This window comes from Pleurodeles waltl, chromosome 6 (assembly GCF_031143425.1).
Source record: "Pleurodeles waltl isolate 20211129_DDA chromosome 6, aPleWal1.hap1.20221129, whole genome shotgun sequence".
Classification (NCBI taxonomy): Eukaryota; Metazoa; Chordata; class Amphibia; order Caudata; family Salamandridae; genus Pleurodeles; species Pleurodeles waltl.
The window spans coordinates 1,664,147,470-1,664,291,648 of NC_090445.1; the positions used below are offsets into that span (position 1 = coordinate 1,664,147,470).

The 144,179-nt window shown below is 46.7% G+C and overlaps 1 protein-coding gene across 1 annotated transcript; it reads left to right on the top strand.

Moving 5' to 3' along the window:
• Window positions 1-15,631: 15,631 nt before the first annotated feature.
• Window positions 15,632-103,104, top strand: LHX3 (LIM homeobox 3). Its single transcript, XM_069241629.1, has 6 exons — window positions 15,632-15,924; window positions 69,306-69,477; window positions 89,546-89,748; window positions 93,666-93,817; window positions 97,608-97,779; window positions 101,305-103,104. Exons 1-6 carry the CDS (start codon window positions 15,855-15,857, stop codon window positions 101,721-101,723), a joined length of 1,188 nt encoding a protein of 395 aa, XP_069097730.1. The 5' UTR covers window positions 15,632-15,854; the 3' UTR covers window positions 101,724-103,104.
• The last annotated feature ends 41,075 nt before the right edge of the window (window positions 103,105-144,179 follow it).

The window sequence follows — 144,179 nt, forward strand, 5'->3', positions numbered from 1 at the left end:
GGTGAAGGACACGCGCAGGGGCGTGAGCGGTGCGTGCGCCTCAGTCCCACTTTAAAGACATCCGTGAGATCCTGGCACAGCCTGTCACTCAGAGTGGATCTTCAGGGGAGGCGGCGGTGGTTATCCCACCCTCACCTCCCAACTGTTTTAAGCTAATTAAAAGGCACGGATTGAAAGGCCGCGGAATCAAAAGGCAGGCACGAGCCTTCACGCAGATCACCGCCTCCAAATCGCATTAACGCTCCAAAATTCATTAACTAATTAAGAAATGTGGGGGCGCAAGGAGAGGGAATGGAGAGTGAATCTGAATAAACCACCATTCAGCACGGGCCCCTCTTGCGCCCCTGGGTGTTTGCTGAGCGGGATACAAGGTCCTCGTTGGTAACAGGCGAGCGAGGCAGCGCAGTGGGTTGGGCGCCGTTTGCAAGGATCCTTGTGCCCCCTGGTGAGCCTCCATGGCCCTGTGCTCCGACGTTCACCCTTCCGAAGCCGATTCAATGGGTGCAGGTGCCTTATGTCAGCGATATATCTGAGGGTTGTTACAGATGTAAGCCCAGCAGTTGTGCTGGTCCCAGAGGCGTCCTTTTACCAACATCAGGGTGTGGATGAAAGGAGTACCAGTGACTCCGGGAAGAGACGTAGTTTGTAACCGGTGTCCCCCCGACTCATAAAATTGGGCGATCCTGTTCAAAGGAGATCTGGGGCCCAGATCTTTGTTACTGGGGGTGAACGTCTGTATTGTTCAGCTTTCCGTCCAGCATCTGTTCTTTTTGCGTACTTCACTGGGTCCGGCAAGGATCCGGTTCAACAAAAGCTGCCGGACCCAGGTTACGGCTGGACGCCACTCATTCCCTGCACTGAGCAATTTGTTATAACTCTCCGCCTGCCAGAATCAATGTTCTTAGCAGCAGTATAGACACCAGTATCAGACGCTATCTAAATTCAAACACATGCGAATTTTATTTAGACTTGTATTAAGCGCTGCGCATGAGCTTTTGGCGACTTTTGGGCGCTGCAGATTTTCATAACACGATTTTTTTTACTGCAAGTCCAAGCTACTTCGCGCAGAAGTAAGTACAATTGATAAAGCATATTCGGTAGCCGTGTCTGTGCAGGGTGTAATAACTGACGTAGTTTAATAATTAGATCTATATTCTAATATCGAAAACTCGAAAACGTATCAGGCTGTGCTGAGCAGCTTTTTAAGACTACTTTGTGAAACGTTGCAAGAAACATTGTGATGAATGCGCGCCCGTGTCTCTTTCGCCCCCTCTTAATTCACCCATCTGGGGGTTACGAGTCATCTGTAAATGTAAAGCCAGTTCAAGTTTATTAATCATGATATAGTTACTTAAAACCTTATATGATATAGTTGCAATAAAACAAAAAAAGAGGAAAAGAAAATGAAAAAAATGTACAAAACATTTTTAAAAGTGCAATTGTATTTTCTGGTTTCACTTTTCTAAATTAAAAAGTTTTCTTTCTTGTGTCTGAACAGGCCTCTGGCGGCCGCCGCTGTGACTGTTTTAAAAGGTGGTTAGAGTCGCTGTTCGAAGTGCTGCTTCTAGTCGGAACCTTCGCAGACAGCGCCTAGAGTGAGCAGCTTCGTGGCGCTGAAGGCCAGGGACGAGGGAGCAGGAGAGACTCAAAAGTCTTCTCTTCGGCAGACCTGACCCCGGCGGCCTCAGGATCGGAATCCGCGGGGTTAAAAGGTGAATTTGCGGTAAACCTGCCCCCTCCAGGGTCGGGCATTAAACATTCAGGGACATCTGAGCGGGAGGCTGTCTCGGAGCGGCTCTGTCTCCTGCCAGACCCGGTCTCATCCACTCTCTGTTTCCCCGGTGTCCTGCCAGGAACCCCATTAACGGCTCCTCTCCCTGCCAAGCAAAACAGCTCAGGGGGTTAATGCGCCCGCTGCTACCAGTACATGCGTGTAACCTCCGCGTAAACGACCCCTTCTTGCGTAACGAAACTTGAGGGGCCCCTGCCCGGTACACGGAGGGTACCCCTCCGGACTCATGAGCTGTCAGGCCAGGGCACTCTGCTGAGGTGGCACCCTGGAGCTCCCCTCTCCCGTACCACGGGGACTGCGGGGGCCTTTGTTACGCCACTGAGCCACTGCCATTTTGGTAATTTAGATGGACGGGTTAATGCGCATTACTGCAGGGATCGCGGTCTAACGGGAGCTCGCAGAGCTCGATCCGGGACACTGATGTATCTACAAGGGTCTTAGTGCAACCTGTAGGTTAAAGGTCACACTTCTGGTGAAACTGATTAGTTTTCTCATGCGAAACCTGTCGTCACAATTTGGGTGTAATCTGCATCTTTTATGCTCCAATCAAATTGTGAAAGCTCAGTGTGATAATGCACCTGCTGTCGGAGCTCTGAATAACCTACAGGTTAAAGGTTACACCCTCGGCGAGGGAGCCCGCAGGGTCGGTGCATTAACCAGTCGGTCTGTACCTGACAGCAGGACGCAGTGAGTCGAAGAGCTGGTGCGTGTCGGGGGCCAATCAGACTGGCCCATGTGCACATTACATACCCAGGGTGCAGGGGAGAGGGCTCAAGGACGCGTATCAGAAGTACTGAGGGAAAACACAATATTTTTTAATATTACCAGTATTATTGACGACTTAAAAAACTGAGCGTGAGAGAGTGTGTGCGTTTTTGTCTGAATGTATGTAAACATGTCTGAATGTATGTAAACATTCCCGGTGAAATCCGGCAGCAGTCTCCTCATACCCGATTGAAAGTATCTGTACCCAACTATTTATCAGTACATTCATTTATTAGAGAGTGTAGCACCTCCACCCCTTGAAACTAAGCCCCTCGTGCGTGTGTCCAACCTGCGAGTCCCAGTGGTTTAAAGACCAGAAAAATAGGTCGCGCGCAGACCTATGTGTGTCCCATAGTTAGGGTGACCAGATTTTGAGGAGCAAAAACCGGGACAGGTCAGACATAAAAGAAGGACTAAAGACTTTACTCTCACTTTTATATCTAGCCTGCCCCTTTTTTTTTGCTTAGCTTTGTGAATGTGTGCCTATACCTATGTCTGTGTGTGCGTGTATATATATATATGGTGTATATATATATATATATATATATATACACACACACACACACACACAAACACACATGCACACATCTACAAGACTCCATATATAAAATTAGCTATGGCTTGACCTCCCTCCCTGCACGCCCCACCCACCTCTCTCTGCTCCCCACTCCATCTCTCTGCTGGGAGCAGACAGGGGACTGTGTTGCCTGACAGTAACAGATAAATTACTTTAACTATTTCATACTTTACATATGCTTCCCTACATGATCTGACCTTTGTCCCAAAAACCGGGACATTTATTTAATTATCTGACCTTTGTCCCAAAAACCGGGACATTTATTTAATTATCTGACCTTTGCCCCAAAAACCGGGACATTTGTTTAAAATTAAGAGAAGCGTGGGGACACCGGGGCAGTCCTCTAAAAACCGGGACTGTCCGGGGAAATCCGGGACGTATGGTCACCCTACCCATAGCAAGACAGAGTCCGAATAACTTTCCGATTCCTGGATTCCGTTTCCGAAGCTGCTCCGTGGGCTCATGCATCTCATGGAAGGAGGGGTACATGTACCACCTCCGGGTCGTAGTTCAGAATCAGAGTAAACTGACTCGTCCTTTCAACCGATGAAAGGAGCGCGCCACTGTGCAGCGTAGCGGTGTGTTGGTCATTAACCACTGAGACATGTGGGCTCTACAGAGTTAGAGACGAAACGTTACCTCGGCTCCGGTGTACACCCGTTTCTCACACACCAGGATAGTGTAGATTTACTCAAAGGGGAAGAATGCTCGGCGTCTTAAAATAATATGTAAACAAAATATTTTCCTAACATTTTTTTAAGCGATTTTGTGGTTTTCGCTAACTTTCGACTTCTTAGAGCTATAGTTTGATGTTAAACACTCACCAGCAATTAACACCTTGGGGGTAACACCGATATGTTTTTAAGTATTATTCGAATAAAGACAGGGGCGGGAGGGCGTGTATTTTCTTTAGGTTTCTGCTAATTCTTGTACCTGGATATATGTAAAAACAAGTTGTGTTATTTCTGTGCTTAAAACGTACTCTGCCATAATTGTTTACATTGTACTTGTGGTCTGTGATTTTTGTGTAAACTACTCTCATGCAAAATGTGCTTAAATAATTTGCGTTCATGTAATACTCATACAGAGTGTAAGCTAAAGCCTTGACGAAGTGTTATAAATATCTGCGTAAGCTGCGTCAGACCCGACGCTCACGCAGCGCCTTGAGATTCCATGTGAGCGCATTGTCATTTTAATTCCTGCATCTTGGAGTTTGAGCGGTTTGCAGACAGAACTATCGCGTAAAAAGTGACATCTTGAGTCAACAAAAGAAAAACTGTCGATGCTTTCAGGACACCGCGCATTAAAAAAAAGAAAGATGGTGGGTAGGGGGAGGGTTGCTTGTCAAGTGTCCTAAAAACAGAGTAAACCAAGCAGACAAGTCGGACTGAATGAGATACAAAGTGCTGCATTGTGCCTCTTGTTAGAAGGACAAAGGGATGAATTTATAACTAAAGTGAGAGGGGGTCGGGGGTCCGCAGGATAACAATGGTCAGACGCTGCCCCCTCCCCCGCCTGTTGTCTCCGGGGAGGGGGCACGTGTAAGGGTATGTTTAGCCCTTTATGGGGATGGGGAGAGCAGCACGCCAGCGTGTTAAGCGGGGAAAGGGGGGGGCTAGGGGGAGGGGGGGGGGGGACTATGTTTACCCCTGAAAGGTGGCGGGGTATATGAGGGGCAGACTCTGGACCATCTAGAGGTGTGCACCCCCCACCCTCCCAGCGCCGGGGGGCTGTGTGGGCAGATGACGCCAGCCCGGGTCCCTTCAGCACCCTGGACAGCAGCCCGTCCCCACTGCTTTGTGATGCTAAAGGGTTCAAAGGAGGCGCCCCTGGGTCACCCGACGCCAGCCTGTCACAGAGAGGCCTCTCCTAGCACTGCCACTGGGGCTGCAGGCACCTCACCACAGACCACCGAGGAAGTGACGGTATAAGATCCCACCACAGACCCCAGGGCAGCAGCCACCTCACCACAGACCACCGAGGAAGTGACGGTATAAGATCCCACCACAGACCCCAGGGCAACAGCCACCTCACCACAGCCCACCGAGGAAGTGACGTATGAGATCTCACCACAGACCTCCAGGGCAGCAGCCACCTCACCACAGACCACCGAGGAAGTGACGGTATAAGATCCCACCACAGACCCCAGGGCAGCAGCCACCTCACCACAGTCCATCGAGGAAGTGACGGTATGAGATATCACCACAGACCTCCAGGGTAGCAGCCACCTCACCACAGACCACCGAGGAAGTGACGGTATGAGATCTCACCACAGACCTCCAGGGCACCAGCAACCTTATCACAGCCCACCTAGGAACTGACGGTATAAGATCTCACCACAGACCACCGAGAAAGTGACGGTATAAGATCGCACACAGACCTCCAGGGCAGCAGCCACCATACCACACACCACCGAGGAAGCGACGGTATAAGATCCCACCACAGACCACACGGCAGCAGCCACTTCACCACAGCCCACCGTAGAAATGGCGGCATAAGATCTCACCACAGACCTCCAGTGCTGCAGCCACCTCACCACAGACCACCGAGAAAGTGACGGCATAAGATCTCACCACAGACCTCCAGGGCTGCAGCCTTCTCACCACAGACCACCGAGGAATTGACGGCATAAGATCTCACCACAGACCTCTAGTGCTGCAGTCATCTCACCACAGCCCACCTAGGAACTGACGGTATAGGATCTCACTACAGACCACCGAGGAAGTGACGGCATCAGATCTCACCACAGACCTCCAGGGCAGCAGCCACCTCACCACAGCCCACCGTAGAAGTGACGGTATAAGATCTCACCACAGACCTCCAGGGCTGCAGCCACCTCACCGCAGACCACCGAGGAAGTGACGGATTACGATCTCACCGCAGACCCCAGGGCAGCAGCCACCTCACCACAGACCACCGAGGAAGTGACGGCATAAGATCTCACCACAGACCTCCAGTGCTGCAACCATCTCACCACAGCCCACCTAGGAACTGACGGTATAAGATCTCACTACAGACCACCGAGGAAGTGACGGATTACGATCTCACCGCAGACCCCAGGGCAGCAGCCACCTCACCACAGACCACCGAGGAAGTGACGGCATAAGATCTCACCACAGACCTCAAGGGCAGCAGCCACCTCACCACAGCCCACCGTAGAAGTGACGGTATAAGATCTCACAACAGACCACCGAGGAAGTGACGGTATAAGATCCAACCACAGACCCCAATGCAGCAGCCACCTCACTACAGGCCACCGTAGAAATGACGGCATAAGATCTCACCACAGACCTCCAGGGCTGCAGCCATCTCACCACAGCCCACCTAGGAAGTGACGGTATAAGATCTCACCAGAGACCTCCAGGGCCGTAGCCACCTCATCACAGAGCAAGTGACGGCATAAGATCTCACCACAGACCTCCAGGGCAGCAGCCACTTCACCACAGCCCACCTAGGAACTGACGGTATAAGATCTCACCACAGACCACCGAGGAAGTGACGGTAAAAGATCCCACCACAGACCCCAGTGCAGCAGCCACCTCACCACAGGCCACCGTAGAAGTGACGGCATAAGATCTCACCACAGACCTCCAGGGCTGCAGCCATCTCACCACAGCCCACCTAGGAAGTGATGGTATAAGATCTCACCACAGACCTCAGGACAGCAGCCACTTCACCGCAGACCGCTGACGGAATCAGATCTCACCACAGACCTGCAGGGCTGCATTCACCTCACTACAGCCACCAGAGGAAATGACGGTATAAGATAGCACCACAGACCCCCAGGGCAGCAGCCACCTCACCACAGCCCACCGAGGAAGTGACAGTCTAAAATCTCACCACAGACCTCAGGACAGCAGCCACCTCACCACAGCCCACCGAGGAAGTGACGGTATGAGATCCCACTACAGACCACCGAGGAAGTGACGGTATAAGATCTCACCACAGACCTCCAGGGCAGCAGCCACCTCACCACAACCCAACAAGGAAGTGACATCTCACTGCTAAACATTTTACCACAGACCTGCAGGGATGCAGTCAGCTCACCAAAATACACAGAGGAAGGCACATCTCACCACAGCCCACCATAGCTACAGCCACTTCACCACAGCCCTCCCAGGATGTCCCATCTTACCACCCCCAGTAGGCCTGCAGTCACCTATCTACAGCCCGCAGAGATTGTCATATTTTACCAGAGCCCACTAGGGCTTCACCCCCTCATGATGACCCACAAAAGATGCAACTTCTCACCATGGTAGACCAGAGCTCAGTGACCTCACCACAGCCTACCAGGGATAGGCACTCTCTCCACTTCGGGACCAGACTGCCACCAAATTACAGCCTGAGACGCAATTAGTTGTTTCAGTCACAGAATAGCATCTCAAGTCGTATTTATTAACAAAAAACATAATTCAACAAATTCTTAACATCACATAGGCATACTTATTTACAGGATTGTTACACAAATTCCTTCCTGAATACATATTCAGTTAAACATCAAGTTATCTACAACCCATTGTCTCCCTGTGCAGCAACACATTTTTGTGAACTCATTGAACTCATGGTTTGCCATCCACCTGGTCCCCCAGGCATCCACAAACCTTCCGGGCCCACTATGGGCTCATATTCAGAGCAAAAAAAGTCCACTCTTAGGCAAACCCAAGCTTTATTCACTTATGCTAGAGCCCCATCACCCCAGAACAACCCACCTGGGGAACCCTTAGCACCCGTTACAGAGATGGTCTTGGCAACCGTGGCACAGACCGCCTTCTTCACCACCGACCATTAGAGCAGGCATGGAAGGCTGGTAAGGGCTGTGCAAGCGATTGACCTAATCAGAAGTAAAAGTACAAGGTTTTCTAAATGCTGCAAAACCACCTTTGAGGTCCACATAAAACTGAAATTCTCTGTGACATTTCTTGTGAGATGCCAAGGTCATCTGAAGAAGCCTCGCCAACCATGAATTCGCTCTGCCACAGTCTAGCATGGTTTCCTTAACATCAGTCCTCCTCCCCAAGATGTAACATGAATTGACAAGCAAACAAAGAGTGTATTCACAAACATGTTATTATCTGCGGGGGGGGGAAAGATGCACCCCACCAGGGAGAAAGAACCCGGCTCCCCGGATGTAAACATGGGGAATGCAATTGAGTCTAGGTGACCGCCAAGCCTTTGGCACTTTGCGGATTCACTAAAAGACCAAACGGAGTGACCAACAAGCCACACTTTCCTTGGACGTTTGTTTGACCATCTTAATACTGCATCGGGGAAGATCATAGACAACCATGACAGCTGAGTGAGTACTAATTCCAGCAAGTGCCTGTGACCATGCTCTACAAGATTATTACCTCCCAAGTGCCGAATACCCAGCCCTGGAGGTGCGAGCCTCCTTGGTACCATGTCATCGACAAGTGCCCACATAATCTTGATGCGCAAGAGTCTGGTGCCGTGCCACTTCATGTTGAAGCCAACAACTCTAGCACAGTCAACAAAGTCACCAAGTAAAGATACTTACCATGCACTCCTGACGTAAGAGTCGCCCAGGGCCAACACTTCTTATGGAGAGACGATGCACAGACCCATGGCTCACCCCTGCCAATCAGCTGTTGGACACAACTTCTCACAGCAGTCAAGGGAACAGCATTGCACACCAGCACAGTCAGTTACCAGCGTAACCCAGCTCACAGTCTGCAATCAGGTGCTCAGCATTGCATTCACTGCAACCAATGATTCACTGTTTGACATCACAATACCTAACCAAAGTACATCATTAGTCAACCCCAAAGTCAGTGATGGGTGCAGCATTACAAATGCTGCTCTGGGCCTCATCAAGGGGCAGAAAAGCAATAGAGAACTGTCTCAATAAAGTACAAGGAAAAACAGAGTGTGATGGGATCGCTCCATCAGTGTCTTGTGCTCACTCCGCCACTGGACTCAAGATGCACCTCAATCAAGAGGGCCGAAAGGCTGAAACTGATCTGGGGTTGCTTATCTCCCCACCTGAAAGGGAACTGGCCTGGAAGTTCTGACTGGAATACTCTTACTGGACAAAGACCAAGGCCCATATTTATACTTTTTTAGCACCGCATTTGCGTCATTTTTTGACGCAAAAGTGGCGCAAACTCACAAAATATAAATGTATTTTGAAAGTTTGCACTGCTTTTGCGTAAAAAAATGACGCAAATGCGGTGCAAAAAAAGTATAAATATGGGTCCAAGTATGATTTGCATCTGATTGGTTTCTCTTTAGAGTATCGTAGCGGACAACAAAACAAAAGGCTGGAGTGTAGCTCTGAGGAATTACTAATGGCAGAGATTATTTTAAGCACTCCATCACCACTATGTGAGAAGCCCTAAGTGCGACAGTATGACGTGCGTATTGTGTGCTCAATCTTCCATTAGACTGAAGCTTCACTTCAGTAACTAGGCCCAAAAGGCTGAACCTGACCTGGGGTTGCTTGGTTGCTGCCTGGAGTCCAACTGACCCAAGAGTTTGGGTTGAACTGTTTCCTGTGAGAGCAGGGCCAAGACTGATTTACATATGACCTGTCTCTCTATAGAGTGCTATAGTGTCTACAAACCACGATGAACTGGAATACAACCCAGAGAAATGACCAGTGCCTGAGATCCAGTCAAGCACTCCTCCCAATAAATGGTTGTTTTTTTAAGTAACAATAGAATTCATTATCAGAGACAATCAAGGGTGTACCATTACACATGACTACAGCCAGTGTGGGTGCAGCATTACACGTGGTGCTTTGAAGCCTATAAAGGGGTAGGAAAGCGCTAGAGAAACACCACAGTATATTACAATACAAAACAATGTATCAACACAGCCAAACAAGGGGGTAGTATTAATCATGAATAAAGCGAATCCAGGGTGCATCATTACATGTGACCCCAACAATTCAGGAGTATTCCACTACACATTGTTTCAAGACCTCACAATGGGCTGGAAAGCACTTTGGAATTTCCACAGTACATTGCAGTACCTTACAATGCATCACCACAGCCAATCAAGGGTGCAGCATTACATGTGATCAGAACACATTAGGGGTGCATCACTACACATGTCGTTTTTAAACCTCAGTAGGACAGCACTACAGAAATACCACAATACATTATAATACTGTACAATGCATCACCAGAGCCCATCAAGGATCCAGGATTTCTCATCACAAGAGCTGCCAATCAAAGATGCAGCACATACAACTAACAACACATAAAAACACCCATGACCACAACTACCACACCTTAGTAACGTTATAAAATTCCCTGTCACCTCAGCACACAAATGTCATGAAATCTTTCATTGCCATAACCATCATATCTCGCCAATGGCAAAATATCCACTCACTAAGGGGAGCTGGAATTTGATGATCTTGCAACAATGGTATTTTCTGTATATTGATGGATTTACTGCAGTTGCCCTAAATGTTTGCATCTTTCAACAAGAAAATTGTTTCAGGCTCGAATAGATCAAAAGTCAGTAAAGAAAGTGCTGAACATGGGGCTGCATTTTGCCAAACGTTCTAAAGGATAACTGGAGCCTGTTCATGTCCTGATGCTGTATTTAGGTCTTAGCCTGGTACTATGAGGAAAACTAATGTTCAGACAGTAGTTGTGAGTTAAAATGGCAAAATACTGCCTCACAATGTGCCCCTTTAGGTGGCACAATTCGCTTTTTCTGGCCACAAAATGTAGTCAAGCCTGCTGCACAATTTAGTTCTCATTTGCTACATAGTTCTGTACTGTACTGTGTTGCAGCATTTAAAAAGTGCTTACTAGTGTTATGTCGGGTGCTGAAACGCTTGCCTACACGAGTAGCACTCTACAATGTTCAAGGTGTGTAATTGGAAGGATGTGCTCATCCTTTATGGGAGGTATTTCCATGTCGTGCCTGATGACCACCGAGGTGCGGTTATCATGTTATGGGATGCAATGCATCACAGTGTTGTGGATGATGAAGTGTGAGAGACAGGTGCGTAGTTTGATAGTTGCTTCTCTTCACTTAATAGGACTTATGCCATCTTTCAATATTGTGCTCTGTTATGATAAAACTCTATTTCCTGAGGTTAGGCACCATAAAAGAAGACGCATTATCTATCAGAAGATGTGTATTATGGCCGCTAATGGGTCGCCAGGTCACTCACTGTCTGCATAGTGTTCATGCCGGTAGCTCAACAAAAGAAGGACCTAATTAATGCCTGATTTACAACTTTTTCTGTGAGTCGTCATGCCAAACCCGTAATCTAGGCATGAATGCCTCGTGAACTTCCAGACACATGCACACCCTTGCTCACACAAATGTAGGTGCGCAAATCAGACAAAAGGTTAACTCGCCTTGGCGCCCCCTGCGAATGCAGCTTGTGATGCTTCTTTGAGTGCAACGGGTAAAGTGCACCCCCCAAAGTGGGGCGCGCGGCCCGTTAGGGGACGGTGCCTCCAAAGCCCGATGCTCCCCTTACACGCATCGCTTGGGGGGGCCACGGGGCGCCCAGCTCTTGGCCTCCCCGGTACACCTCCAGTTTTGATTGGTGTTTGGAGGGGGGGCAGAACCCAGGGCGTGAGGACAAGGAACGGCATAGTCAGGGTAACCGCCCCTCCTAGGGATACAGGTGATATATGGGTCACCTCTGTGGTCCAATGGTGGTTCAGGACCGGAAGGGATCCTGTCAAAGAAAGATTGATGGTCACTAATTAACTGGATTTGTAATTATTGTAAATATCTGTGCAGGGATCTTTTTATGCTTGATTTATGACTGCTTGTTTTCAAAGAATCAATTGGTGTTTTTAAATAAAAACCTCTTCCAACAAATTAAGTTTGTCGGTCTGTGTATTGCTGGTGGGGGGAGCGTGGGCTACCTGGAGGCCTCCGGATCCTAATCAGCCTGTCCGGCAATGACTGACATTGTATTCTGCACAAGCCTATTGCTCACCCTCTCTGGAATACAGGCTAAGAATTTGTGCCTGTCTAAAGCTTCTGCTACTTACATTGAAACTGTTGGAGGTCTGTCTCCGATAACAAAAGCGCCATGTGCTCTGAGATCATCACCCATCCAGATATGGCTATCCAGCACTGAGTCCGAAGACACCTTGTAGCCCTCCCTGTCAACACAGCTACTACAGACCACCAATGCCATCATGCATTACTGATGTTACTTAAAAGTGTTCTTGACCTGGCTGCCGCAGCTGGCCAAAGGCATATCATATTCTATATAAACATGGTCTTCCCGGGGCAAAAAACAACAAGTTGTGATGCGTTGTCCAAAACATATTTACACTAGGCCTGGATGGAATTTCAATCACACCAAAGTAATTGTAATAATTTTAGTAATGCTTTGTTACTCTTTGATGCAGCTGAGAAAGTAGCACTAAATGCCAGTAGTAAGTTGGAAAATTCCTCCCTCAAGAGCACATTTAGCGAGGGCGAGCAGCTACTAACGCTGGAGGTTAGTATTCTGTTGGTTGCATCTAGTGCTATTTCTTACCCATAATGCCCCCATTGTGCGCTAAGAAAATGGCAAAAATGCCAGTAGTAAGTTGGGACAAATTCCCCCAAAGGCATATTCAGCAAGTGCAAACTCCCGCGTACGCTCACTAGTAGTGTTCTGTTGCTACTTCTTAGCACAAAATAAATCCTTGCATCAGTTTTGGACACGGGGGCATTTTAAAGCTAAGAAATAGCGCTATTCGTAGAGTTACTCTTTTCACCTCATTCAAGCATAATCTTGCTGAATTCGTAGGTAATTCCATGTGATTATGGTACACAGGAGTACACGAGTTACGCCCCCCCCTCCCCATTAGTTTGCACTCCCATGCCTCTCCTCTTCCAGCCTGAGGCCTGAACCCCCTCACTTTCACCTTCAGATGTCTCTGGCCCCCTTTCAGGGTCTCCCTGATCCTGGCTCCTGTCCCAGTCAGAGCTGGAGGTCTCCACTTGTCATCTGTGCCCTGGATGTTCCTGCGGAGGGCAGATGTCTCCGTTCGGCCCACCCCCCTTTACTTTCAGTGGCCCCTGGTCCTTTTCCTTGTCCGAGGTGGCAGCCTCACCTTCTCACCTGTGCTCTGGCTGCTTCTGTAGAGAGTAGATACTCTACTCAGCCCCCCTCCCTCTCCCACGCCCCCCGACACAAACACCTTTACTTTCAGTGGCCCCTGGTCCTTTCCCTAGTCGCACCTGGAGGCCTCGGCTTGACACCTGTGCTCTGGCTGTTTCTGTAGAGAGTAGATACTCTACTCAGCCCCCCTCCCTCTCCCACGCCCCCCGACACAAACACCTTTACTTTCAGTGGCCCCTGGTCCTTTTCCTTGTCCGAGGTGGCAGCCTCACCTTCTCACCTGTGCTCTGGCTGCTTCTATGGAGAGTAGATACTCTACTCAGGCCCCCTCCCTCTTCCACGCCTCCCGACACACACACCTTCACTTCCAGTGGCCCTGGTCCTTTCCCTAGTCGCACCTGGAGGCCTCGGCTTGACACCTGTGCTCTGGCTGTTTCTGTGGAGGGTTGATGCCCTCCACGGACACACCTCTAATATCAGTCCCCGTAGTTCTTCACCGCGCCAGAGGTGCCGCTCTCAGCTTGTCCCTGTGCACTGGCTGCCTTTGGCTGCGCCTGGTAGATCCTGCAAGGATGCCTCTGTAGTGCCCCCTAGACCTCCATACGGTTTAATTTCAGGACCGCCCCCTCCCCCCCCTTTCTGTACCTACTCGGAACTGGATGGTGGTCTCAGCTTGTCAGTTGTTCCTTGAGCACGTGTTGGTTCTCGGGTGGACCACTGTGTCTGCAAGCGCCCCCCCCCCCCAACACAAGACCCTCCCCGTCGGCGCCCCCTTTCTGGTCCTGTGCCCTAGTAGTCAGTCCTTGAGATCTGAACAGCCCATGAGTACCCTCTCGCGCTCTGGCCGCGTAGATCTTTCTGATTCATGGCTGGGCCTGAGGTCTGAGCATCTCCACAGACCCTTGGCTGCCTCTGGGCGGGGCACATCTTAAGGGCTCCCCCCCGCCCCCCTCTGTTCACTTTCGGTGCCCCCGGTATTGCGCCCTCACTCTGTTCTTGGCTGGAGCTTTAAACATCCTGTCAGAAACCCGGCGGGGCTGGGCGGGGCGCATCTCTATTAAGACCCCACTGTTTAGTTTTAGTGCCCCCGTCCTGCGCCCTCACTCTGTTGGGCTGGAGATCTCTCCTAGGACCCCTCTCTGTTTACTGTCAGTGCCCCGGTCCTGCACCCTCACTCTGCTGGGTGCCCCGGTCCTGCCCCCTCACCCTGCTGGGCTGGAGATCTCTCCTAGGACCCCCCTCTGTTTACTGTCAGTGCCCGGTCCTGCCCCCTCACCCTGCTGGGTGCCCCGGTCCTGCCCCCTCACCCTGCTGGGTGCCCCGGTCCTGCCCCTCACCCTGCTGGGCTGGAGATCTCTCCTAGGACCCCCCTCTGTTTACTGTCAGTGCCCGGTCCTGCACCCTCACTCTGCTGGGTGCCCCGGTCCTGCCCCCTCACCCTGCTGGGTGCCCCGGTCCTGCCCCCTCACCCTGCTGGGTGCCCCGGTCCTGCCCCCTCACCCTGCTGGGCTGGAGATCTCTCCTAGGACCCCCCTCTGTTTACTGTCAGTGCCCGGTCCTGCACCCTCACTCTGCTGGGTGTCCCGGTCCTGCCCCCTCACCCTGCTGGGTGCCCCGGTCCTGCCCCCTCACCCTGCTGGGCTGGAGATCTCTCCTAGGACCCCTCTTTGTTTACTGTCAGTGCCCGGTCCTGCCCCTCACTCTCCTGGTCTTGAGATGTAAGCATCTCACCGGTGGCATGCTTCTCTCTCGGCGGGGCACATCTCTCCCAGGACCCCCCTCTGTTTACTGTCAGTGCCCCGGTCCTGCACCCTCGCTCTGCTGGGCTGGAGATCTCTCCTAGGACCCCTCTTTGTTTACTGTCAGTGCCCCGGTCCTGCACCCTCACTCTGCTGGGCTGGAGATCTCTCCTAGGACCCTCCCTCTGTTTACTGTCAGTGCCTCCGGTCCTGCACCCTCACTCCTCTGTTTACTGTCAGTGCCCCCGGTCCTGCACCCTCACTCTGCTGGGCTGGAGATCTCTCCCAGGACCCCCCTCTGTTTACTGTCAGTGCCCGGTCCTGCCCCTCACTCTCCTGGGCTTGAGATGCAAGCATCTCACCGGTGGCCTGCTTCTCTCTGGGCGGGGCACGTCTCTCCTAGGACCCCCCTCTGTTTACTGTCAGTGCCCCCGTCCTGCGCCCTCACTCTCCTGGGCTGGAGATCTTTCCTAGGACCTCCGTCTGTTTACTGTCAGTGCCCAGGCCCTGCATCCTCAGACTGGGTTTGAGATGTAAGCATCTCACCGGTGGCCTGCTTCTCTCTGGGCGGGGCACATCTCTCCTAGGACCCCCCTCTGTTTACTGTCAGTGCCCCGGTCCTGCAACCTCACTCAGGGCTTAGCTGGAGATGTAAGCATCTCACCGGTGGCCTGCTTCTCTCTGGGCGGGTAGCTCTCTCTAACAGCCCCTCCCCCTTCCCTTTCAGTGCCCCCGGTCCTGCGCCCTCACTCAGTGCTTGGCTGGAGATTTAAGCATCTTGTCAGCATCCCGGCGGGGCTGGGCGGGGCGCATCTCTCCTCTCGGCACTGCTCTCTCCATCCCCTCGCACTGAGCTCCGTCGCCTTCGAGCTCTGAACCTCGCCTCGCTCCGACAGCAGAGCTCCAGGGACACGGACAGAGATGCTGCTGGAGCCCGGGAGAGCCGGTACGCAGGGGTCCGCCGAGATCTGCAGGTACAGCGGCGCCGCAGGTAAGAGTGTTCGCCGCCGGCGCGCCGTGTGCTCTGCGGCACCTGCGCGCTTACATGAGAATGTGCTCGGCTTGTGCAGCCTGCCTGTGCACCAACACATGAGCCGTGGCCGGACCAGAGGACTGGGATGTCTGGCATCTTACAAATAACTGTAACTAATGCAGAAAGAGAAATGAATGGCAATTGTCAGGTCACGTTTACAGATAGGACACGGATGTGCGCTTGTATGATTATAGCAATGCGTTAGACTCTGTCGATGTGCTGCTATGGAAACAAACAAGGGCTTTGCGCCCCAGACAGTCGTGTCTGGCGCAGTAGAAATTACACAAATCAGAAAAAATAAGGAAGACCGGACAGAAGAAAAGAAACACAGGTGTGTGTGGATGAGTAGCTGTTAAACGCGTGATTAAAAAAACGTCTATTTGAAAGTATTTAAAAAGTAACCTAATTTACTTTATGGCGTAGTCGTAGGTCCGTGGTAATTCGCAATGAATGTGCTCATTAAATCATGAATGTTTCTGTGCGGAAGCTGAAAGTGGCAGGGTTGGGCTCCCCCAAACTTGGATAGACTGACGGACGGACGGATTGTAGCCCCAAATAAGACATGTGGGGAGACAGTCTGTAGCGCGTCGGGCGTTGTAGCAATGTCCTAAATATATACCCATAAATAATGGATGCCCACGCGCAGGCTCTGTGCCCCTTCATTAACCCTTTGCCATACCGGCTTTAACCTGTGTCTGGTCCACGTGTGATCCTCCGCAAACCTGCACTGTGCGCCCACTCCTAGTCACAGAGGACGCAGCGCTATAACAGGCCACGTGAGCCACTCCTGAATTGTTCAAATAGTGGGATCAGAAGAATCTAGTCATAAATACTTGTGCAACGCACACGCGCAGCTGCTCGGTAAAGCTCACCTGGGCACGTCCACGTGGCTGTGTGAGCTGGAAGTGCCCCCCGTGCGCCGGCGGGGGTCTGGGGTTGCGCCGTGGAAAGTTCCCCAAAACAATAGATACATAAACATGGAATACATGAGAAACCTGAGGTGAGGCAACAGTTGTACGGCAAATCACAAACAAAATAGTGAACGAAATGAAAAGGAACATTTTTATGAAAGAAATGAGATCGAGCACGTAAAAATATGTAAATGACGAGAAACAGAAAATCGACAATGATGGAAAGTAAATAGATGAGTAAAGTACCGCGCGGGCCCGAGGTGTAGCGCCTCCCTGTGTGGGCGGCCTGCAGAACAGGCCGTGAAATCACACCCTCTGCTCGCGACAGATAAACAACATCCCGGGCCTGTCGGTGGCAAGCTGGGGCTCCCTAACCCTGGCTGAATGGCAGGGGCTTCGGGGCGGCCATAAAAGGGTCCCTCTCAGCCTGTGAGCCGCCCTCCCTCGGCCTAGACTGGGGGATTCAAGGTCTGGTGTCAGGGACCGGACGGACCGTCGTATATTCAGATTTTAACACGCTGTGTAGCTGCGGGTGTTCCCTGGTTAGCCAATTTGAAGCGCGACGCAGCATCGTCAGCAATTTTTGCTTTTGTATCAATATTTTAAAAATTACTTTTGACACACGTATATGTGCAGAAAAGATAACATGTTTTGAATATTGTGTGGCAGCAAGGAAACGTCCTTCACGAATAGCGGTGTTTTGTTTGCTAAGATTATCATCAGATTACAATATTCAGGGTTGATAATTTGACGATGTCGAGAGGTCTTTGACAACGAGATCTATTTGTTATGTGCGGCTTGCAGTAATACCTGGCACGTGGCCTGCGGTGTTTTTATTACTGTGATAAAGATTTCAGCAGTGGCCTAGCCGGACAGGAAGGTCTGGGGGTGTGAGCGTCAGATTTCCCAACAATCAATCCGGCACATAATGTTAAACTATATTATACGGCAAGCAGGGCTCGCGAGAAGGGGCCTGGAAAGGGAGAGCAGTGCGGATTGAGAGAAAGCACATTATTTTGTGACATAATAAACATTTTTTAAGCCTTTCCAAACTGATAGGAAGATTGTGTGCGCTTTTGTCTGTGTGTAGACATTCCTGGTGAAATCCGACAGAGACCTCACCATACCCAACTGAAAGCACCTGTACCCAACTATTTATCACCAAATACATTTATTAGAGGCGGAAGGTAACACCCCAAACACCCCCTGAAGTTATGTCCCTGGATTTAAGTTTAGCTGCCTTAGGAGATTCTGTGGGCTGCACGCTGACCGTGGTCTGTGACAAGTTACTTTCACCCAGCGATGTGTGGTACTCCAGGGAGGGTGGGTGGGGGAGTGGCGTGGGTGAAAGTAATGATGGGTGGGGGTAGAGTGGTGGTGAGGAGGCAGGCTGCTTGTGGCGGTAGATTGGTGGAGGGGTGGGAGTGGGAGGTGTGTGTGGTACTACAGGTGATGGTGACTAGATACAGTGGTGTAGAGACTAGTGTGGTAGGCTGTAAGGGGGTGCGTGGGATTGAAGGCGAGTGTAGGTACTGCATGGGGTGTGTGTGGTGGGGAGTAAGAGGTGTTGCAGATGCAGTTGGTGGTAAGGTGAGTTTGTGATATGTAGTTTGTGGGAGTGGGTGCAGTGTGGCAGAAGTGAGTATGGTGGTGGTTGTCGGTAACAGTGGGTGCCTGTCTGAGTGAATGTGGTTGTACTTGGAGGGGACAATGGATGGCTGTCTGAGTGGGTGTGGTGGTACCTCGAGGAGAAGGTGTGTGTGTGTCTGAGTGGGTGTGGTGGTACCTCGAGGAGAAGGTGGGTGTGTGTCTGAGTGCATGTGGTAGTACCTGGAGGTGACGGTGGGTGGCTGTCTCAGTGGATGTGGTGGTACCTGAGATGGTGGTGGGTGGCTCTCTGAGTGGATGTGGTGGTACCTGGAGGTGACGGTGGGTGCGTGTCTGAGTGGGTGTGCTGGTACCAGGAGGTGAAGGTGGGTGTGTGTTTGAGTGGATGTGGTGGTACCTGAGGTGACAGTGGGTGGCTGTCTGAATGGATGTGGTGGTACCTGAGCTGGCGGTGGGTGGCTCTTTGAGTGGGTGTGGTGGTACCAGGAGGTGACGGTAGGTGGGTGTCAGACTGGATGTGGTAGTACCTGGAGTTAACGGTGGGAGGAGTTGATGGTGGGTGGGCTAAGGGGGTGGAATTAGTGTGGAGGTGTTTTGAGGTAGAGGTGATGGTGGGTAGCCTGATGGGTTCCGAGTGCATGTGATGGTATGATTGTGATGACAGCCATGTGAAGGTGGGCGTGTGGAAGTTTTGATGCAGATGTGGAAGAGGTGGCCCTGATGATATGGAAGGAGTTGTGCTGGTGGGGGAGTGCATATCTGGTCATCTGGAGGCACTAGGCGCAAAGGGTGGAAATGAAGTGGGTGGCAAAGGCACGTGGGCAGCGGTGATGGCGGATGAATGTGGTGCGTGTGCTTGTGCCTACCAGTGGCTCTGTTGCTCGCAGGGTGGTGGTGAGCTGTGGAGGGTGGACTTCTTGGTGGTAACTTGGGATGGACAGTGGAGTAGCAGCCGTGGTGCAGGAGGTTGTAAGAGGCACAGGGGTGTCGGTGGTCGTTTGGGGGAACGTTGGGGTGGCAGAGGGGAGGTCGGTACACTTTGCAGCCCAGTGGCATGACCCATGCTGAGGTCTTAAGACGGAGCCGTCTCCACAGTTTCAACACATTGATTTGAACTGAATTAGCCAAAAAATAATGTGTCCTTGTGTAACGTAGCTGGTGCTCAGGTAAAGCGCTCCAGTGCCTTGGGGTGGAGTTCACGCTGTTAAAAACCGGAAAAAAAGTATGACCTTTGAATAGAAAAAACATGTTAGTGTTTGAAGGGGAAAGCAAGAAAATCCGCTCTTACGAATAATGCAACAGAAAACACAGCACACCTGTTGGAGCCAGCTCGGCGCTTTTATTAAGAGCCCGTTTGGTGGCGTGTTTTGAACAGCACCACTGAGAGTGTGATGCGGGGAGGGGGAGAGGGGGAGAGGGGGAGCCCCTCCCGCTGTCGCTACGGACGTTATGCATGCCTAATGAGGCGCATTGTTTGGAGATGCCCCGACAGATGCACAGCGCGTGTCTGACCCTGTCGGGACAGCCCACCATCGCTCAGGGCTGTCAGCTGGTGAGCACCCTCCTCCATCTTCTTCCAGCCTGCCCTCCCTCCCACCCCTAGTGAGATCACCCTTGGGCTTGCCGGATGTCTCCCACCGGCAGCACCCTGCATACCCTGGCAGATGTACCTGGCATGACCCATCGGAGTCCACACAGGCCAGGCAGTGTCTCTCAGACTGCGTCCCCAATTCAAGGGGCTGCTCCATGTGAGCAGAAAGACGCATCCTGCCCCCCTGCCTCCCTCCCACCTCTCCCCACATCCGGACCCAGGTTTGCCGGTGCCCAGCACAGCCTGGCAGGTATACCAGGCCTGCACCCGGAAGTAGGCTCCTGGGCTCCCTCAGAGTCCACACAACCCAGGCAGTGACTCCCAGAATTCTCTCCCAAATCAAGGGACTGCTATATGGGAGCTTAAAGACGCCCCCCCACCCCTCCTCCCGCGACCCAGGGCTGGCCGGTGACCCAGCACAGCCTGGCAGGTGCGCCTGGACTGCACCCGGAAGTAGACTCTAGGGCTGCCTTGGAAACCACACAGGTCATGCAGTGCCTTCCTGACTGCGCCTTCTTCCAGGGGACTGCTCCATGGGAGCATAGAGGCTTCCCTGCCCCCCACCCCTCCTCCGGACCCCAGCCAGGGTTGGGTGGTGCCCCTGCAAAGCCTGGCAGGTGCACCTGGCCTGCACCCGGAAGTCGACACCAGGGCTGCCTTGGAAACCACACAAGTCATGCAGTGCCTTCCTGACTGCGCCTCCTTCCAAAGGACTGCTCCATATGAGCATAGAGGCTTCCCTGCCCCCCACCCCTCCTCCGGACCCCAGCCAGGGTTGGGTGGTGCCCCTGCACAACCTGGCAGGTGTACCTGGCCTGCACCCGGAAGTAGACCCGCGGGCCCCCTAGGAGTTCACAAAGGCCAGGCAGTGGCTTCCAAACTGCTCCTCCTTTCAAGGGCCTGCTTCATGTCAGCTTAAAGAGGGCTCCCTCATGCCTATCTGAGACCCCTGCCCTCTACTGATCACCTGCCCCCTCCCTCGTGGGCAGCTCCAAGGTGGTGCCAGCTCACAGTTCCCCAGCCAGGTCCGGCTTTAGCGCTGGTGGCGTCCTGTGCGACAGTCTTTTTTGGTGACCCCCACCCCACAACCACCTCCTTGGATTCACTCACAACACTGGGCCAATGTGCCCCTCATCTCTCCATAGCCCTCCCTTTCACATACATTTATTTGTTTTAAATGGATGGTAAAGGCTGGCTTTACTAATCCACTCAGGTATACACATAAAGTATACTTCTGTTCTTAGCAGCAGGCACATTAACCCACTAAGCTTCTTTATCGCGAGTCAAAGCTGCTGCTAGACAAAACTCCTATCTCTCTCCTTAGCAGGAACATTAATCACAAGAGGTATCTTGACATTTTGTTTCCTGAAGGCTGGACACACAAAGAACTTTCCAGAAGGTGCTTTTAAATCGCAAGTTTCACAAGACATTGCTAAACACAGCACCCCTCTTAGGTCAGGTCCCCTCCAATCCAGGTCAGCTCCTGGTGCGGCCGCACCGCTCGCACCGGCCTGAAGCCGGCCCTGCCCCCAGCTCCCACCTACTGCCCTGCGCAGGCTGGAGGGGTCTGCTATTCCCGGAGTGAACCATGAGACAGAGTCACCCTCTCATTCTTACATCACACCCCTCCCTCCACTGACCACATGCCCCCTCCCTTGTGGTCATCCTGGGCTGACCAGGCATCCCGGATTTCCCCGGATAGTCCCAGTTTTCAGAGGACTGGCCCGGTGTCCGACGCTTTTGTTCATTTTAAGTAAATGTCCCGGTTTTTGGGGCAAAGATCAGGTCAAACTGTAAACGCTATGTTCATTTTAAATAAATGTCCCGTTTTTGGGGCAAAGGTCAGGTCTACCTGTCATGCACAAGTGAAAGGTGTGCTCTCCTTTCCCATGCAGCTTTATTCTTAAATAACTGACGAAGTAATTTATTGGTTTCTCCCGTCTGCTGCCTGCCTGCTCTCCTGCGGGCGCGTGTGTGTACACACACATATATACAGGACAGGTCAGATAGAAAAGTGAGACTAAGGGCTTTAGTCCTACTTTTATGTCTGACCTGTTTCGGTTTTTTCTTTTCAAAATCTGGTCACCTTAGGTCAGCCCCTTTGTAGGTGGGATTGGATGATAGACTGTGCTGTCACCTGGCTGGAGGGGTCTGCTGTACCGGAAGTGAGACAGAGAGACCCCCCTCATTCTCACATACCCCCATCCCCCTCCTGTGGTCAGCCCCTTGTAGGTGGGATTGGATGATAGACTGTGCTGTCACCTGGCTGGAGGGGTCTGCTGTACCGGAAGTGAGACAGAGAGACCCCCCTCATTCTCACATACCACCATCCCCCTCTTGTGGTCAGCCCCTTGTAGGTGGGATTGGATGATAGACTCTGCTGTCACCTGGCTGGAGGGGTCTGCTGTACCGGAAGTGAGACAGAGAGACCCCCCTCATTCTCACATACCACCATCCCCCTCCTGTGGTCAGCCCCTTGTAGGTGGGATTGGATGATAGACTCTGCTGTCACCTGGCTGGAGGGGTCTGCTGTACCTGGAGTGCACTCTGAGGACAAGGGACCCTGTCTTTTTAAAGTGGGCCCCTCCCCTCCCTTGGCCAGGTGACCCCTCCCTTCTGGTCAGCTGCATGGAGGTGGGGGCTCACAGACAGGCCCCTGCCCCCCTAGTGCCGCGGACACGGGCGCACAGGTGCGTGGTCAGACATCCCTGGACTTCAGAGACCACCGACCCCAACCCTATAACGACCATCAGTAAAGTGTTCAGCATCTCCATCTCTGCCGCGCATTGCCAACACAGTGCACGTGGGTGCGCGCGCTTACTGCACGAGACAACATACACGCCACCTGTCACGCGCCTGGGGCGCGCGCTGTATACGTACACAACACTCATGGAGCCGCTCACACTCTGCAAGTACGCACAAGTGTCAGTGCACACAAGACACACGCAACACATGCCTTACAATGCACGCACATGCACACGAGCAATACAATGTACATACGACATGTACACACGAAAGCAATACATGTACAAACATACATGGATGTACACACGCACAGATACTGCCCTCTCGCACAGAAGCGTACACTGCCTCTCGTTCCCACGGGCTTCCACTCGCTTAACTGCACACACTCACCCTTGCTGAAAAGCACACCTCCACACACGCACAGGCCTCCCCCACACACACACGCTCCGCAAATTCAATATGTCTCCGATAATAATCCTTAATAGTTTTGAGCTTCAAATCACATTTTCTTTTAAACGTGTTTACGCCTTTATTGTGTTCCCGCGTATCCTAGCGGACGCACAGTAAAGGCAGTTGTCTGTGTGTGTGGAGTGGGGTGCATGTTTTCTTTAAACTCAGGGTAGTCTCCGTGCGCTGGAACCGCAGTCCTGGACTGCACACTGCTGCGGGGCCAGGCTGTGTGTTACCGGCAGGATACCTCGGCCAGGGACCCCCTAAGCTCCCAGGGGGGCCACCACACGGTGTTTATGTGCGCACCTAGAAATCCGTTCGGTGGTTTTGAATTGAAGGCGCTAGGATTCACAAAGTGCGCGGGGATGCTCCCTTTAGGACCCATATAACATTCTGCCCCACACTACACCGATTTTATTCAAATATTCCAAGGACGACGACTGCCGTGTCTCCAAAAACGTGTGCTTCGGTTGAAAACTACTGACGCTGTTCCTCAAACTATGCCGTAATTATATATATTATGTATTTTATTCCACATTTATAGGTGCATTTAAGCCCCCTAATTCACACGGATCAGGTAATGGGTGTCACATATAGTTTCCCCCCAGCGCACAAGAAGTATGCGCGCTGATATACGCACGTGTGTGGTCCTCTCCTGCCGCCCGGGATCCTGGTGGCATTCACTCACGCTGTGACCAGCTCACCTTCCTTGTACAGAGTGATGCTGGCGGATCATTCCGAAATAACTGCCTAGCCTTCTCTACGTGACGAGAAACTCTTAATAAACGCCCAGTGTACCCCGCAGTCCACTCACCTCCAGAGAATCCTCAAAGACTGGGGATGGCGCGGAGGCGTTGTCTGCCAGTGTGTAGAGCGCCTTGAAAAGTGTAAGTCGGCGCATATTTCAGGAGCATGAGCAGCCCCTAGTACGACACCTTGGGGTGGAGGCTTGAATTCTCCCACCCCCAGCACGGACCGCAATATTTCGTTATAAAATAAAAAGGTGCGACCATCGATTGCCCATAAGCAGGTATTGGCCAGTCATCGCGCAATGGCGCTCTTAAAGGGCCAGCGTGCTCTCCCGGGGGTGTCCATCTCAGCATTTCAGCATCTTACCCCACGTTTCCTAACACGCTCCGAAAGAGTGGAGTAGTAATTTTTGGACATCTCCATTCTAACTTTCACAAAACGTAGTTATAAAAAAAAAAAAGCGGGACTTGAACCCTGGTCCTGAGGCAGATCTCTGCTTCAGGATCTGCCGCTCTAACCATTGAGCCACACTTCTCCACTAATTCTCCACTAATTCTAGTTATAGAATTAAACATGTTGTAAAGTTACGCTGCTTTTATCCCTCGTTGGTCATTTGGGCTGTTTGTACCTTGTGGCAGCGCTTCACTGGTAGTGCGATGGATGAGGGGGTGGATGACTGCATGGATGAATAGGTGGTTAGTTGGGGACAGTGATGACGAGTTGAAGCACTTTGTGGATTCATGTTTTGGTGCATGAATGAAAACCGGTTAAGCAATGTGCGGAAGTCTATATGCGAGAGAAAGGATGGAGAATGGATGAATGGACGGACGGGAATGGGCGGAAAGAGGGAATGGCTGCCCTACATGGGTAGATCCGAGCAGATAGGTGGACTGCGTCAATGTGTGAACGATCTAAGCATGTGTGCGTGCATGAATGGATGGATGGGTGCGTGTACGGGAGTGGGTGAGGTGGGTGAATGTACTGATGGGTGGATGGTGGCAAATTAGTGGATGGGACGAACTCACAGTGTTCATAGCATTTTGACTTCTGTGGACCCCCTTAATCATTACTGGCACATGACCCCCCACACTGAATGATTCTTCGAATCTGGTGACCCCCATTGAGTAACTACTGAAAGCTGGGGACCCCAGCCTAAGCGTTTTAGATGATCTGCACCGTAAAACAACACAAAAAAATACATACACAATCATGCACCAAGCAAATATAAAAATGATGAAATATGCACAAAAATAGAAACATATTTTTAAAGGGAAGGTTTGAGCCTTTCTAAATCTAACTGAGGCCACTCATCACCTCCACTATGTTCTGTTGATGCCTTGGTGCAGTCCCGCAAATCAATCTGAGGTTAACAACTCAGTTAGTACCCTACAATTTCAAATTCCTTCACAGTTACAGAATGTTTTAAACATTTCAGTTTTACACTTTGCTTCTTTATTTATATACACTCTATTCATTTGCTAATATTAGTTAATTTTCTAAGCAGTCATAGGCCCCCTAAGTGGGCTTTGCGAACCCCCAGGGGTGCCCGGACTGTAAGTTAAGAACCACTGCGGTAAACAGGGGATGCACATGAGTGAGAGGGTTTATTGCATGAATGTGTGAGTGAATACCTGCAAATGTGTGAGTAGTGCGCAGTAAGAGGATGGATGCATGGTTGATATGAGCGAGTTAGGATTGGGTTGATGAGTGAATGTTATTGGGTGTTCATGGATGAGTGCATTAATTGACGATGGATTGGTGGATGAATGGATCATGGGAAGAGTGAAGGAATAATGTATGGATGGATGGGTGGGTGGGTGCAATCAGTCGATGGGGTGTACGGGTGAGTTGGGAGATGCGGTGAATGGTGGATGGATAGGTAGATGAATGGACTTCGATGGCTATATAACGTACTCTAGTCCCCCACCACCCTCTCACACGGACACTCACTCGCTTCTGGGTGCGCTGAGATGTTACATACAACCTCTAGTCCTCACCTTTGACTGGCACTAAAACTCCTAGCTCCTAGAATCGATACACCCCACGCGTGGCGCTGTATGAAAGTACACTCCGCTGTCGCATTTCTTTGACTCGCGTGGGTCGTTAGCGGCGCCTCACGTCACTTGTTGCAAACATTGAAAATTAACATTCAACACATACATATTGTAAAGCAGATAATATTTTCATTGAGAAAAGGGAAACTGCGGGTATTTCCTAAATCAAAGTCTGGATAAATGAGGATGCGCTCCTGCCCCCAGGAGCCCCTCGTGTGCGAGTCTCAGTGACCCTGCAAGTCGCGACAGAGAAGCAGGGCTGCGTGGACACTCTTTACAACAAAACCCTGCTCTGTATTTAAATACTAAGGCACGATGGCGTGTGAGTGTGAATAACCCAGTGTCACCAGCCACGGTGGCACAAGCGCCTGGCGCTCAATAAATGTCGTGACATAAACACATTGCAGCATGGCGTGATATGTTGTGGAGTTTTATGGTATAGCACTTAAAGAAATAACAAGGCTTTCACACACGCTGTTAAGGTGGCTTGGTATAGTGTGGACTGTAGCGATAAACCTTGCTATATCGTGGATTGTCATGGGTGGGTTGTTAACAAAGGGCATAACATACTGTGGAATTTTATAGTATGGTAGAGCAGAAAATGAAGGTATGTGAGGGAGGTCTACATCCAGTGTTTGTGGCGTAGATTGGTATTTTATGGGATGGGGGTTTTGAGGATGGAACAGAATACCATGACACCATATGACTGCACCTTGGGAAGTGACATGGCAGGTTGTGTGTTACACATTGTAGGTGTGTGTTATTTGTGTAAGACGAGCCTCGCCAACGGCAGGGGGCTTTAAACACAAGGTGGTATACTGTGGAGAATTATGTTATGGTGCTTATGGTATAACTTGGTACTGGGATGCTATTCCACGGCTTGGTGCATAATGTACTTCTGTGCATGGGATGCTCGGTTATGCACTGTTACAGACCGCTCTAGTGTATCACGTGTTAGCATATTACAGCGCCGTGTTTTGTGAGTAGCGTGCGAGGTTCTTGTGCAGCGCCATGCCGTGACGTCAGATGTTGTGTGTATGGCATGGGGGCGTGCAGCGCGGTGTGTCGTGACACGGTGTCTTGTATGCATGGTTATGCATGGTTACGCATAGCGCGTGGAATCACTGAGGCGCTTCAAGGCGCTGGACCCAGCTCGCCTGTGGTTTTTGCACAATCCGCGGAAGGCACACCCGGAAGGTGTAATACACATTACACGGCCGACCCTGCCCAGGTGTGTAACAACTCCTGGGGCAGGCACTGGCTTCGGCACAGCTTCCCCCGGCCGGAGACGGGCGGCGCAGGGGTGCGAGGTACGTGCGGGGCGCAGCAGACACCCCGGAGGCGAAAATGTCTCCGGAGCGCGAGAGGGCTCCCCGAAACTATCACTAGCCTTCTTCGCGAAATATTTATTACATGTTTATTCGTATTATTATCAATATTATTATTACTATTATCGTGATTACTATTATCGTGATGATGATTATTCTTATGTTTATTGTTATTGCTGTTATTCTTGTTATCATTAATTTTACTATGTTTATTATTATTCTTATGTTTATTATTATTAGCATCGTGAGTGTTATTATTAAGTTTATTATTATTACCATTGTTATTATTATTACGTTTATTATTATTATTGTTATTATTATCATGTTTATTACGGTTATTATTATTGCTGCCTTTGTTATTATTGTGATTATTATTAGTATTATTGTTATCATCATTATTATTACTGTTATTACTATTATGTTTATTATTATTATTATTATTATTGTTATTGCTGTTATTATTTTACATTCGTGCTTGTTTTATTGTTTTTATTTTTATGTATATTATTCTGTGCATGTTATTGTTCTTGGTGTGATCGTTATTTAATCTAATAATACCATTACTACTAACTAATAATATTGACGAGTAATAAGGTGCTGGTTTATCGTGCATTTTCGTGCGCCCTCTTGTAAATAACTTCGGGTTACTGATTTTACTATCGTGGGAGGATGAAAAGCTCTGAATCTGAGATGTCTCAGCCCAAGAGCTACTTTATGCGACGAATGATTAGAAAATGACCGACGAAATCAGAAATATACACCCTGAGAATCTAAAAAATTTATCCACAATTGTTTACAACCCCGCACACAATAAATACGTGGCTCACACTGAACACTTTATCTAGAAAAGTGTGGAGCAATTTAACTTCTCCTGGAAAATCGTATATGGGTAGAGCACAAAAATGAGTTGCAATAATTTCCCTAAGACCGGCTTCTTTTAGAGAAAGAAGTGGTTTCAGCAGGATCACACATTGCATGTAGTGGCGACGCCGGGATTTAAACCCGAACGTTTTCTCTTTTGCAGCCTGACACAACCACTTCCGGGAACCTCTTTCGTTTGCTTTCCACATGCGGCCAATCCAAGTCTATACATCCGAATTCTGTATGGTTGTCATTGGTAAAACCACTAATGTCCTTTAATAAATGGACATTGGTGTGCTGGTTAAGTGTGACTAAAGTCTGCACGTTGGGAGAAATGTGTTCGGCGCTATAGAGCGCCAAGATTTCGAAAGCGCTGAGGGTCACTTTACATAGCAGGTTTGGTCTTTACACACGCTTACGGCGGTGTCGTAGGATTGCATTACTCTTGCACAATGTTTTGACGCTAGTATTGAGGGTGTGGCAGTGTAAACTGTCTTTACTGTGTGTTCGGACTGTGAGGTTTCTCCAAAGCGCATCTATCTATCTATCATCCATCCACCCATCCATCGTTTGAGTAGTTGTCATCTATTTTACAGCACTGAAAAGGCTTTGAAAAACAAATAGTAATAAATGTCTATTTTTCATCTGCTAGTGCAATATTTTACGGCATTATTTTCCGATGCGTCCGGGATGTTCTGCTCTCAGGGTATTTGTTGTGACTTGACCGTGAGAATGTTTTAAAGATGGCTCGTCTCAATCTCTGTCTCTGCCGCTTTCTCGCTCTCTTCCTCGAGACAGCCAGGCGCTCTCTTCCCCTCCCTCTCTCCAGGGGCGTCTCTTTCTCACTCGCTCTCTTTATCGCTCTAATGTTGTACTTTCCCTTTCTTCTGTTTTATTTCAGGGGAGTTTCTCCTCTCTCCAGCTCTCTCAGCTTTGTTCATCGACCGTCTCGCTCCGCCCGTCCCTCCACTCACCCATTCTTCGTTTGGCCTCTGGCTTATTTCTGCAGTCGACTTCTACCTCGATGTCTCTTTCACTCTCTATCTCACTGTCTTCAGCCGTCTCTCTGCCCGAGGCTTCCTTTCTGTATCTCTCTTCTCCATCTACCATCTCCTGGGCTCTGTCCTCACTTTATCACTGGGCTGGTCCGGATAGACAGACAGACAGACAGACAGACAGACAGACAGACAGACAGACAGACAGACAGATAGATAGATAGATAGATAGATAGATAGATAGATAGATAGAAAGTGCACGTCTGATCTAGCCAGCTCATGTGGTCCTGTTGCTTCGATCTCTGTTAGAACGGGGAGTTAAACTTCTAGGATTACTTCAGTGACAGGTGCGACTCAGCGCTTCAGGCAGCAGCGGGGAACATCTGTGCGCCTGGAAATATCGTGTCTCTGCTGAGCGCTATCTAACGATTAAAATGACCACATATATATACATTATGACGTTATAATTCGTATACGGGGCTAAGTATTGAACAAAAACACACTGCACGCCGCTGGTTACGGGTAGAAGAGTTCAGGGTATGGTTGTCACATGTGACAAAACAAGGGGGTGCCGGCTGCGCCCCCCCTCCCTAAAAACACCCTTTATAGCCCCATCGCTCACTGGGGTGTCCATCTGATACCATTACTGTCCCTCGGCGCCCACAAAACCGCGCGATTCAAGCTGCGTAAAATTATTATTAAAACCTAAACTTGGAAATAACACTGGCGCGCCGCGCGCCCTTCGCCGAAATGTGTTTCATACACTCGCAAAATGCAGGCAAATGGGGCATTGATTTTGAATTCATCAGCGGGTACATCAGCAGCACTAGGCCTGATTTCCCCAGACACCCCTCGTCTCCGAAGATCAGTGCCAATAAACTGCACCGGGGCGTCGCGGCGCTTAACCCGTTGTTGAGCTTTCGATCGCTCCAAGGTAAACAGTTGTCTTGAAGGAGCGCCTGGCGGGGTCGCCACCCCCTGGAGGCCACTGGCCACTCTGCGCAGTGTGATCCGTCTCCTGGGGGTGTGCTCCGGCTCCTGGGGGGGGGGGGGTCTCAACGCCAGGCAGGACCATGGCTCTGATTTCGGAGACATGAATAGAACATGCCTGCATCTGCATGTATGTGATGTGTTCTTACGCCCTAGGTCCGCAGCGCGGGCTGCGGGCCAGATTCTGGGTTGATGCAAAGCGCGCGTGTACCTATGTACAAGCGGATGTATGTGCGTGCGTGTTTATAATTCCTGCATGTATGTATGTGCACGCAGCACGCATGTATAGCTCTCCATACGTGGCACTCCCTCCCCGTGTCTCAAGCTCTCCACGTAATTTCCTGGCAGTCATGGTAGCCCCAAAAAATAACACACACGGAAATACCGCACAACCAACGGCACGCGCTTTGGACTGAATTAAAGATTCGGGAGAGTTCGTCATATTTGAACTCGCTGCTTCTACAGCAAACACATGAACAAAATAAAAACGATTAAATTATCTAAAATTAATGATCGATATATGTCTCTGGGCAATTGCAATCCGCATGGGCACTCTCACAACTTTACATGAAATGTATCTGTATTAATAAATTCACACATATATTTCACCCTGAGTGTGTATCGCTCTGGAAATACACACATGCTTGTGTGTTTATAAATAAATATATCCACACACGTATATAGATGGGTCCAAATATGTACGAGTGTGTGCGCGCGCGAGTGTATTTAAATCCTTACTTTGGGGGGGGGGGGGATATATTTTCAGTCACACACCTACAGGTATATATTTATTTATCGATACTTATATGTATAGATCTATTTGTAATAAAATAGTTGTTTTTTGGGTTTACTAAAATATATACAGGAAGTCTACCTTATACGTATATATATATATATATATATATATATATATATTCTTTCTAAATACAGTAAATACGGAGATTGATATACGGTGAGATCACCGCCGCCCTGTCCGCCTCACACAGATATAATATCATTTATTCTTACTATTTCACGGGATGAGGGCGCGGGCACATTCCACGGTTCTCTCACACTAGGGTTTCACTTCGTCTTGTCCTTCTCCTGACAATAAACAGACATTGGTCTCCTCTGCGGACAATGGCGGTTTATGAGAGTACATGGCAAATGTTCGGGGACCACCCGGGTGCCCTCAGGAGGCCTTGTCGTGGATTGGGCCACGGGCTGGCACAGGATGCCCTCGAGAGGCCCTCTCCTGGAGGGGGCCAGAAGATGGCACAGGTTGCCCTCAAGAGGCCCTCTCGTGGAGGGGACCGGAAGGTGGCACAGGGTGCGCTCAAGAGGCCCTCCCCTGGAGGGCTGGCACAGGGTGCCCTCGAAAGGCCATCTCGTTGAGAGGACCGGAGGATGGCACATGGTGCCCTCAAGAGGCCATCTCGTGGAGGGGACCGCATGCTGGCACAGGGTGCCCTCGAGTGGCCATCTCGTGGAGGGGACAGGAGTATGGCACAGGGTGTCCTGGAGAGGCCCTCTCGTGGTGGGTACCGGAGGATGGCAGACTTGCACAGGGTGCCCTCGAGAGGCCCTCTCCTGGAGGGGGCAGCAGGGTTGGACAGGGTGCCCTCGAAAGGCGCCCTCCTGGAGAGGGGGTTTCAGGGTGGCACCGGGTGCCCTTGAGACACCCTCTGCTGGAGGGGGTGCAGGGTGGCACAGGGTGCAATCTACAGGCCCTCACCTGGAGGGGGCAGCAGGGTAACACAGGGTGCCCTCGACAGGCGCTCTCGCGGAGGGGGCCGCAGGGTGGCACAGGGTGCCCTCGACAGGCGCTCTCGCGGAGGGGGCCGCAGGGTGGCACCGGGCGATAATTCCACACACGGCTGCCTGCTCCCTGTGACCACTCTGCATGCATGATCCCTCTCTCCCAGGCCCTCCTGCTTCCAGCCCCCTTGCCGCACCCCTGCCTGCTCCCTCTGAACACCCCAGTTTCAGGGTCACTTTCACGCTGCTCCGCCTGCGCCCCTCACCTGTGCCTGATCTCAGCCACTGCCCCGAGCCTGCTCTCTGTGAAGGCACAGTAACTCCCACCCCGTGCCTGCTCCGCCCCCCCCCCCCCCCTCCTGCGCGTGCCTGCTGCCCCCCTCCCTCCCCGGCGTGCAGGGCTCAGCCTCCCTGCCCGCAGCCTCCACAGGGGCTGGGATCCCTGCAGGTGCCGCCAGCCTCCCTCGGAGCCAGGCCTGGCAGGGACCGGAGGGCCGAGGCCAGCCACGGCTGCCTGCGCAGAGCCCCGCTTGGGAGAGGCAGGCAGAGCCGGGGGTCGAAGATGCGAGATGGATGCTCTCAAGCAGCTGAACGCCCCCAAGGACCCCCCCACCGCGGACCTGCTCTTCGCCCTGCTGGCCCAAAGCGAAGCCCTGAGGAAAGGTAGAGAGAACAGATCGTCATGAAAGGTGTCCGGGGGCCTTAGGGGAGGCTGCAGCGAGGGAGCGGGGTTTACTTCAAAATATATATATATATATATATATATATATATGTATCTGCATTAAAAATAATGTGTGTTTTCCATAAACGTGGCTTTTCGGGGAGAGTCACTACATCGACACTTAATGCACCATCTGATGAAAGATATATATGTATAAAACTCTCCCCGAAAAGCCACGGTTATGGAAAACACACATCCTTTTTGTTGCAGATACAGCCTTTGTATCTGCTGGGCACAGAAAAGAACATCATTTGTCAAATGTATTCTTCATTAATTTTTCAAATACCGGCACAGGGAAGCTAGTTTAAGGAGTTAAATTAAGCACTCTGAAATAGCCTAGGTGATGTGTAGTGTTTTATAACGTAACCAGACCCTTGGTATCGCAAAATGTTTATACCTTTAATATTTAATTTTACATGTAGCATCTGTTATATACGCTCGTAATATCATCTCCCTTTTCCGTTATTTTATTTTAAATCGTTCCTATATCAAACATGCCCCTATTAAATTCTCTGAAAAAATGAATTGAACAAATAAGTTTAAATTCTAGATAACCCAATTACCAATTTCGTGCATAAATAGAGGCGAATTTGTAGATTACTAATTGCAAATAAGTGCCTGGGTGCGGTGGTTAAGGATGGAAAGTTAAGTGCTCTGAGGTGGCCGAAGGGATGGGTAGCGTTTTTTAAAACATCTACAAATAAATAAGTCCGCAATCTACGTCACACAATTATGAATTTCGCATTAAACATAGGCAGCCCCCCCTTTCGCTCAGTAGTATATCCTTTTATGATCTCCTGGTGTTTGCAGCACAGAAGAAGATGTTAATTGGTGAGATGTGCCGCGGTGACATTTACTCGGACGCAGACGGGATCAGTATATTCGGCGTTGAAAGGGGAGTCTTTTCAAAGGTCTGTCCAGCGGCCTTTCTCATCTCCTTCTGTGTAAAATGCACCCCCCACGCCCCTAACTCCCCAGTCACTGGGGCGGCCTTGGCTGCGGCCCCGAAACTAAATAATTTACCTGCACAGTGCGCGTGTCTCTGTTTATTTAACTCCCCAGATCGGCAAGAACTTCATTTAAATGGTAAAATATTTTATCCTGGTCAAACCCCCAGTCTGCGAAAACTGTCCTATTTTAAGAATATGACTCTTTGACTCTGGAGCTGGCCTGGAATTAGCAATTGCTGTCCCTGGACTGTTAGGATTTCTACCTTTCCCGCACTCTGGGCGGTTTATTTGGATCCGGCCACCGAGGCTGACTTCTCATTCCACCCTCGTGCGTTATATTTCAATAATACACGGCTTGGTTCAACAAGCGGAGGGGCAAAGGGAGGTAAAGAGACACACTCCTGGACCCCCCCCCCACCCCCCCCAGCAACAGGACGAGGAGCCTGCAGGGTCATTCACTATCTGAAAAGTTACCTCTATTTATTCATGCTTTACTCTCAAACACAGGCACATGGACTTGGATGGATGAATAGATGGATGGATGCCATGCCAGTAAAAATAAATGTAGCCCAACAACACTTTATTTTGAGTGTCAATAAATCCACATTCATACATTTATTAATAGAGTTCAGAAGTCAAATTTCACGTTATTACTACAGTACAACGTAACTGACCGAAGAAAGTGGTCTCACGGATTGCACTATAAAATGACTTCACAAAGGAAAACAGCTCTGCTAATGCCCATCAGGCCTTTTTTGTGTGATTCAATTTCAAAGCACGGATCTAACCCAAAGTGTCCTGGTTCCAATTAAACATCGTTTGAGTATCTACTATGCATGACAAAACAGCTTTGGACACGTGTGTGTGTATTTTTTCAAAACACAAATACAGCCCTCCAGAATATATGTTCAAATTCACCTATTAATTTAATCTATCAGCATCAAACGAGGTGTTTGGACCAAGGTCTTGTCACATACGTGCATCGGGGTGCAAGTGAACCAATTGTTGGTCATGCTGACCGCCCCGCCCTCACAAAGGGTAACACATTTCTAATTACATTTTGAGTATCTACACCTCTGGTTTGTCATTAAGCATTTTTTTATGTGTACTTGTTTTCAATAAAAAAGTATTTAAGTAAAACTAAAACGGATGGGTTCAATAGGCGCAGTAATTTAAAATCACACTGAAGAGGCCTTACAACTATTGGGAGAGCTCATTCCATGTGTAAGGTCTCCGTAATGTGCAATAATCTGTATTTTCTCATATCACACCAAGTGAAACAATGTACCCAGTAACACGTACAGCGAGAGTAACGAACAATGCACATTTCCACCATTGCTTACTACATAGCACGGTATTTCCACAATCCAACATGAGAAAACACCACTTTGTGTCTCACAGAATGCACCTTAGAATTATTTAACTAAGTTGTGCCACTCAGTCAGGAGGCACATTAAATGTGATTTAATATTGGGGCTTGTGTTTCACCAGTTGTAGCCTGGTCCTGTTAAATACTTTTGTTTTTGACTACCACACACGGCATAAACCATATATGTACATGTGCCAAGGGCAATGTGCAATTAAATGCCATTGTTGGGGGGCATCAAGGCTTTATCGCTCATACATTGTGGCCCCTGACAAACCCAACAATGACAATAAATCGTATATTACACTCTTTATGTATTTGCATACACACAGTGACAAATACTACAAGAATCACATGAAATGTAAGATTTACACTCTATGGATAAATGTGTGAATGTACAGTTGTTATTACAACAGAAAAGTTAGATTTCATGATGTTCAATTTGTTATTCACTTTTCCCGTCATGAGCCACAACCACATTGCTAAGAAATGGTAAGAAATAGCATATTGCATTATGTGCACCTGCCCACGTTATTTATATATAAACACAGACACTCATGAAGGTGTCATTGCACCAGGCTCATCAGAAGTGGGTGTTGTTGGACAGCACATGTGGAAGGCAGCTTGTGCTCACCACAGGCCCCGGGTGCCGCCTTTCATGGACACAACAGTTGAACTCAGTGTTCGTCCCCCCCACCCCCAGTGATGCCTATCTGGCATCTGTTGTGCTGCAGACAGACCTCCTAAGCCTCTGAGCTGCTCTGAAATGGAAGAGGAGTCTCAGGTGCCTTAGCAGACCTCTTCTCAACAGGTGCAGAGCGACAGGTTCGAAGGCTGGCCCTGTGATACCGCTTGAGCCGGGGAAGCTGGCACTGCCTGGCAAACAATGATACCCGCTGTCTGCTCCTCCTGACTCAAGCATGCGTGCCATGGTTGGGTTAGTGGCGAATAATACCGACTGCACTGTGTTTTTTGCATCTCCTGCGCGTAGGGTAAAGTGCCCCCCCAAACATGGGGTGGCACGGCCCGTTACGGGAAGGGGCCGCCGAGGCCCTAGGCTCCCCTACGCACTAGTGGTGCGAGGGGCTGGCCGGGGACTTCCGCCCTCACGCCTCGCGAGGTGTGGGGGTGGAAGTCGGACAGGGAGAATCGTAGCGGCTGCGTTGGCCGCTATCTGGTTTCAGCCACCGCGGACCGGTGGGGGGCTATTTAAGAGCCCCCCCCAAGAAGGCTCTTCCTTCTTTTATTGGTGGCGCAGGGCTGGAGCTTGCGGGGCCAGGGATAGGATCCTGAAGTTCTGAGCCAACCTGTGGATGTACACACCAGGTGAAGGGGTAAGGGAGCACAAATCACTGGGGGGACCATGGGGCTCCAGCTCTTGGCCACCCCTTACACCCCGAGACTGATCACTTGTGTGGTCCAATGCTGGTTCAGGAAGGGATCCTGTCACAAAAAGATATATGGTCACTGATTTGTATCTCATGATTTGTAAATATTTGTGTAATGTTTTATTGAAGTGATTTATGACTTTATGATAGGAGAATACTAAGACTTGTGTTAATAAAAACTTCTTCCAACAAGTAAGATTGTCAGTCTGCGTATAGCTGGTGGGGGGAGTGTGGGCTGTCTGGAGGTCTCCGGATCCTATGTGACATTGACACCTGGTGCGTAACGCAGGCCCCTGTGAGGCGCCCCGTACGCTTCAGGAGACCCCATTCAGCCCAAGGTCTATGAATATCAGTGAGACATGGGAGTATGAGCAGCCCCTCACCGCATTCTGCAGGAGGCCCCCCATTATGTATTATGTCGCTGGCTGACGCGTGCACCAGCTAAGGCTTTGATACCTTACGCTAATGTAATCGAATGCTTCGGCTTTAGAAGGCCAGCAGCCTTCTTCAGGGCACTGGAAGACAGGAGAAACATCTGCTTCTTGCCCATGAACCACCAAGCAGTGTAAAAAGGAAAATATGGGATCATCTGTGTGTGTGCCATACGGGGTAAGTGAATAAACAACATCTTTGTACCCTACAGCTCAGGATATAATGTTATAAGTCCCTTTAGCACATATAATAAATATATACATATGAATTATAAGTTATGGGAATGTTATTGCACAAAAATCAACAGGCTCAAAACCTATAATTCATAGGGATGATGATAAAATGTGGACTTTTTTCCATAATTGACTAAAAATACATAATTTCTGTTAAATATGTGTTTTATTGAATCCTAGACCAAGCTTCTGCAACAAGTAGCCCGAAGGGTACTTATAGCTCACTGGCTCCCTGCAAGTAGCGCTCCTGGACGCAGTCCGGCCTACTCAATTTGTAGCTTTTGCTTTGTTAAATTAATACATGTATCATAAAATTACAAAGCATGTAATCTGGATGAAGGCACATGCTCACAAAGTGATGTTTTCTGAAAAATGGATTTCCAAAATATATTTAAAGCTGCTATTTGCATGATAAATCATGCAGTGTTTGGGAGACTTATTGGAAATGCTATTAACTTGGTGCTAGGGGCATTGCAGCTGTGGTTGTCAAGTATAACTCGTGTAGGGGCATTCCAAATTGATGAGGCCTGTTTTTCACTTTACTGCTTGCAATCTGCCGGGTGCACTGAGGTAGCCCCTACCTGTACTTTTGCATGGTGTGGCCCCTGATGTAATTGTGCCTGAGCTGGGCACATTTCAACATTAATACTAGTAGCTCCGGGTGGTTTCCATTGAACATAAGTAGCTCTTTCTACAGAAAAGGTTGAGCCCTGTCCCGGACTCATCCCGGTAACCTCGACAACAAGGAATACACATCAAAGCTTGCTAATTATTTTAGATAATAAAAACACCAGAAATAATCTGCTAATCTTTGCTTAATCAGCCTTTTCTTCATGAAAGGTAAACAATTAGAATAATTGTAATCCAGAATCATTGTTAGATAATCCTTGCGGACAGCAGATTAAAATAGCTCTCACTTCTACCAAGTGTGATTCTTAGCACATCAAACATATTTCCCTCCATCTTCTGAACAGCGTTCGTTTTATGACACAGTATACACCAAACAGTAGAGTTCTTCATTTCACATTCAATCAATCAATCAATCAATCAATCAGGGATTTGTAAAGCGCACTACTCATTACACATTGTCATTTTCAAAAAACATTTTCCTGCTTCAAAAAGGTTAATTTGTTGTGCCAACTGCACCAAAATAAACCTGTAACATAAAAACACATTACAGATAACACATCTGCTATCGCCCAAGCAAAGCCACTGGTGACATCTGCAGAGAGAGAGTGAATATGAAAATGACTACAGGTGCCATCATGACAACAAAGCCAAAGGTCGATTGCTTTGTAAATGTCACCAGAATTCCAGGTTGGCTTTATTGGAACAAAATATACAGTATGATATTTAAAATACTTTCTTTTATACTGCATAATTTTTGTAAACTGAACACTATACACTGATAGCAGTACTACAGAATTCAGTAATAGAATATACTGATTGCAAGCTTCCTTTTTATTCGAGGCCGTAATGCAAGGCATTATAATTGGAGGGTATTGTGTCATTTCCATGAAACCGTTGCTGTGTCTGCCACAACAGCAGTAAAGGATGCAATATGCATGTGTACTTGTACAAGCAGGGGCACACATATCATTTCTCTGCAGAATGACTGGAAGTCCACCAGTGCAAAAAGTACAGGTGATGGACGGAATGCTGAGCAAATCAATTCACGCCTAGTGAGCATGGGACCCACATTTTGGCATACGCTTCCCACTTAGGGAGACAAATGCAAAAAGAACAGATAATGGACGGAAAGCTGAACAAGTCAAACAATCACCCCTGTCACAGATCTGGGTTAAATCCATCATTCTTTTTGCTCGCCATGCCATTCCAGTTTGGAACCTGTCATATGCAAATCAGTCTTGAACCTGTTCCCCATGGAAACAGTCCAGCCCGAACTGCCAGGCCAGGTCCTCCCTGGACCAGAGACAAGCATCCTGGGACTGGTTTCGGGTTATCACCCCTCATCGACCAGGCTAGCCTGAATCTGGTGGCATACCAAAGGCCACCAGGCCATACAAGTGGCTAATGATGAATACAGCGTACAGTCTCTCTTTTCATGCGTAAGTGAGCATGAGTGCGCTAGGAGGCTGCCTGTTGCTGCATGTACAGTTTGCTAGAATGCCAAAACCGAAGGACAGAACTCTGCATGCAAATTACTACTAAACTTTCTCACACTGTCAGGCAGAGTTTTTGGGCAGCGTATCTGCTTTCACCACCATGGTCTGGTTCTTTTTGTACCTGGTGGGAAATAATGAACATCAAAACATGGCGGCATTGTAACAAAACGTGTTATCGATTTTAAGGTCTGCTATTTTTAACTGGTTAGAAAGATCTGGCTCCAAGAAGTGTGCAACAGTGGAGAGTGTAATAGCACATTTACTTCACTGCCGAGAGAGGGATGAGGAACACGACTCACTTGTGGATACATCAGGCATGATTTTGCTATATTATATTATCTATAAAACATAGAATGATAATTATTATCAGCAATGGAATCTCAGTACAAAGTTTTGCCTTGCACTCGGTTGGACACTTGCTACTCCAATTTGACCTGTTCTGCACTTTTATGTAGCCGTGAGGCAACATGCAGAGCTATATAAAGCTTATCCATAGACACATATATACACACACACACATATATATATATATGTATGTATATACAAATATATATGCATATATATATATCTATATATATATATATATATATATATATATATATATATAGATATATATATAGGCAGTTATAGTTAGGAGCTGGTTTCCATAGGAAGAGCGTTTTATGTTTTGATAATAGCTTCAGCCGAGTCCCACAAAAAAAGATTAAAAAAAGAAAAGGGGCCAAGGTAGGGTCACCCTAAGCCCCTAGCCTTGGTGTAGGGGTCCCCCATGGCCCTCGCCAGGGCTAAAAAGCATTTTTTATAAAAGCAAAACTCTGGAAAATCTGAAGATTTTTCAGAGTTTTTAAAACAATAATCACGGTCCCCGCGCTTTTCCTTTTGTTCCCACCCACCCCGGGTGGGACAGGTTCCGGGGGATTGTGGGGTGAAAAAATGGAGGGTGGTGCACAGGGCCCCCCTCCTAGGACTTTTCAAAGCCCCGGGGACCGCCACCTCCCTGGGGCACATTAAAATAAGTGTGCAGAGGGCCTCGCAGCCCCAGTGCCCTGGAGACCACCACCTCCCCGGGGTAAAACACTCATTTTTAATGGAGGGAGGGGGTGGAGGGCCTCCCCCAGAGCCCACCACCTCCCCAGGGATAAATATGAAACTAATGTGGAGGGGACCATGTGGCCCTCTCAAGCCCCGGGGATCGCCACCTCCCTTTAGCAATGTATTTAAATTAAGGGGGGGCTACGAGCCCCCCCCACAGCCCCGGGGACCACCAGCTCCCCGGGGCCAAAATAACATGATGGAGGGTGCCCGTCGCAGACACCTGACCCCAGAGACCACCACCTCCCTGTGGCTAACTGAAATGTTGGAGGGGGGCCGCGCGGTCCTTCTAATGGAGCCATACATAACCCTGGTGACCGCCACTCCCCAGAGCCGGCCCCTAGTATGTCCCTGGGTGCCTACCCATGGGACATAACTGTTTGCTCTTACATGGTTGGAGCTCTGACAGCTCCTGCCAAGTCAGAGCTAACACTCTGGTTCTAGCGGGCAAAAGCTAGCACATCTACTCTCACACCCAGGCAGACACTCTCACACCCACTTTCACACCGTGCGCAGTGCAGGGTTGGTTGGTTATAGGGGGTTGGCTGCAGGGCCTGGCCTGCCAACCCCTGCTGAGCATGGCAGTTGGAATAACATATAGTGATTAAAATGATTATACATTAAAAAACCGTAGAAATTCACTGAAAAAACAAAGTTTACAGGGATGTTATACTTGGGAAATAATATTTAAAAAAGGGGCTTCGGGTGGCGAGAAAGGGTGTTTTTGTACCTTTTTATTTCATGGGATGTGAGGGGTATTCTCCACCTCTGCTAATTTACAAAGGAAAAACTATCACTTGCAGAGTTATGTATGAGCAAGTGACGTGTGACATGGTAATCTAAGATTTATGAAGCTTTTTATGTGTCCTCATGTGTGTGGATCTCTGCTAAATGTAGGAAATTGATGTACCTTGTAGATGGAAATCTAAAGTACAACAAAATACCACTTATTTCTGGAGAACATATGTCAGCCCATTGCTATATATACATACTTACATTCAAACACACATACTTGCCTATCCACCAGGCGACATTATTAGATGTGTGCTGATGTACGCTATATATAGGCAGGGAATTAAGCGGCTCTGCGTCCATGCTGCTTTCCGCATAATTACGGCGGTGCCTCATTTGACACAGAATTTGTCATGACCTGCATAATCTGCAGATTTTAATTTAAACAAAAAAATGTCTCTAGTCAAGCTGCTCAAAATGTACTAAAACTCTGGCGATATGCGCTGCCGCACATTGGAAGGCCCTCCGCAAAGGTTGCAGCATGAGGTGAAACCTTTGCCCAGAAAATGCTAGGGTGTGAAAATGTTAGAATAATGAGGTAATAAAAATGTAGCACATTATGCTGCATAATTTGCTTTTTCTTGCCACTTAATTTACCCTGCCTAGTTTGGTCCCCCCCCAATAATTCCTGTGACAGTGGGTATAGTGAGCAAGTTGTGAAGTTTGGGCATATGGTGATGTGAAGTGAAAGACACAATTTCCATTGACGTAATTTAGGGATCGCCAGGGGTCACAGCTGCGACCCCTGGCTTGCCCCTTGCGACCTCTGGCCTCATCAGTGCCTGAAACACAAGGGCAGCTCCTCCTAGTGGACACCGGTTGGGGCTCAACTTTCCTGGTTTTCTATCAATCTTTTTATTTCTGAAAATAGTGAATAATATTAATCACTACTAGTGTTATAGAAAGCGGAGTACAATTAACTGTAATATCCCTAACTGGAAGTTAAGGAAACGAACAAACGCTTTTAAATGTATGTTGTATGCATGCTTGCGGGTGCGTGGGCCCATGTGAGAGTGTGTGAATGTTTGTGTAAACATCTGTGTGTGAGTTAGAGGAAAGGCCCAGTGGAGTGTGATGTCATTTCCGTTACCTCTGGCATTTTGGTGGATTGACGCCCATGACAATTTCCTGCACAGACACAAATCTACATACTAGGTGATGTAAACTGCAGGATGCACACGTGCACCTCTTCCGAAAGTACACATACACGCAGACACGGCCCCTCCCCCAAGAAGCCCATTGAGCCTCTCTGGACTCGCGCCGAGGTGCGCGTGAAACGGCCATGTGCACAAGAGCACACAGCGTGCACGGCTCTGCCGCAGCGGCGCTGCGCCCATTAACTTTTCATAAAGTGCAGCAGGTGAACAAAAGAGCTGAGGCACTCCTTCCTCGTGCTGGGGCGTGGGAGCAGGTACAGGATGAATTATTGATCTCACTGTCAAGCCCCCCCGCACCTCCCCCCCTCCCGTCCGCCCCATCCCTTACTGGAAGGCCATCCCACGCCAGAGGCACTCTTCACCAGGCCCGGGTCTCTCAGCGCACATCACCAGGCATCACAGTTTGGACCAGGTCATGTGAAAGTAGCTCACTGAGGCCCGGCTTTCGTGGCATTCTGGTGCTTCTAGGAGTGTTTCCCATATTGTACAAGCAGTACATAGCTTCATAAAACAAAAGAAAATAAAGCCAACTTGTCATATCAACTGGTGAGGTACGAATAGTTACCAAGAACATTCAGCTCACAGAGTGAGGGGGCTTGATGGTGGCAGCGGGTGTAAAACTGGAGGCGATGGGCTCTATCCATAAAGGTAAATTTACCCAATCAGGTTTACTCGTGTAAACGTCTAATCAATGCTCAATTTGTAAATAAATCGTGCAGGTGCCCAAAGCCCTCATCCTAAACACACGGCTGCTGCAATTAACTGTGTGATAACGGAATACTGAGGCAGCGTAATCCTGACGCCATCTCGAGCCTCTTCAATCCATATAAAGCCACCTCTTGCCCCTTCAGCTCACTCTTGCAGCTTTCTGCTTTCTCACTTTGTGACGCTTTTTCGTTTTGTCTCTTCCTCCGTCTTTCCCATATATATCTTTTGCTCGCACTAAGGGCCGTATTTATACTCTGCTTGCGCCGAATTTGCGTCGTTTTTTTCGACGCAAATTCGACGCTAAACTAACGCCAACTAACGCCATATTTATACTATGGCGTTAGACGCTTCGGGCGCCAAAGTGCCCGGAGTGTGCGTCATTTTTTAGCGTGAACCCCTTCCTTGCGTTAATGATATGCAAGGGAGGCGTTCCCGTCTTAAAAAATGACTCCCAGGCCTTTACGTGGTATTTATACTCCCAGGCAAAAGAGACGCCCGGGAGTGGGCGTGGCTAAAAACGGCACATTTGCGCCGCTTTTTAACGCCTGGGTCAGGCATGGCGTTAAGGGACAAGTGGGCTCAAAATGAGCCCAGAGTGCCCTCCCCTGCCCCCAGGGACCCCCCCTGCCACCCTTGCCCACCCCAGGAGGACACCCAAGGCTGGAGGGACCCACCCCAGGGACATTCAGGTAAGTTCAGGTAAGTATTTTTTTTTTTTTTTTTTATAATTTTTTTTGGCATAGGGGGGCCTGATTTGTGCCCCCCTACATGCCACTATGCCCAATGACCATGCCCAGGGGACATAAATCCCCTGGGCATGGCCATTGGGCAAGGGGGCATGACTCCTATCTTTACAATGATAGGAGTCATGTTGATGGGGGATGGGCGTCGAAAAAAAATGGCGCAAGTCGGGTTACGACGATTTTTTCGACGTAACCTGACTTGCCCCATTTTAAGACGCCCATACGCCATTTTCCCCCTACGCCGGCGCTGTCTGGTGTACGTGGTTTTTTTCCACGCACACCAGGCAGCGCCGGTCCGCTTGCGCCGGCTAACGCCATTCCATAAATACGGCGCCCGCATGGCGCTTCAGAATGGCGTTAGACGGCGCAAAATTTTTTGACGCTAAACTGCGTTAGCGCAGTTTTGCGTCAAAAAGTATAAATATGGGCCTAAATGCTTGAGGCAGAAAAATAAGCCCTGGCCCTCAAAAATAAGTGCTGGTGCCCAGCACCGGAAACAACAAGCACAAATTAAGCACTGGTACTAATGCACCTGACAGTAACTTCACACTTTTTTGATATTCAACTTTTATGAGAGTAAATTTACTACTAGGTGTAAACTCACATGCCTCCTCCTCTTCAAAACATGGGCGTGGAGCCTTCAAGGACAGGATTTAAGAATGTAAAATTACTGCTCATAACATTTTACACACAGGCAGCAACTTCACTATCAGGTGGCACACCTATGAACATAACGTATAGGGTAAAATAATAAAATTGAATATATATATTTTTTAAATGATACACAGCAGTCTGGAGGGGGTTGGCCGCAATTTGAGATGCAATCAGTGATGTAATTAATGATGTAATTTAAGGTGTCATGAGTGGTGTAATAGATGAGGTCGTAAGCAGTGCGTGGAGGGGGCAGACGTTATATTTAGCCTAGTAAACTATAACTGGTGAATTTCAGTGTATTTTAAGTATTTATAGCTATAGATATATGTATATGTATGTATGTAATGAAGCTAAATTATTTTAAGTACCTGTCTCCCATGTTTTCTGCCGGAGTATACTGCCATGCTCATGCACGTAGGTCAAGACGGGCTGGAGTACATTACGATTGCTTTGGGTCCTTTTTGACTGTAACAACTGGAGAAGTGCAGTGAGTGGATACCAATGGTATTAGGATCCGGAGTCCTCCAGACAGCCCCCACTCCCCCCACCAGCTATACGCAGACCGACAATCTTACTTGTTGGAAGAAGTTTTTATTAACACAACCTTAGTACTCTCTTAGCATAAAGTCATAAATCAATTTCATAAAAACATTACACAAATATTTACACGTCATGAGATACCAAATTAGTGACCATAAATCTTTTCTGACAGGATCCCTTCCTGTCCTGAACCACCATTGGACCACACAAGTGACCCATATCTCACCTGTATCCTTAGGATGGGCGGTTACCCTGACTACACCGTTCCTTGTCCTCACGCTCAGGGTTTCGCTCCCCCTCCAAACACCAATCAGTCTCGTCGTGTAACGGGGCGGCCAAGAGCTGGAGCCCCATGGCCCCCTCAGCGAACTGTGCTCCCTTACCCCTCAAGCTGGTGTGTACATCCGCAGGTTGGATCAGAACTTCAGGATCCTATCCCTGGTGTCCTCCCGGGGCCCCAACCTTGGGGACCCCCACGTTGTTTCTGGTCACTTTAATACCTCAGTTTCTGCCACGAGGGCGACCAGGACCCCAAAAGACCTTTGCCCTCCCCACCTGCGTAAAGACTGCGAGCAAAAAACCACATGTCATGAATGAACTGATCGGTACCAGCATCCGACAGATGCACCATGTCCTTGTGAAACATGTGAGGGCCCTTTAAAAGTTTGTGAGGAATGTTCCATAGCCGCCCCGGACCAGGGCATAGTTTGGCCATTTCGGTGTTAAGTCGGCGTACTGAGACGTTGATTGTCCTTGATTTGATTCCTGCGCCCCACTTGCGTCGAGGCACCATGTGGGACCAGGCAGTTGCTGCATGTGGGTATTGTTTTGCCAATTTTGTGATCTCCATGAATACTGTTTCTCTTAGTGCCTTGCGACCCATTTGCACCAAGTCGTTTCCTCCTAAGTGAATAATGATGAGATCCGGGGACTGGAGCCCCTCAAATCCTTTTGCTAAATTGACCAACTGTTGGAGTTTGGCGATTCCCACTCCGCCAACTCCGCACCAACGAAAAGCCACGCCTTGAACCATCGCCGGATTCGACCCACGGAGCTGTTGCACCCAGTAGGCCGCCCGTCTAACAAACGAATGCCCCAAGTACCAAACGACATGCTGTGATATTGCACTGAAATGAAAAGAAAAGAGCATGAGGAGATCACATTTCAGAAACCAGTTTTGTGACTATACCAGTTCAAGCCTAATGTACCGCCTATAGCAATCCGATGACCACCGACTGATACCCTTCACTGTGGACACCGGCAGGCCCGCGGTAGCCGCCAGTGTAGTTGCCCCGATTCGAAAAGAATGGGAGGAGTACCCTTGCTGGTCAACCCCTATCGCCCTCAACGCTATCTTGAATACCTCTAAGAATTGGTAGAGGGAAAGACATTCCCCGTTAGAGTGGATGAACATGGCAGAAGAGCCTGAAAGTCCGGAATAAGAAGGACGAGCATTCTTGGGGGGGCTCTTAAATAGCCCTCCACCGGCACGCAGCAGCTGGAACCGGCTAGCGGCCAACGCAGCCACTACGATTCCTCTGTTTTGGACTTCCGCCCTCGCGCCTCGTGAGGGGCGAGGGCAGAAGTTCTGGCCAGCCCCTCGCACCACCATTGCGAAAGGGGAGCGTCGGGCCTCGGAGGCCCCGTCCTCTAGCGGTCCGGGCTCCCCCATGTTGGGGGGCGCTTTACCCTACTCTTCTGTGGGAGGGTGTCTGTGTTTGCATGCCCCTCCCTAAGCCCCTCTTTAGACCTCTCAAATCCCCCCTCATTTAGTAGCAAGCATTCCCCATTTTCCTGCTACTCCCTCAGGCTCCTCCCACATTTTCTACTGAAACATATACTTACGTGTACGGTGACATCCGCAACCGGGTGAAGATTTCCACATAGAAAATATAGGAGAGACGAAGGAGAAGGCCGCTGCATGGTGGCTAATGAAAATGATTCTGTAGTACATGAATAGGACTATTGTAGTATAACTAACTAAATTACAAAGTGCAGTTTGTGAAATGTTTCTATGTAGGGCATTTAGATGTTGTATTATTTGGGAAATGGGTAGGGGAGAGAGACCTGGTCCCACTGTAGTCAGGACTGTGGGAATGGCCATAAACGTGCTGACAGTCCAGAGACTCTAATGCGTCCGTGAGGTGTATGTTGTATATAGATGTGATTTTACTCCAGCCCTCCTGGTCTTTAAGGAACTCACCTATTTATGGAGTATGGAAACCTCCACGCACGTTTCTTACAGTACACAGTATGCAAATAATTTATTTTTCTTAACTCTAAGGGCTAAATTGGGAAATATAAGAGGGCATCTTTTTGACAATCCAAAAAGTAAATGAACGCACTTCGCTGATAATATGCACTGGGCCATCTAGTTTACAGTATGTTCTGTGTACGGATGTCGTGGCCAAGTTTGAGATCCAAACATGCTTGCCAGTCTAGGGTCAATTACAACCATTTCAATGTTATGGTAAGTTAAATAATTAAACATAATTAAAAACTAGGATGCGTGGTTTACTCAGTGAACGATGGGTGGTCACATCAGCACTAGGATGCATGGTTTACTGAATGAGTGCAGGGTGGACACGTCAGCAGTACGATGCATGATTTACTCAATGAGCGATGGGTGGTCACGTCAGCTCTAGGGTACATGGTTTACTCAATGAGTGCTAAGTGGACACGCAGCACTGGGGTGCCTGGTTTACTCAATGAGTGCTGGGTGGACACAAAAGCATTAGGGTGCATGGTTTACTAAATGAGTGCTGGGTGGACACGTCAGCTCTAGGGTACATGGTTTACTCAGTGAGTGCGGGGTGCACACAACAGCGTTAGTGTGCATAGTGTACTCAATGAGTACTGGGGTGCATGGTTTACTCAATGAGCACTGGATGGACACACCAGCACTACAGTGCATGGTTTACTTAGTGAGTGCTGGGTGGACACGTCCGCAATGGGGTGCATGGTTTACTCAATGAGTCCGGAGTGGACATGTCAGCATTAGGGTGCATGGTTTACTCAATAAGTGATGGGTGGTCACGTCAGCTCTAAGGTGGATGGTTTACTCAGTCAGTCCTCAGCTGACAAGTCAGCACTAGGTGCATGGTTTACGGATATGGCTCGCTTCCCAAAGCAGGACCAAGGGAATATTGCAAAGGTAGGAAGTGAGGGCTGGTTAACTTTGTGGGGGGCTTCAGACCTTTTTTCTTATTTCTGTGGATTAGCTCTATCCTTGCATACGGTTGTCCCATGTCTGTTACAACATTACCTGCACTCTTGGTCTCTGTAAATGTTGTGTAGTTGTGCTGTGTAGTACATTGTGACAACTTTCTAATCCCCAGAGAGCCGGTGTCTGGTTGGATATTCCTGGGGCAGCAGTGGTATGGTCACGGGTCATACAATGCCTGACTTCCCCAGAATGCACCAGCCCGTGAAACGGTGCTTATTGGTTGAGTGTGTATTCCTGACATCCGACTCACTATACGACCTGCAACGAGTTGTACCTTCTCATAGGCTCGCTTCAGTAGACACCGTTCTTGCTCCTTCCAGTTTCAGGGAGTTCCTTAATGGATTTATTTCCAAATGTATTCAATTTTTATTCCATTTTATACATTCAGGCTTGGCTAATGAATATAATGTACCTTCATGTGAACCAGCGTAGGCGTGTGTTTCATGACACATTAGACCTGTGTCATACATATTTTCATGTTGAGAACGCCAACGGAATTCCTGAAAGAAGCTGCATCAAGGAGCTAGATGAAAATTATGGAGATGGGTATTTTTAGCTTTGCTGTGAGCCAGGACCTTGTGATTTTACTAGAATAATACAGATAAATAATACACTTACATGCTGAGGCTTTGACCCGGCTCTCTTCTGCAATTGGTCTGTTTTGGTATCATTCACAAATGCCTTCCACTCACTACATCATACATCATACATCCTGGACCAATGGATCAGCCCACTTCAGCCAATGGTTACATTCACTGTGAATCACAGCAGTCTACTCTGTCACAAGGAGGAGTTGCACACACAAAGCTGTTGTCTTCAGTATGATGCCAACATGTGGTTTTTGAGTCCAAAAATATTTGTTTTTGGCTAATGTTTATATCTTATGTTTTTAAAAGCCCAGTAGCCCCCTCAACATTACAGTATTTCAAAAAATTAAATACAAACATAGCAAAATAACAAAGCACACACTAACAAAGGTAAACGGCTGGCAGACAACATCAGTACTATTGGATTTGCTAATGCATGTTTGTGTTTGTATTTTGTTAGAAGCAGTGACATTATTACCAGAAGGGTTTCATGTAAAACATATCTTATGCAAAAACTGGGACTTTTTCACAAAAGCATTCTGGAGTATGCAAGATGGTACTCCTGTAGTAAGGACTGTTACTGGTGGGGCCCTGCAGTATCCAGGTAGGAATCTCGATGCACCAAATACCAGGGACACAATATCTAAAGACAAAATATCAAAAGGTAAGCAAGTATAGAGCCTTATACCTAACATTACATATATATGCACCTTGACAATATATACCTCCAAGGTGCATAGATGTGGCCTTAAGAAGAGTGAATCTATACTTTTCCATATGCACTTACATTTGAATATTTTGTCCCTCGATATTATGTCCGTAATACTAGTGTATAATGATACTCCTAGCCTTGATACTCCATAACACAATCCTCTTTTACATACTCTTACTTCCTTTGTGAATTGGCCCTTAGCTTCTAGAATGGGAAAAGGTAGCAAAATTCAAGGACAATTCCAACACAAATTGAAAGGTATTTTCTCTCCTTGCACTTATGCTACTAGGGAATTGACCATTTCACGGATGATTCACACGGGTGTATAGGAGTCCGTAAAAAAGTACTCCTGCAGTATTACATCTGGTACTCAGGAATGCTTTTATGAATCTTCCCCATTGATTTCAGAATTTAGCATGCTAGATTTTTGAACCTACATGAATATGCTCTAAAATAAATGCCGAATTATATTTAATTCTGTAATTCAGCCAAACTCCCACATAATTTAGGACTGGGGACAGATTTATGCAAGGTTGAGATTCTGGTAGATTTGACCTGTGCTTTTAATGACAGGTGAGGGCTGGGATGTGGGCGGGATTGCCTTGGTTTTACATTTACCATCTAGAACAGGTATTTTCTGAAAGTGGTGGGTTGTTCTCGTCTTAGGAAGGAGGGGCAGAGGGTGGTGAGTAGCATGTCTCCGTTTTCAAATTCTGTCCTGGGATGCTTGTTAATATTTGGCACAACTGGTTGCTTGGGAGAGATGTTTTTCCCTAAGATGTGAGCCACTGATGTGACTGCTGCTTCTCAGGCACCAGGAGGGGGTTCATGACCCTGGCCCTCCGTCAGTGACCCTCTGGGATGAAGCAGGAGGGTCTGTGTTGAGGCCTCAGCATCTAGAGGGTGCCTGCTCAGGATTGGTGCTTTCTTGAGGCCCGTCACAGCAGAATTTATTCTCCCACGTGCCTGTAAAAATTGGTTAGCAGTTGCACCTGCTGGGATTTTGTTCGACATATTTCAAAGACAGGACAGTGCTGACCTCAAATGCATTTTCATTTTGGAAATGTTTATTATAAATGTTTTGGATTGCATCACTATCACATGTTTTAAATTGAGGTGTATCTGTCACATGTTTTAAATTGAGGTGTATTTGTGATCATTTTGCCCAGATTTTTGCCTCAATGGGGTCTTTTGCGCAGGGCTTGGCTGGAACCAGAAATCAGACCTCACAAGAATGTTCAAACCTGCCCCATACTGCAGGAGGACACGATTAGAATGGGACCACGCGCATGGCTGGGTCATGGCAGGCCTTCCCGCTCTGAAGGTGGCCCCTTAGCCTGACGAGTACTGGGATATGCCTTAGGACCCGGAGGCCTCCATACGACCCCCACTCCCCACCAAGAATACACAAACGACAACTTTCTAAACGTTGGAAGTGGTTTATTCAAACATCAAAACATCTTATAACTTTTCAAGCATATTATATATTTACATCTCCTCATCTACCTGTCATGAGCATTTCTGTGACCATAAATCAATTCTGACAGGATCCCTTCCTGTCCTGAACCACCATTGGACCACACAGGTGACCCATCTATCACCTGCATCCCTAGGAGGGGCGGTTACCCTGACTACACTGTACCTTGTACTCATTCTTCGGGTTCCGCCCCCTCCTCCAAACACCAATCAGACTCGGGGTGTAACGGGGCGGCCAAGGGCTGGAGCCTCATGTTCCCCCCCAGCGATCTGAGCTCTCTTACCCCTTGATCTGGTGTGTACATCCGTTGGTTGGCTCAGAACTTCAGGATCCTATCCCAGGTGTCCTCCCGGGGGCCCCACCTCGGGGACCCCCCCTGTTGCTTCTAGTCACATTTATATCTCAATTCCGCGATACGTGTGCCTACTGCCTAACAAAAGGAGAGGGTGGGTGGGTTAAACACGGGACCCCGCTTACGTCCGGCCGCCGCAGAAAGGTAAAGAAGGGCTTGCCTTCTTGGGGGGGCCATTAAGTAGCCCCCCACCAGTCAGCGGCGGCCGAAACCAGTTGGGGACCAACGTGGACCCAACGTTTGCTCCCAGGGAGACTTCCGCCCCCAGGCCTCGCGAGGCCTGGGGGCGGAAGTCCCCCCGGCCACCTGCGCACCATAGGTGCGCACCCGTGAGGAGTGCCGGGCCTCGTAGCCCCCGGCTCCTAACGGGCCGCGCCCCCCCACTTTGGCGGGGGCGCTTTACCCTAGGACCCGGAGGCCTCCATACGACCCCCACTCCCCACCAAGAATACACAAACGACAACTTTCTAAACGTTGGAAGTGGTTTATTCAAACATCAAAACATCTTATAACTTTTCAAGCATATTATATATTTACATCTCCTCATCTACCTGTTATGAGCATTTCTGTGACCATAAATCAATTCTGACAGGATCCCTTCCTGTCCTGAACCACTATTGGACCACACAGGTGACCCATCTATCACCTGCATCCCTAGGAGGGGCGGTTACCTTGACTACACTGTACCTTGTCCTCATTCTTCGGGTTCCGCCCCCTCCTCCAAACACCAATCAGACTCGGGGTGTAACGGGGCGGCCAAGGGCTGGAGCCCCATGTTCCCCCCCAGCGATCTGAGCTCCCTTACCCCTTGATCTGGTGTGTACATCCGTTGGTTGGCTCAGAACTTCAGGATCCTATCCCAGGTACCGGCTGTGCGGTAGGTACTGCTGCGGGCAAAGTTACCCCTGCTAGGGGGGTGGGGGCCGCGGGCCCTGACTGTGCTGCGGGTGCCAAAGAAGCCAAGGATTTCCGAATATCTGCCAAAACCCCTTCTAACCCTGGTACTGGTGCCATGCCCTGAATCATGGGGGAAGGGGCAGCAGGCGGGGGTGGTGGTTCCAGCAGGTCAATAACAACAGGAACATCGGCCACGGCAGTAGTGGCAGCCATAGTGAGTGGCTGTGAGGGGGGTGGGGCCGATACCTGCGCTCTACCCTTCCTTGCGCGCTTGACTGGGGGAAAGGCCGCGCTAGGCGCTACGTGTGACCGCTTAGGGCGGCTGCACGTCTTCCCACCTGCATCACGAACGGGAGAACCCATGACCTCGCCTGCCTCTTCTCTCCCTAATTTCTCTAGAACCAATCTCAACAACTGTGATAATTCTGGATCCTTTCCCTTACTTTTTGAGGCACTCGCCTTCTTAGGGGCCATGATCAACTGTATGCAAGAATCCCTCCTAATCTGACAATGACAAGAAATTACCCTTCTATATATATCTACACTTACATATGCACACACATATATTCCTTTTTTTTTTTATTGCGTTATTGGTGAACCTGTAACAAAATGAATACAATACTGTTAACCAATTAATTAAGGACCAAAATGATCACGACCTGCCCCAGCCAAGATCAGCCAGGCCATGAAGCGGGAAGGAGGAGTGCGAAATACAATTCTATGAGGCAGCACCGAGATGCTGGGCCAAATTCAACAACGACTATCCGCGTTCAAAATAGGACAGTAAACAATGTGTAGAGGTAACTGCTAGTGCCTAAAAAGCAGTGATCCAACATGTAAGAAGTGTGCACTAGGAATGAGCCACAGTAAGCATTAACAAAATTCAGCCCGGCCACCAGTGCGCATTTAGTTGACTAAAGCAAGCTCACAGAAAGATGCAAACAATTTTAAAATTAATTGAACGCGCGGCGCGCTTGTCCCTCTGCAAATTAGAAACAAGCTACACACAAGTACTGTTGTGGCTATAACCAGAAGCGACTGGACCTTGCGCTAGGAAACCCTCCCACGCCTTTGAAAATGCGGAGGTAAATGCTAAAACAGCCCCCCCTCGACGCGGGATGTGCGCACAGGATTGAGTACAAAATTAAAACCCCAACACAGAAGATTGACACGCAAGCCCCCGGAACTACCACATGAATCTACGACGTAACACGAGCCCCCCAGCTTATACTTACAGCTTCCTCCTTGATTTTGCGATGACCTGAGCGCCCGATCTCCCGACGCCTTCTCTCCTCTGCCGGCAACTCCCCACACGCTCCCGCCGACAACCGCTCCAAAAAATCCCCACTGGCCCCAACTGCGGAATGCTCCTTGCAACTCCGCCAGCTAGGACTTCGCAGGAACAACCGGATCGACGAACGTAGGTGAAGCTGCAGTTAAACGCGGGACCCCGCTTACGTCCGGCAGCCGCAGAAAGGTAAAGAAGGGCTTGCCTTCTTGGGGGGGGCATTAAATAGCCCCCCACCAGTCAGCGGCGGCCGAAACCAGTTGGGGACCAACGTGGACCCAACATTTGCTCCCAGGGAGACTTCCGCCCCCAGGCCTCGTGAGGCCTGGGGGCGGAAGTCCCCCCGGCCACCTGCGCACCATAGGTGCGCACCCGTGAGGAGTGCCGGGCCTCGTAGCCCCCGGCTCCTAACGGGCCGCTCCCCCCCACTTTGGCGGGGGCGCTTTACCCGAGTGATGGAATGGCCAGTCCAGGCCTGGCTGTGCCATGTGTCTGTTGGGAAAACAGAGTGTGATCACTTGATCAAAGTCTTTTGAGGGAGAGGGCACACACCATGCTTAATTTGTGCTTGTTTCTGGTGCTGAACACCGGCAGATATTTTAGAGGGTTGGAACTTATTCTTTTGCCTCAAGCATTTGCTGCGAGCAAAAGACACATAGAGGAAACGCGGAGAGGATGAGAAAAACGAAAAAGCGTCACAAGGGGAGAAAGCAGAAATCTGCAAGAGTGAGCTGAAGGGCAGAGAGTGGATTAAAGAGGCAGCTGCGACCCCTGTCTTACCCCTTGCGACCCCTGGCACTGCTATGCGACCCCTGGGCTCAAGGGGGCAAGTTCAGTGCCTAGAATGGAGCAGCAGCTCCTCCATAGCTCCTCTCTATGGATGTCCCACGAGGTGCCATTCGCCTTGTTTTCTATGAAGCTTTTATTACAGTAATAGTGAAGAAAACTACATTTTTCACTATTATTTTAATAGAAATGTGGCTGAGCTAGGACTTATCCTGGTATCTGAGGTAAGTAAAAAAAATGCTTTAAAATGTATGTTGTGTACGTGTTTACAGGTGACTGTGTTTACGTGAGAGAGTGTCTGATTTGGGGCTGTCAATCATGGGATCAGAGCCCAGGGTTGTGGGTGAAACATTGCACCCTAGTTACAGCTGTTGTTTAAACTCCCAAGGTAGGTGGTAGGAGCTCATTGTGCTTCCTGGCGCTAGGGCCCGGGGTGCCCGCGTGAGCCAAGGGCACCCAGTGAAAGAGCAGTGGAGATGGGGTGAGGCTGAAGGCAGCGCCCTGATCCAGCACCAAAGGGAGACGAGGCAGTACACCCCCACCCAAGCCACAGCTCCCCCTGTCTAGGATGTCCTCGGCAAGCACCTTTGCACCCCCCCGGCTAACATTTACCGCCTCCTCAAAGCTAATACCAAACATAAGTGGAACGGTTTCCTGAAATCAGGGAATCATGTAAATGTTCTCCTGGTATTATTGGGTCCACCTAGTTATTCCCCATTCCGAGGACTGTAGCTTGTAAAGGTTGGAGATAATGTGTGGAGAGATACCTACTGGAATCCCAAAGCCCAGGACCCGGGTATTCCCGCATGCGGTAAATACCACTGCTCCAGACTGAGGCATTTACTATCTGTGGTAAATACCCCACATTCCGAGTTGTCAACAGGAAAATGAGCCATAAGATGCGGAATCGGTTTTTAGCACCCAATGGCATATTTTTTGACTTTTTTCGGTACTTTTCCTTCGCTAAATGTGGGCAGGTTTGACCCTGGAATTTATCAGGAGAAAATGTCATTACACACCTCATAGCTCTGACCAAGTGAAAAGGTGTTCCGAACAGAAGCCAGAATTGGGGAAACTTGCAGGACTTGGGCCGCACACATACAGGCACGTCAGAACGTATCAACAGAGTTTGAAGATATTGTAACAGCTCTCGGCGACATCACAGTATCAGTGACATCGCACTAGAGTTTAATAACATCACGATAGCTCTTCCTCTGCGACAGCCACTGGAGATGGTTATAAAAGTTCATTTGTGACGCTGTAATAGCTTTCAGTGACACAACATAGAGTTACATAACGTTACAGTGGCTGTCAGTGACGTCACAAGAGACGTCAATATCATCATAATAGCTTTCTATGACATCACAGAAGATTTCAATGACATCTCAATGTCTTTCATTCACATAACAGCAGATTTCAATAACATTGCAATAGTTTTCAGTGACATCAGCATAGAGTTCCATAACTCTACAGCAGCTGTGACTGACGTCACAATAGACGTCACTGTCATCACAATAGGTTTCCGTGACATCACAGAAGTTCGGAAGATTTCACGACAAGTCAACGTCTGTCATTGACATCGTATCAGACTTCAATAACATTGTAACAGCTCTCAGTGACATCACAACTGAGCTTAATAACACCACTATATCTTTAAACATCACAATAGGATTTACCAGGATTGCCATAGCTTTCGGTGACATCACACCAGAGTTCAATAACTTTCAATAATATCGCAATATGACTCAAGAGCATCACAATAGTTTCAGTAATGTGATACAGGTCAACAGCAGCACAATATGTTTCAGCGACATCACAACAGGATTCTCGAACACTGCAGTAGTTTAATAAACTGATGTCCCTAAAGGGTACAGACCAGTGACATCACAGTCGCTGCCACCTTTTGGTGGTAACCGAACAGCTGTTCGTGACACTGGCACGTCGTTAGAGCTCATTACGACAGCACTTGCCCAAGTCTACCTTTATTTTCCGTATAAACTGTATAGGTAGTTAAAAGCCTTTTGTGTGTTGTGCTAAAGGATACATAACTTTGATCCGTTTAAAGTTGTATATGTGATTTTGTATCCACCACGAAGCCTGGAGACAGGTGTTTCTCGCGACAGACCCCAGGGTCTCCTCTCTCGTGATTGGCTGAGGCAGCGCACGTGGCTCCGTGGCTCCTGTGCGGTCCGCCGGCATTGGAAGGGAGGGGAGGGGAGTGGGGTGGGACCACCGCTGTGGGGAAACAGACCCTTTCTCCACCCACAGGTGCTGCGCGGACCTGGGTTTAGTTTTGCGTTGTTTTTTTAATTTTAACTTTGTTTTCCCCTTTCCTTCTCTCCATCTGTCACCTTTTGTTCCTCCTGTCTCCTCTTTTTCGCTCTTTCCATTCTTCTTTCCTCCCACGCGCCCCCCGTGACCCTTGTTCTCTTTCGTTCACATCCCTTTCTTCATTTCTTCTTTAGTTAAATCTCCGTTCAGATTCTGTCTGTCGTACGCTTCTTTGTTACATTTAACTATTTATTTCCTTCCTTCTTTCTTTATTTCTTTTTGTCTTGGTCTTCTTCCTTTATTCTTTTATGTCCTTTCATTTTTCTGCAACGTTTTGTGTTTTTATTCTATCCGCCCTCTTTTTTCAACGGATTCTTTCTTTATTTCTCTATTATTGTTTTTCTTGTTGTTCCTCTGCGCTTCCCTCGTCTCTTCTTTCTCTAGTTTTTTCTCTCTAACGCGTTCATTCTGTCGGTTCATTATTTTTTGTTTTTTCGTTCTTCCGTTTTTATTCTTTGCTGATTATACATTTCTGTATACATTTTTATATATTTCCTCTCACCTTCCTTCCTCCCTCATCCCTCTTTTCCTCTCTCTTGCTCAATATCTCTCTCCCGCCGCCTCATTCCCTTTATCCTTCGAATTTGTTTGATTTAACCTGCATTGCAGGCATCCACGTTTTGCCAATTTAACTGAAAGGAAGAGATTTTATTCGCAGGGATTCTTGATGAAATTCTGATTTTTTCAAATCAGCGCAAACCTCAGTAGCACTGAGTGAACATTTAATCACTGGCGGAGGAACGACTCACAGTTATATTATGTTAAACATTGTATTTGTAAGATTTAAACATTTCTATTTGAAAAAGAAACGTCTTGTGATTCTTCCAGAATATAGCGCACCGGTAGAGGATGATGCCGGGAATGAAAGAAGGCGCTATTCGATGCAGGCTGCAGTCCAGGGGACTCTTATCCTTTAAAGTACCAAATACATGTGCAAACTAATGCATTGTGGGAGTTGTATCTTGACTCATTTCGATACAACCAACATAGGGTGACCAGACGGCCAGGATTTGCCAAGTCCCGGTTTTTCACCAGCTGTCCCGGCAGATTTCGGGAAATTTAGTCATGTCCCGGTTTTTAAAGGGAGTCGCCGGAAAACGGTGGGAAGTTATTTTTTTGTTGTTTTAAAAAATGGAGATACTCAATAGGTGTTATTGGAAAGCAATTTAATTAACAGGAATTATACTGGCTTTAAGAATTGCATTTTATTTAAGTTATTAGGGCCTCTCCCGTTATTCTATGCTGTCATTCTGTGCGCTGGGTTGAAGTAAAATGGTAGTCCTTCTGTTTTTGTGAAATGCCTCGGATTTTAGCTTTAAAATTCTGGTCACCCTTGTGCTACCTCGTTGTGATTACTTGCCAGAGTGATGGGGGGAAATGTTACTGCCGTGTGGCGAATATTCTTTTGTTCTCCTGACAGATGAATTCTGGGAGCTGTAGGTTTGGTGCACACCAATTCACCTAATTGGACTAAAGTACCAAAACGGAGGACAGGAAATTAGGTGACATGGGGCTGTGCAGCCAGGTGCACACTGACACAAGTAATCTTTGTGCGAGGTCACCTGAGTCAAATATATGAAAAACACATTATTATAAAGGTTTGTGTAGTGTCCTTGATGGTCGTACTTTACATCTAGCCTGGCAGGACTACAGCATCACCCTGTCACTATGACATCATTTACTTCAACTAGCTTAAAAGACACCGTTTTATTGAAAGTTTAGTTAAAATCAGGCTGGTAAAAGGAAAATAAGTTTCCAAATTATTCGTTTTTGATTGGAATGTTCCCAATTGAAATAGTTTTTTTAACCCAACACTTTTAGAATGTATAAACTGGGCTATTGAACGGTTTAAAAAATATATTTAACTAATTTTCCACCAAAGGTGGCACCAGATTAACTATTTTTTGTCATCCGTCCCGAATTTGGATTATTAGTTGTAGAAATTGATTTCGTTCTTCTCAAACTTCTTTTTAGAGTTTGGTAAGGAAATGTAATCCCCATTATTTTCACTCACCTTGTGTGTTTGTTTTGTTCTTTTTATGTCTCTGGAGAATTTCTATTTCCATTTTTGATTTATCCAGTTTCCTTTTCCTTACAAATATTATTTTCCAAAATCCAACACGTATTTGGAAATATGTATGTGTTTTTAATGGAATATTCAAAGAACAAAGTGTATTGACTATGGCGGACCTCTGCCAGTATGAAGGAAGACTTTTCACTCTCACAAGTTAAGGATAAAGGGACATACTTATCATTATTTCACGCAACGCTGCAAGACACCTTTCCTACGCTGCATGACAGGGAGAGGGCAGAAATGCGCTAGATTGATTAAGATATGGAACAGATCTGTCCTCTGAGCGCACTAGCGCACAAACTGCTGCCCAGCACCAAAACAGGCACCTTTGCACCATGATTGCGCAAGGGTGCTTTCGTTACAGGCAAGATTGTTGTATACAGAAGGGCCACCTTCCTGCACAAAAACAATTCTTTGAGGCTTCTTCCTCTTTGCAAGTGTGCTGCAGAATACAGCACTCTCAGAACGAGGAAACAACGAGGAGAAATAATGAGATTTGTACTAGTTACTCCTCACCTGGGGAAGCGTAGCGTTTTGACAGATTCCAGTTTTGAACACCGACTCTCCGCCCATGGAACACCACCCTGGGGCAGAGTAACGCAAGGCAGTGGTTTGCGCTGCCTTGCTTTAGTAGCAGTGCTTAATTTGTAAATAAAAATGTGCCGGTGCTCAAAGCCCTCCTCTTAAACGTGCAGCTGCTGCAATTAAATGTGCGAGCACGGAATACTGAGTCAGCGTAGTCCTGAAGCAATCTCGGGCCTCTTCAGTCCATTTACAGCCACTCCCTGCCCGTCCAGCTCACTCTTGCAGCTGTCTTCTTTCTTCCATTGTGATGCTTTTTCGTTTTTCTCTTCCTCTGCCTTTCTCACTTTCTCATATGTGCCTTTTGCTTGCAGCAAGTGCTGGGGGCAGAAGAATAATCCCCGGCCCTCAAAAATAAGTGCCGGTGCTCCGCACTGGAAACATCAAGCACAAATTAAGCACTGGTTAGTAGAGATTTACCGAGCCACGCAGGGCCAGGCAAGATGGCCTTTCATGGCTTGGTAAATATCAATCTAGGTTTTGCGTCGCCCTTGCGCTACCTTAAGTGGCACATGAGCGACATAACAATATGATAAACAGGCCCCAAGGTGTCCGAAAAGGTGCATTGGTCGACAGAGTGTCCTTGCAAGTGAGCACACATATTTTTACCTTGGTGTATGTTCACAGCCATTTTGCATAATAAGTCTCATCATGAAAAAACTCATAAAGCCACTTGGGATAAAATCAAGGCAAGGACCATCCGTGAAGGAAATAGGGAGGGAACCCGCAAACTTCATCTTCAGTGTGATGTTGGAAAAGGTTCACCACGTGGAATGCTATTTTCAGTGTTGAGGAAAAAATACATGTGCCAATGCAGATCACTCATGTGGTAGATCATTTTATGGATTCGTTCTGTGGGAATCCTCAGAAAGCTGGAAATGTACCCCAAAAGCAGGAGAAAGCGAGTTTGAAGCCTGAAAACTGTATTCAAATGTATCATTTATAACGATATTGTGGGCCTGGCCCTAAGGATGTAGAGTCATTTAAGGGTCACTGGGTTCCAGCTGTGACAACTAGAGTAATTGACTGCGCATGTCCAGGCGCCATCTTAGTACTGCAACGAAAAGCGAGCACAACATCCGCCCTGTGGCGTATTGAGGCAAAGCACTCTGAGTCTCACCCAGGGAGTCTCACCCAGGGAGGCTCAGAATTCAGTGTTATTAACAATACACCACGCGCATCAAGTGCTTCCTTAGAAAGTGAAAGTAACGTGTACACATACTTGATGCACGTGGTGTATTGTTAATAACACTGAATTCTGAGCCTCCCTGGGATACAAGCACATACTTGTATACACAATGCAGCTACACAACGAAGAAGTAACCAGATTCCCCAAGACCCCCTGCATTAACGTTCTTAGGGACAGTGTGTCTGAACTCACTACAGCAGTCCCTTCCTGCAGTCGTCCACAACTAGTTATCACCATGTACCTGCCCCTAATGTAGGGTTTCACGAGCCCCCAAACTCACCCCACCTTATGTGGCACAAGATTAGGAAACTTTCACAGTTAATTGCTGCTGGTTTGGACACAGTGATGGAGAAAGCAAGTGTTCGTTTTCGTACTCAAACATGACGTATAATTAACATGAGGCTTGCAGTTTGACTCACTGCCCCACTCACTTTCAGTGTGCATCTGCTCACTAGGAGCAGAGTGGCTGCACAGTCAGCAGGACAGCTCTGGCTGGCGGAATGGTGGCGCTCTGACGGTGTGGTGATATGGAAAGAAGTTTGTGCACCACACAACAGCCTCACCAAGGTAGCCATGCTCCAAGACACCTCTTCTGGACCTCCTTGGGCCGGATCACAAGCTCCTCGCCCAATCGGGACAGAATAACCACTGCCAGACGATCCGTGTACAAGCCAGGTGGCACCACCGGGTTAGGGCACCACACATGAGTTGACCACAGCACAGAGGTTGACCACAGCACAGAGGAGGCGGCCAGATATCCTCCAGTTCTCGCCCTCACGCTGGAATCCTTGGACTGGAACAACTAAATAAAAAATGGCAACATTGCATAATTCATCGTTCGTTCAGTTTTCAGTGCCACATCATTTGAGGGGCACTTAAGGGCGAAGCCACTGATTTTGGCTGTCCTCTTTTCTTGTTGGTGAACCCCATAAAGCCAGGAGACACACGCAGGCAGCACAAAGGACTCATGCACTTCAAAGCCAAGTATCACAGCAAATGCTGCATATACATTTAATGTTATTTGTGGGGTCCTGCTCGGCAACCCCCACCTAGCAACCTTACTGATGTAAGGCCAGGCTAGAGAGGAGGACTGAGTAACCGTGATGTCCAGCTGGAGGCCTGAGGTACACACCTGGATTCAGGGACAAAGGGGCTCAGCACAGAGATGCTTTCAGAGTTGACACACGCAGGGTTGCTGATGGATTGCCCTTTGCTACCAGGCAGCTGAGCTGTGCTTTTATATTTCTATACCGCTTCCTTCTGCTGACGTACTCTTCCGTCACCCCACGCTGCTCTAAGCATCCATCTTGTCTCCAGGCAGGCCAGGCAGCACTTTCAGTATGTATCAGTACTGAGTTCACTTCCTAGATTGGAAAGGGAGAAAGTAATCTGAGTCCATCCCTGCAGCTCAGTGTTTGTCTCAACCACAGCTAACTTGTCCAGGCACCCCCAAACCCCGACAGCAACGTGACTCTAGCTGCCTCTTTCCGCATTCACTCAGCCTTCGAAATAACGAAAAGGAGAGAGGCAGAGCTCTATAAAAATCTCAAAGAAATACATACAGATTTCAAAATATAAAACATATCATACAAAGGTGTTCTGGCATTTGACTGAACTCCTGTTATCCATAAAGGCAGTGAGCAGAGGACAATGGACAGAGCACTTTCCTCCCCTTCACCTGGCTTCCAACTACTTTGGTCACGTTCTGACATGAGCATGTTCTTGTTAGTGGCAAGAAATAACAACATGGTGAGAAAAAAAAACTAGATAATTAACCTCAATTAAAAATATGCAGCAATTCAGGCAATAAAATGTATATATCCATAGCGGCTGATTTGGTTTTAGACACAACTGAAGTCACAAACTCACTATAAAACATTACATTAATAAAGCATAAGAAATTGATTGATAAATAACTAATGGATTGATCAGAGAGAGCAGAGAGAGTGCATTGAGATACCAGAAGGATGAGCAGGGAGAACACCTGGCTCCTGTGGCTGATACATTGCTCTGCGAGTAATGCACAATCTGTAGAATTATGGCTTTAATCTGTAAACCACAGTTCTGATTTCAGAAGGACACAGTTAGCTGTTCATCCTTTCTAGGTTGATAAAATGAGCATCTCCATATTATTAATCTGTGTTCAGTATTGTACAAAATCTCCTTGGCGTAGAGAGGAATTATATGAATTTTGATTATATCAACACTTATAATTAAAGAACAAAAATATATTTTAAGAGCCATTTCAGTTTGTGGTGAGAATTTTGTCTATGGTCAGAGCTATATCACTGTTATACTTGGAAGGCTATAATAACTATAAAACATGCCTCAAATACACTTATTACAATATGGCTATGAGATCACTATCCACTTCTAACACAAACGTGAGATTGTTACTCCACTGAAACAAGTTATTACAGTTGAGTTGTGACGTCACATTAGCTGTTGCCAATGGTCAGCCGAGCAGAAAAGCCGTCCATAGAGCATAATTACACTTTCCCTTTAAATTGTGAGAGACAGGCAGCTTTTCTTCTTTAGCTTCTGGACTCTGATCAGTGAAATTTCGAAATCCTTAGAAAAAGACGTTCATGAAAGTGTGTTCACTTCACTGCTAGAGTTTGTTATAAGAAAGTCAGACTTTGTTTGCGCTGTATCACACATTTTGAACTATAGCACTTTTAAAACTTAAAATAAAATACACATTGATACCTATTTTATGTTGCGCACAATACGGCCTTCACATTCATTTCACTACTTTGCGAACACAGCATCCCCTCCCCAAGAAGGAGCAAGTGAGCAATGATACAAAGAGCTTTGGGAGTCGATGAATGACGTCACCACGTATTATATGGAATAAAGGACTACCTGTCATGTGTTATTGTGATATTACAACGCAACTCAGACAACTGTGACATTTTAAAGAAACTCATCTCACTTGTATGTATGCTTGTGTGCATGTAGGGTCCTCAGTGACTGACAGTGTGATTGTAATTAATAGTACTGGGTACTTTATCTCATATAATAATAACAACAACAACAATAATAATAATAATAATAATAATAATAATAATAATAATAATAATAATAATAATAAATGGTTGTCACTGAGCTTCATTCAGGCCCATAAATTCCTTCAGTGATACACAGTGCAGTTGTGGCTTGTCCTGGGGGAGGGCTACAGTACGGTGCAGTGGTACATGGTGCAGTTATGGCTTGTCCTTGGGGAGGGCTATGGCACAGTGCAGTGCTACATGGTGTGGCTATGGCTTGTACTGGGTGAGGGCTACGGTACAGTGCAGTGATACACGGTGAAGTTATTGCTTGGCCTAGGGGAGGGCTACCGTACGGTGCAGTGATACACAGTGTAGTTATGGCTTGGCCTGTGGGAGGGCTACGGTACGGTGAAGTGATACACGGTGCAGTTATGGCTTGGCCTAGGGGAGGGCTACCGTACGGTGCAGTGATACACAGTGTAGTTATGGCTTGGCCTGTGGGAGGGCTACGGTACGGTGCAGTGTTACACGATGTGTTTATGGTTTGGCCTGGGGAGGTCTATGGTGCGGTGCAGTGATGCATGGTGTAGTTATGGCTTGTCCTGGAGGAGGGCTGTGATACGGTTCAGTGATACACAGTGTAGTTATGGCTTGGCCTGTGGGAGGGCTACGGTACGGTTCAGTGGTACACGATGTGTTTATGGTTTGGCCTGGGGGAGGTCTATGGTGTGGTGCAGTGATGCATGGTGTAGTTATGGCTTGTCCTGGAGGAGGGCTGTGATACGGTTCAGTGATACACGGTGCGGTTATGGCTTGGCCTGGGGGAGGGCTATGGTACGGTGCAGTGTTACATGATGTGGTTATTGTTTGGCATTGGGGAGGGTTGCATTGCCAAGCAGTGATGCATGGTGTAGCTATGGCTTGTCCTGGGGGAGGGATACAGTACGGTGCCGTGATACATGGTGCAGCATGAAGCAGGTTTGGCTCAGCTGGGTCCAGGGCTGCAGTACCGTTCAGGGTTACACGGTGTAGTTATGGCTTGGCCTGGGGGAGGGATGAATTACCAAGCAGAGATACACTGGTGTGGTTATGGTTGAGCCTGGCCCAGGGCTGAGGTGCCTGCCCCTCATTAACATGAAGCAGGTTTGGCTCAGCTGGGACCAGGGCAGCAGTAACATTCAGGGTTACATGGTGTAGTTATGGCTTGGCCTGGGGGAGGGTTGCATTGCCAAGCAGTGATTCACGGTATGGTTATGGTTGAGTCTGGCCCAGGGCTGAGGTGCCTGCAGTGCTTCATGAAGCAGATTTGGCTCAGCTGGTCCCAGGGCTGCAGTACCATTCAGGGTGACATGGAGTAGTAATGGCTTGGACTGGGTGAGGGCTACAGTGATACACTGCGTAGTTATGGTTGAGCTGGGACAGGGCTGAAGTGCCTGCAATGCTTCTTGAAGCAGGTTTGGCTCTGCTGGTCCCAGGGCTGCAGTACCGGTCAGGGTTACATGGTGCAGTTATGGCTTGGCCTGGGGGAGGGTTGCATTGCCAAGCAGAGATACACCGGTGTGGTTATGGTTTTGCCTGGCCTAGGGCTGAGCTGTCTGCAACGTTATATGAAGCAGTTATGGCTTGGCCGGACCCAGGCCTGAGGTACAGAGGAGGGTTACATGATGCAGATACGACTTGGCCTGAGGGAGGGCTGCGGTACTGTGCAGTTAAACACCTTAGCAAAGGTGTGCGGCTGCAGTATCGCACAGTAGTACTTGGTGTAGCTAAGGCTGCCCTTGGCCCATAGCTGCTTTGCAGTGCTGTGGTACTGGATCAATGCACACATGAGGCTCCTGATTTTTTAAAAGTAAAAAGTGACTTTCATTTAGCTTTCTTCCACCTGAAATCGTTCCCATTTCAATACAAGTCAATGGAGAAAATAAATCCCCAGATTACTGTTTAAAACCTCCCTCTTTCTGCTTTATAATTGCGGGCAGAAATGTTGGTGTAGATACGGTTGTGTTTGGATAGAGCTGTGGTTCTGGGCAGTGATATGTGGTTAGATATGGCTCAGCCTGGTGCAGCGCAGACAGGTCCGGCATTAGCATTGCTGCGCCCGGTGCAACAACCTTTTTGGTGCACTCTACGGCCCTCCTTCGCCACGGATTCCCTCACTACCACCTTCCAGCAGTGCCCCTCGCCTCTCCGTAGCTGCTCTTTCACATGCACTTCATTTGTTTTATAGCGCTACTCATACCAATGAAGGGTATCAAAGCACTTTCCATCACATGCACAATATACCAAGACAATGACTTATACATGTGTAACTCAGTCTAGAGGAAATGTTACATAAAATCATTGGATTTCAGGGTATACGGATCACGTCATCCTCACTAGAAGGCAGTATATTTTAAGAGTGGTTGTTCTGAAGAAGTTCAACCACAGGATCTAAAATGAACCACAGTGGTTGCTTTACTAATTAAAATGTATTTCTATCTGAATAAACCCATTTTAGCAGCATTAAGATAATGAAAGACTGGGCAAAACGTCCTAACCAATACCCTGCAGTTTGCATGGAGCCCTGTGATGACAGTTCATAGGTCACTGAAATATATTATGATTGTAATTTATGAACTGCAAGTAACCAAAGGATCCCTGTACCAAACGCAGCGACCCTAGCCCACTGAGATATCCACATAAAATACAGCTCTGTGATCTGCAAGGTACAGGATCTTTGCAACAGACTCATTAACCCTCTGTGCTACTTTATGATGAGTGAAAAGTGCCCCTAGACAAGGCTCCTCGATCGCTCTTCAGCAATAACATTAATCACCAGAGTTATCTTGACATTTTGAATGTATTGCATGAAAACTGCTGGACACACAAGGAACACTGCAGTGGGTGCTTTTAAACCCATATGTTATATCTAAACATAGCACCCCCCAGCACAGCACCAGGTGCGGCTGCACTGAACGCACAACCCTAAAGCCGGCCCTGGGGCTGACCTCTGAATGGTATTATCACAGAGGGCTCCCGAGTGCCCAACATCATCGCGAACGCACCAGATGGGTCGAAGTCGAAGTCCCAGAACCTCATCAAAAATATGTCCAGAAACAGGGAAATACTTTTCGAGTAAACATAATACATATTCAGTTCTAAATCTTGTCGTAAACAATAAACTGTATTATTGATATAAAAATCAGGGTGGCAGCTGCATGCAGTCGTCATTTTCCAATTGTAGCTATAGTTGACGGGTAATTACCATAGATTCTCCTCAGTGTATGCAGGGGGTTGTAATGTAGCAAAACATATGTTCACATCCTCCCTTGATCCTCTGCTCCCAGGTATTAATACTAACTCCAGGAAGGTTGAGATATAATTTGGCGATTTACCTTATTTTAACTATTATCATGTGTTATTACTGTGGTTACATTTTATAAGGACATATTGACGTATTCCTTTGTTTCGGTGTTAATTTTGGTAATGTGTATCCTCATATCTACCCACCCCGAACCCATAGATTGTGGACATGTATATGTGATTGCGGTCGCATGCGCCCCGGCGTGCCTACATGCTCCTTTGTTTATCTAGAGATTCAGCATGGCATGTAGGATTTTATCTCCACACAGATCTATTACAATATCGAAAATGATAATTGCTGTCACCTAACGCATTAAGAGGCTAGTGAGAAGTTTAATTTCAGTTGTAGAATGGTTCAGGTAGATGTGACCGGCCTTTGGTGATGTATCTTCTTTTTAGGTCGAGCACGCAAGGGCTTTGACCTGTTGTTATTATTGTGGGTTTTTAACCACGCCCACCACTTTCACTCGTTCCTGGACTTGCCTTTCAAAATCAATCCTTTGTTATCATTGGTAAATGCTTTACGTTTTCCCTCCTTGGGGAGGTTTTGTTACCGCCTTGCAGACTGCCCCTGTTACATGGCTAATTGCACGATTGCCGATACGTTTGACTGTGAGCAAACTTCTTTTTCCTTTTATGTCTCTCCTTCACGTTTATGGCAGCCATGGCGCTTTGAATCGGCTTGCTTATGTCAACTGTTTTACTTTTCATTTTCAATTCAACTGGCAAGAAAAGTCCAGTTAGGAATTTTCAATGCTAATAGCTCTAACTCGAGCAAATACAAGACCCATTGCACTGCGAATGCTTTTTTTCCCTTCTTTTTTGCAGTTTTATATAGATGGAGCTAGACTCAAAGATATCATAGCTATTTATGCGAGCACCAGTTCGGTTACATTACACAAGGTTACTTTTTTTGCAAAGGGAGAAAAAGTTTATCAACTTGTGCAGTCTATGGGCGATTTTGTTTTGGAGGGAATGCCCGAATTTTTTTCTTTCGTAGCCTTAATGGGACTTATTTTAAGGAAATCAATATGCTTTTTGAAAGCTAACCCTGTGGGTGATGCTTCAGGTTTTTATATTGTGTTTAATGTTCCATTTGATGTTGTTTTATGTATTTTTTTCTGGCATATCTTGTTATATAATACCCCGTGGGCCCGTTGTGGGAGGCAAGGTTCAGCTCCATTAAATACTGACAATCAATTAATCAATTAATAAATACATCTAGCTCTCTGTCTGACTGTCTGTTCATCTGCCCTCTCCTCTGTCTATCTAACAAAATCTATCTATCTATCTATCTATCTATCTATCTATCTATCTATCTATCTATCTATCTATCTGTGTCTGTCTGTCTATCTATCTATCTATCCTGTAAGATGCACGTGTCCTTTCACCTCCAGTGATACCAGTGTATGAAGGCTGGTCTTTAACTCTTCTAAGATGCACATGTCCCCTCACCTCCAGTGATCCCAGTGTGTGAGGACTTGTCATTATCTCTTGTTCTAAGATGCACATGTCCCCTCACCTCCAGTGACCCCAGTGTGTATGAAGTCTGATCGTTATCTCTTGTTCTAAGATGCACATGTCCTCTCTCCAGTGATCCCAATGTGTGAGGGCTGGTCATTACTGCTTGCTGCAAGATGCACATGTCCTCTCACCTGCAGTGATGCCACTGTGTGAGGTCCGGTCGTTATCTCTTGTTCTAAGATGCACATGTCCTCTCTCCAGTGATCCCAGTGTAAGGGCTGATCATTACTGTTCGTTGTAAGATGCACATGTCCTCCCTCCAGTGATCCTAGTGTGTGAGGGCTGGTCATCACTGCTTGTTGTAGGATGCACATGTCCTCTCTCCAGTGATCCCAGTGTGTGAGGGCTGGTCATCACTGCTTGTTGCAGGATGCACATGTCCTCTCTCCAGTGATCCCAGTGTGTGAGGGCTGGTCATCACTGCTTGTTGTAGGATGCACATGTCCTCTCTCCAGTGATCCCAGTGTGTGAGGGCTGGTCATTACTGCTTGTTCTAATATGCTCATGTCCTCTCACCTGCAGTGATGCCGCTGTATGAAGTCTGATCGTTATCTCTTGTTCTAAGATGCACATGTCCTCTCACATGCAGTGATGCCGCTTTATGAAGTTTGGTCGTTATCTCTTGTTCTAAGGTGCACATGTGCTCTCACCTGCATGATGCCGCTGTATGAAGTTTGGTCGTTATCTCTTGTTATAAGATGCACATGTCCTCTCTCCAGTGATCCCAGTGTGTGAGGTCTGGTCATCACTGCTTGTTGTAAGATGCACATGTCCTCTCACCTGCAGTGATGCCGCTGTATGAAGTCTGGTCGTTCTCTCTTGTTCTAAGATGCTCATGTCCTCTCACCTGCATTGATGCTGGTGTATGAAGTCTGGTCATTATCTCTTATTCTAACATGCACATGTCCTCTCACCTGCAGTGATGCCGCTGTATGAAGTCTGGTCGTTATCTTCTGTTCTAAGATGCACATGTCCTCTTTCCTGCATTGATGCCGCTGTATGAAGTGTGGTCGTTATCTCCTGTTCTAAGATGCACGTCCTCTTTTCTCGCCCCCAGAGATCCCCTTGTGTGCGGGCTGCAACCAGCACATCGTGGACCGGTTCATCCTGAAGGTGCTGGACCGGCACTGGCACAGTAAGTGCCTCAAGTGCAGTGACTGCCAGATGCAGCTGGCCGAGAAGTGCTTCAGCAGGGGGGAGAGCGTCTTCTGCAAGGAGGACTTCTTCAAGTGAGTACTGCGTGGAGGGATGTGAGTGTGTGCGCGCCAGTACCTGCTGTGGGGTCTCGTACTAGCTTCAGTTCTGCTGGGTTAAGAGAGATACAACCAGTCCCAGAATGCACTGATTGTTAAATAAAATTCTGAACTCAAACTTATTGTCGGTTGTGCCATGGAATCAATCATCTGGGATGTCCCGAGGATGCTGGTGCCCTTGAGATGCTGGTTCAACTGGGCGGGGACAATCACTTCACTGTCCCATCATTCACTGTTACACAAGTGCCTAGTGTAGGCCAGTAGGCGTGGGATTGGGTCAAGCGCTTGTTTCCAAGGGGTTGGTGCATCTCCAAGTCCATCTGGATGCCGCTTTGTTCCCTGGGGTTCGTCCAGCTGAGGCAACAGACGATGCTGAGGATCAAACATTGTGCAGCAGCCCTGGTAGCTATCCTAGCATGATCTGCTCTGGAACCCTGGCATCAGCCTTAGGGGCACATCCAATCCAGTGACTTCCATTCAGTTTTAGGAAAACCTTCACAACTTATAACAAGTCCCCCATTTTGTAGACACCAAAGAAGGACGAGACCACAATCTTTATTTACTGGATAAAAGCAGGCTGTAAATGGACTAAACATTATACAGAGTTCATTGTAGTTTTCAGCATTATTGGCCCTCCAGCCACGCCTGGTGCAATATTCTTCTTTGCTCTAAATCTGAAAAGGTAAGTACCTTTCTATAAAAAAACACAAATCACTAGAATCATGTTAGAAATCCACTATTAATCCAATGCAGAAATATAGATAGGAAAACTATCTTGGTAAATCAGTGGCTGGAGAATATCCAGTCCCTGAAACACGCTATAGAAATACTCTTTACTTGCACTCATTTAATCATGGATTAATACTTTTAATATTAAGTATTAAGTCGGGAAGAAAACAATACGATATTTCACTACAAAATAAAAACAATTTTCACACCTGGATGTTTCTAGAAATCATAGATAGGGGTCACAGATGGGGGGGGGGAATGTGGGCCCTGGGGGCACTCACTAAGTTAGGAGTATGAGGCCCCGCACCATCCACCGCTACAACCCCAACAACCTCCACGCACTCAACATCGGACGATCCCCCACCTGCCGTCACGCATCACCAAGAGACACCAAGGGACCCTTCACCTGTCACCACTGCAGATTCACCAGCCTCCGAATCTCTAATCCACCCCGAGGACCCACGAAGTAGAACACAACCTCAGCTGCATCCTGATCAACACGTGCTCTATCCACAGGCACGCCATCGAGCTCTGGAACCTCACCGACACAACATCCCCGGATGTCACCTTCTGGCTAAGAGAGTATGGAGGGGGCGTGAGCTAAGGTTGAGTGAGTAGGGAGGGGTGTGAGTTAAGGTTAAGTGAGTATAGAAGGGTGTAGGCTAATGTTAAGTGAGTATAAAAGGGTGTGAGCTAAAGTTAAGTGATTATAGAACAGTGTGAGCTAAGGTTAAGTGAGTTTAGAAGGGTGTAAGCTAATGTTAAGTGAGTATAAAAGGGTGTGAGCTAAGGTTAAGTGAGTATAGAAGGGTGTAAGCTAATGTTAAGTGAGTATAAAAGGGTGTGAGCTAAGGTTAAGTGAGTATAGAAGGGTGTAAGCTAATGTTAAGTGAGTATAAAAGGGTGTGAGCTAAAGTTAAGTGACTATAGAAGGGTGTGAGCTAAGGCTAAGTGAGTTTAGAAGGGTGTAAGCTAATGTTAAGTGAGTTTAAAAGGGTGTGAGCTAAGGGTAAGTGAGTATAGAAGGGTGTGAGCTAAGGTTAAGTGAGTTTAGAAGGGTGTGAGCTAATGTTAGGTGAGTATAAAAGGGTGTGAGATAAGGTTAAGTGAGTATGGAGGGTTGTTAGCTAAGGCTAAGTGAGTATAAAAGCGTGTGAGCTAAGGTAGGTGTGTATGGAGGGGTGTGAGCTAAGGTTAAGTGAGTATAGAAGGGTGTGAGCTAAGGTTAAGTGTGTATGGAAGGGTGTGAGCTAAGGTTAAGTGAGTATAGAAGGGTGTGAGCTAAGGTTAAGTGAGTATGGAAGAGTGTGAGCTAAGGTAGGTGAGTATGGAGGGGTGTGAGCTGAGATTGAGTGAGTATAGAAGGGTGTGAGCTAAGGTTAAGTGTGTATGGAAGGGTGCGAGCTAAGGTAGGTGAGTATGAAGGGGTATGAGCTAAGGTTAAGTGTGTGTGGAAGGGTGTAAGCTAATGTTAAGTGAGTATAAAAGGGTGTGAGCCAAAGTTAAGTGACTATAGAAGGGTGTGAGCTAAGGCTAGGTGAGTTTAGAAGGGTGTAAGCTAATGTTAAGTGAGTATACAAGGGTGTGATCTACGGTTAAGTGAGTATAAAGGGTATAAGCTAATATTAAGTGAGTATGGACGCTGTGAGCTAAGATAGGTGAGTACGGAGGGGTGCGAGCCGAAGTTAAGTGAGTAGAGAAGGGTGTGAGCTAAGGTAGGTGAGTATGGAGGGGTGTGATCTAAGGTTAAGTGAGTATAGAAGGGTGTGAGCTAAGGTAGGTGAGTATGGAGGGGTGTGAGCTAAGGTGAAGTGAATATAAAAGGGTGTGAGCTAAGGTTAAGTGAGTATAGAATGGTGTGAGCTAAGGTTAAGTGAGTTTAGAAGGGTGTGAGCTAATGTTAAGTGAGTATGGAGGGGTGTGAGCTAAGGTTAAGTGAGTATAAAAAGGTGTGAGCTAAGACTATGTGAGTTTTGAAGGTTGTAAGCTAATGTTAAGTGACTATAAAAGGGTGTGAGCTAATGTTACATGAGTATGGAGGGGTGTGAGCTAAGGTTAAGTGAGTATAAAGGGTGTGAGCTAAGGTTAAGTGAGTATAGAGGGGTGTGGCCTCAGGATAAGTGAGTATGAAGGGGTGCGAGCTAAGGTTGAGTGAGTATGAAGGGGTGTGAGCTAATGTTAAGTGAGTATGGGACGGTGTGAGCTAATGTTAAGTGACTATGGAGGGGTGTGAGCTAAGGGTGAGTGAGTATGGAGGGGTGTGACCTAAGGATAAGTGAGTATAGATAGGTGTGACCTGATGTTAAGTGAGTATGGAGGGTGTGGCCTAAGGTTAAGTGAGTAAAAAAGGTGTGGCCTAAGGTTAAGTGATTATCAAAGAGTGTGAGCTAAGGTTGAGTGAGTATGGAGGGGTGCGAGCTGATGTTAAGTGAGTATGGAGGGTTGCGAGCTGATGTTAAGTGAGTATGGAGGGGTGCGAGCTAAGGTTGAGTGAGTATGGAGAGATATGAGCTATGGTTAAGTGAGTATGAAAGAGTGTGTTAGGTTAAGTGAGCATGTAGGGGTGCGAGCTAAGGTTGAGTGAGTATGGAGGGGTGTGGGCTGATGTTAAGTGAGTATGGAGGGGTGCGAGCTACAGTTGAGTGAGTATGGAGAGGTGTGAGCTGATGTTAAGTGAGTATGGGAGGGTGTGGGCTAATGTTAAGTGACACGTGAGGAGTGTGAGCTAAGCTTGAGTGAGTATGGAGGGGTGTGACCTAAGGATAAGTGAGTATAGATTGGTGTGGCCTGATGTTAAGTGAGTATGGAGGGTGTGGCCTAAAGTTAAGTGAGTATGCAGGGGTGCGAACTAAGGTTGAGTGAGTATGAAGTGGTGTGAGCTGATGTTAAGTGAGTATGGGAGGGTGTGGACTAATGTTAAGTGACTATGGAGGGGTGTGAGCTAAGGGTGAGTGAGTATGGAGGGGTGTGAGCTAAGGTTAAGTGAGTATAGAAGGGTGTGAGCTAAGGTTAAGTGAGTATAGAGGGGTATGGCCTCAGGATAAGTGAGTATGAAGGGGTGCGAGCTAAGGTTGAGCGAATATGAAGGGGTGTGAGCTGATGTTAAGTGAGTATGGGAGGGTATGGGCTAATGTTAAGTGACTATGGAGGGGTGTGAGCTAAGCTTGAGTGAGTATGGAGGGGTGTGACCTAAGGATAAGTGAGTATAGAAAGGTGTGACCTGATGTTAGGTGAGTATGGAGAGTGTGGCCTAAGGTTAAGTGATTATCAAGGGGTGTGAGCTAAGGTTGAGTGAGTTTGGAGGGGTGCGAGCTGATGTTAAGTGAGTATGGAGAGATATGAGCTATGGGGAAATGAGTATTAAGGGGTGTGTTAGGTTAAGTGAGTATGTAGGAGTGCGAGCTAAGGTTGAGTGAGTATGGAGGGTTGCGAGCTGATGTTAAGTTAGTATGGAGGGGTGCGAGCTAAGGTTGAGTGAGTATGGAGGGGTGTGAGCTGATGTTAAGTGAGTATGGGGGGTGCGAGTTAAGGGTGAGTGAGTATGGAGGGGTGCGAGCTGATGTTAAGTGAGAATGGAGAGATATGAGATATGAGCTATGGGTAAGTGAGTATGAAGGGGTGTGATAGGTGAAGTGAGTATGTAGGGGTGCGACTAAGGTTGAGTGAGTATGGAGAGATATGAGCTATGGTTAAGTGAGTATGAAGGGGTGTGTTAGGTTAAGTGAGTATGTAGGGGTGCGAGCTAAGGTTGAGTGAGTGTGAAGGGGTGCGAGCTAAGGTTGAGTGAGTATGGAGGGGTGTGAGCTGATGTTAAGTGAGTATGGAGGGGTGAGTTCTTAGGTTAAGGTAACACACTAAGGGGGTCATTCTGACTCCCGCCGGCCGCGGTAACCGCGGTGCCGGCGGGAGCCGCCAAACTACTGCTGCGCGGTCAGAAGACCGCTGCGGTTATTCTGTGTTTCCCGCTGGGCGGGCGGGCGACCGCCAGAAGGCCGCCCGCCCGCCCAGCGGGAAACCCCTTTCCACGAGGATGCCGGCTCCGAATGGAACCGGCGGAGTGGAAAGGGTGCGACGGGTGCAGTTGCACCCGTCGCGAATTTCAGTGTCTGCTATGCAGACACTGAAATTCTCAGTGGGGCCCTGTTACTGGGGCCCCTGCAGTGCCCATGCCATTAGCATGGGCACTGCAGGGGCCCCTAGGGGCCCCACGACACCCCATACCGCCATCCTGTTCCTGGCGGCCAAAACCGCCAGGAACAGGATGGCGGTATGGGGGTCGGAATCCCCATGGAGGATTCCCCTGGGCAGCGGAAAACCGGCGGTACACCGCCGGTTTTCCGTTTCTGACCGCGGCTGTACCGCCACGGTCAGAATGCCCAAGGGTCGGAATCACCCCCTAAGTTATGATTGTACTGTGTTTTGAGGTTTTGTGCTATAGCCACGAATTCACTCCGTCACTTTCGGGCCGCTCTAACTTTAATTCTTCAGGGGCTATGTATTCACTGAAGAAACGGCAACGTTATGGTTCTTCACTCAGAAAATTAAGTTTGATTGAAAAAAACAGAAATTCCTCTACGACACTTCAGTTGAAGGGACGATATAGTTGCAATGCAAAACCTCACAAAAAAAATCTGAAATCCGGTGGTTACGGCGAGAAAAACAATCAAAGGTACCCCAAGTGCCTCAATCAGGATCTCACATGTGGCACCACAGAGGCCATCACAACCACAACATCAGTAAAACCCGTTGATGCTGCTGGGTGGACCGAACAAAGCATCCAGAAAAGAAGTTGGGGAAAGATACCCTCACCTGGAACACTTCCCTCCCTCTGGAATCCTCTCCCCCCTCATGTTAAAGTACGTCGTGACGTCAGGGGATTCAAATGCGCGCTCCCATTACCACAAAGTCTTCACCACGGCGCAACACTGGTGCACACGGCCACAGACACGCGCAGCAAACCGGTCTCCTACTTTACCTAGCGCTTTGAAACAGCTGTAAAGCGTTATGGGCGCTTTAATACCACATAAAGGTCAGCCTCTGGCAAGCCTCTGTTGGGTGAGGTTTAGTCAGTACAATGCTCCTCAAGGCTGCTGAGGTTGCAGAAGTGTCAGTCACATTTTAGCGAAATGTGCCTGGGAGATTGGTAGGGCTGGGGTGGAAACAGTAGTAATATCTTAGAATAATGCCCCTCAGAGACTGTTTGGTCTCATGTTAGATTAATGCCTCTCAGAGGCTGGTTGGTCTGGGGCACAGCCAGTCTCATGTTACATTAATGCCTCTCAGCGACTGTTTGGTCTGAGACACATCCAGACTCATGTTACAATAATGCTTCTCAGAGGCTGGTTGGTCTGGGGCACAGCCAGTTGCACTTTAGAGTAATACCCCTCAGAGACTGCTTGCTTTGGGGCACAGCCAGTCACATTTTCCATTAATGCCCCTCAGAGGCGGGTTGGTCTGGGACACAGCCAGTCACATGTTCCATTAATGCCTCTCAGCGACTGTTTGGTCTGGGACACATCCAGTCTCATGATACATTAATGCCTCTCAGAGGCTGGTTGGTCTGGGACACAGCCAGTCACGTTACATTAATGGCTCTCAGAGGATGGTTGGGACGCAGGCAGTCACGTTATATTAATGCCTCTCAGAGGCTGGTTGGTCTGGGACACAGCCAGTCACATGTTCCATTAATGCCTCTCAGCGACTGTTTGGTCTGGGACACATCCAGTCTCATGATACATTAATGCCTCTCAGAGGCTGGTTGGTCTGGGGCACAGTCAGTCATATGTTACATTAATACCTCTCTGCGACTGTTTGGTCTGGGACACAGGCAGTCACATGTTACATTAATGCCTCTCAGAGGCTGGTCGGTCTCGGACGCAGCCAGTCACACGCCAGAGTGATTCCCCTCAGAGGGTGGTTGGTCTGGAGCACACGTTAGAGTAATGTCCCTCAGAATCGGGTTGGTCCAGGACACAGCCAGTCACATGTTACAATAATGCCTCTCAGCGACTGTTTGGTCTGGGACACATCCAGTCTCATGATACATTAATGCCTCTCAGAGGCTGGTTGGTCTGGGACACAGCCAGTCACGTTACATTAATGGCTCTCGGAGGATGGTTGGGACGCAGGCAGTCACATGTTACATTAATAGCTCTCAGAGGCTGGTTGGTCTGGGACACAGCCAGTCACATGTTACATTAATGGCTCTCAGAGGATGGTTGGGACGCAGGCAGTCACATGTTACATTAATAGCTCTCAGAGGATGGTTGGGACGCAGGCAGTCACGTTACATTAATTGCTCTCAAAGGATGGTTGGGACGCAGGCAGTCACATAGCATATTAATGGCTCTCAGAGGATGGTTGGTCTGGGGCACAGCAGGACACATGTTACATTAATGGCTCTCAGAGGATGGTTGGTCTGGGACGCAGGCAGTCACATGTTACATTAATGCCTCTCAGAGGCTGGTTGGTCTGGGACACAGCCAGTCACATGTTACATTAATGGCTCTCAGAGGATGGTTGGGACGCAGGCAGTCACATGTTACATTAATAGCTCTCAGAGGATGGTTGGGACGCAGGCAGTCACGTTACATTAATTGCTCTCAAAGGATGGTTGGGACGCAGGCAGTCACATAGCATATTAATGGCTCTCAGAGGATGGTTGGTCTGGGGCACAGCAGGACACATGTTACATTAATGGCTCTCAGAGGATGGTTGGGAGGCAGGCACTCACGTTACATTAATGCCTCTCAGAGGATGGTTGGTCTGGGACGCAGCCAGTCACACGTTACATTAATAGCTCTCTGAGGATGGTTGGTCTGGGGCACAGCCAGTCACACTTTAGATTGAATCTAAGCTAGGTAGCACTTGGTCGGTGTATCTTGGTTGGGGTGAGTCCCACATCGATCAGTCCTTCACCAAGGCTACCTGCGCCAAGGCAGCATCTGTATTCTGGTGTGTACAGCGTATGTTATAGGCAGGGGCACGAATTATCAGACTGTACACCAGATGCCCTCGTGCAGCACTGCACACCGGCTGTGGACCCTGCACACTGAGCATCATTCCTTCTGACTCCTTATGCAATATATATCTCACACTCCCTCCCTTGAGCCTGCACTGCAGCGAACAGTCTCCCTGACACAGCTGAGGATAACTCCAAGTCCTGTTTCTACTCCGAGTGGTCTCCAGAAATCGCAAATCCCCTTTAATGAACTACTTCAAGCCACTTCATCTTCCAGCCGCCAGGAACGCATTGATCGGGGACCACTATTGTCTGCTGTTAAATGATTAGCAATAATCCATTGTAAGGGTTCTGTGTGGCCCAGGTCTGGGAAGGGCAGCTCATCAAACACTGTCAGGCCTCCGATCTTAATGTAAGCTGATGTAGGTTGATAAATGAACGAATGAGTTTGTGAATGGCGAAAAGCTTGCCAATCAGAGCAGTGCATACTTCATCATTGGCATCCTCTGACTGCGGAAGTGACGTCACAGAATAGTGGGCGTGGAGCGTGCATTGAGTGACATGAAACGAGGCGTGAAACAAGGAGAGATTTGTGTGGAAGGTGCCCTGGCTGGTATGAAACTGGCAGTACGTGGTGTGTGCAACTTAGAATGAGAGTGTGTTGTCTGACTTGTACTGAGTTTGAAACTTACAGTTACTGGTGAGTAATAAAACTGAAAGTAATTTATGACAAATACACAGTATATTGTAAACAAGCATCTGCAATGTAATGGGTCTTGCATTTGGTCGAGTTAGAGGTATTAGCGTTGTAAATTCCTAACTGGACTTTTCGTGCCACTTAATTTGAAAATGAAAAGTAAAACAGTTGACATAAGCGAGCTGATTCAAAGCTCCACAGCCGACATGAGCGTGAGCGCAACGGAGAGACATAAAGGGGAAAAAAAGTTCGCTTGCAGTCAAACGTATCGGCAAACGTGCAAGTATCCATGTAACAGGGTCGATGGCCAAGGTGGTAATAAATCTGCCCCAAGGAGGGACAAACATAAAGCATTTAACAACGATACCAAAGGATTTTTGAAAGGCAAGCTCATGAACGAGTGATAGTGATAGGCTTGAGGTGGGCGTGGTTTAAAGCCCACAGATAGATTACAACATGTAAGAGTGTAAGAATTTTTCCAACTACTACACATTCATCTAGTCACACGACTGCTGTAAACCTCTTATTGAAAAAGCAAACTATATTAATGAGGAAAGTTGAATTATAAACTATGTGCAATTATTTCATGGTTGAAACCTTTTAAATGTAGCTTTTATTTTAATTTGCCCATAAAACAGCATTTTATTTGAAAAACCAAGATAAACCCGGAGTAAAATTCTGCTGTTTGCCAATGTACTACGAAGTACAGTGAGAACACTGTAATGTTGGAAGCTCCACAGAAGACAGTGGAGAGACAGAGGACCACTACTGGTGGTATAGGCCTTCCCCTCCATCATTCTAGTGTCGTCTCTCCACTTCTCTCTGTTTAATAAAAAACTATCCTCAGTTGGAGGAATGCTTAAATAGCTTTAGCGACCTTATGCTTCAGGCTAGACTGGTTGCTAAATGCCCTTTTTCTAGGTTTTCGACCTGAGCCGCCGGGAAGTCCCTATACCTTGGCAGAGGGCTTTTAACGCCTCATATAGCCCTTAACAACTGGCCAAAAGTTAATAGGAGGCATATTAAGAAGTACTAGGTGCTTGAAATAGGTATCTAAAACACTACCATGTTTTTAGGCCTTGGCTACCGTCTGTAGTGAGACCTATTTTTTTCCATTAGATTACGTATACTTACAGTGGGCTCTGGATCATCGTCTTGCTCATGATTTGATGACCTTGTTGTCTCTGTCAGTTGTTGTCTGCTCTTGAGTCAATGGCATTCCTCCCTAATCTTGTGTTTGTCCCTCCCACCACCTCCTACCAGAGCATTTGGATCTCTCAGTGTCCTGACTGAATTAGTTGTGTCCTTCCACAGACCTTTTTTATTTGCTTTCTGGCACTCCATGCTCGCACATGTATTTCTTTGCTCTATCCCTTTCCCCCAATAAAGCGCAACATTGTCAATAAAGCATTGAACCGAATTGCATTGTCTCAGAGTCCTATTTCTACCCTTATTAAGCTGTTACTGCAGCTTTAGGACCAGCCAACAGGGGGTTCATACTCCAGAGCTTATGAGCACAAAGATTTAGTGCTTGCTGATATGGGAAGCCTCTCCCACGCTCAGGGATTCAATCCTCTGGGAGGTTTAGTGCCATTTTCAGAAACAGTTCTGGCGGTCTGGGTAAGTGCTGCTACACTTCCTGAAGCCCTCCAATCTCCAAAGCAAAGTTAGTGGTGTCACTACCTCACTTGGGACACCACAGTAGGCAGATGTGCACATTTTCTAGCATGCAAGGGTTTACAGGGTGATCTGCAACCCTACTGCATGCATATTGAAGTACCACTTCTTTTTTATCTGCGGCTTCCATGCCATGTTTTTCATTACTTCATGGGTAGTCTGGTCCCAGGCAGGGCCTCAACAGGCATCCTTTTTCCATTGTGGCTTATGGGGAAAGCTGGAAGATTCCCAAAGCTTTTGAAGGCTCCTCGCATGTCTTCACTGGACTGGTGCAGGAGTCGACAACACTTTCTTCTGCTCACGACTCGGACCACAGAATACCCTCTGTCTTCAGCTCCTTCCAGGAGGTAGAAGCAATTTTGTCCTCTGCTGCTGGCCACAGATAAGAGGCAGTGTGCGAGATTGCTCACCGCTTGACTTAGGTACGGGAGGGCAGGCAACATGCACCACCAAAGTTACATTGGAGATTGGAGGGCTTCAGGAGCAGCAGCAGCACCCCAGCTGTGTGCCATGGAGATGGAGCCCAGTGAGACATCATGCTTACCTGTGGTTCTGGGGGATGGGATTCCCAGGCCAAGGATCGTTCGGGTAGGGGGCCTCATGCATGCCCACTCCTCATGGAATATTTAAAGAAATAAGGTGTGTACCAACCCGTAGAGGCTTGACCCTACCTGGTGGAATCCTGGAATTTCACGGCGAAGCAAGATGCGCTTTTTCTCGGTTTGGTGTCCCCCTGCGGAGAGCGAGCATCTAGGATTAACCTCTTTGGCACTGGAAGGCTGTTATGGACATTCTTGGGCTGGTTTACTTGAAGTCTCCTGGCCTCCAAATTGGCTTTTTTGTTGGGGAGTCTTATTTTACTGCACCCCTGTAGGAGGCTGGACTGGCTTGTAGTGAGTACCTAGGGGTACTTGCACCTTGCACCAGGCCCAGTTATCCCTTATTAGTGTATAGGGTGTCTAGCAGCTTAGGCTGATAGATAATGGTAGCTTAGCAGAGCAGCTTAGGCTGAACTAGGAGACGTGTGAAGCTACTACAGTACCACTTAGTGTCATATGCACAATATCATAAGAAAACACAATACACAGTTATACTAAAAATAAAGGTACTTTATTTTTATGACAATATGCCAAAGTATCTCAGAGTGTACCCTCAGTGAGAGGATAGGAAATATACACAAGATATATATACACAATACCAGAAATATGCAGTATAGTCTTAGAAAACAGTGCAAACAATGTATAGTTACAATAGGATGCAATGGGGACACATAGGGACAGGGGCAACACAAACCATATACTCCAAAAGGGGAATGCGAACCACGAATGGACCCCAAACCTATGTGACCTTGTAGAGGGTCGCTGGGACTATTAGAAAATAGTGAGGGTTAGAAAAATAGCCCACCCCAAGACCCTGAAAAGTGAGTGCAAAGTGCACTAAAGTTCCCCAAAGGACAAAGAAGTCGGGATAGGGGAATAAGGCAGGAAAGACACACACCAACAATGCAACAATGCTGGATTTCCAATCTGGGGTACCTGTGGAACAAGGGGACCAAGTCCAAAAGTCACAAGCAAGTCGGAGATGGGCAGATGCCCAGGAAATGCCAGCTGCGGGTGCAAAGAAGCTTCTACTGGACAGTAGAAGCTGCGGTTTCTGCAGGAACGCAAAGGGCTAGAGACTTCCCCTTTGGAGGACGGATCCCTCTCGCCTTGTAGAGTTGTGCAGAAGTGTTTTCCTGCCAAAAGAACGCCAACAAGCCTTGCTAGCTGCAAATTGTGCGGTTAGCGTTTTTGGACGCTGCTGTGCCCCAGGAGGGACCAGGAGGTCGCAAATTAGACCAGGAGGTAGATGGGACGTCGAGCAAGACAAGGAGCCCTCTTAGCAGCAGGTAGCACCCAGAGAAGTGCCAGAAACAGGCACTACAAGGATGCGTGAAATGGTGCTCACCCAAAGTTACACAAAGGAGTCCCACGTCGCCGGAGACCAACTTAGAAAGTCGTGCAATGCAGGTTAGAGTGTCGTGGACCCAGGCTTGGCTGTGCACAAAGGATTTCCGCCGGAAGTGCACAGGGGCCGGAGTAGCTGCAAAAGTCGCGGTTCCCAGCAATGCAGTCTAGCAAGGTGAGGCAAGGACTTACCTCCACCAAACTTGGACTGAAGAGTCACTGGACTGTGGGAGTCACTTGGACAGAGTTGCTGGATTCGAGGGACCTCGCTCGTCGTGCTGAGAGGAGACCCAAGGGACCGGTAATGCAGCTTTTTGGTGCCTGCGGTTGCAGGGGGACGATTCCATCGACCCACGGGAGATTTCTTCGGAGCTTCTAGTGCAGAGAGGAGGCAGACTACCCCCACAGCATGCACCACCAGGAAAACAGTCGAGAAGGCGGCAGGATCAGCGTTACAGAGTTGCAGTAGTCGTCTTAGCTACTATGTTGCAGTTTTGCAGGCTTCCAGCGCGATCAGCAGTCGATTCCTTGGCAGAAGGTGAAGAGAGAGATGCAGAGGAACTCGGATGAGCTCTTGCATTTGTTATCTAAGGAATCCCAAGAGACAGAGACCCTAAATAGCCAGAAAAGAGGGTTTGGCTACCTAGGAGAGAGGATAGGCTAGCAACACCTGAAGGAGACTATCACAAGGAGTCTCTGACGTCACCTGGTGGCACTGGTCACTCAGAGCAGTCCAGTGTGCCAGCAGCACCTCTGTTTCCAAGATGGCAGAGGTCTGGAGCACACTGGAGGAGCTCTGGGCACCTCCCAGGGGAGGTACAGGTCAGGGGAGTGGTCACTCCCCTTTCCTTTGTCCAGTTTCGCGCCAGAGCAGGGCTAAGGGGTCCCCTGAACCGGTGTAGACTGGCTTATGCAGAATTGGGCACATCTGTGCCCAAGAAAGCATTTCCAGAGGCTGGGGGAGGCTACTCCTCCCCTGCCTTCACACCATTTTCTCAGAGGAAGTCCTTTGTTCTGCCATCCTGGGCCAGGCCTGGCTGGACCCCAGGAGGGCAGATGCCTGTCTGAGGGGTTGGCAGCAGCAGCAGCTGCAGTGAAATCCCGGGAAAGGCAGTTTGGCAGTACCAGGGTCTGTGCTACAGACCACTGGGATCATGGGATTGTGCCAACTATGCCAGGATGGCATAGAGGGGGCAATTCCATGATCATAGACATATTACATTGCCATATTCGGAGTTACCATGGTGAAGCTACATATAGGTAGTGACCTTTATGTAGTGCACGCGTGTAATGGTGTCCCCGCACTCACAAAGTCCGGGGATTTGGCCCTGAACAATGTGGGGGCACCTTGGCTAGTGCCAGGGTGCCCTCACACTAAGTAACTTAGCACCCAACCTTTACCAGGTAAATGTTAGACATATAGGTGACTTATAAGTTACTTAAGTGCAGTGTAAAATGGCTGTGAAATAACGTGGACGTTATTTCACTCAGGCTGCAGTGGCAGGCCTGTGTAAGAATTGTCAGAGCTCCCTATGGGTGGCAAAATAAATGCTGCAGCCCATAGGGATCTCCTGGAACCCCAATACCCTGGGTACCTCAGTACCATATACTAGGGAATTATAAGGGTGTTCCAGTAAGCCAATGTAAATTGGTAAAATTGGTCACTAGCCTATCAGTGACAATTTGAAAGAAATGAGAGAGCATAACCACTGAGGTTCTGATTAGCAGAGCCTCAGTGAGACAGTTAGTCACTACACAGGTAACACATTCAGGCACACTTATGAGCACTGGGGCCCTGGAGAACAGGGTCCCAGTGACACATGCAACTAAAACAACATATATACAGTGAAAAATGGGGGTAACATGCTAGGCAAGATGGTACTTTCCTACAACCCCTGTAAGACCTATGGACTGCTGGGGGTCCAGCTGGCGGTACATCTTCTACAGCCAGCAAAAAGAACACCCTCCGAGCTACATTCTCTGGGTCCCACAGCCTCCTGGCTACTAGAAGGGCACCTGTTTGTCAGCAGAGTCAAGGACCAGTCCACAGAAGTCCTACTGGAACCATCCTCGGTCCCCCAGCAAATCCATTCGCACAACTGTCACTCAGGGGTCTTCAGACGGCCAGTGCCACTGGCCCTGGAAAAACTTATCCAAGTCCTGGGGGTCAGCTAGAGTTAAAGTCTTCAAGTCAATCCTTGCAGGGGCATCTGGTTGAGCATTTTTTTTTCACTTTCACCGTTTTCCCACATCCAGTGTTCACTCAAAACTCATTTGTGCCAGGATTTTTAAGTTAAGGGACAAGTTCTAGAAGCCAGGCAACCCTGGCCATTCCTAAGGTGCTAAATCATCACTGGCTCACTGTACCAACCCTCCTGCACGAATTCTGGGACACTTAAAGATGGCGATTTCAGGTGGTTTATGAAAATACATTCCTGTGAGCCTCACCTCCACCCCCACCCCACTCCCCTGCCAGATCCCTTCTCACTAAAATTTCAAAGTGTGTGTGTGTGGGGGGGGGGGGCAGCTTCTGTATTTGGCTCTCAAGATCTGGCTTTCCGCCTTTGTTTCGGATGGCTTAGTCTTTCTGAGTTCAGGTGAACTGTGATGGATTAATTAGCAGATGCAGATTTCCTTCCACCCATTCCTTTCCCAAAAACAGGGCCAAGCACATTTAATGCCCCTATTTTGATGGAAGGACTTTGGTCCTCCTGCTGGCCAGCAGAATAATTAACTTGGCCAGTAGGGAGCACAAAGGCCTGGAACCTGCTCATGAACTGAGCTAGGGAAACATGACAATTCTTAAAGTGCTATAAGAAGTGTAAATATGAAGAAAGGGACAATGAATCTACATTCAGGATACATGTTTACCCTAAGATTGATACCTCACTGGATTCTGTATGCCTTAGTTTGAGCAAAACTCTACCTGGGTACAAGTTTCGCCTACAAGGTGCAATTCAGTTAAGCACCACAGACTTTAAGAAAGCACTACAGACCGACATTGTGTATGCCCTCTCACTGTATGAGACCTTCCCCAGGTCAGCACAATCCCTGAAGCTTCCCTTCTGCAACAGGCTACCTCTGCACAGATATTGGGTTATGCAAGACTGTGGTCTCACAGGCACAGCTTGCACATGTGTACACGTGTGCCCATGTGTAACCGGCCCTCAACCTCTTATCCCCGCTGGGCACTAGCAGCCATCTCTTAAAATGCAGACACTTGGGGTTATCTCTCTGAGTCCATTTCCACAAAATTTTCCATAAGTGAGACTCCGTTGGTGAGAGTCACTCACAGTAAATCTAAAAACTGGGTATTCAAAGCAAAAAGTCCAAGGGGATGAATGGGTTGAACCTATTTCGTTCAGCTGCCAAACGTCAGGACGTATGATAGCACATGTATGTGTCATGATGTGCATGTGTGCATGTTTCATGACACATGCCAACTAACTTCGAATGGGTTTCCTGTAAAAGGAAATCCATTCCACTATTCCAGGTCATGTATTATTTTTGCCAAATTGTGGGCAGAAGGCCACTTCCGTTTGTTTTGAATCACATTTGTTGGTTCTTTTTTGAGTGACTGGTGCATTGGGACTGCAAGGGATTTCTCATTTTCTTTAAGAAAAGGATAAATGTATTGCCATTTTGAGTTTTGGAGAGTACTTTATAAGTAGGGTATAGAGATAGCTGGTAGAGATACAGCTGTTTTAGGAGGAGGTATGATGGTTGTTTCTTTTAAGAACTATTGTAGCTTTTATTAGTCTGTTACATTCTTGTAATAATTAAATTAAGATAAAGATTTTTCTCATGAACAAGCTTTACTTTCGTTTTGGGAAATTACATTTTTCACTTTGAAACATTTAGTTTTTTTTTAATAATATATATACATTTTCGATTTCACAGTACGATCATTCTTCATTTTTATCCTTAATTCTTTTCTGCTGTTTGCCTTCAACATTTCACCTCTATGCTTTGCAGTAACCAGTTTGATCTCTTCATTGAGTGATGTGCAACTGACAGTTATGATGTGTGCAAGTTGTAATGTTAGAAGGAAACTTGAAGTAATTTGTGAAGTACTTTGTGTGAATCTTGCAGCGGTGTGTGGAACTTTCAGTGAGTGGTGGTAAACTGTCAGGGAGTTGGGGAAGCTTTCAGCTAGTGGTGTGGGGAGAACTTCGCAGTGAATGATGTTGGTACAATGCAATGAGTGAGTTGTGGTAATAGCTTCATTGAGTGCTGTGCGGAACTTACCTGGGAGTGGAGTGTGGAAATAGCTTCACCGAGTGGTATGAGACTCTGCAATGAGTGAAGCATGGAAGCAGCTTCATTGAATGGTGTGAGGATTTTCATGGAAAGGGGTGGTAAACTTTCAGTGAGTTGTTTAGGTATCTTCACAGTAAGTGGTGTGTGGAACTAGTTTCATTGAGGGGTGTATGAAACTGTGCAGTGAGTGGTGTGAGGAACAGTTTCATTGAGGGGTGTATGGAACTGTGCAGTGAGTGGTGTGTGGAACAGTTTCATTGAGCGGTGTACGGAACTGTGCAGTGAGTGGTGTATGGAGCCACTTTCATTGAGGGGTGTATGGAACTGTACAGTGAGTGGTGTGCGGAACAGTTTCATTGAGGGGTGTATGGAACTGTGCAGTGAGTAGTGTGTGGAACAGTGTCATTGAGAGGTGTATGGAACTGTGCAGTGAGTGGTGTGTGGAACCACTTTATTGAGGGGTGTATGGAACTGTGCAGTGAGTGATGTGCGGAACAGTTTCATTGAGGGGTGTATGGAACTGTGCAGGGAGTGGTGTGCGGAACAGTTTCATTGAGGGGTGTATGGAACTGTGCAGGGAGTGGTGTGCGGAACAGTTTCATTGAGGGGTGTATGGAACTGTGCAGTGAGTGGTGTGCGGAACAGTTTCATTGAGGGGTGTACTGAACTGTGCAGTGAGTGGTGTGTGGAACCAGTTTCATTGAGGGGTGTATGGAACCGTGCAGTGAGTGGTGTGTGGAACAGTTTCATTGAGAGGTGTATGGAACTGTGCAGTGAGTGGTGTGTGGAACCACTTTATTGAGGGGTGTATGGAACTGTGCAGTGAGTGGTGTGTGGAACCACTTTAATTGAGGGGTGTATGGAACTGTGCAGTGAGTGGTGTATGGAACAGTTTCATTGAGAGGTGTATGGAACTGTGCAGTGAGTGGTGTGTGGAACCACTTTATTGAGGGGTGTATGGAACTGTGCAGTGAGTGGTGCATCGAGCGGTTTCATTGAGGGGTGTATGGAACTGTGCAGTGAGTGGTGTGTGGAACCAGTTTTATTGAGGGGTGTATGGAACCGTGCAGTGAGTGGTGTGTGGAACCAGTTTCATTGAGGGGTGTTTGGAACTGTGCAGTGAGTGGTGTGTGGAACCAGTTTCATTGAGGGGTGTATGGAACCGTGCAGTGAGTGGTGTGAGGAACAGTTTCACTGAGGGGTGTATGGAACTGTGCAGTGAGTGGTGTGTGGAACAGTGTCATTGAGGGGTGTTTGGAACTGTGCGGTGAGTGGTGTGTGGAACCACTTTCATTGAGGGGTGTATGGAACTGTACAGTGAGAGGTGTGAGGAACAGTTTCATTGAGGGGTGTATGGAACCGTCCAGTGAGTGGTGTGTGGAACCAGTTTCATTGAGGGGTGTTTGGAACTGTGCAGTGAGTGGTGTGTGGAACCACTCTCATTGAGGGGTGTATGGAACTGTACAGTGAGTGGTGTGAGGAACAGTTTCATTGAGGGGTGTGTGGAACTGTGCAGTGAGTGGTGTGTGGAACCAGTTTCATTGAGGGGTGTTTGGAACTGTGCAGTGAGTGGTGTGTGGAACCACTTTCATTGAGGAGTGTATGGAACTGTACAGTGAGTGGTGTGAGGAACAGTTTCATTGCGGGGTGTATGGAACTGTGCAGTGAGTGGTGTGCGGAACAGTTTCATTGAAGGGTGTATGGAACTGTGCAGTGAGTGGTGTGTGGAACCAGTTTCATTGAGGGGTGTATGGGACTGTGGAGTGAGTGGTGTGTGGAACCAGTTTCATTGAGGGGTGTATAGAACTGTGCAGTGAGTGGTGTGAAACCAGTTTCATTGAGGGGTGTATGGAGCTGTGCAGTGAGTGGTGTGCAGAACAGTTTAATTGAGGGGTGTATGGAGCTGTGCAGTGAGTGGTGTGTGGAACCAGTTTCATTGAGGGGTGTTTGGAACTGTGCCGTGAGTGGTGTGTGGAACAGTTTCATTGAGAGGAGTATGGAACTGTGCAATGAATGATGTGTGGAACCACTTTATTGAGGGGTGTATGGAACTGTGCAGTGAGTGGTGTGTGAAACCAGTTTCATTGAGGGGTGTATGGAACCGTGCAGTGAGTGGTGTGTGGAACAGTTTCATTGAGGGGTGTATGGAGCTGTGCAGTGAGCGGTGTGTGGAACCAGTTTCATTGAGGGGTGTATGGGACTGTGCAGTGAGTGGTGTGTGGAACCAGTTTCATTGAGGGGTGTATGGGACTGTGCAGTGAGTGGTGTGTGGAACCAGTTTCATTGAGGGGTGTATGGGACTGTGCAGTGAGTGATGTGTGGAACCACTTTATTGAGGGGTGTATGGAACTGTGCAGTGAGTGGTGTGTGAAACCAGTTTCATTGAGGGGTGTATGGGACTGTGCAGTGAGTGGTGTGCGGAACAGTTTCATTGAGGGGTGTATGGGACTGTGCAGTGAGTGGTGTGTGGAACCAGTTACATTGAGGGGTGTATGGGACTGTGCAGTGAGTGGTGTGCGGAACAGTTTCATTGAGGGGTGTATGGGACTGTGCAGTGAGTGGTGTGCGGAACAGTTTCATTGAGGGGTGTATGGAGCTGTGCAGTGAGCGGTGTGTGAAACCAGTTTCATTGAGGGGTGTATGGGACTGTGCAGTGAGTGGTGTGCGGAACAGTTTCATTGAGGGGTGTATGGAGCTGTGCAGTGAGCGGTGTGTGGAACCAGTTTCATTGAGGGGTGTATGGGACTGTGCAGTGAGTGGTGTGTGGAACAGTTTCATTGAGGGGTGTATGGGACTGTGCAGTGAGTGGTGTGTGGAACCAGTTACATTGAGGGGTGTATGGGACTGTGCAGTGAGTGGTGTGCGGAACAGTTTCATTGAGGGGTGTATGGAGCTGTGCAGTGAGTGGTGTGTGGAACCAGTTTCATTGAGGGATGTATGGGACTGTGCAGTGAGTGGTGTGCGGAACAGTTTCATTGAGGGGTGTATGGGACTGTGCAGTGAGTGGTGTGCGGAACAGTTTCATTGAGGGGTGTATGGAACTGTGCAGTGAGTGGTGTGCGGAACAGTTTCATTGAGGGGTGTTTGGAACTGTGCAGTGAGTGGTGTGTGGAACAGTTTCATTGAGGGGTGTTTGGAACTGTGCAGTGAGTGGTGTGTGGAACAGTTTCATTGAGGGGTGTATGGGACTGTGCAGTGAGTGGTGTGCGGAACAGTTTCATTGAGGGGTGTATGGAGCTGTGCAATGAGCGGTGTGTGGAACCAGTTTCATTGAGGGGTGTATGGGACTGTGCAGTGAGTGGTACGTGGAACCAGTTTCATTGAGGGGTGTATGGGACTGTGCAGTGAGTGGTGTGTGGAACCAGTTTCATTGAGGGGTGTATGGGACTGTGCAGTGAGTGGTGTGCGGAACAGTTTCATTGAGGGGTGCTGGGACTGTGCAGTGAGTGGTGTGCGGAACAGTTTCATTGAGGGGTGTATGGAGCTGTGCAGTGAGTGGTGTGTGGAACCAGTTTCATTGAGGGATGTATGGGACTGTGCAGTGAGTGGTGTGCGGAACAGTTTCATTGAGGGGTGTATGGGACTGTGCAGTGAGTGGTGTGTGGAACCAGTTTCATTGAGGGGTGTGGAGAATGTCCCTGTGAAAGGCGGGAAACCGTTCAGTGGCGCAGGAAACTTCGCAGTGAGAGGTGTGGCGAACTGTTCGGTGAATGATCTCTGTTTCTCATTTTATTGTGCTGAATTCAATGACTGAGATACTCTTTTTCTTTAAAGGAGGTTTGGGACAAAATGTGCGGCCTGCCAGCAGGGCATCCCCCCGACGCAGGTGGTGCGGAGGGCGCAGGACTTCGTGTACCACCTGCACTGCTTCTCGTGCATCGTCTGCAAGCGGCAGCTGGCCACCGGCGACGAGTTCTACCTCATGGAGGACAGCAGGCTGGTCTGCAAGGCGGACTACGAGACCGCGAAACAGCGAGGTAAACAAAGGGCCATGGCTGTGGCGCCGAGTGCGCTCATTACCGCCACGCGGGGAGGGTGAGAGGCCGGGCTGGAGTGAAGTATAACGTCACTGAGCTCAATGATGGCGAATAGCCAGAACCCATGGCACGTGGTCCAGGCCAGGTTGACTTCACTATAGCACAGGGACCCCAGACAGCCTCAGGCCGTGAGCGGGTAATTCATTAAGCCCGGGGTTTTCTCTTCATTCTCACAGCTGAATTTGTGCTTTAATTCGCTCTGTATTGTGAATGCAAAACTTAAAATAGCAGAATGGAAATGGAAAAGAGACGAGTGAGCTTCTCACTCCTGGCATGAGGAGAATTGCGAAGTTTGCTCACTTCTTTTTTGCATTCACTAATGGGGACAACCTCTGCCATCCTGCTATAGACACTGGAGCGCGCGCACGCACACACACACACATGCACACACTCTTTCTCTCTCTCTCTTTGCTGTTTTCCTGCTTTCTTTAATCTTCTGCTTACCCTACGTTATGTTTCATTTCCCCGAATGCTTCAGGTTCCATGTGTGCGCACAAGACCATGAAAAAAGAGGTCTCCATTTAATAACTGTTCCTTCTGATTTACACCTGTAATGTATAGTTAGTTACTTAGGAATATTATTCGTCCAACAATGATTTAATGATATCTTCTAAAAAGATGTTTACTATCAAATGTACTGTTTTATTTACAGATTTACATGTGATATATGGTGTCATCTTTCTGAGGCCAAGTTAAGGGATGGTGTGTAATTATTGGTACTGTGTACACCTGGGGAGAAAATAAATGGTGATGACTTTTTAATCTGGCTTTCCGTTAAAATACATGGGTGGATCTATGGGATTGTCCATGCAAAACGCAATGCGATGCAAAGTAACGCAAGGCAGTACGATGCACTGCCTTGTGTTACTTTTTATTTACTAAACCCTGCAAAGGCACTCTAAGGGGTTTTGCATGACGTAGTAAAAGCCAAAAATAATTTTGTGTTTGGCTGCACCAAAAAGTGATGCAACTCTGATGCAAAATCCTAGTAAATCGTGGCCCTGGCCTCACTTAGACTAAGTGAACATTGGGTCTTGAATCAAACACAGTCGTGTTGAAACTTTGAAACTCAACTCAAAGTAGTTGGTCGTGCTTAGCTTGTAAAATACCAGGGAGTCATCACCACCGAGCTGGAAGTTGACATGGTGATTTCCAATCAGATCTGCCAGGGCCTTCAGACTGGCACTGAAAAGCATAGATCAAAGATAGAACGCTGAGTGGCATCAAACAGTGTGTTATTGGATACGGAGATGAATATCTGTAAGTGACCAGCTGGGTATGGCTAGAGAGAACAAACGCAGCCCAAGATATGCTAGATCCCTTGATACAAGTGACCTGATGTTATGTCTCAATTAAGGTGATGATCAAGAGCATTAAATGTATGCTTTTTGTATGTTAAATGCTGTTTTATGTAGTTTACAGTGGGTCGAGTTCCTAAAAGATAATATAGCCCAGGCAACAAAAACACTTTATGCAAGGTGCCCTTCTATGATTTTCATACCTTGTTCAAAGATTCCCTGAGTGCATCCGTGCGAGGAATATCATGTTTACATCTGAATAAATCCTCGTTGTGTCGCAGCTTCAAACCTCTGATGCTTTCTCTCCATAGATGCAGTATTGAAATGTTGGTCTGGCTCCTATACTCTTGTAGTTCAAAATCCCTAAATGAAGTTGTTAAGCATTAAAACTGCACATTTTTTTTGTTGTTTATTTGAAAAAAAGGCGGGAAGCTAGTAAAAATGACTCAATGAGTTACTCTCACACTAGTATTTCTATCCTAGACCACCCAGATCAACAGTACAATGTACAATTTAATGTAACAAATAAGGGTTTCTATTTGTAGATCTTTCTCCTTTATGTCCCTCTAACGTCCGAGTGACTTATTTAAAACTCAAAGTCCATCATTCTTGTGTCGATTGTGTCCAATTTATTGTGCAATCTTTGTATAGAAGTCACCAGAACAGGCTCACCTTTTGTAAAGCCACACAGACCCTCATCATTGTTCGCGCGGGGCCTCTTGCTGGGGAAGCATTTCCCATTTAAAGAAGTGTTCAAGAGGTGCAGCACCTCCAGACCTAGAAACTGTACCCATCTCTCAAGTATTTGAGTCTATCAATGTAGAAAAGTTGTGAGAGAAGTGATAAGAGAAAGCAAAGTTCCTGCAGTGCGCATGCCCAGCTCAGGAACGCACAGTCTCATTATTGATGCATGGAAGGCGTCCAATCAGACATGACCAGGATGTAGTGGCTGGGACAGAATATCCACTAGTTGGAAGAAGATAGTTGCTCCCTCTAGATCACCACTTCCCCATGCCACTTGCCACTGCAGTGACAAGAAGTTCTCCTCACTGTAGGTGTGGCGGCAAGAATCGGAATGCTCTTGCTGGTGCCCAGAGCAGCCCACGTCTTTCACTGCAGGAAGACGATGTGTTCGGCCATCTTGTCCTCATCTCATGCAAAGGGAATATGGCCGCGTCTTGGCAGCACCTAAGTCATTTGCCTCCTCCGTATGAGTGACTCGTCAGACGCAACAGGGTTATACTAATTGTTTAATGGGTGGCACCCCAGGTGACCTAATCAAAGCAGGAAAGTAACAAAAACAATAAGGATTCTCATGAAGTACAGGAGGGAGCTGCCGCCCTCTATTGGCCATTTCTGGCAGTGTCGGACTCCATGCTATCATAACTTCCTCATTTCTGGTACTGTGAGACTCCATGATATTTACGCCATGGCAGTGCTTGATTTGTAAAATATTGAGTGCCACGTTCCTTGTCAGGATGCTTCTGCAGCATGGGTCACCCATTGCCCCGCCAGCAATGCCAGTTACAGTACCAACACAACTACTAAGCATCACACTCCTTCAAGTGTTACAATTCACACTATTCTATGCCTCCAAAGCTATAAGAATGGATTGGGCGGCAGGTATTGGTAATTTTTAAAGTGTATTGAATTAACAGACAACTGTCGTAATGAGCATCTCTAATCTAGACAAACAGCGCCACCATGTGTGTACTGTCATAAGTGCCGGTAGTGATGATTTAAGTGCCGCTGCCCAGCACCGGAAACCCCCGGCTCAAATGAAGCACTGTGCCATGTTCCTTTTTAGTACTGTAAATCTTCCTGCTACCGAAGTATGGCTGTATCTTGCACCGCGAGACTCCCTGCTGTCGTGATGACACTGTCATTTCTGATGAAGACTTTCTCCATGATATCAATATAAGCCTGTTCCTGGGAGAGCCTAAATCTTTAGTGTATTACTGGAAAATGTCATACGCCTTTTTACTATGTTCATGACAGACAACACCTCTGTAAACGTTCACATGTGACACCAATAGTCAAGTTTCTAATCGTCCGTCGTTTTCATTACTACAATTTCAAGTTAAAATTAAACGTTCCACATTCCTATAGCAACCTATGTGTTATCATGAAACAGCCAGAGCTTTGAGTGTTTAGACCGCAGCACTATGGCAGTCTCAAAAGTACAAATATGCATGCAGGAAAAAAGAAAACAACAACATATTCCAAGCACTGTCACAAATTCATGTTTACTAGGATCAGCCAGCACAGTGCAATTATAGGGTGTTATCTCATTTGTTGATTGCTCAGTGGGTTAATCAGCTGCTGCAAAGATTAATGTGCGAACTACAGTCACAAGTTCTAATCCGAGCACAGTCGACTCTGCTTTTCATTCTTGAAAGGTCATTGAAAGGAGGACTATAGTTTAAGAATGACAACTTTTATTCACAGAGTTTTATATATACTGGCCTATGGTTACTGTTCCTTTAAAATATATTATTATGTCTGTGTCTTGGGGATTGTGAATTGGCTGACCATGTATCCTCTTCTGATTGGTTACAGAAGCAGAGTCCACTGCGAAGAGACCGCGAACCACCATCACTGCAAAACAGTTGGAGACCCTGAAGAATGCTTACAACAACTCCCCGAAACCAGCGAGGCATGTGCGTGAACAGCTATCCTCAGAGACGGGGCTGGACATGCGAGTTGTGCAGGTATTGCCAATCGGTGAAGACTCAGCTTTAGACTTTGGAAAACTTGGCAGAGTGAGGGAATTGAGATTTCGTGAAGTGATGATCAAATTGAGATTTCATGAACTGACCAACATATCTAAAGGAAGAAACTTGACCATGAACCTCTTTTGAAATATTAACATCAAAATAAGAACAACAACTTAAGGGAGTTGGATATTTTCATGTTTCATTTACAAGATACCAAAATACAATGTTCTTGTGGTCTTGGACAATGTCACAGATCACAGACCGTGCATTCTTACAATGGATTCTAGTTTAGGCAAGACTTCTCTGAATCTTAAAAGATCAATCATAAAACCTTCTAACATGCCTAAATATTTAAATAACACACAATGAAGGATAAGACCCATGTATGATTAACTCTTTTACAAACTTGTTTTCATTATTATTATTTCTGTTAAATGTTCCCAGTCCTTTTCCTATAAATATGCATCTTACCTCATGTTTGGGAACTCAATAATAGTTGATTTTAGTTCCCATCTTTAGAATTTGAACTGCGAGTGAGACACAGGTTTGCCTAATCAAAAACATCTATCCCTCACTGCTCAGCTCTGCTATGTTTTAGTCCTCTCATGCCTTAATATAGTTTATTTTACAATGTACTGTCATAATTTAGCTAAGAGTAGCCGTGGTTTCAGTGGTGAGGATGCCTTTTAGACCAATGTCCCTTTTAGAATCTGAGTTTCTAGAACTAATGTAGTATTTAATTTTATTATTTCTTTCACCATTATTGCAATTGATGGTTTCATTTTGACTCCCTCCTTCTTTAACCCCATGCATACCAATAATGTGTAGGTTAGACATTAGAGCCTGTTTTTCTGACCTCTCATAATAATTTAAAAGTTCCGAGAGGTTTTGCTTGATCTCTTAATGTGCTTCATTGTCATACGTAGAAGCTGTAGGCTCAAGATTGCATATTTAACAATTTTGACTACTTTTACATCCAATACCTTCATTATTTTACTAAGAGTATTTCGTTTTGTAGCTATGTTTTATAATTAAACTGATTTATGTAAAATAAATTCTAAACATAAATCAGGACTGAAAGAAGTCAAGTTTCTTAGCTTTTCACCTCAGATTGCTACTTCTCTTTAAATCTTTCTTTTTCCTTCCATCCTCTGCGTTCTGCTACATTCTTTCTTCATGCCTTTTTCATTTTAGTTGTTGGGTTTCTAATAATGTGGGGAGGTTTAGTAATGTTAGGCGGATTGGGCAGGTTAGTGAGAATTTGCAACGTTTGTTATGTTACGTCCTCCAAATCTTGATTCTGAGTTCTATCCAAGTTGGTAATAGTGGCGATTTCTATTGGCTGCAAGTCTCCAGCAGTATCTTTTCCAACACTACCTGTTCATCTTCATAATTCATTCCTCATTGTCTTGCAATTCATCTTCCAAATCATCTTTCATTCTCCCATGCACCATCTCTTGCGCCTCTAAGATTCTTTGATTTTAAGATGTTCTGCATTGCCTTCTTTGACATCTCTCTTGATTTTGCCCCCAATCATTTTTATTGATTTACACATTGTGTATTCACATTGTTATTGCACAATGTCTGTAGACGATCTTGTACTGTCATAATTTAACTTGTATCTTCCTTATACCATTAGATTACTTTCCCTACGTTACCAATATGCATTCATTATCCAATCCAAGCAATGTTTCTATTTCAAATCATTTTTGTTAAGGTAGTTTGTGATATCACTGTGCCTTACTCTCATTTGCAATCCTAAATTGTACAAGTTTCACTTAATTTACCAGAGTGTTTTTCCAAAAGCCATCTTTCATTCCTGTCTCTTTGAGCTTTCCATCATCCTCTGTCTAATTCCTGTTAGGTTTGCTCTTACTTTCTGTTTAAGGACTCTCATTGAAAAGAAACACGTCTTTGTAGTACCATCTCTCTGTAATGCAGGCTTATTCTCATGACTTATAGGTAGTTAGACACCAGTTCTCTCTCAGGTAGTTCCAGTTAGCCACCTCAGAGGGCTTTTGAGAAACTATTACCAGGTAGCTGCTGGTGCATCATCGAACATCGGTGGGCATCTTGGAATGTTTTTTTTCATAAAGGAAAAGAAAAACTATTGTGAGAAGAATCTCTTATGCCCACATACATGTGGATGTGTCATGACACTCCAATAGCCCTTTTGTAATTTTTGTCATTTTGTCATTTTTAATGTACTCTTCCCACATGGCCAAAGGCTATTTTAGAATGGTAAATTAAAAATAAGGGAGGGAGGGCACCAAAAAAACCAGACATGAGTAGCCCTGCAGCTCTTTGTAGCTACTCTGCCCTCGAAAAATATGTTACAAAAATATAAAAAATAAAAAAGATAATGAGTCAGGGAGGGGCAGGGAGCTCACTGGGTAGAAACAAACACATGCATGAGTGAATGAAGAAGCACACAAAGACAGCTCAGGATTTTGAAAGTCCTCTACAAAAAAAAAAATGCTAAAAAGTAAATTAAAAGGAGGAGTTGGATGGGGCAATAGACAAGCAGAGTCAAGCAGAGAGAGAGGGTGCATTGGCTGGGATGACAGGAGCTGTGAGGGGACGAGAGAGAGAGAGAGAGAGAACAAGGAAAAACATGCAGTCGCCTGGAGTGCTGCAAGAAAGCAGTGAAAGGATACAACTCCTCTTCTCAGAAGCAATGTAAAGCAGTAATGCTCCAGGGTGAGACAAACACAAGAATAGTAAAGAAAGTCATCAAATAAGGAGCATTGAAATGAGGTATTCAAGAAAGCCACCCAGTCAATAGCACAAAGCCCACACTATTTATTGGATTGTAGGCAATATTGTAAGTCAGACCTCAAAGGAATATGGGCAGGAGAGGAAAAGCAAAACATCTCATAGTCAATAAATTCACAGCAACAAAAAATGAGTCCATCTTCCATATATTCCTTCTAGTGTATTTTAAGTTCTAGTTTGGGATATCTTGGAGGAATCTGAAGGTGAAACAAACAAGTCCTTTCACACAACGCCATCTTTGCCTCTGACCAAAAATCCCACTTGTAAGAGCTTATTGAATAAACCTTCCTAAACCTAATGGTTGTTTTTTATATTGCCTTGGAACAAAATAGAGGAGTCCAAGGGGTAAAGATGTTTAATCAAACTAGTTCCACCATTCACCCTCCCTGGCTGTAGAGTTCAAGTGTGAAGAAAGTGTCTAGGCCAAGGGCAATCAGCATTGCAGTTTAAGAGCAATAGCCAGGAGTAAAGAACTGGAGAGATGTTATTAGAGAAATGGTTGGGTTTGTCTTTTCCATAACACACAACTCTTGAGCCATTTAAAACACATTTAATTAAAGAAATGGATAGTTGTGACACATGCCCTACATTCCTAGGTGACATTTGCATACTTTGAGGGCTTGTGGTGAGGTTTGTACTTCGAATATGGATGGCTTTGAATTTTCATGTGGTAGGCTGGCCAGAAGACCCCATACCTGACTGTTGCTTTTAACAGAGTATTAAGGCACATACACAATGTGGATCACTTTGCGAATGGGGACAGTTTATATCACCTGACACAATGCAGGACCCACTGTGGACCACCATGAGAAACATTGCCTGAATTCTTGGTATTCCCGGGCTTTGCTTGGAGTTTTCCTTTAGAAGAAGACCAATAAAGACCAAAAGCTCTAACTCCAAAATGAATTTACTAAACTTTCAGACTGAATTATGTATTTTGTGAAGAAAGTAGGTGTATTCCCCTTTACCTGCACTGCCATTAAACCAATGTTCTTGTTGCACCTTAAAGGTCTGGTTCCAGAACAGAAGAGCGAAGGAGAAAAGACTTAAGAAGGATGCTGGAAGGCAAAGATGGGGCCAATACTTCAGGAATATGAAACGGTCCAGGGGTAACTCGAAGTCGGATAAAGACAGCATCCAGGAGGAAGGGCCTGACAGTGATGCAGAAGTGTCCTTTACAGGTAAAGACATAAAGATATTTTTGCAGCATGCACCAATGCAACTCAAGCAAACAGTAAGAATTCACTTCATCTGGTGAATCTATTCTGCAATGAAGGGAATGTGCAGTTTATTAAGGGGCACTAAGTGAGTTTCCACATGCAAAAGTAACACATCTCAAGGACCCTATTTGATATACACAGTTATCCTGTCTGCCCAGGAAAGAAGTGTTGTCAAGTAGTTAGCTTGAAATGGCGAATGACATTGGAAGGTATATATTCTCTGAATTAAGCTGTAAATAGTTTTTTATAAAATGTTGATTCTGTCACAAATATTAGATCATTCCTTGGATTAATTAATATTCAGTAGTGTGGAATAGCTGCACCTAATAGAATAATGCTTGAAATTGTAAGCCAGGGTCTGTAGTGGAATTCGGAGTAGATGTTTCTATTCTATTTACATTTCATTTGGGAAATGTCCTCAAACAGGACATGGGTCTGCTTCGCATGTATCTCACAGAGTACCCTGTCTTTGGCTTCACATGGACGAGCATGTGGCTGACTTGTTGGACCTTGTGGTCTTTTTATTAAAACAAAGCTTAATAATATTTCCAAAGAAGATGCCCTGGAGTTTCTTAGTAAGTTGCCACCGTTGAGTAGGAAATGGTTTATGACCTTTGAAAACAATAGGGTATAGGTTGATGTCAGGGTACATATCGTCCGATTATCCAGTATTGTTGGATCAATGTACAGGCGACTACACATATATCACAGAATCAATTAGATCGTGACGTGGAGCCTCCAAATACACCTTTACGGTTAGCCAGATTTGAGGGGCTGCTCCTTTGTAGAGTTTTCATGTATGGTGGAGGAACAAAACAGCTGCACAATCCCAAGGTAAAGAATTAACAAGAATATATGGCACTCTAAAACACACCAGCTGCTAATGTATTTCAACAAAGTGCAATTTTTTTAGAACTGCACAACATCATACATATCCTGATACAATTGCATCCATGTAGGAGGCTCTGTAAAAGATCAGATAGTGTTTGATTTCCTTCCACCTGTCTACACACTCACGCAGTACACACATCGTCTGCGATAGTGATCAGTCCAACAGAAACAGTCTTTGAAATAAAATAGGGCCCTTTGGATTTCCAGAAGAGGGTTGTGACTACCATCTTAGAATGAAAAAATTTGCTTTGGATTAAATGACTGTTGTTTGCAATTTTGAAGAAAGGTCTTCCGTGTCCAGTAAGCCACTGGCGGTATCCTAAAGAAGAACTCTGATAGTGAATGGAACGTTGCTAATCACTAATGCTGATATAGCACTATTGTGTGGCTTGACCTCCAAGTACTGATCCTGCTTGGGTCATGCGCTTGCTTTTACATGGGTATCCACAAAGTGACTTTAGAGTAAATTTGATGGATAGAAATTCAGAGACAGGATCACTTTCCAAGAAAGGAATGGAAGGGCTAAGGTGCTAAGATACCTTGGAGGGTGGATCCAAGATGCATTGCTTCAAAAGAAGGAAGAATTAGGAAGGAAGAACTATTTAAGCCTTCCAAAATGAATCACTACATCTTCCATTTTGGTACTAGCCCATTAGTTCTCGTACGGCAGTCCAATTTAGAATCACTTCACCATCTTGCCTTTGTTGACATAGTTTAGCACACCCTGACATTTCCCCCTATTCCTGTCATCCATTTGTAGGCCTCATTCTCTTGCATCACACTATCATAGGTCCAAGGCACATGTTAAATGTGACCTTATACTCAAGCTGTATGACCATGTTACCACTATTTTGTCACCAGCCCAGAGGTCATCAAACTGTGGTCATCAAACTGTGAGGCGTACCCCCTGAGAGTCTGTGGCTGTATTCCCAGGGAGGGCACATGTCTCAGCTGTCATGTTTCCAGGTTGTCTTCATTAACAAGCAGTGATAGACGTGCGTAAAGAGTAGGCATGGAAACCTTGATACTGAGTGCCGGGTCCCATGTGGATGGGGTCAATGAGTTTGGTGACAAAATCAAAGAAGTGGCTGAAAGGCACAAAATATTTTACTACTATCTATCTTATCTGGTTATAAAAACATGCACTTTAAATGGAAAACTAAATGCAAGTCAAACTAAGTTAAGGCTAGAAATGCACTCTTATGTGGTTATGAAACCACAGCAGATGTCTGTCTGTGTGTTACCAGAGAGTGACAGAACTGAATCCCGGTTGGGACGGGGGAAGGGGTGGGGGAGGACAAGTGACTTGTGAAGGACTATGTGGTCCTAGCCTGTAACAAAAAGCACTGTACATTTGTAACTTTTTATTTACACATAGTATAAGATATGCTTCTGCAAAACAAAAAGAAAACAAGGGTTTTAAAACAAATATGCAAATTGATTTAAAGTTTAAGATAAAACAAGTGCTTTCAAACTATATATTTTAGTAATACCTTATCAGACTGTACCCAGTACAATAACTGCTCATTAAATAGACGCAACTTAGAACTCGGTTTGTTAACACCATTTAATTACCTCGCAAAAAGGATAACCTTTGTCACCATCAGACTTCAAGTGACTCAGTCTATTAAAGCTATACTGACTTCCAAGCACCCTTTACATTTGGTGGTTAACCAATTACACACATTTACATTGGTTTTAGATAAAAGGCACCCCATGTTAAGGCCTGTTTCCTATTTAGCTCCCTGTCCCTCCATTGGCTTCACAGCACAGGGCTGCACGTATCATTGGTGCTACATTTGTAGTGGCACTGAGTCCCAGGAGTGTGAGGGACCAACTAAACAGCAGTCATGGCTGTTTTACGGGTCCATATTTTAAATTGGTCACCGTGATAAATTTCGATATTTTTTGTCTGAGGGGTATTATTGTGATTGTATAATTGATATTTTATTCTTATTTAGGAAGTTTTATCTCAAATGCTTTATGTCACTTTGTATTTGCTATGCATGTGGACCTCTTAGGAGTTCCAATTCATGAAATAAATAAACTTTGAAACTTTGAAACCTCCAAATAATAGCCCAGGTGAGGGGAAAATTGGAGATGGTGGGGAGAGGCGTGGGGCCCACGTCTTTAACAAAGGACAGGGGAGACGAAGATCACCATTTTCAGTTCACACATCTTTAACATTTATTTTGCAGTCTATCACACAGGATTCAACTTGGGGTTCTAGTTTTAAACTTTCACCTCATGTTTTGCAATGTAAATCATATAGACTCTTCTTTCAAATTTGTGGTAACTGTGAGACATGTATCTCTCTTACTGGTTCAGGGACTAATTCTGATTAAATATTAATTGAACAAGCAGAAGACATTCTGACACAATCAAATAATGCTGATATTGAGTTCTTGATAAGTATATTAGTCCTCCGAGCTTAAAAAATGACTAAACAACAATTGCATCTTTGCAGAATACGTCGGAGTTTCATAGTTTATTTACATTTTCCAGTGCAGTTTGTAAATCATTGTGTTCAGATTGAATCCATGAGAATGCCTTTTCCTCTGCCAGTCTAAAATGTGTCCTTTCTTTTAATTTTAGATGAGCCCAGTATGTCAGAAATGAGTCACTCAAATGGGATTTACAGCAGCCTGAATGACACATCTCCAGTTCTGGGACGGCAAGCTGGAACCAATGGCGGCTTCTCTTTGGAACATGGTGGGATTGGAACACAAGACCAGTACAGAGACCTGCGATCGAACAGTCCTTATGGCATCCCGCAGTCGCCAGCTTCTTTGCAGGCAATGTCGGGCCACCAGCCCCTCATTTCAAGCTTGGTTTATCCAGACAGTGCATTGGGGATCCTTGCCCAAGGTGGACAGGGAGTGCCTCAGTCTATGAGGGTTTTAGGGGGCAATGGACCTAGCTCTGACCTCTCGACTGGAAGCAGTGGGGGATATCCAGATTTCCCTGCCAGCCCTGCCTCTTGGCTGGATGAAGTAGACCATGCCCAGTTTTGATACCAAGGTTACTCAAAGACTTGAAAGAATTATTCAGAATCATCTTCTCATTCAGCAGTGGGGAACATGCTAGGAAATGCATTGTAATGCTACCCCAGAGCCACTGCAGTCGATGGCTACCAGAAGAGCCGGATGTTAAAAGAATTGCGTAAAGAGGCTTTCTAATACACTGAACATAATGAGCTACAAGGCATTTGTTTTACAGTTTTTACAATCCAAATGCTCTTGGCTCCTTTTTACCATTGAATTATTGATGAATTTTTCCAGGAAATTCTCCATACATAGGATTTCACTTCGAATAAACTCATTCTCGAGCAAAAGGCAATTCAAGATGGTGTTTTGCGTTGATCAGTCAGTCTCTCTAAATGAACTTTGTGAAAACCTGAGTTGTTCAAGAAACTAAAACCTATCTTTTCAACAATAAACAACACCTGTTTTTCCCCCTACAAACGGTCATTCCCCCTTTTTACATTTTCAGAAGACTTTAATATGCCAACTATTCAAATAAAAGAGTATTTTTCCTTTGTATATTGAACAAAGGGATGTTAATTTGTACTTTCAGTTTCTGGATTGGTAGCATTTCTTTTTACTTTTAAATCAAGTTATATACTCGGAATGACAAGTTTAATACCAAGTATTTAATGTTAAGATTTTAATATCTCAGAACCATTTTCCAAACAATCTACGGTCTGCAGGTTTGAATTTAAACTTTTTATTTCCTATACAATTATTTTTTTGCAATGCAAAACTATCCAGGTTGCACTTAACGTCTGTTGCCAAACGCTTTTCCTAATCTGAAATTTTCCTTCTTCAACATAACTGTCAGCGCGTAGCTGTTAAAGACCAACTTATGTTCAGCATATCATTGTTCCCCATTGTGCTGCCTCCATTTTCAATAAGTATGTCTTGAATTCCTATTCACTATCATGAGGGGGAATCACAGAACCATATGTAAATTGTCTGTAAAACTAAATATTGAATTAACTATAAATTATGTGTATGTTCTGTGTCTTTTATTTATGCTCTATTTGATGAACAAATACTACACAACTTTAAATAAATTTGTCAACAAAAAGCAACAAAGGCTTCTTCTGTTAGAATCCTTCATTGAGTATATTTATTACAGAGTTGTTTTGGGGGTGACCCAGTATGTTTTGATTATTGTTGTATAAACCTATGATACCATGGTCTGCTACAAAATGTTTGTGTTTTCAAATCACGTGACATTCTTTGTTTAATACTGAAAGATGTTTAGTGGCTTCATAGCCTAAAGATAGTGTAACTTTACACTACAACATCTTCAAAGATACCTTTTTTGGATTTAATTCTAACATATAAAAAAACAATAAACTGTAAAACAACAAAGATATTTCCCATTGAAAAATGCTAATTTTTTTTAATCAAGTTTACCTTTGCAAAGATTTGTTAACTTGGCTTATTCCTAAACACTTTGTAGTGTGTCGAACCTCTGTATGGGGGATCTATAGACAAAGGTAAATTAACAATTAATTTTACCTGGGCTTTTTTAAAGCATTTTCCATTCACTGTATGTACCCAAAATATTGTATTGAATTTCTATATCCAACATGTTTCATTGACTTTATGTACTCAGCATAGTTCATTCACAATTAATAATAGTAATAATTTGTAGTGCACAGTTTTGCAAATCCGTTGTCTGTAAATATTACCACTATCCGATGTGATGGTGCTCAAATTATTGACGTCAGAGGAATGAAGGTGCGAATCAAGCATGTGACCGGCCGCTGTCAGCAGAAGTACTTAACCCCCTAATGTGCTTTTTCATATTATACGTACCTTATTTAATCGGTTTTATATACCCAACTTATTCAATTGATTAAAATAACATAACATCCCCAACATATTTATTTGAATACTTTTGTCCAACATATGTAATTGAGTTACATGCCCTACGTACTTCATTAAGTTTACTCATTCAGTGCATTTAAGTAAATGTCATTGAGTTAAAAACTCAACAACTTTCCTTCTGGCAGATGTTTTATTGCAAGCATATTTCATTGAATTAACTTCAACAAAATATTTTGTACATTTTGTTTATCCAACATGTTTTATTTAGTTGAAGCACTGAGATCTGCCTTTGAATATTGAGTGATTAAGAAGCCTGTCTGACTTTGTTGGCTGTTGCAATAACGGCAACTATGTGATGAAGGAAACAGTCTTTGTCTTCAAGGAATGAAAATAGTCTTTCTGGTTTTGTTTGTTGGGATGCTGAAAGTAATACTTGTGTGAACCAAATCCCTTGCAAAGATACTTAACTGTGAGCCTGAGTTTAGTTTTAAGTGTACAAATACTCAAGGGATTCCAGGCGCTAATCACAAGGCAAAAGGATCACAAACAAATTTTACAGCTGAAAAATATGTTTTTAACGCTTAAAGATAAAGCTTGGGGTTCGACTCTGCAAGGATAACTTGCAGCAAGTCATTCCTAGTCTGGAATGTAATAATCGAAAAAGTTCTGTCCGCGTCCTGGGGAACCTGGGTCCACTAACCAGTAATGCAGAAATGAAACACCACTGTTTGGTTAGGTAGTATTTATTGAACAATTACTTCATTTTTGCTGGCTTTAGGACTCTGCACACTTTACCACTGCTAATCAGTGCTAAAGCGCACATGCTCTCTCCTTAAAACATGGTGACATTGGCTGATACCCATTTGGCATATTTAATTTACATGTAAGTCCCTCGCAAAGTGCACTACATGTGCCCAGGGCCTGTAAATTAAATACTACTAGTGGGCCCTCAGCACTGGGTGCGCCATCCACATAAGTAGCCCCTTAACCATGTCTCAGGCCTGCCATTGCAAGCCCCGTGTGTGCAGTTTCACTGCCACTTCGACTTGCCATTTAAAAGTGATTGCCAAGCCTTAAACTTCCCTTTTTCTACATATAAGTCACCCCTAAGGTAGGCTCTAGGTAGCCCATAGGGCAGAGTGCTATGTAGGTAAAAGGCAGGACATGAACATGTGTGTTCTGTATGTCCTGGTAGTGTAAAACTCCTAAATTTGTTTTACACTGCTGTGAGGCCTGCTCCCTTCATAGGATAGCATTGGGGCTACCCTCACATACTGTTTGAGTGGTAGATTCTGATCTGAAAGGAATAATCAGGTCTTATTTAGTATGGCCAGAATGGTAATAGAAAATCCTGCTTAATGGTGAAGTTGGATTTGATATTAATATTATAGAAATGCCACTTTTAGAAAGTGAGCATTTCTCTCCACTTAAATCCTTCTGTGCTTTCCAATCCACGTCTGGCTAGGTTAGTTGACAGCTCCCTTGTGCATTTTACTCAGACAACCCCAAATACAGGATGCTCAGTCACACCTGCACACATCTGCATACTGAATGGGTCTTCCTCGGCTGGGAAGGTGAAGGGCCTGACATTTACATGTCAAGGGACAGTGGCCTGCCCTCGCACAATGGACTACCAAACCCCCTACTGGGACCCTGGCAGACAGGATGGAACTGAAAGGGGACCTTGTGCACTTCTAAGACATTCTTTGAAGTCTCCCCCACTTCAAAGGCTTATTTGGGTATTTAACCAGGGCCTCTGACCCTACCAACTCAGACACTTCCCCAGACACTTCTACAGACACTTCTTAAGTCAGACACTTCTTGACAAGATACCTACTGGGAAAGGAACTCTGAACCAGAACCTGCAACCTGCTAAGAAAAGCTGCCTGTCTGCCCAAAGGACTCACCTGACTGCTTTTCTGCAAAGGACTGCTGCCTTGCTGTTGCCCTGCTGCCTTGTTGCCCTCTGGCTCTGCTGAGAAGTGCTCTCCAAGGGCTTGGATTGAGCTTGCCTCCTGTTTTCTGAGGTGTCAGGGCCAAAAAGACTTAATCTCTGCAAAGAACTCCTTGTGCAGCGAAGAATCGACGAACATCCTGCCGGAATTGACACACAGCCTGCACTGTGGTGAGAAAATCACTGCACGCCGAACCGGAACAACGCAGCCAGGCTCCCCGAGTGGAGCTCGACGCAGCGCCAGCATTGCAACTGGAACTTCGACGCACTGTCCACTGGATCGATGCATTGCCGAGCTGGAACAACGCAGCCTGACTTCCTGCGAAGAGGAATCGACGCAGCGCCTGTTGTGCGACATATTTCTCTGCATCGCTTACTGGATCAATGCAGCTCCTGTGACTTCATCCTGCACGCCCACGATTGCTCCAAATCATCCCCGGGGCGTCCAAATACCCCGCAACCCAAAGGGGATCCAAGTTTGCCCGCCAGAAATCAACGCAAGTCCCTTGCTGCTTGGAAAATATCAACGCATCGTCTGTGTGCGCCTGGAGAAACCGACGCACACCTCCCAGTTTTCCATGCATCTCCTCTTCTGCGGTCCCTTGCGGATAATTTAGATGCAAACCAGGTACTTTGTACTTGCAACAGACACTTATTGCTTTTAAGAACTTAAGACTCTTTTTATCATTTTCTAAAGTGACATTTCAATGTGTACTTATCAAATCTTGATCGTATTGACCTGCATTTAATTAGATAAATATTCTATATTTTTCTAAACATGTGTGGTGTATTTTTGTGGTGTTTATACTGTGTTATTGCATGATTTATTGCACAAATATGTTACACATTGCCTTCTAAGTTAAGCCTGACTGCTCATTGCCAAGCAACCAGAGGGTGGGCACAGAATAATTTGGATTATGTGTGACTTACCCTGACTAGAGTGAGAATCCTTGCTTGGACAGGAGGTAACCTGACTGACAACCAAAGACCCCATTTCTATCAGTTATGCACCATTTCTTTGCATTTTGTCCATTGTGGGCCTTGAGTTTTCCATGTCAAAACTCCTGCCCGTTTTAAATCTTATCCCTCCAGGGAGGGACATGACCCAGGGTGTTAGCACTTTCTCTATTTTAGGGAGGATGGTGTGCAGCCATCCTCCCTGAGATATTTTGATTCCCTGGGGATCCCATCCCTTGTCCGGCCACTTTTTAATAAATGGGGAGGGGTGCCGAGCACTCCTAAGCTTTTTTAGGCTCTCAGGATCCCACCCCCGGGGCTGCTTTTTATTAAATTGGGAAGGGGTGTGCCGCCCAACTCCCTTATTCTTTTTAGGCCCTGGGGACCCAATGCCACAGGAATTATTTTTCTTGTGGAGGGGACGTGCACCCCCCTCTCCAATCCTTTTGAAGGCCCTGGGGACCCCAGCCCCAGGGCAGCTTTTTTGGGGGAGGGCATTAGGCCCTGCTACCTGGTTGTAGATTGGCCCTGAGGACCCCACCGCCTGAGACCAGTAAAAGTGCAGTGTCCCAGTAGAGTGTCCCTCCCATGGGATACTGGTGTTGCCTTTGTGGGAGAGTGGAGACAGGGAATATAATCGTTATTCCCTGCCTGCGCTCTCCTGGAAAGGGAACACAACCCATTCCCTAAAGTAACTATAAGTACAACTATGCACAGTTTATTCCTAAATAATTTTATTGCAAATGTTGCAGTGGTATTATCAATGATGCCATAGAAGATGTCATAGTTACCTTATAGTTTCTTGAGATACGTATAACTATAAATGGTGAATTTCTATGGTCCTGTGTGTGTAAAATCTGAACCTAACTATAATGTCCCTGTAACCTTTGTTTTTTTAGTGAATTTCTAAGGTTTTTTAAATTCTATTTCCTAACTAAAACATCCATGTAACCTTTGTTTTTTTCATTGAATTTCTAATTTTTTTTTAAACATAAAGTAATATTTAATTACCATACATAAATCCAACTGCTGCTGCTGCTGCATGTGGCCTTTGGTCGTGTGCAGTGGGGGGTTGAGAGGCAGGCCCTAAGACCAACCTCCTCCATCCAGGCAACCCCATGCTGTGGGTCTGTGAGTAGGTGTGTGAGTCATTGTAGGGCTGTCTGACTGGGTGTGTGTGGTTGTGTGGGTGTGCGAGTGTACGAGTGGGTGTGTGAGTGCATGTGTGAGTGGCTGTGTGGGTTTTTGAGTGGATGTGTGAGTGGTTTTGTGGGTGTGTGAGTGGGTGTGTGAATGACTATGGGTGTGTGGGTGTATAAGTTGGTGTGTGAGTAGGTGTGTGAGTGAGTATGAGTGGCTGTGTGGGTCTGAGTGGGTGTGCAAGTGGTTTTATGGGTCTGTGATTTGGTTTATGAGTGGCTACATGGGTGTGTGAGTGGTTGTGTGGGTTTGTAAGTAGGTGTGTGAGTGGGTGTTTGAGTGCCTGTGTGGCAGTGTGAATGAGTGTGGTAGTGTTGTTTTGGGTTTATGAGTAGCTGTGTGAGAGCGTGTGAGTGGATGTGTGTGGATGTATGAGTGGCTGTGTGGTTCTGGGTGTGGGTGGTAGCAAATGGTAATTTGGGTCTGTGAGTGGCTGTGTAAGTGACTATAAGGGTATGTAAATAGGGTATAAGTGGTTGTTAGGGTGTGTAAGTGGGTGTGTGAGTGGGTTTACAAGTAGGTGTGTGAGTGGCTGTGTGAGTCTGTGACTGTGGCGTAGTAGTGGTTTTGTTGGTCTGTTAGTGGGTGTGTAGCAAACTGGGCTTCTTTGCAGATGCCCGTCACTTTGCACCCCCATTTTAATTGCTAGATGCTGGTTTTTGACTCTGATAGTGGACTGGGACCTGCTAATCAGGTCCCAGGGCCACTGTTATTTCCCCTAAAAAGGTACTGTTGTTTGGTAAACCCAATTGCGAGGACTTTATCACCCCTGTAAGGCCCTAGTAAATGGTACTAGTGGTACTCAGGGCAGGGACGGTAAAAGGGTCACCAGGGCTGCAGCAGTGATTGTGCCATCATGTGTAATCCAAATAGAAGCAAAACCTGCAGAGCTGCCATGTCAGCCTACACAAGTAGCTTGCCTGCTTGAGTCCCTTCACTCCCTATAGCACAGGTCAGTCACCCCTAAGGCAGGCCTCCTATAGCCCAGGAGGCAGGGTGCACTGTGTTGTGAGTGTGGACATATTTGCATGAGCATATATGACCATGTGATAGCATTAAGACAATGCTATCACAAATGACCACTGGTCCATACGATAACATGGGCTAGCACCTGGGCAGTCCCCAGATGTTCAGCTCCATGATTGCCCCGCCGATTCCCCTCGTGTTTGGTGTCAAACACTGTGCTTTTTAACTAACCCAGAGCATGATTCTCATGACAAGAACTAGTTAGCATGGTCCTTGGTGGTGTACTTAGAGGATGCCCACCAAGATACCAGCTTTCTCTTGCCTTGGAGGGCTCTCCTGAGCCATTTTCTCCCAAGACAAGAGTCTGCCCTCCTGCCGGTTGTGCTAACACTTCCCCTAGGATGAAGACAAAAGACATGGGCAGAAAGGAGGTCACATCTCCTCCCGCTCAGGATGGCTAGCATTTACAGTAATCAAGGTGGTGAGCCTCAAAGGCTTTCACGGCCTTTGATGTGTAGTCTCTTGTCCCCCACTTGAGGACAAATCCCTTTCCACCCTGTCCAAGTTGACAGGCAGGAAGTTTAGTTATTCAGGAGGCGTACACCTCCAAAAGGCTAGTTACTCCTTTAGGGTGAGCTAGGAGGTCTGTACAGCCAATGGAAGGTTCTGCCATGTTGACAAACCTTAGAAATAGTGAGTTCTGGGTAGAAAAGTGATGTACTGTCAAAGAAAGTTATCACTTCAGGGGAGGACTAGCCGCAGGGACCAGTAGCCAATTGACCACTGTCCCTCACACCCTTAAAGCCCCCTAACCCAGGATATAAGGTGCTCACCTCACATCAGAACCTCAGTTCTGACTTTGAATCTTAGAAGGGGGACAAAGAAGGCACCTTCACCAACAACAGGACTTGGAACTCCGCTGTGGTGCAAAGAGAGGACACTTAAGTGCCCTTAGGAGACTATGGGCCTCATTACAACCCTGGCGGTCACCGACCGCCAGGGTTGAAGTGCCGTTCGTACCACCAACAGGCTGGCGGTACGAATCGCCATATTTTGACCACGGCGGTAGTGCCGCAGTCACACCGCCAGAACCGGCGGTTTACCGCCATTGATGTCCCGGCGGTCAGAGTCCACCAGGACAGCGCTGCTTGCATCGCTGCCCTGGGGATTTTGACTCCCCTTATCGCCAGCCTGTCCATGGCGGTAGACACCGCCATGGAAAGGCTGGCGGTAAGAGGAGTTGCGGGGTCCCTGGTGGCCCCTGCACTGCCCATGCACTTGGCATGGGCAGTGCAGGGGCCCCCAGGCACAGCCCAGTCGCAATTTTCACTGTCTGCCTGGCAGACAGTGAAAAGCGCGATGGGTGCTGCTGCACCCGCCGCACCGCCCTAATGGAGCCGGCTGCAATGTTATGGCCGACATCCCCGCTGGGCCGGCTGGAGGAAACTTTGCTTCCACCCGCCGGCCCAGCGGGGATGTCCAAATGCGACCAGCGGGTTTCCAGCCGCATGGGCGGCCGACTGGTTGTTCAGCCTTGGCGGTCGGCCTCGTCCGACCGCCAAGGTTGAAATGAGGGCCTATATACTGGAACCGTGTCATCAACGTGTGTCCATGGTGAAAACTCATTGCTTTCACCAAGAGGTACTCCAGTGGAAGCCAGAAAGTAAAGCAGAGTCCCCTGACTGTTGGTACCAGTCACCGGCAACCTGCAGAAGAATCATCGTGTTGAAGTCCCAAGTAGTGAAAGCTGACAGACCCCTCTTGAGTGAGCCTAGAGAAGGTCAGTGACCTGCACCCGAGAGTGGCAGTGAGGTTCTCACTAAGTTTTGAGCCACTACCCCGTTCCAGGAGACCTCCAGCCAATGAAGTGACTTTTGCCACTGCCAAGGCTTGTCTAAAGCCGGTTGGCATCCAACAGCTTCCTGGACATCACCGCCTCCAGAGTAGTTACCAGTATAGTGACCAGCATCGGCAACAACCCCACTCCTTAGGTCCTGTATCCTGGAGGAGGCGACTTTGAGAGGATTAGCAAAGCATCTTTGGCACGACCAGTCCAGTGAGTGACATCTGCAAGGCCAACCCTGCACCCGTAGCTGGGGAATCCAGGTCCTATGACCCAAAAGGCCTTTACTTTCCAAGGGTAGAGTGTGAGTCCACCCAAAAGTGTGCTTTTGTCAAGTGCTGCAATTTTGACAGCCTTCGTGGATCCTGTCAGCACGAAGGACAGTTAGAGCACCTCTGCACCTGGACTCCATGGGCAAGGTAATTAGAAATTAGAGACTGTTGAGAATTGGCCTAGAGACACCCAAGACCTTAATTCCAAGTGGGTTCTCCTGGAACTAACCCCACAAATGACTTTTTCAGTGCTTTAAAAATTCACAACTCTGGTTGTATGTAAGATACAAAGTTCATTTTAGTGTCTAAATTAAGATAAAAATCTGATTTACTTTTCTAAATTGGTGTTGGATTTCTTTCGAGTCATGTCATTTACAACATGTGGGTGTTGTGAAATGCTTTACAAATGTTCCTCTAAGTAGCCTGACTGCTCTTTGCCACTCTACCAGGACTGAGCTACGGTTTACTAATGTGAACCCGAGGTTCAAGTCTGGATAATGTGCTAGTATTACATGGTAGAACTCCCTAGTCATACCACATAATACTGCCATCTTGCTACAGGGTGTATGAGTTTGTGAATGGGTGTGTGAGTAAGTGTGTGAGTGGGTCTGTGAGAGTGTGTATTTTTCTTTAAATTTAGGTCTGGATCCATGGCTGTGTGACAGATTCCCACATGCGGCCACTTTGTGTGTCGCAGAGGATCACCAGATCCTCACACATCCCCAAAAAATCATTGATGAGCAATTTCTTGCCCATGAGGGGTTCCTCACAGACCTATCTATCAATTCTATGGGGTCAGCATACCTCTATCCTGACCCCTTACATCCAAGTTCATCTTTATATCATCCTCAACCCTCCAGACCAAGTGCCAATCGACAAAACGGCAGCTGCAACTTTCCTGTCAAGTTGCGGCCAGCCAATCACGGCATTGCTGTTAGCTCTTGAATCTATGAATCCACCAGAGTGGATCTGCCGTGGGTCAGCATCTCTAGATATACATAAGTCTTTTTTCTTTAATAACTGCAAAAGTACTAAACAGATTTACACCAAATTACAAAGGGGGATCTTTTTGGACCAAGATCTAGCTTTCCACTAAATTTAGTGTAATTTCATCCAGCTGTTCGGGCTGTAGTCATGTCTAAAATGCCTCTGGGAAATTGTAAAGGTAAAACATGTTTTGGGACGTCCCCTCTTTTTCTCAGCCCTCCCACTTGATGAATCACCCCAAAACTTTCCAGACAGCAGTTGAAGCGAGTGGCAAACTCGTTTTGAATTTTTTGTGAAGATTTGTCAAACAGAGCCAAAGTTATTAGCAAAACAAACAAACACGTTTCCTATAGAAATTAGGTCCTAACTATAACTTCCTACTGGTGATGCCAGTTGGTCATTTATACATACATATATATGTACATATAGTCCCAAAACGCATTTTCCCCCTCCATTCTTCCATAGAACTTTAGGCTCAGCTACAGCCCAACCCACTGAATGTATTTACGCCAAATTAGGCAGAAAACCATATCTTGGTGCAAATTTGTTCAGTAGTTTTGGAGAAATGAAGGTTAAAAAACTTTGCATATATCACACAGCAGAGGATACGATTGGCTGCCACTACATCAACCAGGAAGTGGTGGTAGCCATCGCAGGACTACAAACTCAGTCCTAAGTCATAAGGAAAAAAGCAAAAAAGACAAAGAGGTCACTGTACGGATACTCTGACCCCCTAACCCCTCTGGTGCAGTCCTAGAGAGACCACACCGGGGGCCAAAAAATATTTTTGTAAAAATGTTGCTGTAAATTTGCAGAGGATGCATGATTCCACAGCAAACTTACCAAAAACTGCAGGCTTTGCACTTGTTTCTTGACAAATTCATGGGGTGGCCAGGGCCCAATGGTAGGCAATGCATGTTCTTTTCTGGGGAGGGGGGCATTGGACTCCTCCCCTAGCCTCTGAGAGGCCCCTTGGGACTATATTCCCAGGGCTGAGGTCAAAAACAAGAAAGGGGGGCTTCTGGCCCCCCTCTCGAAGCCCAAAAAGGGACCAGGGACCCCAATCCCTAGGGCCGAAATATATTAAAAAAGAGAGGGGGAACCACCCTCCCTGAGCCTTTAAAGCCACAGGGCTCCCACCCCCAGAGCTGACTCAGTGACTATGTTCCAGGGAGGCCATCCCTGGGATACAGTGGTTTCCCTGCCCCCACTACCACTCAAAGGGTAACATATAATCACTCCCATCTGGCCAGAGCACTTCTAAATCTTCTGCCAGATGGAAGCAAACATATAAAGTGTGCTCCCAGTCGGCAGCAGCTTTAAACATGGTCCTGCTGGCTGGGAGCAGACTTGTGGTCTATTTCCCCCACCCAGTGGGAGCATGCACAAAGCGGAAATTAAACATTGCAACATCCACATTTTCACCTTGCAAATGTATCCATTTTGTTGATTTGGGTAGCTGTTGTATTTGGAAATGGGCTCAGCCACCACAAAACGAAACCTACTTAAAAAACAGACACCTGGACAGTCAGGAGTGTTTTGGCTTGCTTTGATCGCATGAGTTTTTCTTACCCAAAATGCACTGAAACACCCAAACTAGGCAATATTTTTCCCTTTCCAGAGGTACCTCCCCCACACAGCTCTGTGCTGAATGAGAAGAGTTCTGCTTCCATGTAAAGTGAAAGCATTCTAAATGTCAATTAAAAAATATAAGAAATTCCTTCTGGTGCTTGCCAGAAGGATTTTCATTGCCAATACTGTGGACAAATCATTGACATCCACCGCAGTACAAGGGTAATCCAGTGGACGTGAACTGTTCAGCCACTGCATTTAAGCAACCAAGCATTACTCTTACTTGAAAGGTTATCCTATCAATAATGATAGAAGGCACTTCACATTACATACCAAGATTAACCTTTTTCACTTTTTTCACACCAAGCAGACTTTATGTAGAAGTATTGCACCAACATGGCAACTTTGAAGTGAATCATTTTGTCTCGTGCTTGGCTCTATCAGTGGCCTCTGATATGCCCATCCATGAAATCAGGGTGCAATCAATAATAAGATAATGATTGATTTGACTCTTCCTCATAGGTGGAGTTCACATTTTAGAAATGGAAGCTTTCAGTTCCTGTTCCTTACCCAAGTTTGAACGTTTTATGGTTTGTTTGCCCCTGTCCACCATACCCTTTTTCTTGGGGTCACTGCAAGTCCCTTTATCAGAGACTGGAATACCAAACATCAGGATGCGGACAACACCAAGGTCAACCTGGGAGCCTTGACAAGTGATAACATTAGCATTCTGAAGTATTGGCTTCTAAAGGCCAAATCAATCATTGCTGTGGCCCATCAAAACCCAAATCACCCAAAAATGGGACACCTCAACCATCAGCAAGAAGAATTACCACTTCACATCCAACTTGAGCTTGTCAACTATGCTATTAATTAATCCTACAGCAGCTCCTCATCTTAAACCATTTGACTGTGCACTTCAAACCACAAGGTCAAGGTTCACAGGTCTCTAAATACTAATTGAACGCTAGTCAGCAGAAAAGAGTCTAGTGCTATTGCATATCAGTGGAGACAATGCTCTCCTCTTTATCTGTCCTTTTTCTCTGGTCCCCACAGATCCATTTGCCTTAGGGCTGCATGCCTTGTTACTGGGAGAAGTGGTGTCTGATCACACCAACACATTGCTTTGAACTTCAAAAGTCCTATAATTTCTGGATATTTTGATAGACAAAAGTCAAAAATAAGCATTTTCATTCACAGGCTCACTCTATGGTACTGCACACATTTACAAGGGTCTGGGGTGAGATGTTGTTCCAAGGGAAAGATCTGGTAGTGGGTGTCAGCGAAAGGTCTGGGGTAGTGGGGAGTCCCTTCTGCAAGGGTAGCTGGAAGATTACATCATGAAGGAGTGTTGCTTGACAAGGAATGTCTTTTTTATTTGAATGTTGATAGCAGAATTAGGATTATGCAATGTTTGGACAGCAGATCATCCCAAACTAACCAGGGTATGTATTATTTTCTGTAATACCAACATCAATCAGATTATAGTCTTCTCTTGTGTATGCGATACTCAAAACATCTGTGATCTATAGGAATTATAAACCATGCTACTAATCAGCCTACTCTGAAAGACATTGGATCTTCACTTGAAAGCGGATCACATAGAAGGATAATGTTCATCGATAACCCAAAGATGTTTTTAAAGAAACTTGGAATATCTATTAAGAAGGGGGTTCAACCACTACCAGAACTGCAGTCATATTATTGGGCAATTATGATCAAGCAAGCTAATAACATAATAAAGTAGAATGAAGAATTGTACTCTTTATGGGCCTCACAAGTGCCACCTGCATAAACTAGTGGTTTTGTTAGGATGGTGTTGAACCTGAAACTCTTTATAAATGAAGGTAAATTGATTTGCTATACCTTACACTCCTGTAAAAATGTAGAAGTATTTAAGGGTTGGTGGCTGTTAGGATGTTGTTAAAAATAGGAAATCCTTACCCTATTTAAGGCTGGGTCTTTGATGCAAATATTCCCAGCTAGTGCCCACCAAGCAAGCAAGATCCCAGGTGAGCTAGACAAGCTGGTACACCATGAATTGTTGGATATCTAAAAGCAGTAGAAAGTATCTAATTCACTACTAAATTGTGTTGCAAGACCAGAAATTCTCAAGCACAACAATCACCTCACTCTGGCCGAGTTGTACATAACTGCAAAACACCAGAGGTTTAAGAATAAAAGTATTGAAGAATGAGGATTGAGCAAACAGATTATATTTGCCAGTTTGAAGTACGTGGCACAATTTGAGGGTTTTAAAATATGTACGGTCCATATGGAAGTCTTGGAGTACATGATCTTATGTGCAAACATTAATTATCTTTGGTTGAAATGAAAATAAAATATATGGAAAGCACCTTTTCTAATACTGCATTGTTATTTGATACAAGTTGAGCCTCAAGGACAGTAATCATTAGAAACTGCATGTAGCCCCCTTCCACAGTCCCCAACACTAACAGCATTCCTGAGGTTAACAAGAATTGATAAAGATCATCTCTGATTTCTGCTCTTCTTGTGAGGACTGGAGGAAAGGGAAATAAAATAAACTAAAGGTGATGTGGGCAGGTCACCATCCAGAAGGGTCTGCTGCATGTCCACTTGTGTACTTTGGCTTTGGAGTAGATCAGGAAAAGGAAACTGCACAAGACTTGTGCCCATTCTTGTCCTGCATCCACAGAAATATGAGGAGGAAAAAAAACTGGCACCCTGCAAAGGTATTTAACAATATTGTGAATAACAGAAATATAGTAAACTGAAATGGTGAAGAGGCACTCTTCTTAATAATGAAGCCAGGCAAATGGCTATATCCAATTTGGAAATGTATCTCAGTCACTTATTGTTAGATCTGTCAGTATTATTGTTGTCTTCCCCCACACTTTTTGCATTCCTCCTCCATCTTTGCTGATTTCATTTTGCTGGCCTTGGAGCTCTGTGAACCTTACCACTGCTAAACAGTGCTAAAGTGTATGTGTTCACCCTTAAAACATGGTAACATTGGGCTATCCCCATTTGGCATATTTAATGTACTTATAAGTCCCTCGTGAAGTGGTACTATATGTAGCCGGGGCATGTAAATTAAATGCTACTAGTGAGCCTGCAGCTCTGATTGTGCTACCCACTTAAGTAGCCCATGAAATATGTCTCAGGCCTGCCACTGCATTCAGGACTGCCACTGTGTGTGCAGTCTCAACCTGCCATTTCGACCTGGCAAATTAAAACGTTTGCCAGGCCCAACCTTCCTCTTTAATACATATACGTCACCCCTAAGGTAGGCACTGGGCAGCCCAGAGGTCAGGGTACAGTTTGTTTAAAAAGTAGGACATGTATGTTTAAGTTTCATGTGCCCTGATGATGAAAAACTCTTAAATACATGTTTCACTACGGCAAGGCCTACCTTTCCCATAGGATAACAATGGAGTTACCTTATTACATTTAATAAGCTCTAACTTCCACATGGGAACAGGTGAACAGTTCATGTTTGGTGTCTTTGGAACTGTAATGAAAAATCCTCTTTTATGGTGAAGTTGGAATTTTTATTACAATTATGAAAATGACACTTTTAGAAAGTTGCCATTTTTCCTGTTTTAGCCATTTAGTGCTTACAGCCTGTATCTGCGTCACATAACTAGGCGTAGTCGGTAGTTGGTCTTTGTGTATTCCTCCTAGACAGCAAACACAATAGAGAGCTTAGGTGTGCTTGGATTGGTCATCCCTGGCAGAAGAGGAGGGTGAGATTAGGCACAGCCCCGCTTACAGCTGAATAGGCTATGTTTTGCCTTCACCAAAAGGATTGCATACCCCCTGTACTTAATCTGGAGCCAGGGTAGGGGAAGCAGGACCTCTGTGCATTTCAAAGGGAAACCTCTAGAAGTTTCTCTTAGTTTAAAGGAGGCACCAGGCATAAATATTGGACCTCGGACAACAACTCTTAAGAGCACTTCTGGATCTAGGGTAACTCTGCTAGGAAGAAGAACTGCTGTGCTGCTGAAAGGACTGTCGCTCTGCTGGACTGCTGCCCTGTTTCCCTGCTGGGCTACTGCCATGCTGAACTGCTGCCATGTCTGATTGTTGAACTATTTTCCTTACTGCCAGAGTCCAAAGGATTGGTCCTGCACCTGAACCCAGGACTCCCAGAGCGACTCCAGGGGCTAGTCTGCTGGCCTCCTCTTCAGAGCCACAAGGATATAACAGGCTCCCAACAACCTGAATGAACACCCAGATCCAACTGGCGGAAGCCCCTAATCCCAAATGGTGCACCTCAAGCGCCGGTCTCACACAACCAGATAACCACAAGCGACACTTTGGACTTTTTGGCGCTATTTTCACTTAAATCTTTAAAATTGCATATGTCCGGTTCTACTGATTGGATTTTTGTCATTTTTATCTTTTTGTATTTATTACATTTTGCTCTATGTGTCTAAATTGGTGTAGAATTTTTCTTGAGTTATGTTTTCACTTATCGCTGTTTGAAGTGCTGCATAAATGCTTTACACATTGCCTCTAAGTTAAGCCTGACTGCTCTGTGCCAATCTACCAGAGGGTTGAGCACAGGTTAATTTGTGGTTTGCTTGTCACTACAACCTGATAAGGCTTGTGGTTGCTGCTTGAGTAGGGTGTTACCCTTCCCACCACAACAAATAATCCAATTTCTTTCCCTTATGAACAACAAAACACTTATACAAAAATAGCACTAGAAACCTAACAAACAGGATGAACTTTCAAATTTGAAAACTAGTTCCCACCAGTGAAAAGGGATTCCTTTACAGTAGGCTGCTAAATGGCCCACCCCCATTAGGGTAAAGGGAACATCAATTTGACTGTAGAAATTGAACAAATCTTTCACAATGTATTTCTGTATTTCTTTGCATTCAATTACATACTAGAAATTTTGTAAAGTGTTGCACATGTCCTAGAGCATATCAAGAGCTGGGTAGAAGGAAAAACATACACGGAAAGACCAGCAAACACAGTCTAGAAAGGTGTGGAGATCTGCTGTTCTGTGGTAGGTTCCACAATGATGTTAGTCCTTATTGAAATCCTCGTTTTACAGATATTTCGTGAACTGAGTTGCCCACTTCAGCTCAAAGTCGTGACTGAAGCTGTTCCAAATATTCAGGCCTCGGTTTCTAAGGCTTTTCAACAGTACGTTGGCCTCATAAGGGACCATTCTTAGGCCAGAAATAATAAGACGAAGTGGCGAAGGACTTCAGTTGCGTTATATAGAACTTTATTTAGGCCAGTCCAGAAATAATGAGTGTCAGGGCTCGATTTATAGAAGCCATAAAAGTATAACACAACCCTACTAGCCCCTGGTCTTGGTTATTGTAAACTGTCTGATGCTACTAACATCACAATATCTACCGGGCATGGGTGTTCCTGACAACACCATTAATTTGACTAGAGATACAAGCTCTTGCGTGAAAATCAGGTATGCACCTATCATATCTTGTAGTCACAGGGAACACACAATAAGTGCAGTGCTGTATACCATGATATGCGTTGTCACTATACTATTGGACTACACTGGAAGCCATCACACATTGGTTTGGAAGTCTGTCCCTGTAGCAAATAAACACAGAAAAGCAGACTTTAAGTGCATGTGTATACTCCAAAGTATCAAGTGTAATAGATAGGTGATACTTAATACCCAGGGGTATATTGGACACAATATATACAGGTGTGAGAAGCAAAGTGGAAATCAACTCTCAAGCTAAGATGTAAATCACATGTGGTAATAGGATACTAAAGATAAACTTTGGTTGGATTGTTATGTTACCTTAGTCAAGACCCATTGGCAGGCCAGCATATTTCCCAATTGTCCTTTGTCCTTTAATGACATTTGTAGCATACATTAAAGATGGACGTTTATGTAACTATTGGCCTTCGGCTGGCTCTCCCTGTAATTAGACATGAGCAGATTAGTAGGCCATGATCCTTCTACAATGAGTTGCAGACCTTCATTGTTACTACACAGGTCACAGTCTGGATCTGAAGGGTGGTGCATCTCAAGAACTTCCTCCTCTATTGCCTGTTGTCACCTTGATCCACCTAGCTTTAGAAACAGACACCATCTTTGTAAAATGTTGTGATAAAAAGAAAGATGGAAAGCGCACATTTGCAACCTGTTAGACCTGACAGCGTTAGGGTGGTCACCCCTAACTTTTTGCCTGCCTCCCTCCACTTTTTGGACACTGTTTTGCTGGCTTTTAGACTCTGCGCACTTTACCACTGCTAACCAGTGCTAAAGTGCATTTGCTCTCTCCCTTAAAACATGGTAACCTTGAATCATACCTGATTGGACTATTTAATTTACTTATAAGTCCTTAGTAATGTGCACTCTATGTGCCTAGGGCCTGTAGATTAAATGCTACTAGTGGGCCTGCAGCACTGGTTGTGCCAACCACTTAAGTAGCCCCTTTTCCTTGTCTCAGGCCTGCCACTGCAAGGCCTGTGTGTGCAGTTTCACTGTCACCTCGACTTGGCATTTAAAAGTACTTGCCAAGCCTAAACCTCCCCTTTCTTCACATATAAGTCACCTCTAATGTGTGCCCTAGGTAACCCCTAGAGCAGGGTGCTGTGTGGGTGAAAGGCAGGACATGAACCTGTGTAGTTTACATGTCCTGGTAGTGTAAAACTCCTAAATTCGTTTTTGCACTACTGTGAGGCCTGCTCCCTTCATAGGCTAATATTGGGGCTGCCCTCATACAGTATTGAAGTGGTAGCTGCTGATCTGAAAGGAGTAGGAAGGTCATATTTAGTATGGCCAGAATGGTAATATAAAATCCTGCTGACTGGTGAAGTTGGATTTAGGGGGTTATTACAACTTTGGAGGAGGTGTTAATCCGTCCCAAAAGTGACGGTAAAGTGACGGATATACCACCAGCCGTATTACGAGTCCATTATATCCTATGGAACTCGTAATACGGCTGGTGGTATATCCGTCACTTTACCGTCACTTTTGGGACGGATTAACACCTCCTCCAAAGTTGTAATAACCCCCTTAATATTACTATTCTAGAAATGCCACTTTTAGAAAGTGAGCATTTCTTTGCACTTAAATCTTTCTGTGCCTTACAATCCACGTCTGGCTGGGCTTAGTTGACAGCTCCTTGTGCATTCACTCAGACACACCCCAAACACAGGGTACTCCGCCTCACTTGCATATATCTGCATTTTGAATGGGTCTTCCTGGGCTGGGAGGGTGGAGGGCCTGCTCTCACACAAAGGACTGCCACACCCCCTACTGGGACCCTGGCAGACAGGATTGAACTGAAAGGGGACCTGGTGCACTTCTTAGCCACTCTTTGAAGTCTCCCCCACTTCAAAGGCACATTTGGGTATAAAACAGGGCCTCTGCCCTACCTCATGAGACACTTGCTGGAGAAGAAACCTGAACCAGAACCTGCATCCTGCCAAGAAGAACTGTCTGGCTGCCTAAAGGACTCACCTGACTGCTTTCTACAAAGGACTGCTGCCTTGCTGTTGCCCTGCTGCCTTGCTGAACTCTTGTCTGGCTGTAAAGGTGCTCTCCAAGGGCTTGGATAGAGCTTGCCTCCTGTTCCCTGAAGTCTCAGGACCAAAAAGACTTCTCGTTTTCACTTGGACGCTTCGTGCGCTGACATTTTTGACGCACAGCTTGTTCCACGGCGAGAAAAACGCTGCACACCGACGCTGATCGACGCGACGCCTTCAGGACGACCGGAACTTCGACGCACGGCCTCGCAAGGACAACGCCGCCCGACCTCCAGAGGAGAAATCGACGCAACGCCTGCCGTGAGAGCGAAACTTCGACGCACAGCCCCGCAGAACGACGCGCAGCCGGTAAACAAGCAGGAGAATCCACGCACAGACCCGGGACATCTGGTAATCCCCGCGATCCACAGAAAGAGACTGTCCGCGTGCCGGAAAACGACGCACGACTTCCCCGCGTGAAAAATAACGATGCAAGTCCGTGTGTGCTGGGGAGAAATCAACGCATACACCCTTTTTCCACGTATCTCTTCTTCTGTGGCCCTCTGAGGAGATTTTCCACTCCAAACCAGGTACTTTGTGCTTGAAAGAGACTTTGTTTGCTTTTTAAAGACTTAAGACACTTTGGGGGTCATTCCAACTTCGGCGGGCGGCGGAGGCCGCCTGCCAAAGTTCCCCCGCCAGAAGACCGCACCGCGGTCAAATGACCGCGGCGGTCATTCTGACTTTCCCGCTGGGCAGGCGGGCGACCGCCAAAAGGCCGCCCGCCCAGCGGGAAAGACCCAGCAACGATGAAGCCGGCTCCGAATGGAGCCGGCGGAGTTGCTGGGGTGCGACGGGTGCAGTGGCACCCGTCGCGATTTTCAGTGTCTGCTAAGCAGACACTGAAAATCATTATGGGGCCATGTCAGGGTGCCCCTGCACTGCCCATGCCAGTGGCATGGGCAGTGCAGGGGCCCCACGACACCCGTTCCCGCCATCCTGTTCCTGGCGGTAAGAACCGCCAGGAACAGGATGGCGGGAAGGGGGTCGGAATCCCCATGGCGGCGCTGCTTGCAGCGCCGCCATGGAGGATTCCTATGGCCAGGGGAAAACCGGCGGGAAACCGCCGGTTTCCCTTTTCTGACCGCGGCGGTAAGCACCGCCAGCCTGTTGGCGGTGCTTCTGCGGTCGTTGGACCGCCAGGGTCAGAATGACCCCCTTTATATCACTTTTCAGTGATATCTCTACAAATTCACATTGCAACTTTATTCGTTTTGACCTACAATTATCCTGATAAATATTATATATTTTTCTAAACACTGTGTGGTGTATTTTTGTGGTGCTATATGGTGGTATTGTATGATTTATTGCACAAATACTTTACACATTGCCTTCTAAGTTAAGCCTGACTGCTCGTGCCAAGCAACCAGAGGGTGGGCACAGGATAATCTTGGATTGTGTGTGACTTACCCTGACTAGAGTGAGGGCTTTTGCTTGGACAGGGGGTAACCTGACTGCCAACCAAAAATCCAATTTCTAACACAACCCATGATATTTGAGGAGATAGCATGGGATGGCGTGCAGTTTATTGTCCCGGTACTATGCTGTTGAGTGGAATTAAATAACCTACTTTTCTGATGGTCCAATGGAAAGAGCAGGAATACCCATATTTACTAATACATGAAGGGACACCTTCCTGCATAAAAACAACCTTCAGCGGCATTGTTCTCTTTCTAAGTGTGCTGCGGAATGCAGCAAACATAGAAAGAGGAAATAATGAGGAGGAATAAACATATTTTTCCTCGTTACACTTCTGTTGGGAAGGTGTAGCATGTTTACATGTTCCTAAGCTTTCTAGTCTTAAATCTGGGAATGCACCAAAATCCATGGATGGTTGCGTACAAATATACATGCTCCAACCATGGAATGCCTTCCCAAAGCAGAGTAACTCAAGGTAGCAATTTGCGCTGCCTGCATTACGCTGGATTTACTAAGCAAAGCAGAGCCACATAAGGTGGCTTTGCGTAGCTTAGTAGATCTCATCGAAGCCCATGGGTTGCCTTTTGCCACCTTGCGTGACGGAATGGCAATGGGAGGGCTTTGTTAATGTGGACCACTCTATGAGTACTGTGATGATGAAGAACATTTTATCATTAAATTCTCTCTTATAGGGAAATAAAGTGACTCACTGACAGACCAGAGTTTAGAGATAAGAGTTGCAATATCCCAGACTATGGTTAGAGCCATCCTCAGCAAGAACCCCTGTAGTTAACTATCTATTGCATTTTGACACCACAATCCCCGCCTCTCTGCTCTAAATTCCTTTCATTTGCTTCACTTTCAGGACTTGCTTTAATAACTTGCTCCTCAGTATTACTTTTAGCCCAAATCTGTCTCCTGCTTGTTCATCCTTTCAGCACCTCACTGTCTTTCTCCTTTCATACTCTCTCAGTTTTGTTATTTTTCGCATGTCTCCATCGTCACACAATTAGATCACTATGGTTCTTGGTTTCCTGCTCCTTCCAATTCTCTATAAGAATTCTGCCTCCTCTCCAGGGTTTAACTGTAAAGTGCACTGACATCGAGGTGGGTTGAGTCGCACTATGTTAAAAGTGAAATAAATAAAATAAGTAAATAATTCACACTTTTATTAATAGCAGAATTGCTCCATTAGATGTATATTTTAATTGATTAAACTCTCTTTTCTTTTCTTTAATTCTTCTAAACATTTTATTTAAGGTTTTTGTAATAGTAAAACAGGGTGGTTGCAATAAAACAAGAGTAGGGTTAACCACACATTGCAATACAAGGCATAGTACATGGCCTCACAGTACAGTCGTGGTTAAACAGAGCATACAACCTGCAGTCATATATAATCACCTGTCAAAGATCCACTCATAAGGGATCCTCCTTGTCTTTCTCTGAGCTGGTATCAGACGTTGAGAGTCCTCCTAGGTGTGCTCGCTGCAGACCATCAGGCTTGATGGTGGCCGGATTAACCCTGTCCCTATTCCTCTTAACATGTGTTTTAAATGGCAACCAAATTCTTTCGAACCTGTCATTGGTTACAGCAGTCAGCTGCTCCATTATGGCAGTCAGCTGCTCCAGGGAGTAAATATGTTAAACGTTGGACCACTGCAGTGTGAGGCTCAGAGGGAGCGCGTTCTTCAGATGTAGCCGATTTCTGCCCGTTCGCAGAACTCTGCAGAATCTCATAAAGTTTTCATGTGACTCAGTGGAATTTGGTGGTGTGAAACTCTGCGAGTTCTGCCTACCCCTAATAGGAACCCGGGGCCACACAGCCTCTCCAGCAGAGGTCAGATATTACAATCATTGTGTGGAGTCTTACTGGGTTGCACTATCACTGTGTGAGGATTTTATATGAGTTGGCTTTGTGCTGCAAGCAAATGGAAGTCTTGGCTCCTCGTAACCAAAGTCAACACCAGGTTGCTTCTGTGGCGATCGCACCCAGATCCTGTTCCCATTTTAATTCATAAGAGTGTTGTTGTGTTTGTGAGAGGTTGCACAGGATGACATAGAGAAGCCCTTTTTGTGGACCCCTGAATGAAAAGCTGCACTAAGTGTGTTTTAGCCCTGCTACCTTTTTCCCTCACTGAGTGTGTATTTGCCCAGTGGAAGACTTGATTGTGTCTAAACTCATCCAGTCTGTCAAGTTGGAAGAGCATATTCATGTGAGCCTATGCAAGGTGACCCCATTCTGGAAAAGGTCACCTTGTAGAAAACTGGTCCCTTGTTGCAGTCCTCCCCCTACACTTTTTGCGGGATATTTGATGCTAACTTGACTGAGTGTGTGCTTGGATCTTGCTAACCAGCCCCCAGAACCTGTGTTCTCTCCCTAAAACTGTACCATTGTTTCCACAATTAGTTCACCTCTGGTACACAGCTAAGTCCCTTGCAAAAGGTACCAGTGGTATCAAGGGCCCTGTGACCAGGGAAGGTCCCTAAAGGCTGCAGCATGTATTGTGCCGCCCTAAGGGACCCTTACCAAACACATGCACACTGCCATTGCAGATTGTGTGTGTTGGTGGAGAGAAAAGGTAGAGTTTGTCATTACAAGTGCTGGATTTATTGTAAAATGCACACAGGGGGCATCTTAGTGATGCCCCCTGACATTCACCCAACCCTCTAGCGTGTGGCTGACCGGTCTGTCCCAGCCTGCTACCATCAGACAAGTTTCTGACCCCATGGGGTGAGGGCCTTTGTGCTCTCAGAGGACAGGGACATAGCCTGTTCTGGATGGAGGTGCTTCATACCTCACCCGTGCAGGAACAGAAACACGCTCCTGCCTTTTGTTCTGCTGCCTCAGAGCACTCCAGCTAGTGGAGATGCCTGCCACCCCCGGACCAAGCCCCACTTTTGGCAGCAGGTCTGGCGGGAAAATTAGCAAACACCAGGAGGAGTGTCCACCCCAGCTGGGACCACCCCTAGGGTGCCCAGAGATGAGGTAAATCCCTCCTGGCAGAATCCTCTATCTTATTTTGGAGGGAGATGGCCAATAGGGCTAGGTGTGTGCCCCACTCCCCAAAGGGAGTGGGCACTGGAAGGGTGTAGCCACCCCCAGAGTCAGTAGCCATTATCTACTGCCCTCTGACCCCTGTAACACCCCTAAATCTAGTTTTTAGGGGCACCCCTGAACCTTGCTCTTCAGATTCCTGGTGACCTAAAGAAGAAGAAGGACTGAAGAGCTGCACCAGCAGTGAAGACTCCAGACGACAACTGACTTGGCCCCTGCCCTACCGGGATGTCTGCAGCTTTAAGACTCTTGCTACAAGAAGACGACTCGTCCTGCAGGACCAGTGACCTCTACAAACCCTCAGAGGACTGAATTCCTTCCCTAAAAAACAGATCTCCCAAGGACAGTGGCCCTGTCCACAAAGAAACCTCCAACAAGTAGTCCAGAACCCTCAGGATCCAAGAGTCCTGACCACTCTGCAGCTGGCACCCACGGTCCGAATCCAAGTGGCCCACCTGACCAGAGAGATACCTCAGGTGATTCTGACCTCGAGTCCACCCCGGGTTGACCCCTCCTGGCCACCACGATGACACCTGTAGCCTGAATCCAGAGGACCCCCCTGACTGCTGCCGGATCCAGTGAGAATGCCTAACACCTAAAGATACCCCTGCACCCGCAGCCCCCTGGCCTTTGGGAACCCAGCTGATGGTCCATTGACGTCCAGAGGAGCCTCACTGTATCTGTCCAGTCGTAGGTCTTCTTCAGCCGACACCCTGGACCAAGCCTGCAGCCTCTTTGTAAACCCGGAGTTCCTGATAGGAAAGCACTGGGTGCCAGAAGCTATGTTTGCACCCTGCACCCAGCCACCCCAGTGCCGCTGAGGGTGTGGGTTTGCTGCTTACCTGTGGCTCCCAGGGTGATGATCTAAACCTCTCAGGGCCCAAGCCCTGAGACCGCGAGTACTTACCTGCAAACTGTTCTCTTTTGAGTGCCTGCAGTCTCCATGGGATTCCACTGGGCACCCAACACCAACTTTAACCTCTGCACCCGGCCGGCTCGTGTTGCTGGTGGTGCACTCTTGGTGTCTTCCTGCGCCCTGCGGACACCTTAACCACCGAAGACTGGGGCTGCAAGTATAGTACTTACCTGTAAACTGTGCATGCTCTTTCCCCCCCCGGGTGTTGAATTTTGATTTTGGAAAGGATTACTTACCTGTAAAGCTGTTTTATCTGTAAATTACAAACAAAGTGCATTTGATACTTGAAACTGATACATTCTTGAAACTGTACTTACCTCCAACAAAGATCCTTTTGGTTCTAGAAGTAAAGTAACAAAGTATATTTTTTTATACATATAGCATTGGACTGGGGTGTCATTGAGTGTGTGCCTCATTTCTTGACTGTGTGTGTACAACAAATGCTTAGCACTGGCCTTTGATAAGCCTAATTGCTCAACCACACTACCACAAAAGAGATCATTAGTATTATCTACTGTAGCCTCTGTAAAACCTTTGGGGATCTACTAGACTCAGTGCACACTATACCTTACTATGGTATAGTTTATACCCAGAGCCAGCCTCCTACACCCCTAATAGTGAGGACACTCCCCTCTCCAATCTTCAAAATGCTTGTACTTTGTACATGTTGAAATTTGGGATTTCGCACAATGGGGGTAAGTTGGGAGGGATATGTGGTGGCTCAATGGTAGTGACTGATCTTATCCCAACAAGAGCCTGCAACCACTCCTCCGCCAGCACCCCTTCACAGATGGAAGAATATAACAGAAACACAATGGAGCAGAACCCTCCACACCAACAGACTCATACTCTCCAACAACCTTGAACTAGATGCCAACAAACTAACCTAATGGCTCCTCAATGGCACCAACAAAGTAGCCCCCATCACTAGCGCCACCTCTAAAAGACCCAGTAAACTGGCAAAATGTTTCACCCAGAACTCTGCATTATCAAAATAGACTGCAAACAACTGGAAAGACGGTGGTGCACCAAAAAGACCAAACAATCTACAAAGAAGTGCTGAAAAAATACCACGTTCAAATTATGGGAACTAAAAAGATTGCCCTCCTCAACCATATTGAGGAAAGCGCCAATCACCCAAAGGAAATTTTCAAGATCATCGAAGAGTTCTCCTGCCCGACGGCCTTTGAAATTGTCATCCAGCCATCTCAGACTATCTGAGACTCACTGGCTAAATACTTCCACAACAAGATCACAGCAATTTATAGTAATTTTTCTCACCAAAGCACCAACATTGAACACCTTGCCCCTCTGTAGAAGGATCTCGCAGCCACCTGCTCGTTGACTGGATGCCCCTATCCAACCACTCCGGATCACCCAACAACCCCTGCTCCCACCAAATCTTCAACAGGGGCCAGTAGGAAATTAGACAAGTCCTCACTCCTATCATCAACGCCTCCATCAGAATAGCCACTATCCCCGAAACCTGGAAACAAGCGGAAGTCAAGTCACTCCTCAAAAAAACCCACTGCAAAAAACCAGCAAACTCAAAACCTACCAACCCATCTCGCTGGGCTCATTACCAGCAAATATCCTGGAAAAAGCCATCAACAAACAGCTCTCCGAACACCTGGAAGAAGACCATTTACTTGACACCTCCCAATGCAGTTTTTGCTCCGACTACACCACCAAAACTTCCCTCATCACAGCAACAGACGACATCAGGTCCTTCTTAGACTAAGAGAAGGAGGCTCTTATACTACTTCACCTATCTGCCGCCTTCAACACCATCTGCCACTACACCCTCACCTCAAGACTACACCACATTGGGATCAGAAGCAACACCCTCTAATGGATCTATGCCTTCATTACAGGACACACCCAGAAAATCCGCCTTCCTCCTTCCACCTCAGAACCCAAGAACATCCTTTGCGGAGTCCCCCAGGGCTCCTCCCTTAGCGTCATCCTGTTCAACACCTACCTGACACCACTGGCAGAAATCGTGAGCTACCACGGACTGAATATCATCTCGCACAGAGCCCATCCTGTTCTTTGCTGAAGGACACGCCCCACCCAGAGACCATGCCTCCCACAGAGAAAATGTCAGCAAAACCATATGTCACGTAGCCAAATGGATGCGAGACAACTGCCTAAAGCTGAAAACAGAAGTGATCATGTTTGGGAACAACCCCTTCTCCTGGGACAATTCATGGTGACCCGCCACCCTCGGACAACCCCCGACCCAGGCAGAACACGCCCGAAATCTAGGCTTCATCTTAGATAACAAGCTCACCTTCAGAAAACAAGTAAACACCGTTGTCTCATACTGCATCCACCAACTCTGCATGCTGCGCAAGATATTCAAATGGATCTCCATTGAATCCAGAAAGGCAGTAACCCAGGCCACCATCACCAGTAGACTGGACTATGGAAATGCCCTATACTTAGGACTCCCCGCACAACTCCTCTGCTGACTCCAGACCACCCAGAACTCAGCAGCAAGACTTGTCCCGGATTTATCCAGAAGAACCCACATCACCCCCACCTCAGGGAACTACACTGGCTTCCAGTACACAAGAGGTGCAAGTTCAAGGCCCTCACCATTGCCTTCAAAGCCCTCCACAACATCGAACCCAACCTCATCAACCACAGTCTCCTTCCATCAGCCCCCCGAGAGCTCTGCTCAACCAACCGTACCCTCGCCCAAATCCCAAGAATCCAATGTACCTGAAGCAGAGGACGTGCCTTCTCCTGCATCCCTGCCATGTACTGGAACAAACTACCAACCTACCTATGAACCACACCCACCCTCACCGAATTCAGGAAGAAGCTCAAGACATGGCTCTTTGAGGAATACCCACCAGCTAGCAGCCATGCTCCCAGCGCCTTCATAGCCCCCGGGGTGATAAGTCATGCTCTATAAAACAATTTGGATTTGGATTTTGGATGTTGCAGGAGTGTAGCAATGGCACATCTGAAAGTGTCAAACGGTCCTGGGGTCTCATCCACATGACATGGTGAAAGGGGATGGGGAGCAGCCCTGTTCCAAGAGCACCCAAGGTTTCATGTAAGGGAGTTGGTACCAATCTAGGGCCAATTGCAGTTGGGAAGCATGTATATAATGCATCATACAGGGGAACCCCGGCCCTCCCCGAGCTGGTCTCTTAAAAAGTGTAGCCCTGGGCATTGAATAATGCCACACAAACTGAAGTAGCTGTTTTTGGCATGATAGATGGTCGCTTTAGGAATCCACAGGGGCAGAGTTTGTGTCATATACAGTATAGCAATCTGGATAAGTATCTCATTTTGATGCTATTGACATGGTCCAGCCAAGACATTTCAAGTTTACCCCATCAGTAGAGGTCCTTAATCAGGGCCTCAAGTACATACGGCACATTGTAGTTGTATAAGTCATGGACAGAGCTGGTGAGAGAGACACCAAGTATTGAACAGATGGGGCAGCCCATGTCAAGCCAGAGGCGAAAACGAGACGTTGAGAGCAATGAGTGGGGTCTGTCACGCCCATACCCGTAAACTTCATGTAGTTAATGCAAAATCCAGAGGTGGCTTAGAATTGCTGAAATTCACCTAGCAAACAAAGGAGAGACGTTTCGGGGCTTGTAAAGAAGCATAGCATACCATCAGTGACTACAGCTAATTTATAATTTTCCCTATGCAACTTGATCTCGGTGACACAGGGACTGGTTTCTAGATGGTGGACCCGGAGTTTAGTTGTGAGCGCGAACATCAAAGCGGTTAGTGAGCACCCCTGTCTAGTGCCCCTATGGAGAGAAATGAAAGGAGAAAGGGTGGCATTGACTTTGATACGTGCTACCCAGGAGGTGTAGTTGGCCAACACATATGCTGTCATGTGGGAACCCAGGCCTGTCTTCGAAAGGACAGCTTGGAGAAATTTCCAGTCCACCCGATCAAAGGCCTTCTTCGTGTCTAGCGTGAGAAGGCTAGTCATGGTATTGGTCCGGTCTTCAGGAAGCCGGACTGGCAGCTGGACTACAGCATTGGCCAGATTGAATGCACGTGGGTGGCTAAAATGAAAGTGAATATTTTGAATTCAGCAATGAGATGTGCCTATATGAGAGGCAGGTTGTGTGGACCTTCCCAGACTTCAATAGGAGCGAGACTATGGGCTTTGTCATGGTCAAAGTCACTATTTTAGTAAGTCAAAAAAGAGTTGTAGACTTTGTGCAAGTGCTCTAGCAGCAGGTCGCAGTAGGCTTTGTAAAAGGACATGGAGAACCTGGCTGGCACTTGGATTTTATAGCCTTTTAATAGGTGGATGGCTGATGTTACTCCATCTGGAGTCTTCCAACTCTTTAACTAGCATGGGATCTAAGTGTGGGGCGAGGAACCCTTGTAAGTATTGGACTTGGGTATTACTAGTTGCAGATTGCGCCTGATATAGTGTGGAACAGTAAGCTGGAAAAAGGTCTAGGATATCAGTTGTGTCTCAATAGGATGTACCCTTTGCATTCCTAGTAACAGAGATATGGTTTCATATTTGTTTCTGTCTCAGTTTATATGCCAGCCTATGGGCTTAATCTCCTTTCTCGTAGTATTTTTGGTTAAGGTAGAGCAACTTCTGTGCAGCATCAGTCATATATATCTGTTCTAGCTCTCTCATAACTCGTTGCAGCTCCCTATAGACTTTGTTCGAGCCTGTGGCTTTATGTTGGGCTTCTAGACGAGAAAGTCAGGCCTCCGAGTCTGCGTTCTTGTTTTTATTTAGTTTATTGAAGGTTGGCGCATATGCTATTAGTTCGTCTCTCTGCACGGCTTTGGCCACATCCCACAGGGTAGCGCAAGAAACATCTTGGTGTCATGTTCTTTAAAGTAATGTTCTACGGATTTGCATATTGGGCCCCATAAAGATAGATCTAAAAGGTGACCCCATTAATGTACCACGTAGGAGCAACAAGCTGGGGAAGAGCGCCCATGTTGAGCAAAAGAGACACTGGGGCAAGGACCAATAATATTGGGTGCCTACAGAGGCTATTATAATTTGTGGTTGGAGACATTGAGATATTGGAAAAAACATTGATCCTTGTATGTGTCTTATGAACATTAGAATAAAACGTACAGTGTCTTTCCCCTCCATGGGTGCCCCTCCAAATGGCTATTAGATTTAGGTAGCTTAACCCATGGGTCAATGTTGGCGGGACTGGATATTGTAGGAGGCTGGACTGGCTTGTAGTGAGTACCTAGGGGTACTTGCACCTTGCACCAGGCCCAGTTATCCCTTATTAGTGTATAGGGTGTCTAGCAGCTTAGGCTGATAGATAATGGTAGCCTAGCAGAGCAGCTTAGGCTGAACTAGGAGACGTGTGAAGCTACTACAGTGCCACTTAGTGTCATATGCACAATATCATAAGAAAACACAATACACAGTTATACTAAAAATAAAGGTACTTTATTTTTATGACAATATGCCAAAGTATCTCAGAGTGTACCCTCAGTGAGAGGATAGGAAATATACACAAGATATATATACACAATAGCAAAAATATGCAGTATAGTCTTAGAAAACAGTGCAAACAATGCATAGTTACAATAGGATGCAATGGAGACACATAGGGATAGGGGCAACACAAACCATATACTCCAGAAGTGGAATGCGAACCATGAATAGACCCCAAACCTATGTGACCTTGTAGAGGGTCGCTGGGACTATTAGAAAATAGTGAGGGTTAGAAAAATAGCCCACCCCAAGACCCTGAAAAGTGAGTGCAAAGTGCACTAAAGTTCCCCAAAGGACAAAGAAGTCGTGATAGGGGAATAAGGCAGGAAAGACACAAACCAACAATGCAACAACGCTGGATTTCCAATCTGGGATACCTGTGGAACAAGGGGACCAAGTCCAAAAGTCACAAGCAAGTCGGAGATGGGCAGATGCCCAGGAAATGCCAGCTGCGGGTGCGAAGAAGCTTGGACTGGACTGAAGAAGCTGCGGTTTCTGCAGGAACGCAAAAGGCTAGAGACTTCCCCTTTGGAGGACGAATCCCTCGCGCCTTGTAGAGTCGTGCAGATGTGTTTTCCCGCCGAAAGAATGCCAACAAGCCTTGCTAGCTGCAAATCGTGTGGTTAGCGTTTTTGGACGCTGCTGCGGCTCAGGAGGGACCAAGAGGTCGCAAATTGGACCAGGAGGTAGAGGGGACGTCGAGCAAGACAAGGAGCCCTCTTAGCAGCAGGTAGCACCCAGAGAAGTGCCAGAAACAGGCACTACGAGGATGCGTGAAACTGTGCTCACCCAAAGTCGCACAAAGGAGTCCCACGTCGCCGGAGACCAACTTAGAAAGTCGTGCAATGCAGGTTAGAGTGCCGTGGACCCAGGCTTGGCTGTGCACGAAGGATTTCTGCCGGAAGTGCACAGGGGCCGGAGTAGCTGCAAAAGTCGCGGTTCCCAGCAATGCAGTCTAGTGAGGTGAGGCAAGGACATACCTCCACCAAACTTGGACTGAAGAGTCACTGGACTGTGGGGGTCACTTGGACACAGTTGCTGGATTCGAGGGACCTCGCTCGTCGTGCTGAGAGGAGACCCAAGGGACCGGTAATGCAGCTTTTTGGTGCCTGCGGTTGCAGGGGGACAATTCCGTCGACCCACGGGAGATTTCTTCGGAGCTTCTAGTGCAGAGAGGAGGCAGACTACCCCCACAGCATGCACCACCAGGAAAACAGTCGAGAAGGCGGCAGGATCAGCGTTACAGAGTTGCAGTAGTCGTCTTTGCTACTATGTTGCAGGTTTGCAGGCTTCCAGCGCGGTCAGCAGTCGATTCCTTGGCAGAAGGTGAAGAGAGAGATGCAGAGGAACTCGGATGAGCTCTTGCATTCGTTATCTGTAGTTTCCCCAGAGACAGAGACCCTAAATAGCCAGAAAAGAGGGTTTGGCTACCTAGGAGAGAGGACAGGCTAGCAACACCTGAAGGAGCCTATCAGAAGGAGTCTCTGACGTCACCTGGTGGCACTGGCCACTCAGAGCAGTCCAGTGTGCCAGCAGCGCCTTTGTTTCCAAGATGGCAGAGGTCTGGAGCACACTGGAGGAGCTCTGGACACCTCCCAGGGGAGGTGCAGGTCAGGGGAGTGGTCACTCCCCTTTCCTTTGTCCAGTTTCGCGCCAGAGCAGGGCTAAGGGGTCCCTGAACCGGTGTAGACTGGCTTATGCAGAATTGGGCACATCTGTGCCCAAGAAAGCATTTCCAGAGGCTGGGGGAGGCTACTCCTCCCCTGCCTTCACACCATTTTCCAAAGGGAGAGGGTGTAACACCCTCTCTCAGAGGAAGTCCTTTGTTCTGCCATCCTGGGCCAGGCCTGGCTGGACCCCAGGAGGGCAGATGCCTGTCTGAGGGGTTGGCAGCAGCAGCAGCTGCAGTGAAACCCCAGGAAAGGCAGTTTGGCAGTACCAGGGTCTGTGCTACAGACCACTGGGATCATGGGATTGTGCCAACTATGCCAGGATGGTATAGAGGGGGCAATTCCATGATCATAGACATGTTACATGGCCATATTCGGAGTTACCATTGTGAAGTTACATATAGGTAGTGACCTATATGTAGTGCACGCGTGTAATGGTGTCCCCGCACTCACAAAGTCCGGGGAATTGGCCCTGAACAATGTGGGGGCACCTTGGCTAGTGCCAGGGTGCCCTCACACTAAGTAACTTTGCACCTAACCTTTACCAGGTAAAGGTTAGACATATAGGTGACTTATAAGTTACTTAAGTGCAGTGGTAAATGGCTGTGAAATAACGTGGATGTTATTTCACTCAGGCTGCAGTGGCAGCCTGTGTAAGAATTGTCAGAGCTCCCTATGGGTGGCAAAAGAAATGCTGCAGCCCATAGGGATCTCCTGGAACCCCAATACCCTGGGTACCTCAGTACCATATACTAGGGAATTATAAGGGTGTTCCAGTAAGCCAATGTAAATTGGTAAAATTAGTCACTAGCCTGTTAGTGACAATTTGGAAAGAAATGAGAGAGCATAACCACTGAGGTTCTGGTTAGCAGAGCCTCAGTGAGACGGTTAGGCACCACACCGGGAACACATACATATAGGCCACAAACTTATGAGCACTGGGGTCCTGACTAGCAGGGTCCCAGTGACACATAACAAACATACTGAAAACATAGGGTTTTCACTATGAGCACTGGGCCCTGGCTGGCAGGATCCCAGTGAGACAGTGAAAACACCCTGACATACACTCACAAACAGGCCAAAAGTGGGGGTAACAAGGCTAGAAAGAGGCTACTTTCTCACAGATATGTATTGTAAAGTGCTACTGAGCGATCAATCATGGAGTTTAGAACTGTATTAAAGTCTCTCCAAACAATTAGATCACCCCTGGTGATGTCTGCTATCACTGGAAGCAGTGAGCTATAAAACTTCTCTTTGCTGCCATTAGGGCCATATAAAGAAAGGAGAATAACAGCATGTGTACCTAGTTGAACTCTCAGCCCCAACAACCTACCTTCTTTAACTGTGTATGCCTGGTCTATGGTTGTGGCCAGGCCCGCTCGAGCTAAGCTATAGAAAAATGTATTGACATACTTCAAAGTCAACAAAGGTTTGAAGCAAGGACCACAACATGTTTATAGATCACAATTATTAGGCACTCAAAATCACCTGCAGGAGCTTGTCCCAGGGAAAAATGGTGAGCATCTATACCCCCACATTGACAGATATCAAATAAAGCAGGCCTTGGGAAATCTACTTGCCCACTCTCTATGGTGAGTCAGATTTAATCAGGACAAGCTACTTTTAGGGCCTTTTCGCCCATTCAAGTGAGTTGACAAATAACAGGTATTGTATTTACTCACAAAGTGAATGAGCAATAAAGATGCCTTTAAATATTGTTTTTATCTTGTCACATTTGCTTGGCATTCAGAGACAGAGGTCAAAAGTCAGTTTGTCTTGCTACATTTACTTTTGTTTCTGTGACTGTGAAGCTAGAGGAATTTTTAAGTGAACTGTGTGACAATTGTGCTGTGCAAAGCGTGTGAAATGAAATGTTGTAAGATTTCAGTAAAACCGCATGTTAGTAGGAAAGTTTGTGACCACATACATGGAAAATGTGCTGTCTGGAAATGACAGTGCACTGCCACATCATGCTTTAGTAATATAGCTATTAAAAGTGATTTTTTAAACATGAACTGGAAAATATTCCTGTCCTCATGACAATGCTATCAGTGAACTAAGAGGCAAGCAAGGGGTCATATGACCACTATATGTGGATTTGATTTGTATTATACATAAAGCAAACGTTTAGTATACTAAATAAAAAAATAGTTTTGTGTACAGCATAAATGGTGAACTTGCTTATTTGAAGACTCTCTCGTATGTGATTATGAAGAAAAAGGCGGATCCATAAACAAAACAATATTTGCCTAGGATCACACAATTTGAAACCAGTTTACCGGTCAGGTACACTACAATTAGGTTAAGTAGATTATTTAACTTACTAGACTTTCAGGTCTAGTAACATTTTTATGATTTTTCGAGGCCTGTGAAATTAAGAAACTCTATTGCATCAAGTGAGGAACACTCTGTATATCCAAAGCAGAATGTAAATACTTCTTACATAGACCCATATTAAACTATGAGATTTTTGGAAAACAGCTTTCAGCCATCCGTTTGAGCATTATAGGTATTTATCACTGCCTTTTGGACTCTGCAGTGCCCCTTTGACCTTTCAGTGTACACTGAAGGATGAATTCCAGGTGTTTTTGATGTCTATGCAACAATTTGTTTGGATGATGTTGTCTTTCATGAACACGATGATGTGAATATCAGATTTATGGTGAAAGGGAAAATGGAAAGGTAAAAGTCTGTCTGGTGGCAGACTGGTGGATAACTAGCATTGCTAAAGGTTTTACTAATGGCTAGTGGGAGGTAACAAGCTGACAAGGACTGCTGATTAACGGAGGAAGTGTTGGTTTCTGGGCAAGCACTGGCTGAACTTTGGAACTCGAATGATTTATGATTTGGGTCGATTACTGGGTAATGGATGACTTCTGACCAATGGCGGACTATTGGATAATGGATAGCTACTGGTTGATGGGGGATATTGCCAACCTGTGAGGACTAGCTAATAGATTTTTACTTAACAGAAAATATAGGGACAACTGGTTCCTGGGAAACTATTTACTATTGGAAGGGTACTAAAAGCAGGTGAGAGGACAAATGGTTAAAGGAGGATACAACTGGATGATGGGCAACCTGGCGGACTACTCACTGAGGAGGCTACTGAAGAATTTGAGACGCTTCTGTCTATCGGAGAATACCATTGGTTAATTGGGGAGGCTAGTACCTGATGGGTGGCTGAATCTTTGAATGAAATCACTTTGCAGTTGTTTATCTGATATATACCATGCCTTACACGGGTAAATTGATCCAGAAAATCACTGCTTGGGTTTCTATTTATAGCAAATTTTTACATATGTTTTATTGCCCTAAAATGTTGCCTACTATCAAATCAAGTGAGAACAGTAGTTTGTAGTACCATACAATGTGTTGTTTCTTTTCATTTATGTTATTTAATTTTACTATTGTTTAAAATCCGAATAAAAGACTCTTGAAATAAATTTTAAAAAAATGTTGCCCACAAGCGTGACAGGCTAATGTTAGGCACTGAGCATAACAAGCTGGATGAAGCAAGGTTTGCGCCATGCCTGTTGGGAGCAAAATTCACTAAATGGGAGGGAGTATGCAATTTTGGAACAAAGTTATGGCACAATAAAGGACATTTTAGGATTGCAATCCTTCATGCTCACTACAGTGGGAAACAAAGATGAATTAGACATTTGAGGCATCTGTGCAAAAGATATGTCAAAGCACTTCATGTTTAATAATTTAAGATTTCTTTTTTCCTTACTGATTGGGGAAGCTGAAGCATTTTTTTTCAACGTATGGATATATTAAACAAACTTCAGAACACCGCAGGGTGGGAAAATAATAGTTACTCTGACAATGCATGTCGGTGGTGACAAACTATCCAAATTCAAAAGTTGGCACAAGTTGTCCTTTCTGTAAAATTTCAACTGTGAGCGAACTTCTCAGGTTGCAGAGGATGAAGGAATAACTCTTTCACTGGAGATATTCTCCAAGAAAACTATCCAACAAAGATGGCAGTTTTGTGTTTTCTCCTCCAAAACTTTTTTTTAACTTCCACAAGTCTTTCTATAGTTTACAAACACAGTACACACCATAGGTTTCATTTCTAGAGAGCAGACTTTTAAAAGATACATTTCTTAAAAAATCCTCGGTGCTACTCACAGAAACAAAAGCTTTCTTTAAAGAGCATGGGATTTGAAACAGGGTCACAGGTGTATATTGACTACCTGTTGGCGTCACGTTTCCAGGAAATTAGGACTGTTTTGTAATTGTAGAAAGGAGAACAAATTACCAAAGAAAACATATACTCCGTGTTGCTCCTTTTTGCGCAGGGAGCTAGAAGGGCACATAATTCATTTATTCCACCTGAAAGAGCTAGAACTGTAAAGTTGAGTCCCAGAGCAGCAGGTGGGAAACCTGACGCATGTGAACCCAGGAAGAGGGGGACCGTCTAACATGTAAGCGATGGCTCAAAAAGTGCCACTAATCCCTTCAAATCCCTGCCTACCTGTAACCCCTCTGGTTTCCAAAGACAGGTAAGCCTGGAGTGCCAGCAGAATGTAAACACCACGCAGGGGCGGGAACAGGAAAACAATAGGGAGGCCACGATTGATTCTGGGGGCTTGTTGGACAACAGTATACCCTGGATGAACTCCAATCAGAATTTACAAAGGCCCATATTTATACTTTTTTTGCGTCACATTTGTGTCATTTTTTGACGCAAAATCGGCGCAAACTTACAAAATACAATTGTATTTTGTAAGTTTGCTTCGTTTTTGCGTCAAAAAGCGGTGCGAATGCAGCCCAAAAAAAGTATAAATAGTAAAGTGTTTTCGAGATATTACGGCCCTTATTTATACTTTTTTTGCGCCGCATTTGCATCATGTTTTGACGCAAAAGCGGCGCAAACTTACAAAATACAATTGTATTTTGTATGTTTGAGATGCTTTTGCATTAAAAAGCGGCGCAAAGGTGGCACTAAAAAAGTATAAATACGGGACATAATTGTATTTTATAAGTTTGCGCTGCATTTGCGTAAAAAAACTACGCAAATGCGGCGCTAGAAAAAGTATAAATATGGGCCTAAGTCACTGCAACTTTTAGAAAGGAGTTCTTTTGGCTCAACAGGGCTGCCATCTGAAGGCACTGTAAAGATGCTATTCTTTTCAAAAAAGACTTTCAGGACGTTTTCAAGTCATTTTCCACTAGAGTTTAACCAACTTGATACAAGTTACTTTTGACACTCAAATTATCTATAGAAACATTTTATGCAAGGACATAAGAGACTGTAGTATGTATTCTTGTTCAACCGTTTAGGGTAGCCATGACAAGAAACACTAAAATGTACAACGAGTAGCCCTTGGATAACCTGAGGCAGGGAAGTGTGGGGGAAACGATGAAGTATACTCTTTCACTTCAGGCACGGTGAGACTGACATGAATCCCCTCTCTAGGGTCGAGTCTGCAACAGCGTGTGCTAGCACACGCATCTCACTCCTGAAACTCCGTTGTGAAATAAAAAGGGCTTGGAGTCCGCCCGTTGCTGACCATTTGTTGGGTTGCATGGCACTCTTCTTTAAAGCCTCGTAATTGGTCACTGCAGGCCAAACATTATTTCTGTTCCTGTCTGTGGAGCAGGGACAAAGCACTCATTGAGTCAACATAATCAGTGCCCATCAACTGCTCCTGATGTGATTGAGGTCCTTCTTTTTAACTTCTAGAGCCCAGCAAACAGAAGGCATGTGACTGGCAAACACATTCCCAGGAGGACAAACAAAATTGCAAAGTTTTATTTTCTATAGTTAATTATTTTCTTTTATTTTGCAAGGCCTTCTTATCTCAACTTGCATTCTTGTTTTGTTGTTGCTCATGGGTGCTGTTCTCAAAAGATGATGATTATCTTGTTCTACATATTGCAAAGCGACATTGTTTCTTTCTGATGTGAAATTTCCAAAATTATGCTTTAACCCCTTCGCTGCCAGGCCTTTTCCCCCTCCTGTGCCAGGCGTTTTTTTGGCTATTTGGGGCAGTTCGCGCTTAGGCCCTCATAACTTTTTGTCCACATACGCTAGCCAAGCCAAATTTGCATCCTTTTTTTCCAACATCCTAGGGATTCTAGAGGTACCCAGACTTTATGGGTTCCCCTGAAGGAGGCCAAGAAATAGGCCAAAATACAGTGAAAATTTCTTTTTCTTTTTTTAAATGGGAAAAAGTGGCTGCAGAAGAAGGCTTGTGGTTTTTTCCCTGAAAATGGCATCAACAAAGGGTTTGCAGTGCTAAAATCACCGGCTTCCCAGCTGTCAGGAACAGGCAGACTTGAATCAGAAAACCCAATTTTTCAACACAATTGGCATTTTACTGGGACATACCCCATTTTTACGATTTTTTGTGCTTTCATCCTCCTTCCAGTCAGTGACAGAAATGGGCGTGAAACCAATGCTGGATCCCAGAAACCTAAACATTTCTGAAACATAGACACAATTCTGAATTCAGCAATTTGGGTAGATCCTACAAGGGTTTCCTACAGAAAATAACAACTGAAAAAGAAAAATATTGAAATTGAGGAGAACAAAACAGCAATTTGTCTCTACGTTTTACTCTGTAACTTTTTCCTGCAAGGTCAGATTTTTTAAAGCAATATACCGTTACGTCTGCTGGACTCTTCTGGTTGCGGGTATATACAGGGCTTGTAGGTTCATCAAGAACCCTAGGTACCCAGAGCCAATAAATGAGCTGCACCCTGCAGTGGGTTTTCATTCTATACCGGGTACACAGCAATTCATTTGCTGAAATATTAAGAGTGAAAAATAGCTATCAAGAAAACCTTTGTATTTCCTAAATGGGCACAAGATAAGGTGTTAAGTAGCAGTGGTTATTTGCACATCTCTGAATTCCGGGGTGACCATACTAGCATGTGAATTACATGGCATTTCTCAAATAGACGTCTTTTTTACACACTCTCACATCTGGAAGGAAAAAATGTAGAGAAAGACAAGGGGTAATAACACTTGTTTTGCTATTCTATGTTCCCCCAAGTCTCAAAAATGATACCTCACTTGTGTGGGTAGGAATAGAGCCCGTGACAGGAAATGCCCCAAAACACAACGTGGACACATCACATTTTTTGACAGAAAACAGAGGTGTTTTTTGCAAAGTGCCTATCTGTAGATTTTGGCCTCTAGCTCAGCCGGCACCTAGGGAAACCAACCAAACCTGTGCATTTTTTAAAGCTAGAGACCTAGGGAAATCCAAGATGGGGTGACTTGTGGTGCTCTGACCAGGTTCTGTTACCCAGAATCCTTTGCAAACCTCAAAATTTGGCTAAAAAAACACATTTTCCTCACATTTCGGTGACAGAAAGTTCTGGAATCTGAGAGGAGCCACAAATGTCCTTCCACCCAGTGTTCCCCCAAGTCTCCTGATAAAAATGATACCTCACTTGTGTGGGTAGGCCTAGCGCCCGTGACAGGAATGCCCCAAAACACAACGTGGACACATCACATTTTTTGAAAGAAAACAGAGGTGTTTTTTGCAAAGTCCCTACCTGTAGATGTTGGCCTCTAGCTCAGCCGGCACCTAGGGAAACCTACCAAACCTGTGCATTTTTAAAAAATCTAGAGACCCAGGGGAATCCAAGATGGGGTGACTTGTGGGGCTCTGACCAGGTTCTGTTACCCAGAATCCTTTCCAAACCTCAAAAATTGGCTAAAAAAACAAGTTTTCCTCACATTTCGGTGACAGAAAGTTCTGGAATCTCAGAGGAGCCACAAATTTCCTTCCACCCAGCGTTCCCCCAAGTCTCCCAATAAAAATGATACCTCACTTGTGTGGGTAGGCCTAGTGCCCGTGACAGGAAATGCCCCAAAACACAACGTGGACACATCACATTTTTTGACAGAAAACAGAGGTGTTTTTTGCAAAGTGCCTACCTGTAGATGTTGGCCTCTAGCTCAGCCGGCACCTAGGGAAACCTACCAAACCTGTGCATTTTTTAAAACTAGAGACCTAGGGGAATCCAAGATGGGGTGACTTGTGGGGCTCTGACCAGGTTCTGTTACCCAGAATCCTTTGCAAACCTCAAAATTTGGCTAAAAAAACACGTTTTCTACTCATTTCGGTGACAGAAAGTTCTGGAATCTGAGAGGAGCCACAAATTTCCTTCCACCCAGCGTTCCCCCAAGTCTCCCAATAAAAATGGTACCTCACTTGTGTGGGTAGGCCTAGCGCCCACGAAAGGAAATGGCCCAAAAAACAACTTGACATTGGCACAAACAAAAAAAATCCCCGGTGCCTAGTGGTTTCTGCCCCCTTGGGGGTAGATTGACCTAAATACGGCTGATCTGCCCCCAAGGGGGGCAGAAATAGTCTAAATACAATTTGCCCCCCAGGGGAGCGACCCTTGCCTAATGGGTTGCTCCCCATCTCTAGAAAAACAAACAAACCCCAAAAAAACACACACAAAAAAGTTTCCCTGGCGCCTAAAGGTTTCTGCCCCCCCTGGGGGCAGATCAGCCTAAGAACAATAGGCAGACATGCCCCCGGGGGGGGGGCAGAAATGGCCTAAAATAAATTTCCACCCCCCACCCCCCAACCCTCCCCCCGGGAGCGATCCTTGCCTTCGGGGTCGCTCCCCTAGGGTGACATTGGTGCAAAAAAAAAATACCCGGTGCCTAGTGATTTCTGCCCCCTTGGGATCAGAATGACCTAAAATCGGCCTATCTGCCCCCAAGAGGGGCAGAAATGGTCTAAATACAATTTGCCCCACAGGGGAGCGACCCTTCCCTAATGGGTCGCTCCCCATCTCTAAAAAACAAACAAACAAACAAAAAAAACAAAAAAAAAGAAATTGCCCAGGTGCCGAGAGGTTTCTGACCCCCCTGGGGGCAGATCGGCCTAATAACAATAGGCCGATCTGCCCCCCGGGGGGCAGAAATGGCCTAAAATAAATTTGCCTGCCCACCGCCGCCACCCTCCCCCGGGAGTGACCCTTGCCTACGGGGTCGCTCCCCTTGCGTGACATTAGCGCAAAAAAAAAATCTCCGGTGCCTAGTGGTTTCTGCCCCCTTGGGATCAGATTGACCTAAAAGCAGCCGATCTGCCCCCAAGGGGGGCAGAAATGGTCTAAATACAATTTGCCCCCCAGGGGAGCGCCCCTTGCCTAATGGGTCGCTCCCCATCTCTAAAAAAACAAACAAACACAAAAAAAAATAATTGCCCTGGCGCCTAGAGGTTTCTGCCCCCCCGGGGCAGATCGGCCTAATAACAATAGGCCGATCTGCCCCCGGGGGGGCAGAAATGGCCTAAAATGAATTTGCCCCCCCCCAACCAACTCCCGGGTGCGACCCTTGCCTACGGGGTCGCTCCCCCTGTGTGACATTGGCGCAAAAAAAAAAATCCCCGGTGCCTAGTGGTTTCTGCCCCCCTTACGGCCAGATTGGCGTAGCAAAAATCGTCCGATCTGCCCCGAAAGGGGGCAGAAATGGCCTAAATACAATTTTCCCCTCCAGTGGAGCGACCCTTGTCCAAGGGGTCGCTCCCCATCTGTAAAACAAAAAAAAAAAGAATCCCGGTGCCAAGTGGTTTCTGCCCCCCTTGGGGGCAGATCTGCCTAATCAAAATAGGCTAATCTGCCCCCCAGGGGGGCAGAAATGGCCTAAAATAAATTCCCCCCGCGGAGTGACCCTTGCCTAAGGGGTCGATCCCCTTGCGTGAAATTCACGTAAAAAAAAAAAACTCCCTACTGTCTAGTGGTTTCTGTCCCCCTTGGGGGCAGATTGGCCTCATATAAATAGGCCAATCTGACCCCAAGGGGGGCAGAAATGGCCTAAATATAATTTGCCCCCTAGGGGAGCGACCCTTGCCTAAGGGGCCTCTCCCCACCTCCAAAAAAACAACAAAAAAAACAAAAAAATGATCCCTGGTGCCCCAGGGGGGGCAGAAAAGGCCTTCCAAAAAAACGCCCCCCCTGGGAGCGACCCTTGCCCAAGGGGTCGCTCCCTTATGCCAGTTTCTAATAAAAAGAAATATCCCTGGTGTCTAGTGGGCGTTTCAAAAGCGGGAATGCTCAGAGAGACTTCAAAGGGAAGGAAATTCCTTTCCTTCCCTTTGAAGCCTCTATGGGCCTCCCCCACGTGATCAAAAGAGAAATGCTTTGCGCCATGGAAGGAGGCCCTCTGTGATTGTCAGTGCGTGATGACGTCACAGGGGGGTGGGGGGGTTCGGGGGTGGAAGGGGAAGGGCTTCCCCTTCCATCCCTGCCTTGGGGGGGTGGGTGGGGAGCGCATGGGGGGAGCGCTAGCGCTCCCCCCAATTCCCAGGTGCAGGACGAGGTGATCTCGTCCAAGGCACCTGGGAACCGGTGCCTTGGACGAGATCACCTTGTCCAAGGCACCGTAGAGGTTAACAAATAACCGTGCAGTACACCGCAATCCAGCCCACTCCAATCCACGCTAATGCACCCCACCTCACCTCACTCCAATCCACCCCACCCCATTCCAAACCACTCACCCCAATCCACTCCAATCCACCACACTCTAATCCTCCCAAACGACCCCACTCCAACCTCACCATCTGACCAACTCTAATCCAAACCAATCTGCCCCTCTCTAATCCAAAACAATCTGTCCCACTCCAACTCCAAACAATCTGCCCACTCCTATCTGACCCACGGCAATCCAAAACAATCTGCCCTACTCCAATCTAAAACAATCTGCCCCACTCCAATTCAGAACAACCTGCCCACTCCAACCCAAAGAAATTTGCCCCACTCCAATCCAAAACAACCTGCCCACTCCAACCCAAAGAAATCTGCCCCACTCCAATCCAAAACAATCTGCCCCACTCCAATCTGCCCCAC

Excerpts from the sequence above, each read along its gene's own strand:
- LHX3 (XM_069241629.1), top strand. The coding sequence starts at position 15,855 with ATGCTGCTGGAGCCCGGGAGAGCCGGTACGCAGGGGTCCGCCGAGATC. Across the intron at positions 15,925-69,305 it reads CAGGTACAGCGGCGCCGCAG|AGATCCCCTTGTGTGCGGGC; the intron begins GTAAGAGTGTTC and ends TCTCGCCCCCAG. Across the intron at positions 93,818-97,607 it reads TGGACATGCGAGTTGTGCAG|GTCTGGTTCCAGAACAGAAG; the intron begins GTATTGCCAATC and ends TGCACCTTAAAG.